Consider the following 144179-nt stretch of genomic DNA (forward strand, 5'->3'; position numbering starts at 1 on the left):
CAACTGGAAGCAGACTGAGCCCTGCTTGTGGCCTCTGCTGAAAGTCCTGCCCCTATCTCAGAGCAGTGCTTGAAATGGAAAAATTAAAGTGCAGGTACTCTGTGCTAGAGTACCTGCTTGTTTCCGAGAAGTGCCGGTACTCTCCAATTAAAAGTATTACGTTTTTCTTGAGATGTGCCGGCACTCTACCTCTCAAAATAAAAAAGTATTGGTACTCAGTACCGGACAGTACCTGCCCATTTCAAGCACTGTCTCAGAGGTTTGTTTTTTTGTCTATGTGGTTTTATACAGCTCAAACTATACCCAAAGGTTTTGGAGCGCTTTACATGAGCTTACGTTGCACAAGGACACATTCATGTTTGGTAGGCACGGGGAGATTACTTGATTTGCCCAAAAACACAGGATGTTGAGCTGACTCTGAGACTTGAACCTGGTTCCCCAGCTCCAAAGCCGGCAGCTCTGCAGAGGGAGAGGGAGAGGGAGAGAGAGAAAGACAGAGTGCGAGAGAGAGATTAAAAGGACTGTTAGGTGATAATATCAGTTAAAACATACAGTTTCAAACACAGAAAGCAACTGAAATTCACCGGTTATCGTTATCTGATGCAGCTATAACTCATGACTTAAAGTTACTACAGCTCGCACCCTCGCCGTGCACTACTAAGTTTCTCATGTATTACATCAGTCATGACATGTTGTGTCATATCATTCATAACATCACTGCCACATCTGCAATGACATCATTGATGACAACACTGGACACGGTGGGGGGCTCGAGTTATAGTTCCTTCATTCAACTATAACTGGTAAATTTCAGTGGTTTTAAAAGGGAATATTTTAAAGGAAATATATACTTAACTAAATAGTCCTTTTAACCATATACACGCATACATACGCATGCACAAAAACACCTTGCAGCAGCTCTCACTGTACAATTCTTTTGTTATATTTCAATGCAGACCACTGTCCTGGTCTCGCTGCTCCCTCCGAGCACATCCTTCACCAACCCTTTTACTATTTCATTCAAAACAAGTATTGACAAAACATACTCAAGAGCTATTGGCTTTGTCGAAGCTTGATATTGTACAGGAGCATGACTGCTGTGCAGCATCACTGCAAGTAAAAGAAAAAGTGCTACGATGTGGCTAGAGCTGACCGACGTAGCGCTTTTTTTTAGGTTGAGCGATCTGTGGGCTTTTAACCACGCCCACCGCACCCACATCACTATCACTCGTTCATGGACTTGCCTTTCAAAATTCCTTTGTTATCAATGCTTTACGTTTGTCCCTTCTCGGAGCCGTTTTGTTACCGCCTTGGCGATCTACCCTTTACATGGATAATTACACTTTTGCTCATACGTTTGACTGCAAGCGAACTTCTTTTTCCTTTTGTGTCTCTCCTTTACGCTCCTGACGGCAATGGCGCATTAAATCAGCTTGTTTATGTCAACTGTTTTACTTTTCATTTTTAATTTATGTGGCAAGAAAAGTCTAGTTAGGAATTTACAACACTATTCGCTCTAACTCTAGCAAACGCAAGACCCATTGCATTGCAAATGTTTTTTCCCCATTTGTTTCAGTCATGCTGCATGGAAGCCGCACTTCTGTACAACATGGCTAAACCACTTGACAAAGGCAATATCTCTTGCATAGGTACGACCTATTGGCTTTGGCAGTGCTTGTTTCCACTGGTCATTGTCCCAGTGAGTTGAAGGCTTTGTGGGCTGGATTAAGCGGGGGCTCTGCTTGCACCTCTGGCACTTTCTGAAGGGTCGGGGGGTGCTTCCAGGGGAGGGGAGATGAGAGAGGGGGGCTGCTTTTTACCCCCCAGTCCGACCCTGTCAGGGGTTTATCTCAGCGGTCGGTGGCGGTCTGACCCTGTCCTGGGGGGTCACTGTCTACAGACACCTGCAGGGAATGAGTCCAGGAGATCAGTAGCGATGGGGTCCACGTAACTGCATCTAACGTTGAAAATATGATATTGTCAGAAGTGGGATTCGAACCCAGGCCTCCAGGAGAGACTGCGACCTGAACGCAGCGCTTAGACCGCTCGGCCATCCTGACAGCTGGGGGTCCCTGCTGGTGACGCTAGTGATGGACAGGAAGAGGGGGGCTGTGTGCACAGCGCTGCTCGGCATCTCCAGGGCTCTCTTCCGGCTCTTTAACTAATTATATAATCACCTCGGATACGAACAGTCATTGATGTTCCAGTTCCATCACTTGAAGGATATTTCTGACTGATCTGTCCCCGGAGTGTTTCACCGCAGGAAGCAGTAACAGGCACTGAGGCTCTCAGACACTGACTTTCCTCTCAGTCGCTGCTCCTCAGCCGGGCACAGAGTTTGCTTCTCAGTGACTTGAGCTGAGCAGAGACCTGCGCTCCGCACTTCACACTCTTTCTATAGGGGAAGCAGGGACTGACATGTACCGTCCATCACTGACAGCAAAGACACGTGATACTTCATTTTACACGAGTAACGCTGCATTTAACACATTTACAATATCACTGAATGAATACGGTCTACAAAGCGCCTGTGATCCCAAGAAACATCTCATTTGTCACAAACGAAACTTCCTGTCAGTGCCTCGAGGCGACCTTGGCGAGCTTTGCTTATAGCACATAATTTATTATCGTTACAGCGATTATCTGCTTTCTTTTCTGTGAAACCTCATAAAGAGTGGACAGTAGGCCCCCGGGGACCAGTTACCGGGCACCACTTCCGGTGAGTGGGCCGAGGATGTATGTACACACCGGGGATGCTGAGCCCACACACACATGCAGCCCGTACAGAGGGGAAGAATAAGCAGACGGCGCGCACCTCCGTGTGTTTCCTTGGCGGGATGGGTGTGGGAAACACGGCAACTGGTGATGAGAATGCCCCTGCCGCTCACCCTGCTTCACTGTGTGCATCCCACGTGTGTCTCCCACCTCTGCTCAGCCCTTGCCACCTCGACACTGGCGCCCGCTTCGCAATGCCAAAGTCTGATGGGCACATACTCCGTTTTTGCTGCATCTGTGTTCTCAAAAACTGCCACAAACATTGCGGTAAGCAACGCTGAGCCCAAGGCCCTAAATTGAGGGCAAATTTGTTTTCGTCACCGGCGTCGATCTCAGGCCTAAGCAGGATCTTGGAGGAGTGTGGTGTAATCAGTGCCCAGCTTAAGGTCACGCACTGAGAACCAATATGCTGCAGGAAGGCCCCGGTGACCATTTTTATGGGCGAGCGCAAAGCGCTCAGTCCATTCAGTGATCTCTCTTTGGGCTTCAAACCACGCCCATGCCACGTCAGTCACTTAAATTGGTTCGTGGGCTTGCCTTTTAAAATCCGCTTGCTTTCATTTGTGAAAGGCATGCATACCTCATGCCTTTTCCAGTGTTTAGCTCACCTACACAGCACCAGTAAACTACTAGAAACATACGAGGCTCATGTTTTGAGCCTGGTTTCTGGACTACTTTATCTGTTAATTTTCCCTGCAGTGCGATCGAGCTCCGTTTTTTCATTTTCAATTTGAGCACGATCGCGCTGTATTTTACATAGCGCGATCGCACTGTGTTTTTTTTCTTCTTTTAATTTGTGTGGCAAGAAAAGTTAGGTTAGGAGTTTACAACGCAAATAGCTCCAGCTTAAGCAAATGCGAGCCCCAATTCATTGAAAATGCTGGTTATGTTAGGCATCATACAAAGAGGCCCAAAGAACATCTAGACCGGCACCGTTGGTCCTCCAAAACAGGGAGGAGACACTTGAACATTACATTCACATTGTGGGGCCAGTTTTCAACACGCTTTAGAGACTCCTGCCACCTGAACACTACATTGCAATGTTCAGCCAGATTTCAATACATCCTTGACGACCTGCCACCAAGGACATTGTGATCGAGCCACAGCTCCACATGCCTGCGACTGGCCACCGTTACCATCATGTCAGAGGAGAGCAACGAAAGCACGCTTCCAATCGCAATCTTAAGGCAACCTCTGCCATTTGACCTCTGATTCCCAAATGAAAGGAGCTCGCTGGGAAAAAGGGATCAGGCAGTTTGAACGATATTTGAGTGCCACTTGCAAGGGCCGCACAGACGAACAGGCAAGAGACCTATTGCTAAACCTCTTTGGGGGTGATGTTGAAGACTTGCTTGTAACATTCCCACCGGAGTCAATAACTGCAATGAATAAAGTGCCTAACAGACAACTTTGACCCGCAGTGGAACTTGTCTTTGAGTGCTACACATTCAACGCAGCCTTCCAACGACCAGACGAATCCCTCGTCGATTTTGCAACCCGATTGCGCAAACAAGTCACCTACTGTGATTTTGACAAGTTTGACAATGGGGCAGCGATTAGACTGTGCATCATCGAAAGATGTCACTCAACTGGGTTCCGTATGAAAATACTAAAAGAAACGTACACACTAGACAAAAGACTGACAATGGCGCGGTCAGAAGCCAGAGCCATATCACATAGCATCCAAATGGAAACCGGGAGAGTGCGGATGATGAAGCAAGCTCATCCCGTGGCTGGGAGCTACACCAGACAAGACACCAATGCCACCAAAGGAGAAACACGGAAGAACATGTTACCCCTGCTGCCTAGAATACCTGCATGTCTGTGCATATCCAAATGTCAGAAATGCAACTGTGACAACCACTTTGTCTGCATGGTTCGACACATCAAGGCAGAAAGCAGAAGCCCTGCAAGATCACGCATAGCTGCGAGCTGACACACCTTACACATGGAAGCATGCAATCGCAGCTCTTCCACTGACTCAGATGCCGCCAGTACACGCGACACAAACAAACGTCTATATCTCATGCCAGACATCCCAACACAACAACGCACATTTGAGCACATCCAGTTTGTCGACAAACGGTAAATAAAGATGGCGACGGTAGAGATTCCAGTCGGCAGGCACACCACACAATTTATACTTGAAAGCGGAGCCATATGCAACATCATGTGCATGTCGGAGTATGAAAAAATGAAGCACAAGCCTTCACTGTCGCCCTCCACTGTCGATGTGTTCACATGGGGAGCGAGGCAACATGAACATACATGGGGAATTTTGTGGAGACGCTCACATACAACAAAACATTAGTCCAAAAAGAGGTTCATGTACAGGGGAGATGTTCCAGTGCTGTGTCTGCTCAGCAATTTCACGGCACAAGTGATGGGGCTAGTAGGCATGACGTATCACACCGCTGAATGACAAAATATCGTAAAGGAATACCCTGCGCTCGTCAATGGCCTTTGAAAGCTGAAAGACGTGCAAATCACTCTGCACATCAATGAAGCAGTCAAACCGGTGGCTCAAAATCACTGCAGACTTCCTGTGAACCTCCAGCTACAGGTAGAAGAAGAAATAAAAAGTTTACTAGCACAGGACATCATCAAGTCAGCGGAAGGACCGACGCCATGGGTGTCCCCCATCGTGGCTGTGCCAAAGAAAAACACAGAGAAAATACAAATCTGTGTTGACATGCCTCTACCGAACACAGACATAGAAAGAAAACAACACCATTGCCCTCATCTAAATGAAATGATCAGCTGCTTCACCAGAGCCTGTGTTTTCTCCAAGCTCGACTTGTTCAAAGGCTACCACCAGCTGGAGCTAGACATGCAGTCCTGGTACATCACAACATTCTACACCCACCTAGGATTATTTCACTAGAAGCAATTAAGCTTCAGGGTGTCATCAGCAGCAGAAATATTTTAGAAGATGGTGAGACGAGTGATCAGGCCTGTAAAAAACTGTCTAAACTACAGCAATGAGATCTTGGTATTTGGTTACGCAAACGAAGACCATGACTTCGCAGTGTGAGAGGTGTGTAAACAAGTAGCAACGGCTGGCCTGACACTGAATAAGGAAAAATGCGAATTGGGGAAAAGAGAACTTGTGTTCTTCTGACATATCTTTTCCTGAAAGAATGCAACCAAAACCCAGCAAGGTAGAAACACTCCGCAATGCACAACCTTCGCAGAAGAAAAGAGGTCAATTCTGGGTCTAGCGAGCTACTGCACACAATACATCAAGGATTTTGCCACTGTGAGTACCCTGCTTCACGTACTGACCAGACAATTACAACCATTTCTGTAGACAGTGGAATGAGACAAGGCATTTAAAAATATCCGACATGCTGTCACAGCATATGTATACTTTGACACATCCCTAAACACGGAGCTCACTGTAGATGTCAGCCCAGTAGGGTTGGGAGCCATTCTCGCACAGCATAAGCCCGGAAGAGACTCACCACAACACATTGTTGCATATGCAAGCAGAAGTCTGTCGGACCTGGAGAGGACTTACTCTCAGCCCAAGAGAGAAAGTTTAGTGGTCGTGTGGGCATGCAAACATTACCAAATGTTCATCTATGGAAAACAGTTCACCATCATGCACAGTTTTCTCATCAATAATGTTACTGCAAATGTTGCAGTGATATTATTAATTATGCTATTAAAGATGTAATTAATGCTGCAATATTGTAGGAAGCTGGCCTGGCTTATAGTGGATACCAATTGGTACTCACACCTTGTGCCAGGTCCAGTTATCCCTTATTAGTAGATTAGTAGTGTTCTAGCAGCTTAGGCTGATAGAGGTAGCTATAGCAGAGCAGCTTAGGCTGAACTAGGAGACATGCAAAGCTCCTACTATACCACTTATATCACTTAGCACTATGTCATAAGAAACACATTACTCAGAGTTACTAAAAATAAAGGTACTTTATTTTAGTGACAATATGCCAAAAGTATCTCAGAGGATATACTCCCTTAGGAGGTAAGTAATATACACAAAATATACACACAAACCAAAATCAGGTAAGTAAACAGTTAGAAAAGTAGTGCAAACACTGTAGAACACAATGGAATACATTATGAGACAATAGGCCTAGGGGCAACACAAACCATATACTCCAAAAGTGTAATGCGAACTACAAATGGACCCCAGGCCTAGTGTAGTGTGTAGAGGGTCGCTGGGAATGTAATAAAACACTAAGGGTGTCCAACATACCCCACCCCAAGACCCTGAAAAGTAGGAGTAAAGTTACCCTACTACCCCAGAAAGACAGTAAAGTCGAGATAGGGGATTCTGCAAAGACAACAACTGACTGCAAAGCACTGAAGACGGATTCCTGGACCTGAGGACCTGCAAAGGAAGGGGACCAAGTCCAAGAGTCACACAAGTGTCCAGGTGGGGCAGGAGCCCACTAAACTCCAGATGAAGGTGCAAAAGGGCTTGCTAGCTGCAAGGATCGTGGTTGAAGATAAAGGGTGCTGCCCGGGCCCAGGATGGACCAGGAGGTCGCCCCTTGGACGAGGAGACAGAGGGGGCACTCAGCAACAGAGAGAGCCCATGCAGAAGCAGGCAGCACCCGCAGAAGCACCTGAACAGGCGCATAACAAAGCTGAACCCGACGGTCATTTCAGCACAACAAAAGAGGGTCCCACGAAGCTGGTGCTCAACTCAGCGAGTTGAGCAATGCAGGACGGAGTGCTTGGGATCTGTGCTGTGCTGTGCATCAAGGAATCCTTGCAAAAGTGCACAGAAGCCCTAGCAGCTGAAGATCACGTGGTGCACAGGATTACTGTCTAGCGTGGGGAGGCAAGGACTTACACCCACCAACTTTGGGCAGAAGGACCACTGGACTGTGGAGGTCACTTGGATCCAGCTCCTGTGTTCCAGAGACCACGCTCGTCGAGATGAGAGTGGACCCAGAGGACCGGTGATGCAGAAGTTTGGTGCCTGCGTTAGCAGGGGGAAGATTCTGTTGACCCACGGGAGATTTCTTCTTGGCTTCCAGTGCAGGGTGAAGGCATACAGCCCTCAGAGCATGCACCACCAGGAAACAGTCGAGAAAGCCGGCAGGATTAGGCACTACAATGTTGCTGGTAGTCCTCTTGCTACTTTTTTGCGGATTTGCAGGTGTCCTGGAGCAGTCAGCGGTCGATCCTTGGCAAAAGTCAAAGAGGGCAGTGCAGAGGAACTCTGGTGAGCCCTTGCATTCGTTTCCTGGTGAGATACCCACAGGTGATACCCTAAATAGCCCTCAAAGGAGGATTGGCTACAGAGAAAGGTAAGCACCTATCAGGAGGGGTCTCTGACGTCACCTGCTGGCACTGGCCACTCAGAGGTGTCCATTGTGCCCTCACACCTCTGCATCCAAGATGGCAGAGGTCTGGGACACACTGGAGGAGCTCTGGGCACCTCCCCTGGGAGGAGCGGGTCTGGGGAGTGGTCACTCCCCTTTCCTTTGTCCAGTTTCATGCCAGAGCAGGGCTGGGGGGATCCCTGAACCGGTGTAGACTGGCTTATGCAAGGAGGGCACCATCTGTGCCCTTCAAAGCATTTCCAGAGGCCAGGAGAGGCTACTCCTCCCAGGCCCTTCACACCTATTTCCAAAGTGAGAGGGTGTAGGGGGCACCTTGGCTAGTGCCAGGGTGCCCACACTCTAAGTAACTTGGCACCTAACCTTCACTAAGTGAGGGTTAGACATATAGGTGACTTATAAGTTATTTAAGTGCAGTGTAAAATGGCTGTGAAATAACGTGGACGTTATTTCACTCAGGCTGCAGTCCTGTGTAAGAATTGTCTGAGCTCCCTATGGGTGGCAAAATAAATGCTGCAGCCCATAGGGATCTCCTGGAACCCCAATACCCTGGGTACCTAGGTACCAAATACTAGGGAATTATAAGGGTGTTCCAGTGTGCCAATAAGGATTGGTAAAATTAGTCACTAGCCTGCAGTGACAATTTTAAAAACAGAGAGAGCATAAACACTGAGGTTCTGATTAGCAGAGCCTCAGTGATGCAGTTAGGCACCATACAGGGAACACATACAGGGCACACTTTATGAGCACTGGGGTCCTGGCTAGCAGGATCTTAGTGACACAGGCAAAAACAAACATACATACAGTAAAAATGGGGGTAACATGCCAGGCAAGTTCGTACTTTCCTACACCCCTCCCCCCAAACGAAGGACAGTAAGGCTAGCCTTGCCCAGATGAGTCTTCATTGTCTGAGTGGAAATATCTGGATAGTCCATCTGCATTGGAGTGGGTACTCCCAGGTCTATGTTCCACTGTATAGTCCATTCCCTGTAGGGAGATGGACCACCTCAAGAATTTAGGGTTTTCACCTTAAATTTGTTTTAGCCAAGGTAGAGGTTTGTGGTCTGTCTGAACAATAAAGTGAGTACCAAGCAGGTATGGTATCAACTTTTCAAGTGCCCAGACCACAGCAAAGGACTCCCTCTCTATGCAGACCAAAGCTTTTCTCTAGGGGTCAACCTTCTTCTGATAAAAGCAACAGGTTGATCCTGGCCCTCAGTATTAAACCGTGATAGCACTGCCCCAACCCCCAATTCAGAAGCATCAGTCTGGACTATGAACCTTTTGGAGTAGCAAGGGCTTTTTAGGACAGGTGCAGAGCACATGGCCTCTTTGAGCTCATCAAAAGCTTTTTGACAGCTAGCTGCCCACAATACCTTTTTAGGCATCTTTTTACTAGTGATGTCATTAAGAGTAGCTGCAATGGAGCCATCATTTTTAATAAACCTCCTATAGTACCCTGTGAGGCCTAAAAAGGCTCTCACCTAGGTCTGAGTTGTAGGGGGAGCCCATTTCATAATGGTCTGGATCTTCCCCTGCAGTGGTGCAATCTGTTCCCCACCTACCAGGTGGCCCAGATAAACCACTTTCCACTGCCCTATCTTGCACTTTGAGGCCTTGGTAGTGAGGCCTGCCTTTTGGAGGGCCTCCAAAACTTTCCGCAGGTGGACCAGGTGATCATCCCAGGTGGGGCTAAAGACAGCTTTATCATCTAGATATGCTGCACTAAAAGCTTCCAACCCTTGCAGGACTGTGTTCACAAACCTTTGAAAAGTGGCAGGTGCATTTTTCAGACCAAAGGGCATCACAGTGAATTCATAATGCCCTCCAATGGTTGAAAATGCAGTTTTTGGTTTAGCATCTTCTGATAATTTAATCTGCCAATACCCTGCAGTTAAATCAAAAGTGCTTAGATACTTGGCAGAAGCCAGTGTATCTATCAGCTCATCTGCCCTGGGTATGGGGTGAGCATCTGTCTTGGTTACTTGGTTGAGCCCTCTATAGTCAACACAAAACCTCATCTCTCTTTTACCATACTTACTGTGAGGTTTTGGAACAAGCACCACTGGGCTGGCCCATGGGCTTTCTGAAGGCCCAATCACTCCTAAGTCTAACATTTTCTGAACTTCTTGTTTAATGCAGTCCCTGACATGGTCAGGCGGCCTATAAATCTTACTTTTGATAGGTAAACTGTCTCGTATTGATTGTATGCTCACACCAAGTAGTGGTACCTGGTATCAGTGAGATGAGTTCAGAAAACTGACCGAAAAGATTTATACAGTTATCTTTCTGCTCAGCAGTAAGACAATCTGCAAGTTCTACTCCCTCCACTAAGTCATCAGCTTCAGTGGCGGAGAAGAGATAAGGGAGAGGGTCACTCTCTTCTTCCTGTCCCTCATCAGTTGCCAGGAGAAGGGTGAGATCAACCTGTCAAAAGTACCCTTTTTCTCAACAATTAGATGGGGTCCACTCCATTTGTCCTGGAGTGTTCTTGGAGCCACAGGCTCCAATCCCCACACCTTCTGTCCTGGGTGGTACTGGGTCAGGGCAGCCTTCCGGTCATGCCATTGCTTTTGCAGCTCTTGGCTGGCCTGAAGGTTTTTACTGGCCTTTTTCATGTACTCAGCCATTCTTGATCTTAGGCCAAGTACATAGTCCACAATGTACTATTTAGGAGCTTTTAAAGGTTGTTCCCAACCCTCCTTAACAAGTGCAAGGGGACCTCTCACAGGGTGCACAAAGAGGAGTTCAAAGGGGCTAAAGCCCACTCCTTTTTGGGGTACCTCCCTGTAAGCAAAAAGGAGGCAAGGTAACAGGACATCCCATCTCATTCTGAGTTTTTAAGGGAGTCCCATTATCATACCTTTGAGAGTTTTATTAAACCTCTCAACCAGACCATTTGTTTGTGAATGATAAGGAGTAGTGAACTTGTATTTACACCACATTCCTTCCACATTGCTTTGAGGTATGCAGACATGAAGTAACTACCTCTGTCTGACACCACTTCCTTAGGGAAGCCCACGCTGGAAAAGATTCCCAGGAGGGCCTTTGCCACTGCAGGAGCTGTAGTGGTCCTTAAGGGGATTGCTTCAGGGCACCTAGTGGCATGGTCCACTACCACCAGGATAAACCTATTGCCGGAAGCTGTTGGGGGGTCAAGGGGGCCAACTATGTCAACCCCTACCCTTTCAAAGGGCACCCCAACCACAGGAAGTGGAATTAAGGGGGCCTTTGGAGTGCCACCAGTCTTGCCACTGGCTTGTCAGGTCACACAAGAGCGACAAAACTCTTTAGTGTCCTCTGACATATGAGGACATTGAAACAGGGGAACAAGTCTGTCCCAAGTTTTACTTTGGCCCAAATGCCCAGCCAAGGGAATGTCCTGTGCCAAGGTAAGAAGGAACTCCCTGTACTACAAAGGGATGACCAATCTCCCGGCAGCTTCAGGTTTAGGGTCCCTTGATTCAGTGTGCAGGAGGTTGTCTTCCCAATACACCTCATGGCTATCACTGACATCCCCATTCTGCTGTTTGACAGCTTGCTGTCTCAAACCCCTAGTGTGGGACAGGTTTGCTGTGTCACACTCAGCTCTTCCCTAGCAGGCCCCCCTGTACCCAAAAGCTCAGCAGTGTCTGCTGCCAGTTCATCTGGTGTAGGTTCTGCACAGGGAGAGGATTCCTCTTCCTCAAAAGGGGAATCTTCTGGAGAGGGAGGGATAGTGGGCAGGGATTTACCCTTCCTACCCCTAGCTTTTGGGAGCACTTGGTCCATTGTTCCAGGATCCAAGTTTCCCTGTCCTTTTTGCTTTCTGGCCTGAGCCCTTGTCGAAGCAAAAATATGCCCAGGAATGCCCATCATTGCTGCATAAGCCTCCAACTCCACTTCAGCCCAAGCTGATGTCTCCAAATCATTGCATAGTAAGCAATCTACAGGTAATTCAGTGGCTACCACAACTTTCTTTGGACCAGTAACCCCCCCCCCCCACCCCCAGTTGAGATTCACAACAGCCATGGGGTGGCTAAGTGTGTTATTGTGAGCATCAGTCACTTGGTACTGCTGACCAAGTAGGTGTTGATCAGGGTGATCCAGTTTCTCTATAACCATAGTTACACTGGCTCCTGTGTCCCTGTAGGCCTCAACCTCAACACTGTTAATTAGGGGTAGTTGCTTGTACTTACCCATATTAAGGGGACAAGCAACCAAGGTGGCAAAGTCAATGCCACCATCAGGGACTAAAACAGCCTCTGTGGTCTCCCTAACAAGACCAACCCCAACTACACTGTCAATAGTGAGCCCAGCTACACCCTTGGATTGGCTATTTGTAGTAGACTTCCCACCACCACTGCTATCACTAGGGGCACTAGAGGTTGCAGTTGGGGTTGTGGTGGTGGGAGGTTTGGTGTTTTTCTTTGGACAAGTGGAATCACTTGCCCAATGGCCTTTCACTTTACATAAATACTACCAAGGCTTTTTCTGATTGTTAGAAGAGGATTTGTACCCACCACCCCCAGAGGATTTTTGTGGGCCTGATGAAGAAAATAGGCCTAGGGACAAAAAAAACCATATACTCCAAAAGTGGAATGCGAACCACGAATGGACCCCAGGCCTAGTGTAGTGTGTAGAGGGTCACTGGGAGTGTAAGAAAACACTAAGGTTGACCAAGATCCCCCACCCCAAGACCCTGAAAAGTAGGAGTAAAGTTACCCTACTACCCCAGAAAGACAGTAAAGTCGAGATAGGGGATTCTGCAAGAACAACAACTGACTGCAAAGCACTGAAGACGAATTCCTGGATCTGAGGACCTGTAAAGGAAGGGGACCAAGTCCAAGAGTCACGAAAGTGTCCAGGGGGGGGCAGGAGCACACTAAACTCTGGATGAAGGTGCAAAAGGGCTGCCTCTGGGTGGAAGAAGCCGAAGATTCTGCAACAACGGAAGGTGCCCGGAACTTCTCCTTTGGTCAGAAGATGTCTCACGGCGTGCTCGAGGATGCAGAGTTGTTTCCTCGCAGAAAGACCACAAACAAGCCTTGCTAGCTGCAAGAGTTGCAGTTGAAGGTTTTGGGTGCTGCCAGGGCCCAGGAAGAACCAGGAGGTCGCCCCTTGGAGAGCTCACGCAGAAGCAGGCAGCACCCGCAGAAGCACCTGAACAGGCATTCAGAATATCTGAGCACGACGGTCGAATCAGCACAACAAAAGGGGATCCCACAGAGTTGGAGTCCAACTCAGCGAGTTGGGCAGTGCAGGACGGAGTACTGGGGACCTGGGCTAGGCTGTACATGAAGGAAGTCTTGCAAAAGTGCACAGAAGCCCTAGCAGCTGCAGTTCACTCAGTACACAGGATTACTATCTGGTGTGGGGAGGCAAGGACTTACCTCCACCAAATTTGGACGGAAGGGCCACTGGACTGTCAAGGACACTTGGATCTAGCTCCTGTGTTCCAGGGACCATGCTCGTCAGGATGAGAGGGGACCCAGAGGACCAGTGATGCAGAAGTTTGGTGCCTGCGTTAGCAGTAGGAAGATTCAGTCAACCCACAGGAGATTTCATCTTGGCTTCCAGTGTAGGGTGAAGGCAGACAGCCCTCAGAGCATGCACCACCAGGAAACAGTGAAGAAAGCTGGCAGGATGAGGTGCTACAATGGTGCTGGTAGTCTTCTTGCTACTTTGTTGCGGTTTTACAGGCATCCTGGAGCAGTCAGAGGTCGATCCTTGGCAGAAGTTGAAGAGGGAAGTGCAGAGGAACTCTGGTGAGCTCTTGCATTCGGTATCTGGTGAGATACCCACAGGAGAGACCCTAAATAGCCCTGAGAGGAGGATTGGCTACAGAGAAAGGTAAGCACCTATCAGGAGGGGTCTCTGACGTCACCTGCTGGCACTGGCCACTCAGAGCTGTCCATTGTGCCCTCACACCTCTGCATCCAAGATGGCAGAGGTCTGGGACACACTGGAGGAGCTCTGGGCACCTCCCCTGGGAGGTGCTGGTCAGGGGAGTGGTCACTCCCCTTTCCTTTGTCCAGTTTTGCACCAGAGCATGGCTGGGGGGATCCCTGAACCGGTGTAGACTGGCTTATGCAAGGAGGGCACCATCTGTGCCCTTCAACGCATTTCCAGAGGCCAGGAGAGGCTACTCCTCCCAGGCCCTTCATACCTATTTCCAAAGAGAGAGGGTGTAACACCCTCTTTCAGAGGAAATCCTTTGTTCTGCCTTCCTGGGACCAGGCTGCCCAGGCCCCAGGGGGGGCAGAAACCTGTCTGAGGGATGGCAGCAGCGGTAGCTGCAGAGAAAACCCCAGGAAGTTAGTTTGGCAGTACCTGGGCTCTATGCTGGAGACCCGGGAATGCATGGAATTGTCCCCCCAATACCAGAATGGCATTGGGGGGACAATTCCATGATCCTAGACATGTTACATGGCCATGTTCGGAGTTACCATTGTGACGCTACATATAGGTTTTGACCTGTATGTAGTGCACGCGTGTAATTGTGTCCCCGCACTCACAAAGTCTGGGGGATTTGCCCTGAACAATGTGGGGGCACCTTGGCTAGTGCCAGGGTGCCCACACACTAAGTACCTTTGCACCTAACCTTCACCAAGTGAGGGTTAGACATATAGGTGACTTATAAGTTACTTAAGTGCAGTGTAAGATGGCTGTGAAATAACATGGATGTTATTTCACTCAAGCTGCAGTGGCAGTCTTGTGTAAGAATTGTCTGAGCTCCCTATGGGTGGCAAAAGAAATGCTGCAGTCCAAGGGATCTCCTGGAACCCCAATACCCTGGGTACCTAGGTACCATATACTAGGGAATTATAAGGGTGTTCCAGTGTGCCAATGAGAATTGGTAAAATTAGTCACTAGCTTGCGGTGACAAATTTAAAAGCATAGAGAGCATAAACACTGAGGTTCTGATTAGCAGAGCCTCAGTGATACAGTTAGGCACCACACAGGGAACACATACAGGGCATACTTTATGAGCACTGGGGTCCTGGCTAGCAGGATCCAAGTGACACAGGCAAAAATAAACATACGTACACTAAAAATGGGGGTAACATGCCAGACAAGATGGTACTTTCCTACAACACCCTGGACAACCCCTCCGGCTGCAGTACATCTTTGATCCATTGTTCAACACAGCTTTTCACCGGGGAGCCCTCCGCTCGCTCTGGGAAGCCAAGGAGGCGCACGTTGTTCCGCCGAGATCTGCCCTCCAAATCCTCCTCTAATGTTCTGACAGTGAATGTGATCCTTGCCACCTGCTTGCGCAATGTGCCCACTTCTGTTTGTAAGTCCACAATAGACCCCTCGGCCACCTTGGCCTTATCAGATACCTTGCAAAGGTCAGCTCACAGAAGGTTAACCTCCACAGTCTCTATCTTCCCCTCCAGAGCGACTCTCCATCCCTGTATGGCAGCAAACAGTTCCGCACGTGTGGGGTCCCCCTGTGTGGCCGGCTCCTCCAATGCCTCTCCTGGACCTCCCGAGTGAGTCTGCCTCTGCGGAAGTGGAGTAGAGGTAATATATTGCTCCAACGTGTTACCCTGCGATGGCACAGCCTGCCGATGTCGCCCCAACTACCTCCAGGTAGGATGACAGGTGTGGTACCACCAGCAGTATGCAGATCAACTGTTCAGCCCGAATGGGTACCGTACGGGCTCCCAGACACCCGCACAGCCCACTGCAGCCTAGCGTGGGTCAAAGGTGCACCCTGCTCATAGAATTCCAGGCCTGAGACCCTGCTCCTCCACTCACGCCCCAATAGCGGAAAAGACCCCACTGCTGCAGGAAGACCATCCATCTGGACCAAAATCAGCCCGCCCATTCGCCACTCGCCAGCCGGTGAAGGGTAGACCCTCAAGTGGCTCCCTTCATCTGGAAGCCCCTAGCAACATCCAGGGCTGTTCGGTCAGGGCACCACCTCACTTCTGACAATGGACTGGAGCAAAGCGACACCTGTTCTCCTAATCAATTTGAATGGTTCACAAACGTCATGTGGTGGTGCCTATAGGGCATATTGATTCACCCACCAACGGGGCTCCCTCTGTAGTGGAGTGGTCTTAAAGTAGGCAACTCTCAAGTAACAGAGACCCAGTGGTCAGGAATCTGGGCAGGCATATAGTTTGCATGCAGGCAATAAAAGTAGTACTGCTGAAATGTTGGACGTAGCGTTTACAGCAGCAGTGTGTTCCTTTCATTCACAGAATGCTTGGGCCTCACCTTAGTGTACTTGGATCTCAGATAATAAAGGTGGTGACCGTGAACCCCGTGATGGGATGGTGCTCTAGAAGGAGCAACACAGATAGGAGACACACCCTGCCGTGGGCAATGGACCCAAAAAGATCACCATTTACTGTCCGTGCAGTCTGTGGTGGATGTAGCCCCACTGAAAGGAGCAAGGACTCCCCAGCAGGGTGGAAGGAGAAGCAGGGAGCGAGTTACTAGTGCTGTGTCTCTTTCTTTGAAGGGGTTCTCAGCAATACTGGCTGTGCAAGGAGCATGGCAGTCTTTTTGCCCAGGCAATACCGGGGATGACACAGGCCAGCAGGGGGTCCCTCTTTATGACTCCGACTGTGGCGACATGCGATTATCGTACGCACTCCCATATTGCGCTCCGTTTATATGATTAGCAGTCCAGGAGCTCCATTTTCTCATTGAAGCCAGTAGTCAACGATAACGTCCAGGCCAGTAGGGAGCCGCAGATGTTCAGCAGTGTCGAGGGTGAGGGTGAACGCCAATTCAAGTGTTCAGTATGACGCAGCAATACGAAAAAAATATTTCTTCGCACCCATCCTCCCTGGCGTTGGCCAGAGCGCAACAGTGCCCCACGGTCCGTCACTGATCCAAGGCAGCACAATGCAACTCAGGTAGGATCTGTGAGTGCGGTGCATAAAGTCCTCCTTCCCAGGTATAGGCGGTCCAATACACCTCTCACATCCATCCACTCTCACCTCGCATCCGTCCCCCTCCTCAACACCATCTGTTGACACCTATGGAACCGTGTCCAAGTGGGACGCCCATGCAGCGTCGTCTGGAAGGACCTATCCACACTCCCACTGCTCGAAGGGGAGGATATGCCTGGCCCGAGCAGGCCAACGCCTCAGGCCTAGGCAGGGGCCCCTCGTGGCAGGTCGAACGGGTCTCCGCACTCCGATCTGTTGCGCCACTGTCTACATCTGTGTGATCCTCAAGGTCTCAGTCCGGTGGAGCGACCCAAGGACATCCGTGGGGCTGGATGTCAAGGATTATGCAGGATATTTGTTGGGGCTCAATGCGGAGAGCTCTCAAAACACGTCTGCTACAGCTGCCATCTTGGCCACGCCCCATACTTGCAGATTATAAGTTTAAATCATAGTGTAGAACAGTGACCTATGAACTGTCATCAAGAGCTGCATGCAAACTCCAAAGTATAGATTAGAGCAGTGGTTCCCAACCTGTGGTCCGGTGACCCCTGGGGGTCCGCAAGGCCTCCTCAGGGTGTCCGTGGCTGCTTAGAAAATTAAATAATATTAACAGATTATCAATCAATCAATCAGTTTTTCTAAAGCGCGGCTATTCACGTGTGAGGGTCTCAAGGTGCTAATTAGGTCCTCGGCTTTCAGTAATGATTCAATGGGGGGGGGGGTCCCCAAATTCCAATAATGATTCAGTGGGGGTCCCCGGGTTCCAGTAATGATAAAATGGGGGTCCACAAAAGTCAAAAGGTTGGGAACCACTGGATTAGAGGGTTTTGACTTTTACCCAGTCTTTCATTTTCGTAATGTTGCAAAAAGGAATCATTTAGTTAGAAATTCATTATTATTATTTAAAAGAGCTGAGAAAGCGTAACTTATATAATCTATATTAACATGAAATGTTTATGAATTAATGTGTAATGCTGCATAGAAACAATAATAATAATAATTTTTGCTTAAACGTGCACTTGAAATGTGACCACAGGGAGTGGCCGCCAATGTATACGTAGACTAATAATAATGACCAAAAATATTTTTTTAATCACGTTTTAAATAAGTTTGTACTAATGACTGCATTATTGAATCAGTGCTGAAATCCCCATAGGCCTTAAGTTAGCATGAGCCGAAGTTTAGCTGTTTGGCTTTCATATTAAATGTATTTTCCTATTTTGCAGTGTGCTGACTCATAAAAGGACACAACCCTGCCTGTTCTTTTTCTTCAAATTAGAACACGAATGTAACCGTGTTAGATCCGCTCTCATGCATACTTTTCCCTGCTCGTGGAATAAATGTTAAAACAAACTGAAACAGTGTAAATTAATGTAATGTACAAGGTCATTCAAACCGGTGAAGACAATGGAACTGCTGACCAGAAGATGTGCAAAGAATTACAGAAAGAAGAAATCATACCGGACGTGCCACCTCTGAAGATGTCAATTATGAAGACCAATCAAAGACTTGTAAAATAATATGGGGTGAAGAGTTAGGTTACCTAATGTATTTTCTGATAGGTTAAAGGTAGTGGGGTATAACAGATGACCAATAGAATTTTGGGGGAATGTACAATGGAAAAGGGATAAAAACCCATGTCACGGGGAGTCATTTAGGTGGCTTAGGGAATGATATTGATTTTATCCAGAAACTCTGTCACTCTATTTGATGACTTGTTGGTTTACTTAAAACCATCCTTGCCCTTAGATTGTCCATTATACACTTTACCTTCTTGTGAGGGAAGTGCCCTTTTGCCCCGGAGCTGAGTTTTGACTGATGGCAAATTGACTGATGTCCTGAAGACGAAGACTGAACCTGTGCGCTGACCTAAACCTTGGAGGGTAATTATGACAATGCATTTGTGATTTGTCTGTTTGCTTTTTCTTTCTAAGTACCAACTGCTTATTTTTTACAGAGACCTTAGTTAGATGTTTTCCAAATTAGTGTTCTAAATTGTTTTGCATGAAGCCCAACATGCGAATGCTAATCAGTGGTTAGGACAGGTGTTCACCAAAACTGACGCAAATAGACAAACGACCGAGACTATGCTTTGTTGAACTGATGCATTATTGACACTCTGCTGAATTTGACCTATGTTCACGCCGTGTTATGTTCTGATGTTTGTGATTCTTGCTTTAATGAAAGCTTATCAAAGTTGCCATATCGTGACTATGCTATTATGTTTCTTGATGTTGAGATTAATGCGTCTGCTTTTAGACAGTAATTATTAGGGTATAAAACTCATAAAATTCTACTAAATCGGTATGGTTATTCATGGCTGAAAGGTCATGGAAGCGTCTTGATTTGATTATTGACTTTGACTAAAGTAAAATGTATTATTGTGATAAATATTGATGACATTATTAACGTATTGATTGACATATTGATTAGCTATCTCGTCCTAAGGTGTCTCTCAACTGGGTCAAAAGATTCATTGGCCTAAAACGAGTCCTGTTGTGTAATAAGTTATCATAAAGGGACGCGTTATCAGTTCTGGTAGCAGAGCAACGGTTTGGCCCTTTGGGGCCGTAGGACGGAGAATTATTGTTTAGACTGTTTTTCTGAGATAATGCAAATTGGAGGTATGATGTGTTTCTAAATTCACCATGACTTTCCTGGAATCTCAGAGCCTGCCTAAGTGAGTTGGGAATGTTCTCGGCGTCATAGCATGTATGGTGTAGGGTTCGCGCTTGCTCAGCTTATGCATTTTGCAGGTGAATTGTGAAGTTTGTGTGTATTTAGGTCAGGTAAATGTTGTTTTAGTAGGAGTGGGCGTACTCCACAGTATGAGAGTAGGGAAGTCGTCGTACTTCATATGAGTGTGGCTCTTTTGCTCAAAATTATCCACGTGGTTGGTTGTTCATGTACGGACCCGTCGTGGTCTAAGACTCCGGAGTATATAGACAAGTGTAGGGGACACTTGGGTTTGTGTTGTAATTTGTGTGGTTTAAGTAGGTCAATCGGGCGTGGTTGACAAGTCGAGTTTGAGTCAAATTGTATGTATGAAACCTTTGATGGAGATTTGGCAAGTTCTAAAGTGCACTAGAACGAACCATTGACAAGTCGAGAGTAGGATTTGCGGGTCAAATTCTGCTTGCGGGTGCGGGAACTGAGAAGGAGAGAGTAGCGGCCGAGGCTTCAAGTGAAATCTCTGTAAAGTTCTGAAGCGAATGTGTACCCTTCCTGTAGTAAACCGGCAAATTTGTGTTGTTGTTGTTAAGGTGCTCGCAGTAATTTTTGCATTAGTTTGGTGTGAATCTAGTGAAGGGCGGACAAGCCGCAAGACTTTGTCAGCTGCAGTGTGTGAGTGTGATGTCAGTGGTGCCGCGCTGAGATAGGTCATCTGTCGAGAGGGGTCGCGCACGGATTGGCTGCCGTCCGTGAGAGGCAATAGGTTGAGAAAGGTGGGTGAGGCGGGCGTGGCCGGGCCACGAAACAAGATGGCCGCTTAGAGCGAGAGCTCCGTGCCGAGGCGGTCCCGGAGGGGTGACGGGGGCGAGAAGACGGCCGGACAACACACCGGGTCCGGTGCCCCTCCACCCCTACAACAGCGGCGACACAGAATCATGTCCGGGGACCCCGAAGGAGCGGGACGCAAGGCAGGAAACTCGCGACTCGCCCCAGGCCGATAAGGCCTGGCAAAAGGGGCGGAGTCGCGTCTTCGGAAGACCGGGGACGGCGTGCCCGCAGCGGCAAGGAGCAAGCTGAACAGGCCGCAGGGACTGCGGGAGCCGTGACGACCCGCATCCATCTCCATACAACGCCAACAAACACCCGCGGACATTTGACCCCCCCCCACAGGGAGACGGGGAGATGCAGCAAAGGGGTGCGGCCCCTTCGACAGCCGGGAGAGAAACCCGGCCAGAGAGGTAGGATCGAATCTCTTCAAAATAAGAACGGCATCGCCGGAGGCAGAGGCACGACTTCTCCCCTCTTTTCCATCACAGAGGGACAACAAAAATCCTCCCGCTGGGATAATAAACTCCCGCCCCCCCCCCCCCTCCAGACAGCTAATACTGAGGAGGGCAGAGGGGCACGACGGGAGGCACGTGGAGGCGAAGAGACGAGAGGGGTGAGCGACTGGAGGGGCATCGGAGATGAGGAGAGCCAGAGGGAGCCAAGAGAACAGAGATACAGGAGAAGGGAGAGGACTGGCACCAGTGAAAGAAATCAAAGCCTCCATCGCTTATACTTATACTTATACTTAGCGCGGGCTACTGACGGGGACAGCCGAAGAGCCACACATACCCCTGTTCAGAAAGACCTGGAGGAAAGTAAATCAACCCCTTCCCCCTCCCCCCCTCAGCTATTTAATGTCAACCACTGAAGAATCAACCTTGGCAGACACAAGTCACAGCTCTCCAACAATAAGGGCCAATGTAAGCCCAACAACGACCCCATGGCAATTCCTTGAATATAACCTTCTCTGCCCCATAGACATAGACATTGACATTGACAGGCCTCTGCCATTTACAAAAAACGCTAGGAGGATACACTAAAGAGAATGAGGGCAAAAAAGATATACAGAGAAAAATAAATAAGTGAACGCGGAGACAGGAGGAGGAAAGGAAAGAGGGGGAAGTCAAGTTTATCACCAGCAACCAAAGACCCAGAAAAACGAGAAGAGACAATATAAATTCGAGACCAGGCTGGCACAGAACATCTATATCCTTATCGGAATCAACGGAGGGAGACTCGGGCCCCACGTGGCCAGACTCTGCAGACAATTGAGGCGATGCCCGGCAACAAACCGAACCATAAACCTGTCAGCAAGCCTGCACGACAACTATTATTCTCAGAAGCGCTTCAACACAAACGCCTAACCCCCACAAAGATAAACCCTCAAACATCGCCACCTTTAAACGAGTCCACCACGATGTCTGATAAAGATCAATCCACAACTATGGACAGGATACTACAAGAGATCATCACCGTCAGCCGCCGCATAGAGGGAATGGACGCCTCTATAACTTCATTGACACTAGAAACCAAATCCATGCGATCTGACATTGCAGGCTTTCAATCTAGAGTGACAGGGCTAGAGCAACGCATGGGATCACTAGAGACGCAGATCAACACGTCTCAGGAGCGAGAACAAAACTTCATCTACCTCAGGAGCAAACTAACGGACATGGAGGACAGGAGCCGGAGAGACAATATCCGCGTACTTGGGATCCCGGAAAACGAAGAAGGCTCGGATATGCAGGCCTTTCTGACCTCCACTCTTCCAAAAATGATTTCATTGGACTTTGACCCGCCGCTAGAATTCCAACGGGCACACAGGATAGGCCCAAAACGCTCTGACAACTCTTCAAGGCCCCGCCCAATCATCGCATGCTTGCTGTGGCATAATCAAACCCGACAAATACTCCAAGTAGCACGCAACCACGGCCCTTTCCGAATAGACCAGCACGAGATCCGAATAACCGCCGATTACTCCAAGGAAACCAACAAACGTAGAAAGGCTTTCCTAGCCCTACGACCCCGGCTTCGCAAACTAGAGATGAAATACGGTCTCTTTGACCCTGCAAGAATGTGGGTTACCAAAAATGGAGTTTCCAAGGACTTTTATAACCCCGACGAATTGAGACTCTTCCTTGACTCTTTCCAATCCCAGCCTATGGACTCTCTCAACACAGACAGTGAGCATGACATTGTAGGAGGCAGTGATAGGGCCGAAACCCCCCACTCGGGAATGGAAAAGGCGAAGTCGGCTCTACACGACACCGGAGCCAGTCATAGAGGTAGAGACATGGAGAGACTAACCAGATCATATGATGACAGGGGTCAGATTTTACACGCAGTAGTAACCCACACCCAACTATCGGAGAGAGACAAATCCCGCTCCCCTTTAAAGCCTACAACTGGATCTTCTTGAGAAGGTAACGCGACAAGATGACTTGTGGGACTATCGCTAGAGAGTCGAAAATAACAACTATAGACTCCGCGGAAGGATGAGTACCTTTCCAGATCATATGTGTATTACTATTGTAATTGTCTAAAACTGCTAGTATCAATGTTAAAACCAGATACATGAAAAATCTATGTTTTTTATGACTAGAGCCGAGGCCCTATAATGGAAAACTACCAGTAAATCGTTATTTGCCCTCAGTACACGACAGATGATTATTACTAGAACAGGGATCAGACACCACCAACTCCCTGTATGTTGAATAAGGGTCCGGTCCCGACCCTATAACCCTATAACAAGGTAACAAGGTAACAGGGGCATTAAACAGATAACAAAAAATAAACACTAACTAACTATCATGGAACTTACCTTATATTCCACACACTACAAAATATCTCACGGTAGTAAACAACAAAGTATGTGAAATCTTCCTAATACACACCACACCCGACCAGCGCTGACATTAGAACCGTTTAGCCCCCATTACCACCCCAAGGGATGGGACTAGACCATGTAAAGATAAATTAATTCCAATACAGGGACACACAATACGATATAACCTGAGACATATCAAAGCTCCCATTACTTGACTTTACTTTATTCTACAATAAGAAAATGGGGAAAAAAATAAAAAATAGAACACAAGGACATAATACAACATAATACCGCATAACAAAGCGAAATAATATGACATCCTACACTGCCACTCCACACCACATTATAACATCACAATATAAATTATAAACTATTAGCTATTCCTTTCCCCGGATGTTCGTACCTACCCCCATCCTAATCATTATTACTATCTTAAACTATCATCTACAACAGAACGACTATGATGGTGGCACATACCAAGTAAGACCTTAGTAGGTCAGTATTATGATGTAATAATACACAGCAAGGAGTTAGTAATAGGATGAGATACGCATTATCCTCGCGCAACCCGGGGCTCAGCTACACTCATTACCTATCCTACGATTAATAGAGAGACGCTTGGCATAATGGCTCCTAACATTATAATGTGATAAGATACCAGGATATGTTATGTTGATCAACCTAATGTTATTGAAACGTTGTAAGGCGAGACGAGACGAGGCAGTGTTATAGTTGAAAAGAAATGCTCAGGAAGTATTATATTATATTGTATATTGGTATCTTTATGTACCCATGCATACGCGAGAACTGTAATACTCTGTTTGAGCTCTTTCCCTCCTCCTTCGCCCTGCCCCCCCCCTCGCCAGCTGGTCCCGGTCTTTCTGTCTGCTCAGTCCCTACTTTAATTTACGACCCTATCTTATGAACTCCTAAACACCCTACGATACCATACAACATCAAGTACTAGGCACAACATCCTAAATACCATACCCCATCAACACCCGACACCCCCCCCTCCTCTCCAGCGCCGCCCAGGTACTATAGTTATTAACCAACCATTACTTCCGCCAATATACACTTTAGTTATATAACTAATACACTAGCCACTAACCACCGATGAACAGACCCACTTCTCGATACATAAACATAAGCACTGCTGTGTACCCCCCCCCCCCACCCCTCCTTATTACCGGCATATCGATAACTGGCTGACTGTTGTTTCCCCCCTCACCCCCCCGATCGAGATCGCCCGACGGCACGAGAGCTCCGAGAGAAATCGGTCCCGCCGTTTACAGACCTAACGAACGAAGGAGGTTGGACTCCTAACCTCCATCATCCCTATCCCTCTCCACTTCTTCCCCCCAATTGCACGCTCTCTTGCTATACTCTCAATCTCAACTTCAGCACACGTATCCATCCCTTCCCCCTCCTTCTCCCTCTTTTCTTCTCCCTCTCATTTCTCCTTGTCTTCTTTTCCCCTCATATTTCCCCTCCATCTGGCTCTTGTCCTACTTATATTGCCTCTCTTCCTTCACCCTCTCCTCTCTCTTCTCTTTCTTCTCCAGAGGACTCCCTTGGCCTCCACCAGCTGCTAACCCCCGTATAAAATATAAAATAAAACACTGTATCATATCGAAACACAACTCATATACAAGACACCTGCATCCTAGACAGCGGGCTCTCAGATCACTCCCCAATACTAACCCGGATCCAGGTGGGACTCTCCTTCTCTGGTCGTAAACCATGGCGATTGGCTGTACACAGATACCGCTCTCCCCAAGGGAAGGAACAATTAAAAGCTCATGTAGCTACATACATGGCCGAGAATACAGGCACTGTATCCTCAAAAAGGATCCTATGGGCGGCAGCAAAAGCAACCCTAGGAGGGAATATGATGCGAGATGCAGCACTTGGCAACAAAGACAGAATAGCCCGCCAAACCACCTTAGAGACCACGATACAGGACCTCACTAAACAATATACCGCCCAACCATCCCCTAGGCTGCGACACGCCTTAGAACAGGCCCGCATGGCACACAATGAACTCTATACATCTCAGGCGGAATACGCACTGCAAAAATTGCGAGGCCGCCATTACGAACAAGGGGAAAAAGCAGGTCGCCTCCTAGCGGCGCAGCTCCGACAAAGAGAGGCAGCCTCTGCCATTGCGGCCATAACATCTTCTTCAGGAGCAGTGCTAACTCGCCCACAAGACATTGTAAACAAGTTCGCCAAGTACTACCGACATTTGTACACTCCTGAAACAACGACAGATCAAACACAAATGGAGACATTCCTTGCCGCGGCCAATCTACCCCGTCTGTCTGAGGCAGGCAGGACCCTCTTGGACGGTAACATAAGCAAAGAAGAGATAACCCAAGTTATAACAAGCCTCCCCTACCATAAATCTCCAGGAGAGGACGGATTCCCTGCGGAATTCTATAAATGGGCTGGGGAGGAGGCAATAACCGCAGTACATGAAGCATGTCAAGAAGGCTCCCTGGGCGCTCTATCCAATAAAGCCACGATTGTCATCTTGTCTAAGCCAGGGAGAGACCCCCTTCTTTGCGGCAGTTACCGTCCTATCTCCCTTTTGAATGGGGATGTCAAACTCCTAGCCAGTGTTCTAGCAGCGCGGCTCCGCAAGGTGATACCATCGTTGATTCACAATACCCAAGTAGGATTTGTACCAGGCCGTACCTCCAGAAATCATATGCGAACTCTTTGCCATACACTGTTAGAATCCATACAATTACCTGACGAAGCCCTAGCCCTGTCCCTAGACGCGGAGAAAGCATTCGACCGCATTGAGTGGTCCTACCTATTCACAACCATGAAGCATTTTGGCCTGGGGGAACAATTTATCTCTAAAGTACGTTTATTATATGACCACCCCACAGCACAGGTTAACTGTGGGGGCATCATGTCAGACCCATTCCCTATTGGAAGGGGCACACGCCAGGGATGCCCCTTGTCGCCACTTCTATTTCTATTGGCCATGGAACCCCTAGCTGCCACCATACGAAATTCTCACCAAATAAAAGGGATCCATATCACTGGGGGCATATCCAAAATCTACCTCTACGCAGACGACATTCTGTTAACAATGTCCGATCTAGAAACTTCGCTCCCAGCACTACTTTCCACTATAGAAGACTTCGCATCCCTATCCGGATATCGGGTAAACTGGGATAAAAGTGAGGCACTACCATTATCCCGCATAACGATGAGGGCAGCGATACATGGCCTCCAATTCAAATGGACCCCGACCCGCCTTAAATATTTAGGAACGTTCATTAACCGAGGTCTAGAACATATGGTCAGGGACAACATAGACCCCCTTATATCTAAAATGAAACAAGACTTTGCCAAATGGTCCCTACTAGGCCTGTCCATGTGGGGTAGGACACAGGCGGTCAGAATGGTCACCTTACCACGATTCACATACGTGCTAGGCATGCTCCCCCTACAGATACCTCTTTCCTCACTCCGATTAATAGACGCATCCATAAGGGCCTTCGTCTGGGGCTCCTCACGCCCAAAACTGAAACCTGCAACAATACTGGCACGACGGCCCTACGGAGGATTAGGACTACCCTCGGTAGAACAATACTCTCTGGCCCTACAACTCTCACAGCTAAGATATACACTTCCGGATATAGCCGATCCACCGCAATGGGTGATCACAGAGAAACTCCTATATGGACAGTATACGGAGATGGGAGGAACATACGCCGACCATGTTCCCTTAGCTAACCCCATCCTCAAGGCTACAAACACAGCGTGGTGCAGAGCCCATCGACTACTAGGAGTACACCCCTCCCTGCATACTCAGGCTCCCATAGCAGGGAATAAAAGCATTAAAATAGGAGGGAATATTCTCAGATGGCCCCAATGGTCCGAGGCAGGTATCCACAATATATCTCACATAATAGATGGAGATAGCTTCCACACATTCGCCTCCCTCCAGGAAGAATTCGGTATCCAAAGTAATCAGGAGTGGCGATATCTACAGTTCAAACACTGTATGCGGAGAACATTAGGAACCCCCCCGTGGATGCTCAAAACCTCACCCATCGTCACCTATCTTCAGAAATGGGGCCGACAAAAAGGCGTCTTGGCTGGCCTCTATGCCGAATTAACTAACCACCTTTACTCTCAGCCTTTACTTGAACGACTACGCTTAAAGTGGCAGGAGATACCAGAGATAACCTACACGGACGAAGAATGGCCAGACATACTAGAAGCCCTCGACAGGGGCGTACGTGAAGCACGCCTGAAATTTTGTCTATTTAAAATCCTTCAGGGGTGGTACTGGACCCCCGTTAAACTCTTCAGGGCAGGGTTGATACCGCACGCTAACTATTGGAGATGCACAGAGCCATATTGTGAGCAATTTCATATTCTATGCCACTGCCCAACGGTACAGTCACTATGGGAGGCAGTACGCCTCGCCTTATCGGACTTCATACAGATACCAAAACCGACCCCACCAGCATTTATCATTCTACATGACATTCGCCCATATCCCTGCCCATCGCGGGCACATAAACGATTAATCCACACGGCGCTTGCCACGGCCAAAATATGCATACTCCGGCACTGGAGATCTAGCATTGCCCCCACACCCATAGAATGGATGACGGCCATGTATCAAACAGCTACCCATGAACGAGTGATTTAAAACCTACAGGACCAAGCAGAACAATTTGCGGAGGTCTGGCGCCCATTCTTGAAGAGACCATGAAGCGGCTGGTGGATGACCAACGGATGACCAATGTTCAATGATTAGGGAATATCAATTACCAATCACCCTCTGAGAATCCTAGACCCCGGAAACACATTTAATCTCCTACTGGCCCCTCTCTCTCTCCCTAGCTACGCTATCCTCTCACCTTTCTCTCTTTTTTCTCTCTCTCTATCAATCCACAGGCCTCTAATTTTGACATATGCTCGAGACCCTGAACTACCCAACATAGTAATACAAGTTGCTTCCTAACACACACAAGAACTGAGAAATCAACTCATATAAGACGTAGACACTCTCTAACCGACCTCACCATATCTAACATACATACTATCTACCCCTAGATAATAACTTGCTACAGACGGAGAAGTACAGAACGATTTACTCTTAGGCCTGAACAAGCTAGTCTCAGGATACAAAGACCCCCTGCCTACCTCGAGTCTCTTCATCTTACACCCCCCGCGATTACCCTTCCTCTTTCTTCCCCTTCTCTCCCCCTCCCCATTTCATATGACTATTTCGTCTCTCCCCTATACCAAGATCAACCCCCCCCCACACAACCCTATCCTCGCTCCCCCTCCCCATACCAACCCCCCACCTGTTTTCCATTTTTCTTAAAAATAAGGGTACAAAACTCAACTATGCAACTGAGAATTTTTACTTACCTGACAGTACATGCATATATGCTCACAATGGAAATAATTGTGGTAAAAGAACAAAAACAATGTTTTGAAAGCTAAACAGTTTGTTTATATGCTGTATGTACCGCCTTATATATTCTTAATAAAACTTTTGAAACTTAAAAAAAAGAGAAAGGTGGGTGAAGAGTGTCCTGGGAATTAAAGTCACTTTCTGATTAAATACAACAAAAGAAAAGACGTAAAGATGAACTTTGTCAAAGCTTTTAAGAGTGCTCTGAAAGGAGACACATACATTATGGCGAGTGAAGGGGAGCCTACACCGCCTGAGGGTACTCCAGCTTACATAGTAAGGGAGGAAAAAGGTGTCGTGCCTTGTTTATGGATGAAACAGTGGCGCAAATTGACAGAAAAAGAGGGATGTTTGGCGTTCCCAGAACACGGGACGTTAAATACGAGAGTTCTAGAGAATTTAAGGTGGATGTTAAGTTTACACAGACCACCCCCGAGGCCAGCTCAGAATGAGGCTTTAGCAATTTGGGATCTAATGGCTATTAAACAGACACAAGAGAAATTCCAAAGAAGAATAACAAGGACAGAAAAAACTTTAGCGGAAGCCAGGTGGGACAATGAAAGCGAAATGTGGAGACGAGGAATAGTTGATGGATTAAAATTGTTCCCAGCTATAACACAGGGAGGTGAGACGCAGGTAAAGAAAGCCACCTGTAAAACAGACAAAGACTCTAGTAAGCCCAAAGAAACTAAGAGATCTTGGGAAGAAGAAGATGATTCAGACGATGAAGAATTCCTAAATCAGATATTACATGATCTCCCGCCACCTTATGCAGTAAGCGATAATGTCCCGAGCACTAGTACGGATCCTGGGAACCAGACGCAGGAGAAGGGAGTTACTGACACAGTACAGGCTAGTGATATGGGTTCAATACAGAATGGTGTCAGTGTACCCACTGCGCCAGACATGCAGATACAGTTGCAGCCTCCACCGCAGATAGAGAATCTATCCAGACGTCCCGGTACTAGAGACTACTACAAATCTGATAGTGCCGCCAGACCCGATATATACAAAATCGAGGTTAGTGCAGATTGAGCCAACTCCACAATTGCTGCCCCAGCCGCAGCCACAACAGATACTGGGATATAATCCAGCAGCAGGTCCTCCGTTAATACCTGCCCCGGCTTCATTGGATCAGACCTTTGGAGTACTGCACCACGGGGTTTGGGACCAGGTCAGACAGCAGCTGCCATATCATTGCCAATTACTGTTGGTCCACCTGTACCACTATATGCGTAGGGTAAACCTGAGACAAGTGATCAAGGAATGGGGACCCAGGAAATGATGAGAGGGGGACTCACAGGAACCCCTCAATTAATATCGCCAAGATCACAAACAGCTGAACACCTCTGGTCCCTGTTAAGCCTTAGTCCGATTGGGGCTCCTATTGAGGCGATAAGACAAGCAGGGTCAAGTGTGTTAGCCCCTCAGACAATGAGTGTGGAAACATCACAGACTCCAATAATGCAGGCAGGAAATATCTTGTTGCAAGGTTTTTCTGTGCAGCAACTAAACCAGTGGCTGGGAAATAATAAACCTTCACAACTTGCTGCAATAACGGCAGAGAGAGATGATTACCTGAACTTTGTGAGACTGGGTGTGGAAGCAGCTGAATTAGTGGAAGGAACAATGGGGGTAAACAGATTAGAGCCATACACTGAAGCAGAATTTAGATATCTGTGCCCTAAGATCACTAAATAAGTAGGAAAGGTACATCAGAAATTAGCGAACCTGGCAGACAAATACAATATTGATATTGAGAATACTAAACATTTGAAAAGAAGTTACAGGTTAGACTTTGACTCAAAAGACTTCGAGCATATGAGGTCTGCTGGAATGAAAGCGCATTTAAAGGAAATATTGCAAAGTGCGCAAATCTGGGGAGCGTTAGAAAAGTGGGAAGGCAGATGGGCTAAGAAAAGAGACAAGGAGAAAGGTGACAGCCCAGGATCGAGTAAAGCTAAAACTACACCAGATACGGAATCAGTAAAGATGCTACCAATGAGAGAAACCACTGGTGGTGTTCTAATCCATGTACCGTGGTCCAGGGGAGACATCCTATCCTTCACTAATCATTATCCCAGGTTGAGGGAGAAACCGATCGAGTGGTACCAACAAACAGATAGGTTTGTGAAGCTTGCGAAGTGTCTCTGGGAAGACCTGAATACCTTGTTTGAGATCATTGTTCCGCCCGACTTATGGCTTGAGTGCAAGCGAGGGGTAGACTGGCCGACGCAGGAGCCGGCAAGGGATAAGGTGACCGGAGCACCCTCTGAGGAGGTGATGAAGTACTATCATAAAGTGATTGAGTTTTTGAAGCAGAAGGTGTCGCCGAAAATGACTGATTGGCAGAAAATGGACCAGACCTCACAAGAAGTTAAAGAATCAATACATGCTTACTATTAGAGGTTGTTGAAGGCATTCAAACATTACAGTGGTACTGAGACCATTGTGCCAAAAGACATGAACCATCTTGTGTTCAGATTCGTTGAAGAATAATTTGATCTGTTGGCAAGCGAAGCCGACTGATGAGGTGTTGCAGTATGCGAAATACTGTAGTGATGATGAAATTGAGCTGAAGCCGAAAAAGTTGAAGGAGAAAGTGATGGTGATGCAGATAAGGGCTGCGCAGGCAGGAATACAGGGAAATGGAATTCAGCAGATGATACAGCAGCAGCCACAAGGGAATGGTGTGTTTCAGGCACAACCAAGAGGTCGAGGTCGAGGTTTTGTGAATCGCGGTCTAGACTTGAATACTGTTGTGGTTCAAAATTACGCACAAGGGACGAAAAAGATGTCACCATGTCACGTGTGCGGGGCGTGGGGCATTGGAAGCGGGAATGCCCAAATGTGGTGCAGGATGGTATCGTTCAAGAAAGCTCTAATGTCGATACATTGCAAAATATGAGAGGTCCAAAATTGAGAAATCAAAACCCGAACCTTCAAAATAACATGGTCCAGATGCAAGGGTTACAGCCCATGCAGCAAATGCAAATGCTGCGTATCCAACCAGCGTAAATACAGCAAGTACAACAGCAGGTTCCCATGGTACCTAGACAGCAAATGCAACTACCAATGGCTCCAATGGGACAGCAACAGTTGATGCTTCCTCAGCAGGTCACAGGTCAAGTGATGAGCCAAGATAATACAGTACAGCAATTTCCATTGCGTGGTGAAGATGGAATGAATGAGGAATGGTCAGACGACAGTTCAGACAGTGAAGAGTGCAGGCTTGCAGCACCCCTAGAGGTAGATCAGAGGGGACCCTATGTAGAGGGAAAGGTAATGGGTCATAAGGTTTCATTCTTGGTTGATACTGGAGCTACACACTCTACAGTCAGAAGTGCAGAGGTTCCGAAATTGCCACTTTCGGAACATACCATAAGAGTGGTCGGAGTAGCAAATCAGTACTTGACAAATCCAAATACAGATCCAGTGCAAGTTGAGATTGGCAACTTCCAGGGACTGCATAAGTTTGTAGTCTGTGTTTCAAGTCCGGTATCCCTACTGGGAAGAGACTTACTGTGCAAAACGAAATGCTCGATTACCTGTTCCAATGATGGAATTGAGGTGCAGACAAACAGTGATGATGAAGGGGATGATGGTCAGTTCTCAGAGTTAGAGACAGAAACCGCGAATGAAGATTACCCTTTGATAACATTATTCCCGATGCTCACAGTGACTGACTTACCAGCCGAGTTACAGGGAACGGTGACAGAGAAAGTGTGGGACTTGACAGGAAAGGAAGTGGGATTGATAAAAGGAGTGGAACCAGTTAAAGTTCAAGTGAAGCCAAATGCAGTGGTTCCCCAGGTGCCACAATACCACAAGGCACAAGATGTTCTTATCCAGGTGGCACAAATAATTGCGGACTTTGTGAAACAGGGAGTCCTGAAGGAGGTATTGAGCAGTCCATGTAATTCACCGATAATGGGTCTGAAAAAGCCCTCTGGGAAGGTTCGAATTGTGCAGGATTCGAGAAAAATAAATGAGATTGTGGTGAAGTGTTGCCCCATAGTGCCAAACCCAGCAGTGATCATGTTTCAGGTTCCGTGTGATGCTGAAGGGTTCACTGTTGTAGACTTGTCACAAGCTTTCTTTTCGGTGCCTCTTCATGAGGACAGCCAGTTTTTATTCAGTTTCCAATTCCTGGACAAGGTGTACAGTTGGTGCAGAATTCCTCAAGGGTTTTCTGAGTCACCGTCCATCTTCAATCAGATATTGAAAAAAGACTTAGAATCCCTAGTACTGCCTTTCAACTCGACTCTAGTGCAGTACATTGATGACTTGCTGATTGCGTCCAGAACAAAAGATGACTGTAAATATGACACAATTGCCTTACTGAATCATTTGGGAAAGAACGGACATAAAGTGTCACCAAAGAAGCTGCAGTACTGTCAGAAAGAAGTAAAGCACTTAGGACACTTGATTGAGAGAGGGTCCAGGAGAATATGGAAGGAAAGGGTGACAGCCATTTTGCAAATGAACCCCCGACAACAAAGAGAGATGTCAGGATGTTTTTGGGTATGGTGGGTTACTGTCGCCAGTGGATACCCAACTTCTCAATTATCTCAAAACCATTGATAAAGCTGACAGGCAAAGAGATTAAAGATGAACCGTACACCATAACCCTATCCAAAGAAGAGCTTGAGTCATTCATGGAATTGAGAGCGTGCATGTGCAGGGCACCAGCTTTGGGTATGCCTGATTACACAAAACCTTTTCTACTGTTTTGTCATGAACGTGATGCTTGTTCTTTGTCTGTCTTAACACAGGTCCATGGAGGTACAAACCGCCCTGTAGTATATTTTTCAGCTACCTTGGACCCCATCGCACCAGCCTTACCGGGTTGTTTGCGCGCAGTTGCAGCAGTTGGTCAAAGCCTCACGCAGTGTGAAGGCATAGTGATGGGACATCCCCTAACAGTAATGGTGCCGCATTCAGTTGAAATTTTGTTGACTCGAACCAAAACTCAGCACATGACAAATGCCCGACTTACCAGATATGAGACAATTATTTTGGGGCACCTAATGTTTCACTAAAGCGATGTACTGTATTGAACCCGGCAACTCTACTTCCTGTTGAAAGTACCGAGATTAATAATGAAGAAGAAGTTGAGCATGACTGTCTTGAGGTAACAGAACTATGTACAAAGCCCCGACCTGATATTCAAGATTCGCAGTTAAAGGAAAATGACTGTATTATGTTTGTTGATGGGTCTTGTTTGAGAGACTCAGTCGGAATGCTGAGAGCCGGTTACGCTGTATGTACCGTAGCTGGTATCATTGAAGCTTCCTGGCTCGAGAGAGTGTATTCCGCACAAGTGGCAGAACTAATTGCCCTTACTAAGGCATGCCACGCAGCTGAAAATCTGAGAGTCACTATCTATACTGACAGCAGATACGGATTTGGAATTGTGCATGATTTTGGCCAACTGTGGTCACAGAGAGGTTTCATGACCTCCTCTGGCTCTCCTGTGAAAAATGGAGAAGAAATTAAGGATTTTTTACATGCGATTCAGTTACCTCTTGAAATTGCCGTGGTGAAATGCAATGCTCACGTTAAGTCACTAGACTTTGTGTCCATGGGAAACGTCTATACAGATCAAGTCACAAGGTTTTGCGCATTGAACTGTATATCGTTCAAGGATCAGTGGGAATTGTTACCGCAAACCGAAAATGATACATGTTTGAACCTTGCATTAAGGGTGGTTGATACACTAGATGAGCTAAAAACACTACAGGGTCGTGCTAGCAGAGAGGAAAAGCGCTCCTGGCAGAGAATGCAATGTGTACAAAGAGCTGACGACTTATGGGTCTCAGAGGAGGGGAAATTAGTTTTGCCAAACAGTCTTCTGTCACAATTCGCTAGGCTTTACCATGGGCAGGCACATCTTGGGAGAGATGCAATGATCAGGTCATTCAAGATTGACTGGTTTAGCCCAAAATTCAGACAAGCTGCATAGGTTACCTGTCACAGGTGCATCATCTGTCAACAGATGAATGTGGGAAAAGGGACTGTGGTAACTTTGAGCCACATAGGGAGAGCTGGTGGTCCATTTAGCAAGATGCAAATGGATTTCATTGAGATGCCTGTTTGTGGAGGATTGAAGTACGTGTTGGTGATTGTGTGTGTTTTCAGCCACTGGATTGAAGCTTACCCCACACGTAGAAGTGACAGTCTCACAGTTGCAAAGCTGCTGCTTAGGGAACTAATACCCAGGTTCGGGTTTCCGGTCTCTATAGAATCAGATAGGGGCAGACACTTTGACAATGAGGTGATTAAGCTCTTGTGTGCCGCATTAGACATTGAACAGAAGCTGCATTGTAGCTACCGCCCTGAAGTATCAGGACTAGTAGAACAAATGAATGGTACTTTGAAATCAAGAATGGCAAAGATGTGCGCAGTTACCAATATGAAATGGCCAGATGCATTGCCCTTAGTGCTGATGTCGATGAGGAACACCCCTGATAAGAAGACAAGACTATCACCCCACGAGATCCTTATAGGTAGAGCTATGAGGCTGCCCGCAGTACCTGCAAATGCTCTTGTGAATATCACGGATGATATGGTGTTGGACTACTGCAAAGGTTTGGGTGATGTGGTTCGCTCTTTTTCTCACCAGGTGGAAGCTAACACTTTGCCACCGATCAGTGATCCAGGTCACACTCTGCAAGCCGGTGACTGGGTGGTTGTCAAGAAGCACGTAAGGAAGTCGTGTTTGGAGCCGCACTGGAAGGGGCCATATCAAGTAATATTGACAACAACCACAGCTGTGAAATGTGCAGGCATTCCAAACTGGATACATGCCAGTCACACCAAGAAGGTGACATGTCCAACTGATGAGGAACTTGAAGTTTCTGACTCAACTGTTCTAGAGAGGGAAGTCTCAGGGTATGAAAACAGCCAAGAGAGAACTGAGACTGCAGTAGAGCCCACTGAGAACAGCCTAGTCCCTCAAACAATAAACAAGTTCTAGAGAAGTGACAGTGTGCCTATCTCAGTAGAGGCAGCCGGAGAACTAAATCAAGGAGAGGTTCTGCCAGAAGCAGACAGATACGGGTTAGAGCTAGAACCTGTTACAGATCCAGAAGAAGAAGGGGAAATAGTAGAGAGGGAGCAAAATACACTGGCATCCCCTGAGCCAGTTGCAGGTCCATCAAGAGAAAACACCATAGCACAAGAGGAGGGTGCTGTTCAGTGCCCTGAAAGAACAAGCAGGGAAAAGACGCATAAGGGAAATAACTGGCCAGAGAAGCAAGCTGTGAAAGAAAAGGTCCTACCAGGTGAAACAATAATAGAAGAAACCGATACCACAAGAACAGAAGATCTGGGTGAAGGAGAATTTCAAGGCGAACGCCGATTGAAAAGAAAAAAAATCGCAAATAGAAGGTATGCAGGTCCTGAATGGGCATATGCAACAACATCTGAATGGCAACAAGAATTCTTAGAGTTCTGTTTTGATCGAGAAGTACCAGGCCAATACTACGGTACCTGAAATTAATCAGGAAAAGAGACTGTTTTAAAACTGAAATTGAACGTTGGAAAAGCTAAGAAAGAGACTTATAAATTACCGGATGTAACACTGATAACCTGAAATGACTTTGAAAACCCGATTATGACAAGCTGCTAACCTGATTTGACAAAAGGGTCTTGAAGTGAGTGAAACGCTGTAAATATACGCAGCGAGAAAGAGACTTTTTGCATTAAGAGAAAAAAAAAAAGAGTTTTATATTGTCCACAATTGATTATTGTTCTACTATCTGATTCTTTACAGACATGGCTTATAATAGAGGTAGTAACAAAAAGGGTAAGGTATGTGGTTGGCTGAGTCTTATATTAGGTATTATGTGTGCAATAATAATTGTAGGTGTGATTGTGGGAATGCCGTGGTTGGATAAGAAAGTGACTAACAATGCTTCAAAACCTGAGACTGCAACGCTAACACCGTGGGAGAAGTTTGAGCAGGATGCAAGACACTTACATGAGGGAACTAACTCAAAGGGGGAACTTTCCACTTATGTTTTCTATCGCTTGCTGAATGAGTACGTTGAGACCATGGATGCGAAAAACTGTTATGTGCGCACAAAGATTCCTTCATCAGTACAAGAAGGGGTCACATATCATAGCTTGCCACTAACATATGGAATAAGTTGTAGTTTGCTACTAACAAGATTCTATAATCAAGAACATGTGCAATATTTTTATTCAAATTTGGATGTGGTGTTTTCTTTTGTGCCTGTGATTGAATTTCTGAACAAATTAGCTAAAGAGCATAGTATAAAGTTAGTTAGAGGTTTCTTTGAGCCGACACTAACCTTTGGCACAGCCTATGCACACCGCAACAATCTGACCTGCTTATTAACACCTGTAGAGAAAAGCTTTTTAGATCACACTGATGATAGACGCAAAGCATTGAAAGAAAGATTAGAAAAGGGGCTAGAGAAACGCACATATGCAAATGATTATGCCTACACTGCAATAAAGTCGCAAGGCAAACTAGCTATAGATGCATTACATGTAGGAAGGCTTTGTGTATATATAGGCCGAAATCTGAACTTGACACTTTATTTGTGGGAACGAGTGAATGCAGACATATGTTTTTGTTTCAGAGTAAATGGACATTCATGTTAAATGGACAGGATACAGCGATCCCTGGGATCTATTATATCTGTGGACTTAATGCTTATTACCATCTCCCTAAGGGATGGTATGGGACATGCTATTTGGGGATAGTTTTCCCAAAGATTTACCAGATTGATGACTTAAAGCAAATACCTAAAACGTCTGAATTACAACATACTAGACAAAAACGAGAGACAGCGGCTGCTGTCGTTGGCAGAATTTTTGGAGCCATAATTCCTTCGGTAGGGGTCATTTTAAACTCCATGAAGATTCAAAAGTTGTCTACTATTGTGGATAACATGCTGACATATTTTACAGGGGCAATACTCCTGATGGATACTGAACTTGCTGCGGAAAGAGCTATGACTCTTCAAAATCGGCTTGCTTTAGACATTCTTTTAGCAAAGAGCGGTGGAGTCTGCAAGATGCTCAACGAGAGTCATTGTTGCTCATTCATTCTGGATAATAGTAAAAAGATTAGAGGTATGCTCACTAACCTAACTAGAGATAGTGCAGACTTGAAGGACTTGAAGGAACCTGGAGTGTGGGAGAAATTAGGAAAGGGAATTGCCAGACTAGGGAGCTGGTTTAGCAATATTTGGAATGGCGTACTTGCAAAAATATTAGGTGGTCTATTAATTGTTCTAGCCTGTCTATTGGGATTATGGGGAGCATGCAAAATCAATGACAAAATTAAAAGAAATTGGAACAAGAGCAGTAAAAAGCATGAAGAAAATGAAAGGGAGAAAATGTTTAAAGAAATTTGGGAGAGTTCACACAAGGGACAAGATGTTGAAATGCGCATTATGCGTAAAGTGAAGAATTAAGGTGAAAGGTCAAAGGAGAAAGGGGAAAGATTTGTGTGATGACGAACGTCATCAGAGGAGGGACTGAGAGAGCGTAACTTATATAATCTATATTAACATGAAATGTTTATGAATTAATGTGTGATAATGCTGCATAGACACAATAACAATAATAATTTTTGCTTAAACGTGCACTTGAAATGTGACCACAGGGAGTGGCCACCAATGTATACGTAGACTAATAATAATGACCAAAAATGTTTTTTTTATCACGTTTTAAATAAGTTTGTACTAATGACTGCATTATTGAATCTGTGCTGAAATCCCCATAGGCCTTAAGTTTGCATGAGCCGAAGTTTAGCTGTTTGGCTTTCATATTAAATGTATTTTCCTATTTTGCAATGTGCTGACTCATAAAAGGACACAACCCTGCCTGTTCTTTTTCATCAAATTAGAAGATGAATGTAAACGTGTTAGATCCGCTCTCATGCATACTTTTCCCTGCTTGTGGAATAAATGTTAAAACAAACTGAAACAGTGTAGATTAATGTAATGTACAAGGTCATTCAAACCGGTGAAGACAATGGAACTGCTGACCAGAAGATGTGCAAAGAATTACAGAAAGATATAATCATACCGGACGTGCCACCTCTGAAGATGTCAATTATGAAGACCAATCAAAGACTTGTAAAATAATATGGGGTGAAGAGTTAGGTTACCTAATGTATTTTCTGATAGGTTAAAGGTAGTGGGGTATAACAGATGACCAACAGAATTTTGGGGGAATGTACAATGGAAAAGGGATAAAAACCCATGTCACGGGGAGTCATTTAGGTGGGTTAGGGAATGCTATTGATTTTATCCAGAAACTCTGTCACTCTGTTTGATGACTTGTTGGTTTACTTAAAACCTTCCTCGCCCTTAGACTGTCCATTATACACTTTACCTTCTTGTGAGGGAAGTGCCCTTTGGCCCCGGAGGTGAGTTTTGACTGATGGCGAATTGACTGATGTCCTGAAGATGAAGACTGAACCTGTGCGCTGACCTAAACCTTGGAGGGTAATTATGACAATGCATTTGTGATTTGTCTGTTTGCTTTTCCTTTCTAGGTACCAACTGCTTATTTTTGACAGAGACCTTAGTTAGATGTTTTCCAAATTGGTGTTCTAAATTGTTTTGCATTAAGCCCAACATGCGAATGCTAATCAGTGGTTAGGACAGGTGTTCACTAAACTGACGCAAATAGACAAACGACCGAGACTATGCTTTGTTGAACTGACGCATTATTGACACTCTGCTAAACTTGACCTATGTTCACGCCGTGTTATGTTCTGATGTTTGTGATTCTTGCTTTAATGAAAGCTTATCAAAGTTGCCATATCGTGACTATGCTATTATGCTTCTTGATGTTGAGATTAACGCATCTGCTTTTAGACTGTAATTAATAGGGAATAAAACTCATAAAATTCGACTAAATCGGTGTGGTTATTCATGGCTGAAAGGTCATGGAAGCGTCTTGATTTGATTAATGACTTTGACTAAAGTAAAATGCATTGTTGTGATAAATATTGATGACATTATTAATGTATTGATTGACATATTGATTAGCTATCTCGTCCTAAGGTGTCTCTCAACTGGGTCAAAAGATTCATTGGCCTAAAACGAGTCCTGATGTGTAATAAATTATCATAAAGGGACGCGTTATCAGAGCCACCCACCATGGTGTTATGCTTTAAATTCTGAATTTGTGCCTCTTCAGACCAAGCACTTCTAAACTATACTGCCTACCAGTATGGATGACATGTGAGTCCTACAACTTGTAGTCCTCTTTCCTGTGTAACGTTTCCTATACACTGACTGGCACACACAAGTGATTGCCTCCGTGTAATGTGTGTGTGATGTAAAAGTGCCCTCACACCCTGCACTGGTATGAATGGTGCTAAAAAACTAATTGAATGCATCTGAGAGAGTGGCATGAAGTCTTGAGGGGCACTGTTCAAGGGTGGTAATGCCATGTCCATGGCAGAAGTGAGGGGCGCCAACAAACACTGTCCCACCAGGTGCCACCAGCTCTAAAGCCGGCCCTCAGCAGCTGATACCGTTGGATAACTCTAATTGTTGTGCAGTAGATGCACCATGGATAATCAGACTTTATATTCACTTTCTGTGCTTCATCATATGGTGTTAGAACCAACATCTTTATAAATATGAGTTCCTTTCAGGCTGTGGTACTTGCCAAGCACATCAAAAGCATGACTACACAATGGAGCTGGAAGCCAGGGTTACCATGTAGTACCGTTGAATACAGCTTCAACATTCTGGGGCATATTTACAAGAAAGTGGCGCATCAGCTATGATGCGCTGCTTTTCTTGCGCTTCCCCCCCCAGCATCGCCATGCTAGCGCCGTATTTACAATACAACGCACCATGGCACACTGTAGCACAATAGCGTCAACATTTTTGATACTATTGTGGCGCACTGGTCGACTAGCGCCAAAAATGATGGCACTATTCCAGCAATGCTAACGCTTGGGGAGGCCCATTGGAATGGGAGCATCACTTTGATGCCTGCCATGGTCAGGCGGTAAAAACAACTGGAAAAATGACGCCGGGAAATCTCGTCAATTTCACTGCGGCATTCTTGTGGGCCTCTGAATGGTGGAAAGCCCCAGTTGCATACATTATGCCTGGCGCACGCATAATGTGGCGCAACGGATTACAAAGTGGCGCAATGCATGCATTTGTAAACCACTTTGTAAATTTGGCACCGGGAAAAGGGCCTCCTTGACACGTAAAAAAAAATTACGCTAGGGCGTCGAAAGGAGGCGCTAGGGCTTGTGACTATGCCCCTCTGTGTGTTATAATGACAGCATTACAACAGTGATGGGAGCATCTGCTACTCATTGTGACCCAATGGGCCTGAAAATGGCTGAGCTCCCATTGGTGAAAGCGGAGATGGTTCCGCCCCTGGTGGTTGTGCGTGAAGTTTTCTTTAGGTGTTTCACGTTGGGGTGGGGTCGACGTTGTGACTCCCCAACATCAGTAGGGTAAGTGTGGGTCTCCTGGGGGGGTCCTTGGGCTAGTGGCCTCCACCAAAGGCGATGACGCGTTACTGTTGCAGTGTGGGGGTGATGATGCGTCCAGCACCTGTTCGCACGACGTAAGTAGTTGTAGTTATAGTTGTAAGTCTTCGGACAATGGTGTCCTGTTCATTTTGAGGTTGTGACGTTGTCTTGGTATTTCTGCTCCACTGCGCTTTGGTTAAAAATAAGTGTTCTCAAAAATACTTAATTCCAAGTAATAAGAAACGTCATTGCAAATACTGATATTCTGCGTTCAGCTGAGCTCTGCAATTGGATAAATCAGCGGTGAAAAACAGAGTTGAAGGCCCCAGCGAGATTTGAACTCGCGACCCCTGGTTTACAAGACCAGTGCTCTAACCCCTGAGCTATGGAGCCAGCTGACAGCATTCCTCGCACAGTATTACATCACAAGGGAGCTCACTCGTGAGTGGAATGAAAAATGTTCTAGCTTACGCGTTAAGAATTTTCAATTCTATTAAGGACACGGAGGCGAGGATTATGCTTTCTCTTTCTTTACTGAGAAATTCACAGCAGCCAATTAAAACACATTTAAACAAAAAACAACATTTCCCAAAGTGCTCTAGTGTATAAGTCACATGCACCAATCAACCATAGTGACCTGAGTCCATAAAGTCCTTAACCTCGAACGTCATATCCTCTTTCTTTGCTTCAACCGAAAACAGTAAATTCCTTTCTCACGACCTCAAAGTCTTTAGATGATACCAACTCTCATCTAGGAAGGAAGAAACCAATGAAGGAGACCAGACTGAACATCAAGTCGGTTTTCCAAGAACGTAGACATCTGGATGGAAAGAACTTCAGGAATTCTTCTGATCCGTTCCTAAGAAATTATAATAAAAAACCAGCCGGTAATATTTTCAAACTAATGGTAAAAACCATTTAAAAATCTTTCACATCTTAATACACTCTATAAACGTGGGAGGGTAACAATGAATTAAGATTTTCAAGAGTAATAAAATTATTAATATTCATAAAGGGTGGGATAATCCTCGCCTCCGTGTCCTTAATAGAATTGAAAATTCTTAACGCGTAAGCTAGAAAATTTTTCATTCTATATCAGGACCGGAGGCTCGGATTATGCTAGTTCAAAGCTGACCCATAACCACAGAGGCCACATCCAAAACAGGCTTAAAATAAAACTTACGAAAAGTACTTTCAGACGACCAGTCTGCAGATTTCATAATGTCCGTTAAACTGGAACCTAACATAAAAGACTTAGATGCCATTGCTCCTCTTACTGAATGAGCTCCAAAATGGCTAGTATCAATACCTGCTTCATTCATAAGCCATCTTAACCACCTCGCAAGAGTGGCCGAAGCAACTGGTTTAAAAGGTTTCTGAAGTGCAATTAATACTTGCCCATTCATGTCCTGTCTATGTTCTTCTGTAGATACTTCATAATCTTTAAGACATTGTACCACACATAATTTTGAATTATCTGGAAAACAAGGGTACGTTACTGACCTGCAATTGTTCTTGGTTCTTCTGGAGATAACAAAGGTTACTCCCTCCGGAGAATAAAGTCTCCCCGATAGATCTAGGGCTCTCACATCTGAGACTCTCTTGCATTAGACTAAACATAGCAACATAGTTAATTTAGCTGACAATTGTTTCCGAGACAAGTATTTGTTACTGGGCCAAGAATCCAGAAATCTCAACATAATATTCACATTCCAAAGTACAGAGTACTTAGGCTGAGGAGGATTCGAAAATCTGATACCCCTCAACAGTTTACATACTAGCGGATGTTCACCTACCTGTTTACCTTCTATAGGTGGATGACCTGAAGAAATTGCCGATCTAAAATTATTGATTGTCCTATAAGCCAAACCTGAAGAGGCTAACTCAGCCAGGAAATTAATAATCATATCAATACCTGACCCCATGGGATTAAGGTCTCTTCCATTGCACCAACTAACCCATTTACGCCATGCCGAAGCATATCTCTTGTGGGTACTCTTTGCCCATGCTCGCTTGATAAAACCTTCAGCCTGTTGTGAAATTCCCGGGGCTTTCCATCTTGCCCTGAAACCCTCCAAGCCATCAGAGTTAGAGTCCCCGAGACAATTAAGGGATGTTGATGGCCCTCCGGACTGAGTAAGAGGTCCCGACGAGGAGGAATGAGTAGTGGAGGAGCACCTGCTAATTGAAGGGCAATAGGGAACCACGGCTGAGACCTCCACAACGGGGTTACTAAAATCAATTCTACCTTCTGTCTCCTCACTTGAGCCAAGACTCTGGGTATCAATAGGAATGGAGGGAATGCATAGCACTGGAACGAATTCCAATTCTGTAGAAAAGCATCCGTTGCCGAGGCTTGAGGGCCCGGCCTCCAACTGAAAATTTTTGGAACCTGGTTGTTGAGGCGAGACGCAAACAGGTCTATCTCGCAGAAACCCCAAGTCTGGACAATCTGTTGAAATATCTTTGGATCCAGCTTCCAATCGCTGGGATCCGTCAGATATCTGGAGTTCCAGTCTGATACTAAGTTCTGATCTCCCGGGAGATACTCCGCCAACACCACTAGTCTGTGTCTCAGGCAATAATGCCAAAATTCTTTGGCTATCTCCGCCAGAATTCTGGATCGCGTTCCCCCCAGTTTGTTCACATACCGTACTGCTAAAATACTGTCCATTCTCAGAAGAATGCAACAATCTGTCCTGATCGGGGAATCGCTGGAGGGCACGATAGTGTAAGGGGGCAGGAAATATAGCTTGAATGGAGGAGGCTAATAGTCCCACCAATCGAGCAATGCTCCTTAGAGAAATATTCGGCCTGAGTAATGCCGCTCTCAATTCTCTTTTGATATTGCAAATTTTTGCAGCTGGAAGTATCAAGAGGGAGAGAACGGAATCTATCCTGAAACCCAAGAATTCTATCGTTTGGGATGGTTTCAACAATGACTTCTGCGCATTGATAAGGAAAACTAATTCCTGTAGTAAAGTGATTGTCCAATTCAGATGTGTCAGCAACGTCGTTGCATCCTGCGCCATCAGTAAGATGTCGTCCAGGTATATGATAAGACGAACCCCCTTGGTTCTCAGCCATTCCACTACTGGTCTCAAGAGCTTTGTGAAGCACCAAGGGGCCGAGGATAGGCCGAGTGGGAGAGCCGTGAATTCTAGGCAATACCCCTTCCACTGGAACTGAAGATACTTCCTGTGGGGGACAAAAATCGGGATTGAGAGGTACGCATCCTTCAGATCTAAGCGAACCATCCAATCCCCTTCTAGAAGGATGTCTCGCAACATGTGCATCCCTTCCATCTTGAAGTGTCTGTAAACAATCCAAGAATTGAAGTCCTTCAGATTTAATACTAGCCGATGACCACCTCCTTTTTTGTCTACCACAAAAATAGGATTGCAAAAACCGGTAGGGTGTGGGGTTGAAAAAGTTACCGCACCGTTGTCTAACAACGCTTGTACCTCTATATCTATAAAATTCTGATTTGATTGGGAAAAACACATGTTTATCGGAGGGGCATGCTGAAACGGAGTGTTGAGGAACTCCAGGTGAAATCCCGACACTGTCTGAATAACCCAAGGATCTCCTGAAATCTCCCTCCATTTGTACAAACAGACTGACTCTTCCCCCTAGAAGGACTTGTGAATGTAGAATAATTTTTACCGGTAAAGGAGGCGTCTTGTATAGCTCCTTGCTGGCTCCTACGGTACCCTCTGCGGAACCTGGGTCTTCCTCCACGGGTCCGTGAGGGATAGAACGTGGTGTCTGCTTGATCTCCAGACCAGTTACCTCTACCCCTCGGGTAGTAATTTTGGGGACTGACAAAGCCACCTCGGCCGGGCGTTCGCCCGCCATAACGCCCAGCCCTGATAAAAAGGCCCCTTCTAAAAACTTTTTTAAGGGACAGTTGGGCCTTGTACAATGTCGAAAAAGTAGAGCAAAATTTGGCCAATTCTTTAATGAAGGATGAGCCGAAGAGGAGACCTTCAGCTGCTGGTCCCGCTTCGGAGGCAGCCAAGTCTACTAGTTTAGGGTCCATCTGCATCACTATGGATTTCCTGCGCTCAGTGGAAATAGCACCATTTGTGATGCCTAAAAGGCATACTGCTCTCTGGGCCCATCCCAATAAAACATCAGTGTTCACTGGGGTGTTTGATTCCTTTGAAGTGGTAGCCAAATCTAGGATTTTTGTTAATGGGCCTGCCATGTCTAATAATTTGTCTTGGCAGAGGCGCCAGGAACTGTCGAGACCCTTCTTAGGATCTTTCGCGTACTTCTTCATGAAGGTAATCATAGTGGGGTCAATCTCGGGAGTTTCCGCTACATTATTATCTAGCTCAGGCCTGGGGCATTCTGCCTTGAGTCTGGAACGCACCTCTTTATCAAAACTCTTCCTTAAGTTCGCGTGAACATAGAGAGCTACCTCAGGAGTTGGAAGCCAACTCGACTATCTAGGGTGTATAATCTCTGAAGGATTAAAATCTAAAATTTGAGGCGTAATGGAAATAGTTTTCGATTTTTTACTAAGGTTAGGGGTAGTAATGTCGTCTGAATCATCGGAGTCTTCCGAAGAAGAGGAATTACGATGGGAGCTATAATTATGCTCTGCGCTTCCTGCGTAACTTGTCAAACATGTCAGCATGTAACTCTCCAACAGGGTCCTCCTGTGAAATGTTCTTAGATTTTGACTTGGATTTTGTAGGGACAGGTGTAGCAGTGTCCTCAGAGGAAGGGGTGGGGTCCCCGGTCATCCAGCCCTGCGTTTGGGCATACTCTAATAATTGACCTGAGAAGGGGCCCAAAGCTCTTGCTAGAGCATCATTCACCGACTGTTGCACCCTGGAATCTAGTGCCTCAACCAGATTTAACTCCAGTTGGTTGTCGGTATCATCAGGGTAGAACCCTGCATCCTGGTCGTTCCATTGAGCCATAATAATAATATATAGGACCAGATGACAAGAATAATAAAGGAGTGAGTGGATAATCCTCAGCAGGCGAATTAGCAGAACAAAATAAATATATATATACCTAAAAACCACAACCAGTGAAAATAAGTATATATATATCAATGAAAAAACAACTGTGCTTGAGGAGGAAGGTGCCTGCATCAATAAAAGGTATTTCCCCTAGGCCAAGCCTTCTTTTAAATTTTACAACCCAGTGGAATCTTTTCTTAACTGGGCCTCAGGGAGGAGGTGAGTTAATGATTCCAGGCAAGCCCCGATGCCTCTTGCGCTGTCCACAAAGGAACCGATCTCATAAAATGGCAAAGGGAAATGAGATCGGCTCATAATGGGCGTGCACGCTTGGCAACACCGGTTGCCTGTGAAAACAGACTGCCGCAGGGCGTGCAGTCCTCTCCCGAGGTCCCTCCACGAGGGAAAATCCATATAAATATTAACTCGGCAGGGAAACCGAGCTGTAGCGTCTAACGGGCTCCAAATGAAAAAATCAATAACAGGAGAGTTCCCTCAACACTGGAAAATCAATAAAAGGGATTAACTCGGCAGGAGGCTGAAATGTACAGAGTAAAGCCAGTGCTTTAGAAAAAAATCAATAAAAAGGCAATTAACTCGGCTGGAAGCCGAAGAATAAAGATTAAAAAGCTTGTAAAAGGCAGGCAGACTCGCAGCGCCTGTTACATTTAAGAAATTCAACTTCAATACACCAGTAAAATAGACATAAGATTTAGATAAAGTGAAAAGTTACTTATCTGCTGGAAGCAGCAAAGAAAGAGGATATGACGTTCGAGGTTAAGGACTTTATGGACTCAGGTCACTATGGTTGATTGGTGCATGTGACTTATACACTAGAGCACTTTGGGAAATGTTGTTTTTTGTTTAAATGTGTTTTAATTGGCTGCTGTGAATTTCTCAGTAAAGAAAGAGAAAGCATAATCCGAGCCTCCGGTCCTGATATAGAATCAGTGTTCTTGTTTCCTCTGGGCGGAGAGTCAGCAAGGACCAGGCAGAGAGGTTTGCGTCAGCGGGAGGAGGCAGAGAACAGGCCCTGCAGGATGTGAGCCCTGCTGTGTCCAGAGAGGCCCCTCCTGACTGTACAGAGTGTCAGTCACCACAAGAGAGACCCGCCCGGCTCTGAAGCTGCAGCTCTGCACATTTAGAAATGTCACAGATGGAAGCTGAAGAAAGTTCAAAGGTCGGCAAAATGTAAAGCAAACATATGGGTGCAGAATTGTTACTTGTACATCTGCATATAAGGAGTCATTCATTAATGTAGTACCGTTGGTGCTTCGCGTCCTTAACTATTTAGGTTATTACAGTTTATAAGATTTTTTTTTCTATCACGAAGGCTCAGAATTAACCAGAACATACACTAAGATTTAAATGAAAATATTGTTTTTTAAAATCTATTTGCATTTAAGCCACAAAGCAATGCAGCAATCTTCATAACTGTATGGGAGGGTGCGTGGGTGGTTCGGTGCTTAAATTGAGCCGGTGGTTTCCTGTGGGGGGGGACACCGGCACTAAATGTCTTTAGGAGTACCCTGGTATTCTGTGCGCGCACATTTAATTGCAGCACCCGCATGTTTCAGGGCACAGCTTTGGGCATGATGATGCGACAGCAACAGAAGAGTGAGTCCCGGCACTTCTGAAGCACCGCGGATAGAGCTCAGTGCGCTGACACTAACAGAGACGGGGATATAGCTCAGTGGTAGAGCATTTGACTGCAGATCAAGAGGTCCCTGGTTCAAATCCGGGTGTCCCCTTCACCCTTTTTTTTTTTTAAAAAAAGGAAATTTCAAATTATTATTTGCAAATAAAACTGGATATCAACAGTAGTTCAGTGTTTTCAATCGGTCCCTGAAAGAAACATCCACTTTTCAATCATGTTTTCCAAGAACTTGACGCCTTTTCTAACTGTTGTCATTTCCCTTTGCTAAAGTGAAATGTGTTTTTCAGCTCATGGCTTCCCTTCTTTACAGAGGTGACGAGACCAGCAGTAGACTGCGTGAGATGGGTGTCACAGGAGTGACTGTCACTGGTGAGAGGGTTTGGAGAGCATGCATTCACTCTCGTGCAAATACGAGTCTCTTTACACTTCGTATACACACCAGGGCCACTATCTGCACAAATCCAGCCTTCACTCAGTGCCACGGTGACACACGTCAGCATTTTACAACTGGCATGGGGGGAAGTTTGTAAATAAAAATGGGGAGGATGTATTTTACCCTTGACTTACGCTGTTGTAGAGGCAGTTTCAGGCGGGGGCAGCTAAAACAAAGACATTCATGGATTAAAAATCGGGAGCGTCCCGTCTGAATCGGGTCTGTTGTCATGTATGTGTTCATTCCACTAACATGCCAACACTGGTAACAGTAACCAGGTGAAGTTCGCCTAAGATAGGATTTCAACTTAGTTTTAACTTTTAATTTGTTGAAATAAAATCGTACTTCATGCTTAAAAGCAGGGAATCCATTATGTGTTTAACTAAAAAATAATGTCTATTGATCTGCAGTAAAATGCTCCACCCCTGAGCTATATCCCTGCGATCCGTCACTGCTCCGCCACTGAGCTATATCCCAGCGCTCCATCACTGCTCCACACCGAGCTATATCCCCGCGCTCTATCACTGCTCCGCACTGAGCTATATAACCCATCTGCTATCACTGCTCCACCCCTGAGCTATATCCCCGTCCTCTCTCACTGCTCCGCACTGAGCTATATCCCCGTCCTCTCTCACTGCTCCGCCACTGAGCTATATCCACGCACTCTATCAGTGCTCCACACTGAACTATATCCCCGTGCTCTATCACTGCTCCGCCAACGAGCTATATCCCCGTGGTCTATCAGTGCTCCACACTGAGCTATATCCCCGTCCTCTCTCACTGCTCCACACCGAGCTATATCCACGCGCTCTATCAGTGCTCCACTCTGAGCTATATCCCCGTCCTCTATCACTGCTCCGCACTGAGCTATATCCCCGTCCTCTCTCACTGCTCCGCCACTGAGCTATATCCCTCTATCACTGCTCCGCCACTGAGCTATATCCCAGCGCTTCATCACTGCTCCGCCACTGAGCTATATCCCAGCGCTTCATCACTGCTCCGCCACTGAGCTATATCCCCGTCCTCTCTCACTGCTCCGCCACTGAGCTATATCCCAGCCCTTCATCACTGCTCACACCGAGCTATATCCCAGCGCTTCATCACTGCTCCACACCGAGCTATATCCCCCGCGCTCTATCACTGCTCCGCACTGAGCTATATCCCCGTCCTCTCTCACTGCTCCGCCACTGAGCTATATCCCTGCGATCCGTCACTGCTCCGCCACTGAGCTATATCCCCGCGCTCTATCACTGCTCCACCACTGAACTATATCCCCGTGATTTTGCATTTGAAATTAGTTTCTGATGAAACATGAAGTGAAATCAATGCTAATTTCTGACGTCATTTAAACCGCAGTGTGTGTATTGGTTAATTCTGAGCCTCCACGATGAAAAAACCTTATAAGAAGTCCTAATTTGAAGAGTCAGGGAAGTGTTGTGCACGCATCACCAGTGGGACCAGAGTGATGGCCACCGGCGGGGGGGGGGCGCAGCTTCCACCTGCACAGAGCAGGGCGGGGGTGTTTTGCATTGAATTGTAATAGTATTTATATAGCGCTTACTACCCCTGACCAGTCTTGTGAGTGACTCACACTCTGTGCAGTCGGACGGGGCAGTCACTGAACACGGCACCTCATATCCGGTTCTGTCTGTGACTCTCCCTTCACTACGCCAACCTCTATCTGGGTAATCACCCCCCGCCCTGTAGGGAAGGATCATGCACAGTTCACCCCCAGGTGTGCGCACCTCTTGTGTCCGATGCTCTCCTGTGTTGCTTTAGTCACTTGGCTCCATAGCTCAGGGGTTAGAGCACTGGTCTCGTAAACCAAGGGTCGCATCTTGCTGGGGCCTCTAGTGCTTTCTCCTCAACACTCTCTTTTCAAGAGAAGTTATTCATTTGCAGAGTTTGGCTCGGGGCAAAGGATGACTATTTTAATGTCATTTTGTTACTACTTAGAAAGGAAATATTCCTGAAAATAGTATTCAAATTACTTTTTTAACCTGAACTAAGTACAAGGCAACACCAAATCTCCAGAACCGCTAGAAACCCTACACTGTGAAGCCTGACACGACAACTTGCGTCCTATGAACAGGTGCAGGAGGCACCATCCGCACACAGTAACACGTCCAAGATGGTGGTAGTGATAACGCGTCCAGTCCTTATAAATTACCTGTACCTGGACACGTTGCAGGTCGGTGAACCTTTTAGCCGAGTTGGACTCTCCTCATCCTAGAATAGTCGGATCACTTAAATCAATAATCAATAACTATTGTAATCGATACCCAATACTCAATTAATAAATTGAAATAACACACTAGGAATCAATAACAGTTGGTATTTCGACGCACCATGACCTTTCAGTCATGAATAACCACACCAGTTTATTAAAAGTTAATGAGTTTATTTCCCTATATTAACAAAGCTAGCACAATGTGTATAAGTCTCAAAACCAAATGATATATGTATACGAAAATTACTAGCTGTCCATAGCAGCAGAAGAAACGCAATCTATGCAAAATCTGTATTATAATGCACTCGGTTATAGCAATGCAAATTACTAATATAAGTAACTGAATTTGACTAATTTCATACATCGGTCAGCATAACAAGATTTTAATTTAGCATGGTGCATCAGATGATTGCCTCGACTAACCTCTAATTAGCACTGTCATGTGGGGTTTCATGCAAAACAAATTTAGTCAACACAAATTTGGAAAACTTCTAGCTTGGGACCTATCAAAATAGCAGGTGGTACCTAGAAGGAAAAACACAATGCATAATACAATTATCCTTTCATAATTACCAAATACAATCAGCGTTCAAGAAAGTCTTCGTCCCTCAGGTACCGGTTCGATCAGCATGGGGCAGATTTCAAGGGGCAAAGTTAAGGGGCAAAGTTACTGCATGAGCAAGACGGGGGCAAATTAAAGTTAAAGTCTCTAGGTTGAGAATTCTTAAAGTCTCTTTCTCTGGAATAGATAAAAGGGCATCAAGGTGTCGTCCAAGATGGCGTCTAACATTTGGCTTCAAAATGGCATCATGGAAAAATGGCTGATTTCTCTTTGTCCGGTGGGTTTAAGTAAGAAACATTCCAAATTCAGCAGGGTCTTCCATTGGAGGGTTCATAGGGTGGCTTCAATTTGACCAATGAATAGTGTCTTTCTCCTAGTACTCATTTATGCATACATTGTCCTTGGAGCCTTGGAACACAAAGGTTTGCCAATTATTTCGGTATCAGTACTCTTATTGTCCGCACCTGCAGAGACTGACCTTGTATCAAAGGGGATGAAACCGGCCTAGCACGAAACCTTGGAGATAAGTGTATTAGTCATCTCTACTGGGAATAATGTTCTTTTAAAAGTAAAAACCACGCAGTTGAATTTGAGGCCAAGCGACTAGGCCAAAGCCTCTACTAAATTTAAGCTAAGCATAAAACAGTTTCAACAAGAAATCATAACACACATTTGCGATTATGACGGATTACTACAATTTTCAATTCTTCATGATTAATTAAGCCCGTTTATAATATTGACGAACTACTCCGAGGGCACAATTTCCCTCGTACATTATTTTCTTTACTAAAATCACACTGCATTATACGATTTTGGTTACATGATATAAGAATATATGTTGGTCCTTCTTTTTCTGCGTCATCAATCCCTCCTCTGATGACTAATTATGTCATCACATCAAATCTACCCACAAATTTTATTCCATTAAAATTCTGTTTGAGTAATTTGGCACTTCAGTCAATTCCCTCTTACTTTTGATTCCTTTGGCTTTTTCTCTGTATATTTCTACCATTTTGGTTTGTTCTTTCTCTTCTCTTCTCCTTTTGTTTCTTGTTTTCAGTATTTTAATAGCTTTCCATATTCCCCAAATGCCTAATAAAGAAATTAATACTATTAATATTCCTTTTACTATTTTCAGTAATAATCCATTCCAAATGTTGCTGAGCCAATTTCACACAGAAGCAAATCCTTTTCCAACCTTCTCCCATACTCCTGGTTCTTTCAATTCTTTCAAATCTGTGCTTTCGTTATTTAAATTTGTAAGCATTTTTCTAATTTGCCCACTGTTGTCCGGAATATAAGTACAACAGTGACGTGTACCAAGCATTTTGCAAACGCCTCCATCCTTTGCTAAAAGAATGTCTAAGGCAAGCCAATTTTGAAGAGTCATAGCTCTTTCTGCAGCAAGTTCAGCATCCATCAGGATTATAGTTCCTGAGAATTTTGTCAACATGTTATCCACAATAGTAGACAACTTTCGTATTTTAATCGAATTCAATATGACACCCACTGAAGGAATCATTGCTCCAAATATATCTCCTACCACACCAGAAGCTGTCTCCCTCTTCTGAACATGATGTGATTCAGACAGCTTTGGGAATTTCTTTAAGTCGTCTAGTTGATAAACCTTTGGGAATACTATTCTCGAATAACGTCTCCCATACCATCCTTTAGGAAGACGATAATAGGCGTTAAGTCCACAAATATAATATACCCCTGGAATAACTGTGTCTTGTCCATTCAGCATGAACGTCCATTTGGGTTGAAACAAAAACGTATGTTTACATTCACTCGTTCCCACAAAAACTGTGTCATAATATGATTTATGTCTATGTACACAGAACCTCCCTACGTGTAATGTATCTAAAGCTATTTTCCCTTGTGTCTTTATTGCGGCAAAAGCATAGTTATCTACATATGTCCTCTTATGTAACTCCCTTTCTAATTTCTCCTTCACCGCTTTCCTCCTATCGTCAGTGTTATCTAAAAAACGTATCTCCATCGGTGAAAGTAAGCATGTAAGGTTCTCTCTATGTGTGTGAGCTGTGTGGAAAGGTGACAATGGTTCAAAGGAACCCCTCATCAATTTTATATAATAATCTCTTGCTACTTTACTCAGATACTCTATTATGGGGATATATTCAAATGTAACATCCTGATTGTAATAAAAGTAGTGAATATATTCCTGGCCATAAAATCTGGTCATTATCAAACTACATGTAATTCCGTACGTAAGAGGCATGCTATGAAATGTCACCCCTTCCACTACTGAGGTAGGTATTTGTGTGCACACGTAACAATCTTTCGCATCCATTGTCTCAACATACTCACTCAACAAGCGATAGAAAACATTGGACGAAAGTTCCTTTTTATCATGCAAATGTCTTTCGTCTTGTTCGAGTTTCTTTAAAGGCTTTAGTTCAGTAATAGGTTTAGAAGTAGAAGCATCATTCGTCTCTTTCTCTTCCTTTCCATGCATTCCAAGAACTATTGCTACAATGATTAGTACACATGCAGTTATTAGACCTATACACATGTATTTACAACACTTCATTTTATGCCCCTGTGTAGAGTAGCCTGTGATGATCTATATAGAATCAGAAAGTTAAAGACACTTTATCAAATCAGATTTGCAGATATATACAAAGCTGAACGAGTTCAATGTTCACATTGTTTTCTTTAGCAGCTTAGTCTCTTATTGGTTAGCAGCTTTGTCTTAAAATCGGTTTCAACGTCAATCAAGTTAGCAATGTCTTAGCCTGTTTGAAAGTCAATCAGGTTGTTAATGTCTTATTCAGTAATGTTCATGGGATTTCACTTTTCAAGTACCAAAGTGAAGTTCCGCTTCTTCGTTCTCAAGACTGAGAGATAGGAATTCGTCTGACCAATCGTTAGTGGCTATGTATGTCCACTCCGGACCAGAATATCTTCTGTTCGGTATTCTTTTCCTCTTTAATTTTGCATCTCCTCTTGATTCTCTCTCACTGGTACTTTCTTCCTTGGCCGGGTCTTTCTCTTCACTTGGTGTTACTATTGCGACAGACATTTCTTTTCTTTTCTCTTTCAACTTTGGCCCTTCATTTTCATTTGATATTTCTTTAGTCCTTAGTTTCACTGGGGATATACTTTGCCTCCGTTTCGCACTGTTTTTACCTGAGGGACCTGCAACCGGTTCCGGAAGAGGTTGAGCGATTTCACTCTGTCCCGCCTCCTTTTCTTCCCCTAGGAGGTCAATCAGGTTTTCCTTTTCTTTTCCTGTATCGTCTGCTTCTGGGAAAGCCCTCCTCTGATCAGGCTCTCCTGCTTCTTCACCTGTCGCAGGCTCTTTGTCACCCTCCGGATCTTCGTCACTTTCTGATGTTTCTCCCCCGTTCTCCTCAAATGGATCAGCTATTTCTTCTTCAGAGAATATCTCTCCCTCCTCTATTTCTGCTTGTTCGCCTCCAGGTTCTCGTTGTTCTGTCTCGGTGCCTGGTACTCTATTGTCAGTAACTGGTGATTTCAGTGCTTCAACTTACTCTTCTGTGGGGCACGTCACCCTTTTCGTGTGACTGGCGTAAATCCAGTTGGGAACTCCCGCACACTTCACAGCGGTAGTAGTAGTCAGAATCACTTGGAAAGGTCCTTTCCAACGGGGTTCCAGGCACGACTTCTTCACGTCCTTCGTTATCATGACCCAGTCACCTGCTTTCAGGGCGTGTCCTGGACTTTGGATCGGTGACAAGTTGGTTGCCTCCACCTGGTGAGAAAAAGAGCGTACCACATCAGCTAGACCTTTGCAGTAGTCCAATACCATATCATCCGTAATATTCAAAAGAGCATCTGCCGGAACTGCTGGAAGTCTCATGGCTCTGTCCATGAGGATCTTGTGCGGGGACAGTCCAGTTTTCCTATCAGGGGTGTTTCTCATTGACATTAACACCAAGGGCAATGCGTCAGGCCATTTCAAGTTTGTTGATGCACATATTTTCGCCATCCTTGATTTCAATGTGCCATTCATGTGCTCCACTAGACCTGATGCTTCAGGGCGGTAGCTACAATGCAATTTTTGCTCAATGTTCAGCGCTGCACACAATAATTTTATTACTTCGTTATTGAAGTGACTTCCCCTATCTGATTCTAAGGAGATCGGGAATCCGAAACGTGGTATTAGTTCTCTCAAGAGTAGTTTTGCAACTGTGAGACTGTCATTTCTGCGTGTAGGGTATGCTTCAATCCAGTGACTAAAAATACACACAATCACCAACACATACTTCAAGCCTCCATGCACAGGCATTTCAATAAAATCAATTTTCAGCCTGCTGAATGGACCTCCTGCCCTCCCAATGTGGCTCAAATTTACTACTGTTCCTTTCCCTGCGTTCATTTGTTGGCAAATGACGCAACAATGGCAAACTGCTTCAGCAACTTGATGGAATTTGGGGTTAGACCAATCAGTTTTGAATAGTCTAACCATGGCGTCCCTTCCAAGATGGGCTTGTCCATGGTAGAATCTGGCTATCTGAGTCAAAAGACTGTTTGGCAGAACCAATTTCCCTTCACTTGAAACCCACAAATCATCCAGTTTCTTTACGCATTGCAATTTGGTCCATGAGAGTTTCTCATCTTCACTAACATCGTTCTGTAAGGACTTCAATTCATCCATTGTATCTACAACCTTTATAGCAAAAGCTTCACTTGGTTCAAGTTCTGGCTCATTTATCAAGTTCCATTCATCTCTGAGCAATATACAGTTCAATGCGCAAAACCTTGCGACTTGATCTGCATATCCATTTCCCAAAGAAATGTAATCCTGCGATTTCGAGTGTGCACTGCATTTTACCACTGCTACTTCTCCTGGCAACTGGATTGCATGTAACAATTCTCTTATTCTTTCACCATTTTTCACTGGTGATCCTGAAGAGGTCATGAAGCCTCTTTGTGACCACAACTGTCCAAAGTCATGCACTATTCCGAATCCGTACTGACTGTCAGTGTAAATGGTGACTTTCATTAATGTGGAAAGTTGGCAAGCTCTAGTAAGTGCTACCAGTTCCGCTACTTGTGCAGAGTAAACTCCTTGAAGCCAAGATGCTTCCAGAACACCTGTTATTGTACATACAGCATATCCTGCTTTCAATATTCCTAGTGCATCTCTTAACCTCTTAGCTGCTGGGCCTTTCCCCCCCCCCCCAGTGCTGAGCCCTTTTTTGGCTATTTGGGGTAGTTCGAGCTTAGGCCTTCATAACATTTTGTCCACATAAGCTATCCACGCCAAATTTGCGTCCTTTTTTTCCAACATCCTAGGGATTTCAATGGTACCCAGAGTTTGTGGTTTCCCCTGGAGGAGACCAAGAAAATAGCCAAAATACAGTGAAACTTTCGTTTTTTCCCAAAAAATGGGAAAAAGGGCTGCCGAAGAAGGCTTGTGGTTTTTTCCCTGAAAATGCCATCAACAAATGGTTTCTGGTGCTGAAATCAGTATCTTCCCACCTTTCAGGAACAGACAGACCTGAATCAGAAAACCACATTTTTCAACACAAATTTGGCATTTTACTGGGACATACCCCATTTTTACTATTTTGGGTGCGTTCAGCCTCCTTCCAGTTAGTGACAGGAATGGGTGTGAAACCAATGCTGGATCCCGGAAAGCTAAACATTTCTGAAAACTAGACAAAATTCTGAATTCAGCAAGGGGTCATTTGTGTAGATCCTACTAGGTTTTCCTACAGAAAATAACAGCTGAAATAAAAGAATATTGATATTGAGCTGAAAACAACAGCCATTTTTCTTTATGCTTTACTCTGTAACTTTTTCCTGCGATGTCAGATTTCTGAAAGCAATATACCGTTTTGTCTGCTGGACTCTTCTGGTTGCGGGGATATAAAGGGCTTGTAGGTTCATCAAGAACCCTAGGTACCCAGAGCCAATAAATGAGCTGCACCCTGCAGTTGGTTTTCATTCTATACTGGGTATACAGCAATTCATTTGCTGAAATATGAAGAGTGAAAAATTGGTATCAAGAAAACCTTTGCATTTCCAAAATGGGCTCAAGATAAGGTTTTGAGGAGCAGTGGTTATTTGCACATCTCTGAATTCCGGGGTGCCCATACTAGCATGTGAATTGCAGGGCATTTCTCAAATAGACGTCTTTTTTACACACTCTCTTATATTTGGAAGGAAATAATGTAGAGAAAGATAAGGGGCAATAACACTTGTTTTGCTATTCTATGTTTCCCCAAGTCTCCCGATAAAAATGATACCTCACTTGTGTGGGTAGGCCTAGCGCCCGCGACAGGAAATGCCCCAAAACACAACGTGGACACATTACATTTTTTGACAGAATACAGAGCTGTTTTTTTCCAAAGTGCCTGCCTGTACATTTTGGCCTCTAGCTCATCTGGCACCTAGGGAAACCTACCAAACCTGTGCATTTTTGAAAACTAGAAACCTAGGGGAATCCAAGATGGGGTGACTTGTGGGGCTCTGACCAGGTTCTGTTACCCAGAATCCTTTGCAAACCTCAAAAAGTGGCTAAAAAAACAAGTTTTACTCACATTTCGGTGACAGAAAGTTCTGGAATCCGAGAGGACCCACAAATTTCCTTCCACATAGAGTTCCCCAAGTCTCCCGATAAAAATGATACCTCACTTGTGTGGGTAGGCCGAGTGCCCGCGACAGGAAATGCCCCAAAACACAACGTGGACACATCACATTTTTTGACAGAAAACACAGCTGTTTTTTCCAAAGTGCCTGCCTGTACATTTTGGCCTGTAGCTCAGCCGGCACCTAGGGAAACCTACCAAACCTGTGCATTTTTTAAAACTAGAGACCTAGGGGAATCCAATATGGGGTGACTTGTGGGGCTCTGACCAGGTTCTGTTACCCAGAATCCTTTGCAAAATCAAAATTTGGCTAAAGAAACACGTTTTCCTCACGTTATGGTGACAGAAAGTTCTGGAATCTGAGAGGACCCACAAATTTCCTTCCACATAGAGTTCCCCCAAGTCTCCCGATAAAAATGATACCTCACTTGTGTGGGTAGGCCTAGTGCCCGCGACAGGAAATGCCCCAAAACACAACGTGGACACATCACATTTTTTCATAGAAAACAGTGCCTACCTGTGGATTTTGGCCTCTAGCTCAGCCGGCACCCGAGGAAACCTAGCAAACCAGCGCATTTTTGAAAACTAGAAACCCAGGGGAATCCAAGATGAGGTAACTTGTGGGGCTCTGACCAGGTTCTGTTACCCAGAATCCTTTGCAAACCTCAAGATGTGACTAAAATAACACGTTTTCCTCACATTTCGGTGACAGAAAGTTCTGGAATCTGAGAGGAGCCACAAATTTCCTTCCACCCAGTGTTCCCCCAAGTCTCCCGATAAATATGATACCTCACTTGTGTGGGTAGGCCTGGTGCCCGCGACAGGAATAGATCACACAACGGTCAATGTTGGTCCTTACGTGAGGCAGCTGTTAACCCTGGGGTGATCCATTCCTGACGCAGGCACTAGGTGTAGGTCGCTGTAGGGTAGGTCGCTCCCCCTGCCGCTGCAGCCCCTCCAGGTTCCTGAGTTCCTGAGTTCCTGAGACCCACCTCACAGTAAGTACCCCCCACCTCCCAGCCCCTCGCTCTGCCCCGCGCTACTCACCCTCTCTCCTGCTTCTTTTCTTCTTCTCTGTTCTTCTGTTCTTCCTCCTCGCTCCTCGTCTGTAATCTTCTTCTGTACTCTTCTTTTCCCCGTCTTCGCTCTTCTTCTCTTCTTCCTCATCTTCTTCTGTGGTCTTCTGCCCTCTGTTCTTGGTTTTCTGTGTTCTTCTGTGTTCTTCTGTGTTCTTCTGTGCTTCCGGTCTTCCTTTCTTCTCTCCTTCTGGTCTTCCGGTCTTCTGTTCTTCTGTTCTTCTGTTCTTCTGTTCTTCTGTTCTTCTGTTCTTCTGTTCTTCTGTTCTTCTGTTCTTCTGTTCTTCTGTTCTTCTGTTCTTCTGTTCTTCCGGTCTTCCGGTCTTCTGGTCTTCCGGTCTTCTGTCTTCTGCCTTCGGCTCATCTGCCTCCTCCGTCCTCTTCTCCCCGCGCCTGCCCTCCTGCTCCTGCCTCATCCCCCTCCCTCACTCGCATCCCCCTCTCTATCTCCCCTATCTAACCCGTTCACTATCTACCTCCCTCACTCCTCCTATATACCTATCTCTCTATCTCTCTACCCCACTATCTAACTCCCTCACTCTCCACCTCTTCCTATCTTCCTATCTCTCTATCTATTTCCCTATCTATCGATTTCCCTATCTATCTATTTTCTCTATCTATTTCTCTATCTCTCCCCCCCTCCCACCACCCCCTCTATTACCTATCTTCCTATCCTCTCACTCTACCTCTCACCCTCACCCACCTCTACAACCCCCCCTCCCCTATCTTCACAACCCTACTCCTATCTTTCTCCCTAATCTTCTAAACCTCCTAACACTCACCCCCCTCCACCCTTAAACCCCCCTCCCCCAGCTCTTCTCACTCTACCTGTCCCCCCCCCTCGCGCTTTCCCGCCGCGACCTCCTGCACGCCCCCGCCCCCCCAGCTCCCATTCGCCCCCAGCTGACCCCTCCCCCCCCCTCCTACCTCATATGGCGGCCGCTGCGCAACAGTGGTAGCGACCCTTGACCCAAGGGTAGGTCGCTCCCCCTGCCGCTGCAGCCCCTCCAGGTTCCTGAGTTCCTGAGACCCACCTCACAGTAAGTAACCCCCACCTCCCAGCCCCTCGCTCTGCCCCGCGCTACTCACCCTCTCTCCTGCTCCTGCTTCTTTTCTTCTTTTATTCTTCTCTGTTCTTCTGTTCTTCCTCCTCGCTCCTCGTCTGTAATCTTCTTCTGTACTCTTCTTTTCCCCATCTTCACTCTTCTTCTCTTCTTCCTCATCTTCTTCTGTGATCTTCTGCCCTCTGTTCTTCGTTTTCTGTATCTTCTTCTGTGTTCTCCTGTGTTCTTCTGTGTTCTTCTGTGCTTCCGGTCTTCCTTTCTTCTCTCTTTCCGGTCTTCTGTTCTTCTGTTCTTCTGTTCTTCTGTTCTTCCGGTCTTCTGTCTTCTGCCTTCGGCTCTTCTGCCTCCTCCGTCCTCTTCTCCCCGCGCCTGCCCTCCTGCTCCTGCCTCATCCCCCTCCCTCACTCGTATCCCCCTCTCTATCTCCCCTATCTAACCCGTTCACTATCTACCTCCCTCACTCCTCCTATCTACCTATCTCTCTATCTCTCTACCCCACTATCTAACTCCCTCACTCTCCACCTCCTCTTATCTTCCTATCTATTTCCCTATCTATCGATTTCCCTATCTATCTATTTTCTCTATCTATTTCTCTATCTCTCCCCCCCTCCGCCCACCCCCTCTATTACCTATCTTCCTATCCTCTCACTCTACCTCTCACCCTCACCCACCTCTACAACCCCCCCTCCCCTATCTTCACAACCCTACTCCTATCTTTCTCCCTAATCTCCTAAACCTCCTAACACTCATCCCCCACCCCCCTCCGCCCTTAAACCCCCCTCCCCCAGCTCTTCTCACTCTACCTGTCCCCCCCTCCCTCACGCTTTCCCGCTGCGACCTCCTGCACGCCCCCCGCCCCCCAGCTCCCATTCGCCCCCAGCTGACCCCTCCCCCCCTCCTACCTCATATGGCGGCCGCTGCGCGACAGTGGTAGCGACCCTTGACCCAAGGGTAGGTCGCTCCCCAAGCCGCTGCAGCCCCTCTAGGTTCCTGAGTTCCTGAGTTCCTGAGACCCACCTCACAGTAGGTACCCCCCACCTCCCAGCCCCTCGCTCTGCCCCGCGCTACTCACCCTCTCTCCTGCTCCTGCTTCTTTTCTTCTTTTCTTCTTCTCTGTTCTTCTGTTCTTCCTCCTCGCTCCTCGTCTGTAATCTTCTTCTGTACTCATCTTTTCCCCGTCTTCACTCTTCTTCTCTTCTTCCTCATCTTCTTCTGTGGTCTTCTGCCCTCTGTTCTTCATTTTCTGTATCTTCTTCTGTGTTCTTCTGTGTTCTTCTGTGCTTCCGATCTTCCTTTCTTCTCTCCTTCCGGTCTTCTGTTCTTCTGTTCTTCTGTTCTTCTGTTCTTCCGGTCTTCTGGTCTTCTGTCTTCTATCTTCTGCCTTCGGCTCTTCTGCCTCCTCCGTCCTCTTCTCCCCGCGCCTGCCCTCCTGCTCCTGCCTCATCCCCCTCCCTCACTCGCATCCCCCTCTCTATCTCCCCTATCTAACCCGTTCACTATCTACCTCCCTCACTCCTCCAATCTACCTATCTCTCTATCTCTCTACCCCACTATCTAACTCCCTCACTCTCCACCTCCTCCTATCTTCCTATCTCTCTATCTATTTCCCTATCTATCGATTTCCCTATCTATCTATTTTCTCTATCTATTTCTCTATCTCTCCCCCCCTCCCACCACCCCCTCTATTACCTATCTTCCTATCCTCTCACTCTACCTCTCACCCTCACCCACCTCTACAACCCCCCCTCCTCTATCTTCACAACCCTACTCCTATCTTTCTCCCTAATCTCCTAAACCTCCTAACACTCACCCCCCTCCACCCTTAAACCCCCCTCCCCCAGCTCTTCTCACTCTACCTGTCCCCCCTCCCTCGCGCTTTCCCGCCGCGACCTCCTGCACGCCCCCAGCTCCCATTCGCCCCCAGCTGACCCCTCCTACCTCATATGGCGGCCGCTGCGCGACAGTGGTAGCGACCCTTGACCCAAGGGTAGGTCGCTCCCCCTGCCGCTGCAGCCCCTCCAGGTTCCTGAGTTCCTGAGACCCACCTCACAGTAAGTACCCCCTACCTCCCAGCCCCTCGCTCTGCCCCGCGCTACTCACCCTCTCTCCTGCTCCTGCTTCTTTTCTTCTTTTCTTCTTCTCTGTTCTTCTGTTCTTCCTCCTCGCTCCTCGTCTGTAATCTTCTTATGTACTCTTCTTTTCCCCATCTTCACTCTTCTTCTCTTCTTCCTCATCTTCTTCTGTGGTCTTCTGCCCTCTGTTCTTCGTTTTCTGTATCTTCTTCTGTGTTCTTCTGTGTTCTTCTGTGCTTCCGGTCTTCCTTCCTTCTCTCTTTCCGGTCTTCCGGTCTTCTGTTCTTCTGTTCTTCTGTTCTTCTGTTCTTCCGGTCTTCTGGTCTTCTATCTTCTGCCTTCGGCTCTTCTGCCTCCTCCGTCCTCTTCTCCCCGCGCCTGCCCTCCTGCTCCTGCCTCATCCCCCTCCCTCACTCACATCCCCCTCTCTATCTCCCCTATCTAACCCGTTCACTATCTACCTCCCTCACTCCTCCTATCTACCTATCTCTCTATCTCTCTACCCCACTATCTAACTCCCTCACTCTCCACCTCCTCCTATCTTCCTATCTCTCTATCTATTTCCCTATCTATCGATTTCCCTATCTATCTATTTTCTCTATCTATTTCTCTATCTCTCCCCCCTCCCACCACCCCCTCTATTACCTATCTTCCTATCCTCTCACTCTACCTCTCACCCTCACCCACCTCTACAACCCCCCCCTATCTTCACAACCCTACTCCTATCTTTCTCCCTAATCTCCTAAACCTCCTAACACTCACCCCCCTCCACCCTTAAAACCCCCTCCCCCAGCTCTTCTCACTCTACCTGTCCCCCCCTCCCTCGCGCTTTCCCCGCCGCGACCTCCTGCCCGCCCCCGCCCCCCAGCTCCCATTCGGCCCCAGCTGACCCCTCTCCCCCCCTCCTACCTCATATGGCGGCCGCTGCGCGACCGCGCAGTGGGTGCGCCAGAGGCAAGCCCGTCGGTGCCTGTCCCGCGCCTAGCGCCACGACCCCTGGTCCCCAGCTCTCCCAAACCCTGCTGATCCGCTATGACCCCACCACCCTCCACGCCCTCAACCCAGGGCGCTCCAACACCTGCTTCCAAGCTCACCCCAAACGCACCCATGGACCCTTTGCCTGCAACTCCTGCAAACGCATCTTCCACCACGCAACAACCACGACCACAAGCCCACGCGCCATCAACCACCTCAAGTGCATCCTAGTCAACGCTCGCTCCGTCCACAAACACGCGGTTGAACTCTGGGACCTCCTGGACTCCATAGCACCGGACGTCGCCTTCATCACAGAGACCTGGATGAACGCCTCCTCTGCTCCAGACATCGCCACCGCCATCCCCGAAGGCTACAAGATCTCCAGGAAAGACCGCACAAACCAAGCAGGAGGAGGTATCGCCATCGTCTTCAAAGACTCCATCAGCGTCACCACCTCCACCGAGGACACCCCTCTCGCTGCGGAACACCTGCATTTTCAGATTCGCACCGACCCGAGGACCACCCTCAGAGGATCCCTCGTCTACCGTCCTCCCGGGCCACGCGCCCCTTTCAGTGACGCCATCGCCGACTTCATCTCCCCGCACGCCCTCGCCTCTCCGGACTACATCCTCCTAGGCGACCTCAACTTCCATCTGGAACAAAACAACGACCCCAACACCACCACCCTGCTCGACAACCTCGCCAACCTCGGCCTCAAACAACTGGTGAACACCGCCACGCACATCGCCGGACACACGCTCGACCCCATCTTCTCCGCCAGCAAACACGTCTTCTTCAGCCACGCCTCCGCCCTACACTGGACTGACCACAGCTGCGTCCACTTCACATTCCGACGCGAGACCCGCCACCTCCGCACCCAACCCATCCCTCGTCGACAGTGGAACAAAATCCCCGAAGAGCAACTCTTCTCCGCACTCGCCGCCAACCAACCCACCTTCACCACCGACCCCAACGACGCAGCCCTCAACCTCACAAACTGGATCTCCAACTGCGCAGACATCCTTGCTCCCCTCAAACGCACGCATCGACAGACCAACACCAAAAAACCTCTCTGGTTCTCTGACACCCTCAAAGAATCAAAGAAAACTTGTCGCGCCCTTGAGAAAGCCTGGCGCAAGGACCACACCGCTGACAACATGACCGCCCTCAAGAACGCTACCCGCGAACACCACCACCTGATCCGCGCTGCCAAAAGTAACTTTTTCACCGACAGACTGGACAAAAACAGACACAACAGCAGAGAACTCTTCAGCATCGTCAAGGAGTTCTCCAACCCCAGCGCCAACGCCAACGCCGTCACGCCCTCACAGGATTTGTGCGAATCCCTCGCCACTTTCTTCCATCGCAAGATTAGCGACCTCCACGACAGCTTCGGACACCAGACCCAACCAAACACCACCGAACCGGCATCCACGGCCATCACCCTCAACAACTGGACCCACATCAACAAGGAAGAAACCAAATCCATCATGAACTCTATCCACTCCGGCGCTCCTTCGGACCCCTGCCCGCACTTCATCTTTAACAAAGCCGACGACATCATCGCCCCGCACCTCCAGACCGTCATCAACTCTTCTTTTTCTTCTGCTACCTTCCCCGAATGCTGGAAACACGCCGAAGTCAACGCCCTACTAAAGAAACCTACGGCTGACCCGAGCGACCTGAAAAACTTCCGCTCCATCTCTCTTCTGCCTTTCCCAGCCAAAGTAATAGAGAAGACCGTCAACAAACAGCTGACCACCTTCCTGGAAGACAACAACCTGCTCGACCCCTCACAAACCGGATTCCGAACCAACCACAGCACTGAAACCGCCCTCATCTCAGTCACTGACGACATCAGAACCCTGATGGACAACGGTGAAACAGTCGCCCTCATTCTGCTCGACCTTTCGGCTGCCTTTGACACCATCTGTCACCGCACCCTAATCACCCGCCTCTGCTCCACCGGGATCCAAGGCCAGGCCCTGGACTGGATCGCCTCCTTCCTCGCAAACCGTTCCCAAAGAGTTTACCTCCCTCCGTTTCGCTCAGAACCCACCGAGATCATCTGCGGCGTACCCCAAGGCTCATCACTCAGCCCGACACTCTTCAATGTCTACATGAGCCCCCTCGCCAACATCGTACGCACGCACGACATCATCATCACCTCCTACGCCGACAACACCCAACTTATACTCTCCCTCACCAAGGTCCCCGCCAGCACCAAAACCAACCTACAAGAGGGTATGAAGGACGTCGCAGATTGGATGAGGCTCAGCCGCCTAAAGCTGAACTCTGAAAAAACGGAAGTCCTCATCCTCGGCAACACCCCGTCCGCCTGGGACGACTCCTGGTGGCCCACGGCCCTCGGCACCGCACCGACCCCCACAGACCAAGCCCGCAACCTCGGCTTCATCTTGGACCCTCTTCTTACCATGACCAAGCAAGTCAACGCCGTGTCCTCCGCCTGCTTCCTCACCCTCCGCATGCTCCGCAAGATCTTCTGCTGGATCCCCGCCGACACCAGAAAAACCGTGACCCACGCCCTCGTCACGAGCCGCCTGGACTACGGCAACACCCTCTACGCCGGGACCACAGCCAAACTCCAAAATCGCCTGCAACGCATTCAAAACGCCTCGGCCCGCCTCATCCTCAACATACCCCGCAGCAGCCACATCTCCGCACACCTGAGACACCTGCATTGGCTCCCAGTCAGCAAAAGGATCACCTTCTGACTTCTCACCCACGCACACAAAGCCCTCCATGACAAGGGACCGGAATACCTCAACAGACGCCTCAGCTTCTACGTCCCCACCCGCCTCCTCCGCTCTTCTGGCCTCGCACTCGCTGCTGTCCCTCGCATCCGCCGCTCCACAGCGGGTGGGAGATCTTTCTCCTTCCTGGCGGCCAAGACCTGGAACTCCCTCCCCACCAGCCTCAGGACCACCCAGGACCACTCCGCTTTCCGGAGACTCCTAAAGACCTGGCTGTTCGAGCAGCGATAACCCCCCCTTTTTCCCCTAGCGCCTTGAGACCCGCACGGGTGAGTAGTGCGCTTTATAAATGTTAATGATTTGATTTGATTTGTAGGCACTCAAGTGGGGTATTGTTTTTATCAGGACAGGTGAGGAGTCACTGGGTGGTAGGAATTTTGTGGATCCCAGCATATTCCTGTAGTTTGTGTGACAGAAATGCGAGAAAAATAGAGTTTTTATTTAACATTTCAGCTTTGTAGGGTATTCTGGGTAAGAAAACTTTGGGGAATCCACACAAGTCACACCTCTGTGGACTCCCCCGAATGTCTAGTTTCCAGAAATGTTTGGGTTTAGTGTGTTTCTCTATATGGCCGCCGAATCCAGGACCAAAAACACAGGTGCCTGCCTTACAAAACCAGTTTGTTTTGCCATAGATAATTTTGATGTCTCCACAATACGATTTGGGTGGTGGAATTTGGGGCTGAACTAAATTGGGGAGCTCCCAAGAGAGCACTCTCTCTCTCTCTGCTTGCTGCCGCATTCACCTGCACTCTGGGTTGGGCTAACCCACTATTACCCAGTTGCACAAACAGCTTGCGAAGGGACAGCAGGACTGTCCTCATCACCTCCCTCATAATGTACTGGAAGAGGAGTTATCGAATTGGACTCCTCTGACTGAAAAATCTCTCCCAGAGTCTGCGCCATTGTCCTATCCCTCAGATGCTGTCTCAGTATCTGATGTCTCAGTCTCTGATCCTATGTCAGAGCTGTCCTCTATAACCCGAGTGCAGGCAGCAGTCATCCATCAAGATGCCATCTCTGCTATTGGCTAAACTGTTGCTCTAAAACACTAGCCTACGTAGACAGTCACAAAATCGATGGTGTGTGTGAGATACGTGCAACAGTAGAGGCCACCTTACCTGCGCTTCTTCCCTCAATCAGCACGTTCTTTCAAGACACTCAAAAAACACCTTGTCACATACCATTCATCACAGTCTTTAGCACCTCCTGCGCCCAGTCCAACAATCATTATTGGTGCTCCCACTCCCTCCTCCTCGGATTCCCTCATTACCACCCAGCAAAAGTGCCCTTCATCTCTCCATAGCCGCCCTCCACCCCGCACATACATTTCATTGGTATTATAGCGCAGGTAATGGCTGACTTTACTAATGTGCTCAGCTATTTACATAAAATACAGATTTGCTCTTTGCAGTGGGCATATAAAACTTCTGCGCTTCTTTATGGCACTAAAACTGCCACTAGACAAGTCTGACCCTTTTCCCCCCAGGGAAACCACACACATATTGACAAAAGTGATATATATATGACAGCCAACCACCTGAAACTCAACTCAAGCAAAACCGAAATAATCCTCTTTCGCCCACACAAAAACACCTGGGACCCCTCATGGTGGCCCACCACGCTAGGCCCTGCACCCACCCCCGCCAACCACGCACGCAACCTCAGCATCATCCTAGACTCCTCCCTCTCGATGACCCAACAAATCAACGCTCTCACCTCCTCATGCTTCAACACACTCCGTATACTGAAAAAAAAACATTCAAATGGATCCCCACAGAGACCAGAAAAACTGTCACTCACGCACTCATCAGCAGCAGACTTGATTACGGAAACGCCCTCTACGCCGGCACCACTCTAAAACTCAAGCGCAAACTACACGCATCCAGAACTCAGCAGCATGACTCATCCTCGACCTCCGCCGACACAAACACATCTCTCCACACCTCAAATCCCTCCACTGGCTCCCCATTGACAAAAGGATCACCTTCAAGATCCTCATCCTCGCACACAAATCACTCCACAACACAGGCCCTGCCTACCTCAACGAGAGTCACCTTCCACACCCCCACACGAAACCTCCGCTCAGCGGACCTCTCTCTCGCCTCTGTCCCCCGCATCAAACACACCACCACCGGGGGCAGATCCTTCTCCTACCTTGCACCCAAAACCTGGAACGCCCTCCCCACCCACCTTCGCAAGACCCAAAACCTACTTCTTTTCAGGAAGGGCCTCAAAACCTGGCTTTTCGAACAGTGAACCTCCCAGCCCCTTTCCCTCTCCCCGTCCCCCCCCCACCTCCTTGAGACCCTCACGGGTGAGTAGCGCGCTTTATAAATCTCTTTGATTGATTGATATATATATAGATCTATCTATATATATATATATATATATATATATATATATATCTACATAGTTATATCTATAGATATATCCATGTACATAGATATATCTACATAGATATATCTATATATATAGATCTATATATAGATCTATTTTTTTTAGTTGTTGTATGGTTTCCTTGGGGTCCAAAATGGCCCCCAGGGAAACCCTACAACATCTAAAAAAAATATTGCCCCCACAGGGGGTCGCCCTGCCCACGGGCAACCCCCTGTCGATTGCGCACCCCCCCCCCCCCCCAAGGGGGCACCTACCTTTCTTTTTTTTCAAATATGCCCCCGGGGGGGGGGGGCGGCCCGTTTTACGAGGGGGCCGACCCCCCCAAGTGAAATCCCTGGCGTCTAGTGGTGTTTCCTGGCCAGGAAACAGTTTCAGAAGGCTCGTAAGAAAGGGGAGAATCTCCCCTTTCTTACGAGGCCTTTTGAAAGTTTCCCTGGCCCCCCGATCGCAGCTGTGCTGCGATCGGGGGGGCCAGGAAACCTGAAAGTGTTTCCTGGCCCCCGATCGCAGCACTTTCACTTTCAGGAAGGCCTCGTAAGAAAGGGGAGACTCTCCCCTTTCTTACGAGGCCTTCACGACGACTTCCCTACTCTCACACTTTGGAGTAACACTCCTCTAAAATCTTTTAATTGGAGTTCGTAACTCCCTTAAAATCCTCACAAACTTCTCAATTAATCTGCGGCAATAAGCTGTGCAAGCGCAAAACCCTAACTTCACTCATACCGTCACTAGAAACGCCGAAACATTCTCACACCTCCATGTCCTTCATTTGCAAGCTCCGAGATCCCGGGAAAGTCATTGGGGACTTAGGGCATCATCATCTTTCCAACTTGTTTTATCACAGAAATTTTAACTTATCTCCGTCTATTCCTCGGATGGGGTCTCAAAGGGCGAAACCATCAATCTCTGCTACCATCTACTGATAACGCGTCCAGTCCTTATAAATTACCTGTACCTGGACACATTGGAGGTCGGTGAACCTTTTAGCCGAGTTGGACTCTCCTCATCCTAGAATAGTCGGATCACTTAAATCAATAATCAATAACTATTGTAATCGATACCCAATACTCAATTAATAGATTGAAATAACACACTAGGAATCAATAACAGTTGGTATTTCGACGCACCATGACCTTTCAGTCATGAATAACCACACCAGTTTATTAAAAGTTAATGAGTTTATTTCCCTATATTAACAAAGCTAGCACAATGTATATAAGTCTCAAAACCAAATGATATATGTATACGAACATTACTAGCTGTCCATAGTGGCGGAAGAAACGCAATCTACGCAAAATCTGTATTATAATGCACTCAGTTATAGCAATGGAAATTACTAATATAAGTAACTGAATTTGACTAATTTCATACATCGGTCAGCATAACAAGATTTTAATTTAGCATGGTGCATCAGATGATTGCCTCGACTAACCTCTAATTAGCACTGGCATGTGGGGTTTCATGCAAAACGAATTTAGTCAACACAAATTTGGAAAACTTCCGGCCTGGGCCCTATCAAAATAGCAGTTGGTACCTCGAAGGAAAAACACAATGCATAATACAATTATCCTTTCATAATTACCAAATACAATCAGCGTTCAAGAAAGTCTTCGTCCCTCAGGTACCGGTTCAATCAGCATGGGGCAGATTTCAAGGGGCAAAGTTAAGGGCAAGTTTCCTTGCAGCAGCAAGGAGAAAGGGGCAAAGTTACTGCATGAGCAAGACGGGGGCAAATTAAAGTTAAAGTCTCTAGGGTGAGAATTCTTAAAGTCTCTTTCTCTGCAATAGAGAAAAGGGCATCAAGGTGTCGTCCAAGATGGCGTCTAACATTTGGCTTCAAAGATGGCATCAAGGAAAAATGGCTGATTTCTCTTTGTCCGGTGGGTTTAAGTAAGAAACATTCCAAATTCAGCAGGGTCTTCCATTGGAGGGTTCATAGGGTGGCTTCAATTTGACCAATGAATAGTGTCTTTCTCCTAGTAAACATTTATGCATACATTGTCCTTGGAGCCTTGGAACACAAGTTGCAACAAGGTTTGCCAATTATTTCGGTATCAGTACTTTATTGTCCGCACCTGCAGAAACTGACCTTGTATCGAAGGGGATGAAACCGGACTAGCACGAAACCTTGGAGATAAGTGTATTAGTCATCTCTACTGGAAAAATACCGAATAATGTTCTTTTAAAAGTAAAAACCACGCAGTTGAATTTGAGGCCAAGCGACTAGGCCAAAGCCTCTACTAAATTTAAGCTAAGCATAAAACAGTTTCAACAAGAAATCATAACACACATTTGCGATTATGACGGATTACTACAATTTTCAATTCTTCATGATTAATTAAGCCCGTTTATAATATTGGCGAACTACTCCGAGGGCACAATTTCCCTCGTACATTATTTTCTTTACTAAAATCACACTGCATTATACGATTTTGGTTACATGATATACGAATATATGTTGGTCCTTCTTTTCTGCGTCATCAGTAGCACTGATCCAAGACCTCCCACAGAGCACCTTCCATGGCTAACACCTGGGGGAAGCTTCTCACTCACACAAGTTATGTTGGAGGGTCACGACCTCGTCTCCCCTCCCCGCCGCCCACAGTGAATCACCAGTTAAACACCAAAAGAAAACTTCACCCACAAACCAGACCCCTCTCTGGTGACCCCACGATCACAGCTCTCAGTCTGCCCACGAGAAGCCTAAATTCAAAGAGGACAAGACATGAGTGAACCTGAACGTACACACAACACACCACAATCACACACCAACCAACACAAGCTCATCATGAACACGCAATATGCCTTTGTCAGGAGACGGATGTCGGTGGACTCCCGGTTTGCCTCTAGGAGCAACCAGAGAACCATTTAAAAAGTGTACAAGTTATAACTTTTTTTTTTTTTTAGCAACCTGACTTTTTCTAGTTTCGTCTGCAACCTGCCTTTTCAACTACACGCATTTCAACATCTTACAAAAGGAAAGCGGGAGATTTAAAACACATACTAGGGAGAATGTACTTTCCCTTTTTGATTTTTATTGAAGCAGAGGCCATTTCTGGCGGGAGTCAGTCAAAAATACAGCAGTTCCTGGCTACAAAGCCCGGGAGCCTCCCGGCTGAATCGGGCCTGTTGTCATGTAGGCCACTACACTGCTCCTTCCTCGCTCTTCTGAGGTGTATATTTACCCTGAATACAATAGTTAAACTTGAAGTTATTGGTTTGACTGTTCATACTCACGTTTTTAATTAATGAAATTATCTCATCAGATGCGTCTTAATGCGCTCTCAGAAGCATGCATTTATTTCTTAAAAGGTTTTTTTTATTACTAATTAGTGTCAGCTTGCTGCGCAACTAATTAGATTAAATGAACAAACACTGGCAAAGCCAATAGGTCTCGCTTTTGGAACCATTTGGCTTTGACAGTGTTTTTTAACCATACTGTACATCATCCCCGATGTTGTTCATCATCAAAGAAAACAAAAAAATAGGCCTGATGATGCGGAAGTCGAGCTGCTTTGTACTCACAGGCAGCACCAGACAAGCGCCTAGAAAATGACTAAAGCATGTTTTTCTTCAAATTGACCAAGGTGGATCAGAAAATAATACAAACAATTCTGTGGACACCGTTTTTAAAACCCAGGTGAAGGGCGGGGGGAGGGGGGGCAGGTGTGGTGAAGCATCCCGGGTAATGCGGGTGGGAGCAACAACCCGGAGGGTGCAGTAGAGGGAGAGCAACGTGGAAGGCATTGGTGGGGGAGAAAGACGAAGGACAAAGTTAAGGGGAGAAGCTACAGGTGAGTGAGCAGCGTGGAGCAGACGGGGAGAAGCGCAGGGACGAGGAAGCAGCCGGGGGCAGGGGAATGTTACCCAAGTGCACCATGGAGGCGGGTGCCCGAGAGCAAGACGGAGTGCGGCCAGGGAGAGAAGTGCACGAGGGGTGTAGCGCACTGAGGCGGAGTAGGAGAGCACGGAAAGGGTGCTCAGTGGCAGCACAGTGTTAGAGGCTATAGCTGAAGGGTATAGATCAGTGGCCGGCAGCTTTAGGAGGGAGGTGTGGCGGGCGCACACACACACACACTCATTCTTTCTCACACAGACAGGCATGCACACATGCACGCACATCCATTAACAACACTCATACCATTCAAACATGCTCACACGCACCAAACATTCATTTTAAAACATCACACACTCATTCTTTCACAGACGCACGCACGCACGCACATCCATTAACACTCATTACCTCCCGTCCCTCCCTCGCCTTCCTTTAGACCAATGAGGCTCCCTGCCTCCCCATAGACCCTCCCTTCCCCTTAAAACCCCACCCCCACTACCTCCTGTTCTTTTTTGTCTAGTCCCGCTAGACTTACCTTCTTCCTTCTTCCACGGCGGGGCCTGGGGGTCTTTGGCTATGCTCTCCTCGAGGCGCGGAGCTCCTCGGGGAGGGTTCCTGGCGGTCGCGTCTTCAAGAGGTGGGCGTGGCTGCCTTGGAGACGCGTCCTGGGAGTCGGCTGATGAGGTTGGTCGGCTCTTTGCGGCTGGGGCTACAATTTCCGGATCTTCGGCTCGCGGAGCCGCGCTGAGGTGCCGGTTTGGATTTTCGGCATTTTGGAGCGGTAGGACGGGCGTTCTGCCCGCGTTTTTAACAGGTTTTTGTCAATTGTTTAGGTTTTTTCATTTGCTGTTTCTTTTTCAGAGGAGGGCCTTTCTCTGTTATTTAAAGGGTTGGGGTCCTGTGGCTGACATTTCTGGTTTGTATCATGCCGAAGGTACCTGCCGAAAGATGTAGGATTGTTTCCTCTTCCTCTTCATCGGGGGAGGATGGTGAAGTTCCCCTCTCCACGCCTGGGGGTCGCCAGGTTCCGGTAGGGGCTTCTGCGTCACTCATGTCCAGAGAAGAGGTTCAGGACATGATTGAGGTGGCTGTCTCTCGGGCTCTCCAAGCAGCGGTGGCCAGGCCTGGTCGTTCTCCGGCAGCCCGTCCTCCTGGGACTGCGGAGAGGTCCTCTTCTGGGGATGATGAGGATGACGCTCCATCTACTTCTTCTGGTGGGAAATATGTCTCCAGGGAAGAGATGTGGGAGGTGATGTCGCATGTTCTGGTCAATTTAGGTTTTCCTGTGTTTCAGCCTACGGGATCGGATTCACATTTGTTCCCTCAGTATCAAACACCTTCTAAGTTTACCATGCCTTTTCAGGGCCCTGTGAAGGAAATGGTATTCCGGGAATGGAAAGATGTGGATAAGTCTCAGGTGCCACGGTTCCTTCAGAAACTGTACTTACTGGAGGGGGAGGATGTGTTACCTCCCTCAATTAAACTGGATTCCATTTTGGCGACCCTGATTGGCAAGACGGCTGTCAATCCGGAGGATTGTGTGCATACGGATGCCACTGACCGTAAGGTGGATTCTGGTCTTAAGAGGGCTTTTGCGGCAGAGAATTTGGCCCTCAGAGCGGGTATATTTTCTGCTTATTCTGCACAATCTTTGGTGCAGGATTTTGACAAGCTGGCGGTGGCTGTTCAGGAAGGTTCGGAGTGCTCGGAACTTCTGGCTGTCATGGAGCAGCAGGCCAGGTTGCTGGCAGACATGTCTTCTGATGTGGTCCGTACTTCGGCTCTGGCATCGGGAGCTTTGATTGGGGCTCATAGGTCCCTCTGGTTGAGGTTGTGGAAGGCGGATCCTGGGGAGAAATCTGCTCTCCTGAGACTGCCTTTTGAGGGGCGCAGTTTGTTTGGTGATCAGTTGCCTTCCATTTAAGGAGAGGAAACACGCCTTGCCTTACAAAGGTGGTTCTTCTTCTGGCAAGGGGTGGAGGAAGCATTCGCGCTCATCTCCCAAAATGGATCCCAAATCATTTTCTTTCAGGAAACGTTTTCAGCCCAGTTTTTCTCCTAAGAAGTCTGCCCCTTCGAACCGGGGTGGGTTCAAGAAGGGGTCCTGACAATCATTGTGGGCTTGGCATAGGGCAGGTTGGGGGATGGCTTAGGCACTTTCTTTCAGTGTGGCAGGAGAGTGTCAGCGATCGTTGGGTGCTGGACATTGTGGACAATGGCTACGCCATAGATTTCGATGTGGTGCCTCCAGATTCCGGGGTGCGTCCCACTCCTCTGCCTACAGTCGGGGCCCAGAGACAGGCGTTGTTGGATGGGGTCCGGGACTTGCTTCTCAAGGGGGCCATCTCCCAGGTTCCTGTGGGGTAGAGAGGTCTGGGCACTTATTCAGTCTTGTTTCTGGTTCAGAAGGTGTCAGGGGGTTTTCGGCCTGTCCTCAATCTGAAAGGGGTGAATTCCTGGATCAGGACTGTACATTTCTGTATGCTGTCCATTCAGACTATATTTCCTCTGGTCAGTCCGGGGGATTTCCTGGCATCTCTGGATCTGCAGGATGCTTACCTGCATGTTCCAGTGGCTCGGTCTTCTCAGCGATTCCTACGTTTTGCGGTAGGCCTGGACCATTATCAGTTTTGTGTTCTACCTTTCGGCCTCAAGTCCTCTCCCCGCATTTTCACCAAGGTGCTGGCCCCTTTGGTGGCTCTTCTACATTCAGAAGGGGTGTTTATTCATCCTTATCTGGACGATATTCTAATCCAAGCGTCCTTTCAGGAGCTGTTGCGGAGGCATGTGGCCCGGGTTCTGGTGGTCCTGCAAAACCACAGGTTTTTGGTCAACTGGGGGAAGTCAGATTTGGTTCCTTCCCAAGATCTGGTCTAGGGGCTCGGTTTCTGACTCTTCGAGGTTTGGTGATTGTGTCGGAGAAGCGGTTGTTGGTCCTCCAGTCTCTGGTGAGGTTGATCTTGTCGCAGCCTGCTCCCAGGGCCCTCCAGTGGTTACGTCTGCAGGGTCATTTGGCATCAGTGATTTTTCTAGTGCCCTGGGCACGGTTCCATCTTCTTTGCCTGAGGAACTGGTTCCTGGTTCATTGGTCTCCAGGGTCAAGTTCTCTGCTGGCACGGATTCCGGTGTCGGGGTTGGTTCGCAGGGAGTTGGGTTGGTGGCTGGTGACCGCTCATCTTCGGGTAGGGGTGTCTTTATCTCCTCCTCTCCCAGTGGTGGTGACGACCGATGCCAGCCTCTCCGGTTGGGGGGCTTGGATGGGGTTGGCTCAGATCCAGGGGTTTTGGTCACCTCTGGAAGCCAGACGCTCTTCGAATTGGCGGGAGTTGAAGGCGGTGCTTCTGGCTCTGATTCATTTTCAGGTCTCCCTGAAAGGGGTTGCGGTTCTTATTCGGACAGACAACTTAGTGACCAAAGCCTATGTGAACCGGCAGGGGGAGACCCGGTCAGGGGCTCTGTTCCGCCTTGCCAAGAAGATTTTTGTTTGGGCTCAAGAATGGGTTATTTCTCTGCGTGCCACCTACATTCGGGGGGTGGACAATGTTCGGGCGGATCTTCTGAGCAGGGTGATTCCTTCCTCTCAACTTTTCTCCCTCCGGTGGTCTCTGTTTCATCATCTGGTTCACCTATGGGGTCTTCCGGTGGTAGATGTATTTGCGTCTCCAGAGAATGCGAAACTCAGTCGCTTTTGCTCCTGGTTTCATTGTCCTCAGGCCAGGGAGGTGGACGGGATGTCGTGTCCTTGGCCTCGGGGTCTTTTGTACGCTTTCCCGCCCTTTCAGTTGCTTCGGACGTTTCTGTTGAGGGTACGTCTTTTGAGAGCCAGGGTTATCTTGATTGCGCCCCATTGGCCGAGGGCAAATTGGTTTCCGTTGCTTCAGTTGATGGCGTCGGGTCAGGTGTGGACTCTTCCTCTCTGTCCGTCGCCTCTGGAGTTTCCTTGCCTCTCGATGGGGTCATTGAGGCGGTTGCACTTGACGGCCTGGAAGTTGAACGGCGGGGTTTGATGGGTTTGGGAGTTCCGGTAGCTTTGAGTTCTACTTTGCTGGCTTCCCGACGGCGTTCCACTTTGCTGTCTTATGGTAGGCAGTGGAGAGTTTTTTCTTCTTGGTGTTTCCGGCATAAGTTGGATCCTACGTCCACTTCTCTTTTTGATGTGATGCAATTTTTACAGGATGGTGCCCAGTTGGGTTTGTCGGTGGCTTCTCTACGGGTGCAGTGGGCGGCGATTCAGGCTTTTAGGGGTCCATGGCGTAATCTGTCTGATGAGGGTCATTTGATGCCTCGGTTTTTCCAAGGTCTTCTTAACTTGTTTCCTCTCCCGGTGCGTTCCTTTCCTTCCTGGGATCTTTCATTGGTATTGGATGCTTTGACTGTCACTCCCTTTGAACCTCTGGGGGACTGTGACTTGCGTCAACTTTTTTTGAAAACTTTTTTTCTGGTGGCCATTACTTCGGCCCGCCATTTAGGGGAATTGGGGGCCTTGGCCTGCTCGTTTCCTTTTTGTAAGGTTTTTCCGGAACGTGTGGTGCTTGTTCCTGTTCCTTCTTTTGTTCCTAAGATGAATTCGTCTTTCCATGCTTGCCAGGAGGTCATCCTTCCTTCGTTTGGTCCAAATCCTTCCTCGGATGAGGAGGTTCGGTTGCATTCTTTAGATGTGCGTAGGGACTTGTTGGAATATCTACGGGTAGTTGCTCCTTTCCGTAAGGGTGATTCTCTTTTTGTGAATTTCGGTCCGGCCCGGAAGGGTGAGAAGCCTTCCACGGCTTCTTTGAGTCGGTGGGTTCGCTCGTTGATACTGATGGCTTATTCTTTGAAGGGGGAAGTTCCTCCCCAAGGGATTCAGGGCCGTTCTACCAGAGGTATGGCTGCTACGGTTGCAGAGCTTCAGGGAGCTTCGGTGGTGGAAATTTGCAGGGCCGCAACTTGGGCCTCACCTTCGACCTTTGTTCGTCATTACAGGCTGGCGGACTTGGGCAATTTGGAGTCGGTATTGGGTCACCGTGTCTTGTCCTCAATGATGTAATAGGGGGGTGGGGACTCGGTGGTCTTTATTGGTTGTGATTAAACTTATTGCAACTCAGTGTCCGTCTCCTGTTTTCTCTTGCTATGTCTCATTGGTCTAAAGGAAGGCGAGGGAGGGACGGGAGGTAATGCGTCCATTACTTACGTTAATGGCATTATTCCTGGTCCTACTCCCTCGCCTTCCTTTCCGTTCCCTCCCGCCCTCCCGGTACGGACCGCCTGAGTTGCTGCTTGGGCTTGTTTTTGTACAGGAGGTGGTTGGGGGGTGGGGCTAAGGGGAAGGGAGGGTCTATGGGGAGGCAGGGAGCCTCATTGGTCTAAAGGAAGGCGAGGGAGTAGGACTAGGAGTAATGCCATTAACGTAAGTAATGGACGCATAACTTTCAAACATGCACGTACGCACCAAACATTCATTTTAAAAGATCACACACACTCATTCTTTCACACACACATGCATGCCCGCACATCCATTAACAACACTCGTAACATTCAAACAATGCATGCACGCACCAAACATTCATTTTAAAACATCACAACACACACATTTACCTTCAGCCTCGAGGTCCCAGGAGGGTTAGGACTGCTGCCTTCCCTCATTGGCTGACCTCAGCCAATGAGGGAAGGCAGCAGTCCCAGCCTCATCACAGAGTGGGATGGGGTCAGTGAGACTGCTGACCCCACCCCACTCTGACGAAGTGTCACTGATTGACACTCACCCTGGGCGCTTCAGGGCTTAAACCTGAAGCACCCAGGGCGAGTGTCAATGGGTGACGCTTTCCTCATCACCCAGGGGAGGGCCTCGAGGCACCTTAGCTGAGCCGAGGAGGTCACGCCCATAGGAGCTGTGACCTCCTCAGCCCAGCAAAGTTCAGCTCAGGCAGCCAGGAATCTGCGCAAACCGCGCACTTCTCACTCCTGGCTGCCTGACTCGAACATGAAGAGTGTCTGTCAGGCTGACCTTTGTTCAGCCTGACAGACACTCTTCATGAGGGGCAAAAGATGGGGGGTCGTGGCCCCTCCGCCCTAAAGGACGGGCCTCGCCTGCTGGATTCAGTGCCCAGACAGGTAATCAGCGCCCTATGAAAACAGACGTCAGAAACGAGCATTGATTCCACTTTATGTTTCATCAGATACAGATTTCAAATGCAAAATCACGGGGATATTGCTCAATGGTGGAGCAGTGATAGACCACAGGGATATAGCTCAGGGGTGGAGCAGTGAGGGAGGACGAGGATATAGCTCAGTGGTGGAGCAGTGACAGAGTGTGTGGATATAGCTCAGTGGTGGAGCAGTGATAGAGCGTGGGGCTATAGCTCAGTAGTGGGGCAGTGACAGGGCACGAGGATGCAGCTCAGTGACAGAGCAATGAGAGGACAGGGGATTAGCTCAGTGGTGGAGGAGTGAGAGAGGACAGGGATATAGCTCAGTGTGGAGCAGTGATAGAGCATGGAATGAAGCTCAGTGGTGGAGCAGTGAGAGAGGACGGGGATATAGCTTATGGTGGAGCAGTGATAAAGAACGGGGATGCAGCTCAGTAGTGGGGCAGAGATAGAGCACTGGGATATAGCTCAGTGGTGGAGCACTGATAGAGCACAGGATATAGCTCAGTGGTGGAGCACTGATAGAGCATGGGGATATAGCTCAGTGATGGAGGAGCGATAGAGTGCTGGGATATAGCTCAGTGGTGGAGCAGCGATAGAACATGGAATGAAGCTCACTGGTGGGGCAGTGAGAGAGCGCGGGGATACAACTCAGTGTGGAGCAGTGATAGAGCGCAGGGATGTAGCTCAGTGTGAGTAGTGATATAGCGCTGGGGTGTAGCTCAGTGTGGAGCAGCGACAGGGAGGGGGATATAGCTCAGTGTGGAGCAGTGATAGAGCGCGGGGATATAGCTCAGTGTGGCGCAGCGACAGAGGTCGGGGATGTAGCTCAGTGTGGAGCAGTGATAGAGGACGGGGATGTAGCTCAGTGTGGAGCAGTGAGAGAGACTGGGATGTAGCTCAGTGGTGGTGCAGTGAGAGAGGACGGGGATGTAGCTCAGTGTGGAGCAGCGACAGTGACGGGGATGTAGCTCAGTGTGGAGCAGTGACAGAGGATGGGGATATAGCTCAGCGTTGAGCAGTGATAGAGGACGGGGATGTAGCTCAGCGTTGAGCAGTGATAGAGGACGGGGATGTAGCTCAGTGTGGAGCAATGACAGAGACGGGGATGTAGCTCAGTGTGGAGCAGCGACAGGGACGGGGATGTAGCTCAGTGGTGGAGCAGTGAGAAAGGACGGGGATGTAGCTCAGCGTTGAGCAGTGATAGACGACGGGGATATAGCTCAGTGTGGAGCAGCGACAGAGGTCGGGGATGTAGCTCAGTGTGGAGCAGCGACAGGGAGGGGGATATAGCTCAGTGTGGAGCAGTGATAGAGCGCGGGGATATAGCTCAGTGTGGAGCAGCGACACAGGTCGGGGATGTAGCTCAGTGTGGAGCAGTGATAGAGGACGGGGATGTAGCTCAGTGTGGAGCAGTGACAGAGACGGGGATGTAGCTCAGTGCTGGTGCAGTGAGAGAGGACGGGGATGTAGCTCAGTGTGGAGCAGCGACAGGGACGGGGATGTAGCTCAGTGTGGAGCAGTGACAGAGGACGGGGATGTAGCTCAGCGTTGAGCAGTGATAGAGGACGGGGATGTAGCTCAGTGTGGAGCAGTGACAGAGACGGGATGTAGCTCAGTGTGGAGCAGCGACAGGGACGGGGATGTAGCTCAGTGGTGGAGCAGTGAGAAAGGACGGGATATAGCTCAGTGTGAGTAGTGATAGAGGACGGGGATATACCTCAGTGGTGGAGCAGTGACAGCGGACGGGATGTAGCTCAGTGTGGAGCAGTGATAGAGGACGGGGATGTAGCTCAGTGTGGAGCAGCGACAGGGACGGGGATGTAGCTCAGTGTGGAGCAGCGACAGGGACGGGGATGTAGCTCAGTGTGGAGCAGCGATAGAAGTGCTGCTCAGTAGTTAAACAATATCAGAAAAGAAGGTTCTGGCCCGAAGGTGCAGCACTGAACTAAGACTGAGTCACAGTGGGTGCTGAGGAGGGGATGTAGCTCAGTGGGGGAGCGTTTTACTGCAGATGAGGAGGTCCCCCGTTTTAATCCGGGTGTCCCCTTTATTTATTTTTCATTGTCCTATTTCACATAATTTTTTAGTTAAACACATAATGGATTCCCTGCTTTGGTGCGATTTTGTTTCAACAAATTAAAAGTTAAAACTACGTTGAAATCTTATCTTAAGCGAACTTTGCCTGGTTACTGTTACCAGTGTTGGCATATTAGTGGAATGAACACATACATGACAACAGACCCGATTCAGACGGGACACTCCCGATTTTTAATCCAAAAATTTCTTTATTTTGGCTGCCCCCGCCTGAAACTGCCTGTACAACAGCGTAAGTCAAGGGGAAAATACATCCTCCCCATTTTTTATTAATTTACAAACTTCCCCCTATGCCAGTTGTAAAATGCTGACGTGTGTCACCGTGGCACTGAGTGAAGGCTGGATCTGTGCAGATAGTGCCCCTGGTGTGTATACGAAGTGTAAAGAGACTCGTATTTGCACGAGAGTGAATGCATGCTCTCCAAACCCTCTCACCAGTGACAGTCACTCCTGTGACACCCATCTCACGCAGTCTACTGCTTGTCTCGTCACCTCTGTAAAAAAGCATTTGCAATGCAACGGGTCTCGCGTTTGCTCATGTTAGAGCTGATAGCGTTGTAAACTCCTAACCCGGCTTTTCACCTATTGGCAAAAGTGCATTTATGTACGTAACCGGAAAAAGTGCAATCAACTATGTAAAGCGCTCAACTTCTGCCAAGCGAAATCGCGCTAGTAAAATAGAGAAAAAGTAGTCCACGAGCCGGACAGAGAACAGCGAGCCTCGCATGTTTTCTGTACTTGGTCGATGCGCTCGAGGAGGGCCAGCCACCGGAAAAGGCATGACGTATGCATGCCTTCGACTAATGAAAGCAAGCAGATTTTAATAGGCAAGCCCACGAACCAATGAAAAACACTGACGTGATGTCGACAGGGCTCCGAGCCCTTTTCTAAACACTAAAGCGTCTCCATGCGAAACGCATGCGCGAGCGCATGCAACGCAGGCTCGACCCTAAAAAGGGAAGCCATGAGCTGAAAACCCACATTTCAGGTTAGGCAAAGGGAAATGACAACAGTTAGAAAAGGTGTCAAGTTTTTGGAAAACATGATTGAAAAGTGGATGTTTCTTTCAGGGACCGATTGAAAACACTGAACTACTGTTTATATCCAGGTTTTAGCAAATAATAATGTGAAATGTCCTTTTTTTTAAAGGGGTGAGGGGACACCCGGATTTGAACCAGGGACCTCTTGATCTGCAGTCAAATGCTCTACCACTGAGCTATATCCCCGTCCACAGCCGTCATGGCGCACTGAGCTCTATCGGCGGCGGTTCACAGGTGCCGGTACTCAGTCTTCTGTTCCTGTTGCATCACCATGTTATATCCTCCCCCGTAACATCGCACTAGCACTGAGTACCATCCTTGTCCTCTCTCACTCCTCCTACATTCAGCTATATCCCTCATCCATACTCACTCCTCCACCACTGAACTACATCCCCGTCTCTTCTCCTTTGCTTCACTCACTCCTCTCTCGCTGCTGCACCTTCAGCTATAGCCTCTAACACTGTGCTACCACTGAGCACCCTCCCCGTGCTCTCCTACTCCGCCTCAGTGCGCTACACCCCTCGTGCACTTCTCTCCCTGGCCACACTCCGTCTTGCTCTCGGGCCTCCATGGTGCACTTGGGTAACATTCCCCTGCCCCCGGCTGCTTCCTCGTCCCTGCGCTTCTCCCCGTCTGCTCCACGCTGCTCTCTCACCTGTAGCTTCTCCCCCTTAACTTTGTCCTTCGTCTTTCTCCCCCACCAATGCCTTCCACGTTGCTCTCCCTCTACTGCACCCTCCGGGTTGTTGCTCCCACCCGCATTACCCGGGATGCTTCCCCACACCTGCCCCCCCGCCCTTCACCTGGGTTTAAAAAAACGGTGTCCACAGAAATGTTTGTATTATTTTCTGATCCAACTTGGTCAATTTGAAGAAAAACATGCTTTAGTCATTTTCTAGGAGCTTGCCTGGTGCTGCCTGTGAGTACAAAGAAACTCGGCTGCCGCATCATCAGGCCTGTGTTTTTTGTTTTCTTTGATGATGATACACAGCATCGGGGATGATGTACAATATGGTTAAAAAACACTGGCAGAGCCAATAGGTTCCAAAAGCGAGACCTATTGGCTTTGCCAATCTTTGTTGATTTAATCTAATTAGTCACGCAACACGCGGACACTAATTCATAATTAAAAAAAACCTTCAATAAATAAACGCATCCTTTAGGGAGCATTAAGACACATCAGGTGAGATAATTACATTAATTAAAAACGTGAGTGTGATCAGTCAAACCAATAACTTCGAGTTTAACTTTTGTATTCAGGGTAAATATACACCTCAGAAGAGAGAGGAAGGAGCAGTGTAGTGGCCTACATGACAACAGGCCCGATCCAGCCGGGAGACTCCCGGGTCATGTAGCCAGTAATTGCTGTATTTTTGACTGACTCCCGCCAGAAATGGCCTCTGCTTCAATAAAAATCAATGAGGGAAAGTACATTCTCCCCAGTGTGGGGGAGCCCGCGGAGAGAGAGACTCGTTCTAGTCTCTCCGCGGGCCTGTTCGGGAGGACAGGAAGTGGCGTGGGCGCACCGGATTGGTTGTGAGGTAAGTGTGGGTGAGATTAGGGAAGGGGTTTATAAGGGGGTGGAAGGGTGGGGTTGGCCTCTTTTCCGGGTGGACCTAGTTAGGAGAAGTTTTTGAGGAGGGTCCCCTGTATTAGAGGCAAGTGCGGGTTTAGGCAGTTTTCAGCGCTAGGGCCAGGGGAGGGCTTGTGGCGCGTAGCTGCAGTGCCAGGGCTGAGGGCGGGAGGATTGCGCGTAGGATGGTGGGTGTGTGCGGCCGGGCACCCGAAACACGGAGGCACCGCTGCGCCCCTAGGGAGCGGCCCCAGCGGCACTAACAGGCGCACGGAGGCTTTACAGCCCCCGGCACTTACGGACACAGCTGTGAGGAAGCCTGTAGGCGCGCGGAGGCCTTGCAGCCCCCGGCGCCTAATTTTAGTGCACACGGAGGCGCGAGGCCAGGCGGCCTACGCGCATTTGAGACGGCGTGGGGGGGGGCGCTCCTAAGTTTTTAATAAAAAAGAAAGCTGTTTTTAACGCGCTGGAGCGCGAACACCAAAAAAACTCATACAAAGGCACATTTTTCTTTCACGCGCCGGTGGCGCGAACGCAGTTGGGCACCAGGAGGCCAGGCCTCAGGGGTCCCACAGTGCACGGCGCCTGGGCGGGCCCCGTGAATAATAAGGAATTGGCCAATTCATCTCTGCTACTAGTAGCCATAAGCAGATAGCGACGTGGTCACCCAGGTGACAGTATAGATTCTGGGGCACAGCAGGAGGGGCATACAAACTAATAGGGCACTTTGACTTGGGGCAGATTTCAGAGAGAGGCATAACTAAAGTGGTAGGCCAGAGGGTGGGCAGTCACAGGCAGAGCAGGCCTGGGGTGGGGGCCACGGATTTTGATTTGGGCGAGGATAATGCAGCGCCATGGCAACCGGCCATGACGCGGAGGCTGTCAGGGCTGCGCTCCGCGTTTTAGGCGAAGCCGGCCGGGCGGATTTGCTCAGGCCCGGGGTCCTGGAACAGGCCTGGGTTGGAATGACACGGCCAACGCTGGCTGCGTCAAGCGGTGTGGCGGCGGCAATCGCCGCATACGAATCGCAGGATTCAGAGGGGGACAGGGATGAAGTCCCGGGGAGGCAGGAACAGGTTCCAGAGGTGCGGTTGGGGACACCTAACACGTTCAGTCCCTTCATTTTCAGCGGGAAAACCCAGGGCACACAGGACCCAGGCCCCGGGACCACAGGAGCAGGCTGCGCAGGCTCATCAGCTGGCAGGCCCCCGGCGGGGAAGGAGACAGTACGGCACGGCAGGCCCCCGGGTTGCAAGGGGATGGGAGTGAGCAGCCCGTGCCGGGGCCCAGTGGTATTCAGACCTGTTAGACCTGTCCTGCCCCAGGAGTCGGGCCAACCAATCAATGGGACACGGGGCCCCAGCCAAGAAGCGAGGGAAATACGCAGGGAAATCCAGGGGGGGGCCAGGCAGAACCAAGCCCACCACGCGACAGGCGAGACCAGCGAACAACAAGACAAGTGAGGAGGCTGGGGCGATGGGGACCCCGGGATCCGCCGCGCAGGGAACATGGGACCAGGCAGATGCATGGGATTTGGAAGCCGGATTCCACGAGCAGCGTAGGGCTGTGGCAGAAACCGAGGCTAGGTGGGCCCAGTTATGTAAAGACAGGGAGGAAGCGGCTATACGCCGCAAAGACAACCAGAGGGGTAGGGAAGTCACAGACATGAGGGGGACCCAGCCGGATGGGTCAGGCGCAGGAAGCTGAGTTTGGATACCGCAGATGGAAGCGGGTAGGGGTCAGGAGGCTCGTGTGGCCGAAGGGCGGGTCGGCGTAGGAAGCCCCAGTGGCGCATACGTCCACATGGGAAGAGGCAATACGATGTCAGCAATGGAGGTTGGCAAGAAAAAGGGGGTGCCAACTGGGCGCAATACGGCCCAACCGCGTTGGTCCGAAACAATAGAGGGGTCTGCGGCGGCCTTCTCTACATCGTGGGAGCGTGGGTATCATAACGATGGTGTGCGCCATGTGGGGCAAGTGCCAACAGAAACACCGGCAACTAAGCCACAGGGATATGTTGAAAACAAGGGTGATTGGGTAGGCGAGGAAGAGTTGGAATTGGACTATGAGGAAGATGGGGAGGATTGGGAAGATGGAGAGATACGAGATGAGGAGGTGAGCGGTGTCAAGAACGGAGGGGGGTGGGCGCGGGCGCAAGTGCGCCACAACCCCTACCTCTGCCTTTGTTTTTCAGGACACCGTCGTGGCCGAAGGGCCAGCAGGATTACGGCAAACAAGGCCACGTGGCAGAGCGACGAGGAGAACACCGCGTAATTTGGGGGAGACGATCAGAGGTAAGGGGAGATGGTGGTCAGTCTGGGGAGACGGGGGGAGGCTACAAGGGCTACATGCACTAGCAAATCCATAGGCGTAGGAGATGGGTCAGTGTGGGAGACTCCAGATGTGGTTTCAGTACAGAAGGGTGACGTGACCAAGGACAAGGAGGCGGCATCCACAACTGTCACAACGATGGGTAGTCAGACGGCAGGGGAAGACACAAATACTGAGGACAAAGAAGGGGGAGTTCACAAGAAGCGTCTTCCGTACATGGGTTTGGCCATGCCCCTGGGGTCCCATGTCGCAGAAAAGACTAAGGCAAGGATCTGGAAACATGAATACGTAGATGTGTTTAAGCTACTACACAGGAACATACAGGCCAAGGAAGGATCTAAAGAGGAGGAATGGGAGTTAGAGCGCAGGCCCAGGCTTCCTATTACAATAGACAATTGGACGTCCGCATTCCTGATCTTTGCCAGTATATATTGTGAAAAGTATCCAGCCAGGGCCATTGCGCTTTTCAAATACATGGACATTATTAGGAAGGCCCAGATGCACTTTGGGGGGTTTGCATGGCTAAGTTATGACGAGGAGTTTAGGGCCCGGGTGAGCGTAAACCCTGAAAAGCCGTGGGGAGACGTAGATTCGGAGTTATGGATGCAATGGATGGCATCGGCATAGGCATCGGCGTCCACTCATACGGCGAGTGGACTGCCAGTAATATATAAGCCTTTTCAGGCACGCCCCGCCTTGGGAGGGACGGGCAATGCTACAAAAACACCGGTGGCCAGCACGGGGCTTGTTGGAACTTCAACAAGGGTTTCTGCTCACGGTCACAGTGTAGGTTTAAACATGATTGCTCCGAGTGCGGGGGCCGTCATCCAGTCATTCAGTGTTTCTCCCTTACCAGCCCTGCAGAACAATGGAGGGCGGCGAGAGGAAGAGGCTCACAAGGAGCTCCTGCTCCGAAAGGGTCCTACACCAGTTAGATTGGAAGTTTTGCTGCCTTGGTTGCACAGGTATCCAGACGCGGATAAGGCTCGACAATTGGAATGGGGTTTTCAAGAAGGATTTAGGGTATTCTATCAAGGTCCCCGGCAGAGGCGGTGGGCAGACAATTTGTGGTCTGCTAAGGAACAGCCCCAGGTATTAAGGGATAAACTGGAGAAGGAGGTAGCACTCGGGAGAATAGCGGGTCCATTTTTTGACTGGCCAACTGATCACTTGATGATATCCCCTTTAGGGGTGGTACCCAAAAAAGCACCGGGCGAGTTCCGCCTGATACATCATCTGTCATGGCCTGAAGGTGCGTCGGTAAATGATTTTATCGCGCAAGAGGACACCAAGGTAATTTACGCCTCGGTAGATGATGCAGTGAAATTAATTTGAGGTGCGGGATAAAATCGGAAATGGCTAAATGTGACATACAGTCAGCCTTTCGGTTGTTACCCATTCATCCAGCAGATTTTGACCTCTTAGGCATGCAGCTGGACGGAGCTATATATGTGGACAGGGTCTTACCTATGGGTTGTGCGATATCATGTGCATTATTCGAAACGTTCAGCACCTTTTTGCAGTGGGTTTTTGTTAAGACAAGTGGCCACAAGGCAGTGACGCACTATCTAGATGATTTTTTATTTGTAGGGGCAGCCGCATCCGGAGCATGTGGACAGGCTTTGGCAGCCTTTCAGAGGCTAGCGCTGCAGACAGGAGTGCCATTGGCCCCGGAAAAGACAGAGGGACCGCCATCAATTCTGACCTTTTTGGGCATCGAACTAGATGCAGAAATAATGGTGGCCAGATTGCCATCGTCAAAAGTGACGGAAATACTGGAATGTCTAGCATTTGTGCGGACACTGCACAAAATGGACTTACGAACGGCACAAAAATTGCTAGGATACCTCAATTTTGTGTGTAGGGTAGTGAGGGGAGGACGTACTTTTTGTAGACGACTGGGACTGTCCATGTCGGGTGCAGTGTTACCTCATCATAGGATAAGAGTTTCTTTGGCCCTGAGAGAAGATATCAAGGTATGGGAGATTTTCCTGAAAAAATGTAATGGGGTACCAATGTCTTTTGGTGACTTGGATACGGTCTGGCAGGTTCAAATATTTTCGGATGCGGCAGGGGCGTCTGGCTTCGGCATCTACTGGGACGGGAGGTGGTGCGCGGAAGCATGGCCCCGTCAATGGTTACAACAGGGGAGGAGCATTGCCTTCCTCGAGTTTTTTCCACTATTAGTGGCACTGGCAGTCTGGGGACGGGAATTAACCAACAGGACGTTGGTTTTCCCGGTGGACAATATGACTGTAGTGGAATTGGTTAACAGACAGAGGGCTAGGGACCTCAGAGTTTTGCGTTTATTACGACAATTTATGCTGCAATGTTTATCTCTCAATGTTATCTTTAAAGCTGCTCACATACCGGGGGTTTACAACGAGATTGCAGACTCCCTATCTCGTTCACAGTGGTGGCGTTTTCACGAGTTGGCGCCAGGAGCGGAACGGAACAAGACTGCGGTCCCGGCAGGCATTTGGGAGTGGGGGGCATGATGATCTCGGGCTGGTGGAGATGTCTTTAGCGGTATCTACGCGGCGAAGTTCCAGGCTCGCATGTTTGGAGTTTCAATCTTTTGAGGCGTTTGAGGGCAATTTTTGGGCACAAGGGTCAGAGTCTTTGGAGGCAAGGGCTTTACGCTTTGTGCTGTTTCTGATTAAGGAGGGTCTATCCCCGGCCACAATAGGAGGAAAGTTGGTAGGTGTCTCATTCTATGGGAAACTTTTCTTTGGTGCGGATCCGGCGCGTAATGATTTATTAGGTAAAATGTTGAAAGGTTGGGGCAGGGCCGGGGCGGCAAGTATGGCAAGAGAACCCATTACTTTTGAGATACTGCGAGAGCTGTTGCACATCTTGCCAGTATGTTGTGTGGATGAGTATGAAGTAGGACTTTTTAGGTTGTGCATGGTTTCAATGTTTTTCGGCGCTTTTAGAGTATCCGAATTGTTGGGCGTAGGGAAAGAGTGTGGTGTGAAAGAGGTTTGTATGCACAAGGAAAGGTTGGGGATATGGCTCAGGCAGTCCAAGACGGACCAGTTAGGTAAGGGAAAATGGGTATGGCTGGAAAAAGACGGGGATGATCTAGCGTGCCCGGTGACAGAGTGGATGGTTTTCAAACAGAAGTTGAGAGTGGCCGCGGAAACAGGGATGTTTGTGCATGCTTCCGGCAAGAAACTTACTAGCTATCAGTTGTTGCAAGTTTTGAGGATGGCGCTGGGACGGACGGGACAGCGAGCAGGGGATTTTGGAACACATTCCTTCAGGATTGGGGCAGCTACAGCGGCAGCTCATTTAGCTTGGGACTGGGCCAAGATCAAAGCTATAGGTAGATGGAAATCTAGATGCTGTGAGCGTTATGTTAGGCCTTGATGAAATACAGGTTGGGGGGGGGGTTTAGATGTTCACCACTGTTGTTATAATGTTTTTTCTTTTCAGGATGCGTGGCCGGACCGCAGAAGGATAAGATGGTGACATGGCTGGTCGGTCACTCATTCGTTCACTGGGCAGCGAAATTCGCAGAAAAACAAATTTACGGCAGATCAATGGGACTGCCCAGCAGACACCACGAAGTTCGTTGGTGGGGAAAGAGCGGCATGAGGTGGGGGAGTTTACTTCCATTTATCACGGGGAACCTGCCGCAGTGGGGATGTCCGGACTTGTTACTGATCCATTTGGGGGAAAATGATTTGGTGAAGCAATCAGGGCTCACATTGATTCAGTTCATGCAGAAGGACTTGGAGCTATTGAAGCAAAAGTTATGCGGGACATGTCTGGTGTGGACGGAATTTGTACCCAGACGGGTATGGAGAGGGGCAATCAATCATGGAGCCATTGAGCGGGCTCGAAAAAAGCTGAACAGAGCAATGAGGGTATTTTGCTGGGCCCAAGGGATTAAGGTACTGAGGCACGAGGACATTAAGGAACAAGATGGGATATTGTTCAGAGAGGATGGCGTGCACTTATCGCAATTAGGAAATGCGTACTATTTGACAGAGTTGAGGTTGATGTTGGAGAACTTATTGGGAGAGAATCTGTGGATCAGGGAATAAAAAGGAAGAGACAGTTTCGTAAACGGGGTGTTTACGGGGTGGGGCAGCAAAACACCACGTGGGTTTTGCTGGTTGGCAGGAAATGGGGGAAGGGGGAGAGCCAGATGCGGGCTTGTCCCCCTTCCAAGGGGAAAAACGAGGTGAAGGATCAGAATGGGGGGTTGTGATGTTACAAACAAGGAGGGCATGAAAGGAATAGGGGAGTGCCTAGGGGAGGAGATTTGAAGAGAGCCATTGGAAGAGAGAGTGAAGGGCATAGGGAAGCTTTTTAAGTTAAGGTTGGGCAAAAGGGAGTCATACAGTTCAAAGTTATTGATGTTTATGTTAAATCCTGTCCTAAATAAATGACCTTTTACACCAGCTATGAGTGTCACTGTATGTGTGTCCCGATGTGTTTTATATCTCCCGCTTTCCTTTTGTGAAACGTTGAAATGCGTGTAGTTGAAAAGGCAGGTTGCACATGAAACTAAACAAAGTTAGTATTTCCATGTTTTTTTTAAGTTATAACTTTCTTCTACACTTTTTAAAGGGTTCTCTGGTTGCTCCTAGAGGCCAGTCGGGAGTCCACCGGCATCCGTCTCCTGACAAAGTCATATTGTGTGTTCATGATGTGCTTGTTATGTTGTGTTGCATGGTGTGTGATTGTGGCGTGTGTTGTGTGTACGTTCAGGTTCACTCATGTCTTGTCCTCTTGCAGTTTAGGCTTCTCGTGTGCAAACTGAGAGCTGTGATCGTGGGGTCACCAGAGATGGGGTCTGGTTTCTGTGTGAAGTTTTCTTTTGGTGTTTAACTGGTGTTTCACGGTGAGGGGGGGGGAGGTCGTGACCCTCCAACATAACTTGTGTGAGTGAGAATCTTCCCCCAGGTGTTAGCCATAGAAGGTGCTCTGTGGGAGGTCTTTGGATCAGTGCTACCACCATCTTGGACGTGTTACCCTGTGCGGATGGTGCGTCCTGCACCTGTTCATAGGACGCAAGTTGTTGTGTCAGTCTTCGCAGAGTAGGCTTTCTAGCGCTTCTGTCGCATTTGGAGTTTTGATGTTGCCTTGTACTTGGCTCAGGTTAAAAAACAAAGTTAAAAACTGTTTTCAGGAATATTTCCTTCTAAGTGGAAACAAAAGGACATTAAAAAAGTCATCCTTTGCCCCGAGCCAAACTCTGCAAATGCATAAGGTCTCCGGAAAACAGTGTGCGGTGGAAAAAACACAAGAGGCCCCAGCGAGACTTGAACTCGCGACCCCTGGTTTACAAGACCAGTGCTCTAACCCCTGAGTTATGGAGCCAGGTGACAAGGATGACTCTGAAGAGCCTGGGATGGAAGAGGTGCGCACACCTGTGGGTGAACTGTGCGTCATCCTTCACTACAGGGCGGAGTTACCAGAAGAGAGGCTCGCCCGGTGAAGGGAGAGTCAGAGACAGAGCCGGATGTGAAGGTGCCGTGTTCAGAGACTGCCCCTCCGACTGCACAGAGTGTGAGTCACTCACAAGACTCGTCACGGGTAGTAAGCGCTATATAAATACTATTACAATACAATACAAGAGACCCCCGTCCCGCTCTGTGCAGGGGAAGCTGCGCCCCCCACCGCCGCTGGTCATCACTCTGGTCCCACTGGTGATGCGCGCACAACACTACCCTGACTCTTCAAACTATGACTTTTTATAAGGTTTTTTTCATTGTGGAGGCTCAGAATTAACCAAGACACACACTGCGGTTTAAATGACGTCAGAAATGAGCATTGATTTCACTTCATGTTTCATCAGAAACTAATTTCAAATGCAAAATCATGTAGAAATATAGATCAGTGGTGGAGCAGAGATAGAGCGCGGGGATATAGCTCAGTGTGAGTAGTGATAGAGCGCGGGGATATAGCTCAGGGGTGGAGCAGTGATAGACCATAGGATGTAGCTCAGTGTGGAGCAGTAACAGAGACGGGGATGTAGCTCAGTGTGAGTAGTGATAGAGCACGGGGATATAGCTCAGGGGTGGAGCAGTGATAGCGGATGGGGGATATAGCTCAGTGGTGGAGCAGTGATGGAGCGCGGGGATTTAGCTCAGTGTGGAGCAGTGACAGAAATGCAGCTTAATAGCAAAACAGGATACTGGCACGCAGGTGGAGCATTGAGCTAAGACTGAGTGAAGGTATTTATTTGAGGAGGGGTTATATCTCCTTGGTAGAGCATTTGACTGCACATCAAGAGATCCCTCTTTCAAATCTAGGTATCCTTTTCCCCTGTTTTTCTTTGTCCTATTTCACTTTTTTTTTTAAATTAAAAAGACAAGATTCCCTGCTTTTAATTGTGAAATACGATTATTTTTTTCAACAAATTAAAAGTGAAATCTAAGTTGAAATAGTATGCAAACTTCACCTGGTTACTGTTACCACTGTACATGCCAACAAACCCGATTCAGACGGGAGACGCCCGATTTTAATCTAAAAATGTCTTTATTTTAGGTGCCCCCGCCTGAAACTGCCTCTACAACAGCGTAAGTCAAGGGGAAAATACATCCTCCCCATTTTTATAAAAAAAAAAAATCCCCACTTGCCAGTTGTAAAATGCTGACGTGTGTCAGCGTGACAATAAGAGAAAACTGGATTTGTGCAGAATAGTGGACCTGGTGTGTACTCTGTGTGTAAATAGGCTCCAGTTTACACGAGATTTAAAGCCTGTCCTTTCAAACCTCCGAGTAATGACACGTCACTCCTGTTTCACCCCTTCCTGCATTCTACTGCTTTGTCTTGTGAAATCTGTAAAGAGGTGAAGGAAGGAGCTTAAAAAACTAATTTCAGTTTAGTCAGAGAGAAATGACAACATTTACAATGGCCTTCAAGTTGTTGGAAGATATGATTGGAAAGCGGATGTTTCTTTGAGGGACTGATTGAAACCAGTCAACTACTGTTTAAATCCAGGTTTTCACAAGTAATCATGTGAAATTCCTTAAAAAAAAAAAAAGTAGGGGACACCCGGATTTGAACCAGGGACCTCTTGATCTGCAGTCAAATGCTCTACCACTGAGCTATATCCCCGTCCTGTTTCATGATGATCACCGTAGTCCTCTGTCATTATCGCACCATCCAGTATTATGCATTGTATGTAATAGCGCAATACTACTGACCGACATTCTTGTCCTCTGACACTATAACTGCACACTGAGATATACCCCTTGCTCCATCACTCATCCACGGTGAGCTATACCCCCTGCTCCATCACTCATCCACACTGAGCTATATCCCCGTGCTCCATCACTCATCCACTCTGAGCTATACCCCTTGCTCCATCACTCATCCACACTGAGCTATACCCCGTGCTCCATCACTCATCCACGGTGAGCTATACCCCTTGCTCCATCACTCATCCATGCTGAGCTATACCCCTTGCTCCATCACTCATCCACTCTGAGCTATACACCCGTGCTCCATCACTCATCCACACTGAGCTATACCCCGTGCTCCATCACTCATCCACGGTGAGCTATACCCCTTGCTCCATCACTCAGCCACACTGAGCTATACCCCTTGCTCCATCACTCATCCACACTGAGCTATATCCCCGTGCTCCATCACTCATCCACGCTGAGCTATACCCCTTGCTCCATCACTCATCCACACTGAGCTATATCCCCGTGCTCCATCACTCATCCACTCTGAGCTATACCCCTTGCTCCATCACTCATCCACACTAAGCTATACCCGTGCTCCATCACTCATCCACACTGAGCTATACCCCCTGCTCCATCACTCATCCACACTGAGCTATATCCCCGTGCTCCATCACTCATCCACTCTGAGCTATACCCCTTGCTCCATCACTCATCCACGCTGAGCTATACCCCTTGCTCCATCACTCATCCACGCTGAGCTATACCCCTTGCTCCATCACTCATCCACACTGAGCTATATCCCCGTGCTCCATCACTCATCCACGCTGAGCTATATCCCCGTGCTCCATCACTCATCCACGCTGAGCTATACCCGTGCTCCATCACTCATCCACACTGAGCTATACCCCGTGCTCCATCACTCATCCACGGTGAGCTATACCCCTTGCTCCATCACTCATCCACACTGAGCTATATCCCCGTGCTCCATCACTCATCCACTCTGAGCTATACCCCTTGCTCCATCACTCATCCACACTAAGCTATACCCGTGCTCCATCACTCATCCACACTGAGCTATGCCCCGTGCTCCATCACTCATCCACGGTGAGCTATACCCCTTGCTCCATCACTCATCCATGCTGAGCTATACCCCTTGCTCCATCACTCATCCACTCTGAGCTATACACCCGTGCTCCATCACTCATCCACTCTGAGCTATACACCCGTGCTCCATCACTCATCCACACTGAGCTATATCCCCGTGCTCCATCACTCATCCACTCTGAGCTATACACCCGTGCTCCATCACTCATCCACGCTGAGCTATATATCCCTGCTCCATCATTCAGCCACCCTGTGGTATACCCCCCAGCTCCATCACTCATCCACACTGACTATACCCCCCTGCTCTATCACTCATCCACACTGATGTATACCCCTCCCCCTTCACTGCTTTGCCACTTAGCTGTACCCACGTCCTCTATCACCGCTCTACCACTAACCTATGCCCCCTTCTCCCATATAGTGCTTGCATGTGTTTAATATTGGAGCTCCTCTTTTGGGTGCGGGGAGGGGGCTCGCGCTATGTATTTTTCATTATTGAATGGATGGTGCAGCCTGGTGAGATGATGAAAGTGCAGCACAGGAGAATTGCCAAAGTACGTGGAGCAGAGAGAGTGATGATAGAGAGCGAGGTGGATGGCTAGAGCGCCCACTCCCGTAGATGCTCACACACACCGCTGAGTGATTCAGTGTAATGAAGTGTGCACTGCCTGAGAGGCACAAACAGCTGGGGAAGTGAGGGTTACGAATGAATGGAAATGCAAATTATATGGGCCGAGGTAAGAGTGCAGAGTAAGAAAGGGACAGGATAAAAAGAAATAAGGATACGTGTGATATTACAGCATTCATAGTAAGTTTGTAAAAGTACCTCACTCAAACAATCAGTGTTTGCGAAGCGCACAGTGAGGGTCTCGAGGCGCTGGTGCTGGGTTTGGGCCTCATTCGAAGGGCCATGTCTTGAGGTTCTTCCTGAAGATAGTGAGGGATGGGCTTTGTCTGGGGTGCGTGGGCAGATTGTTCCGGCTCTTGGCTGCGAGAGATGCGAAAGACCTTCCTCCGGCGGTGGTTTGCGGATGTCTGGGATGGTAGCTAGCGCCTGCTGGGCGGAGCAGAGGGGTCTGGCGGGGATATGGAATGAGATGCGATGGTTCAGGTAGGCCTTCCAATGTTGTGCAGGGCCTTGTAGGTGTGGGTGAGTAGTTTGACGTTCATTCGCTTCTCTACTGGGGGCCAATGGAGGCTCCTCAGGTTTTGGGGGATGTGCTCTTGGCTGGGGAGGTTCAGGATGAGTCTGGCAGCGTAACCATAAAGGTACGTCTCTATGGTTCACATCATTACCCATTGTTCATGAATTTTATTCTCTTTTGTTTAGGTCTTGGCTACCGAGTGCTGTCCGTTGTAGACCTACTGTTTCCTATACATTACATATACCTAGAGCCGGCTTTGGGGCAGCCCTTTGGTCATGTCTGGATAGCTTTGCTATTTGTAAAACTATAAACTGTGAACTTCACACTTGTATAGCACACTACTCACCCATTAGGGTCTCAAGAACCCCTCCTGGCTTTTCCCTGTGAGGCACCAACTCCTTGGCACCCCCAGGGTGAAGCTAGGCATCCTGGAGATTAAGCAAGCTATTGCCCAGAGTTATAGAGTGGGACCCGTTAATTAGATTAGGCACCTGAGGCCAAAATTATATGGTCCAAGGGAATGGAGCCCAAGACCTGCCAAGATGGGAACTGAACCCTGGTCCCAGGCCAGATCTCTGCTGTGCCACACTTCTCCATTTGTTGCCTCTCTGACTTACCAGACTCAGTGCTTTCCTTCCCATTCTTGAGTTTGTCCCACCAGAGGCGTTTTGGAAGCAACGTTTTGTAAGGATTAAGAGCCAGATGTAGCAAGCACTTTTACCCATTCTGTCTCTATGGGAAAATGTGTTCGTACATATGGCCCTAAGTACCTTTCCACTGCTGACATCAGACCTTACTTCGCAGTCACGGGAGGGACAATTTTCCCTTCCTCTGTCCACCAGCTACCCATAGTCCTCAAACCCCCTATTTTCCACCATTAGTTTCTCACAAACCACTCAGCATGCTCTTACCCTCCTAGCATTCTTGCAAATTTTTTGCTGCTGTGAGAAATGGGATCCGCCCAGTTAACACCCCTGGATTTTTATTTTTTTATATGAAGTCCACTGCTGCACAGCTTGGGTAAGAGACCCTGGGCTGGTTGCCGATGAACACAAGCGCACATGCATGTGTAGGCCTCCGTGGGCTGAGCGTGTAAGAGTGCCATCTAGCTCAGTCTGTTATCTGCACATAGGCAGGCAGTCACAGATGGTGCCCTTCAGAGGTTGGTGCAGCCTGGAGTAGGCCTTATAGTGTGAGTGGGAATTAATAGTGTTGGTCTGTGGTGCTTAACTAAGAGTGTCTGCCTATTTTGTTATACATTATGGGTGAAATTTGCACCAAAGTACAGTTTCGCTAGAGTTAGACCTAGAAACTAGCCGTAGCCAATGATCATATGATAAAAATGGACTCAAGTGCAGATTCAATGTCACTATCACCGTAGCTGCACTCCTCACTCCTGGGGAATTGTCATATTTCTCTGACACAGCTTCTAATTATATTTCGGGCTTTTGTTCTCCTTGCTGGGCCAAGTTAATTATTTTGCTGGCTATCTGGAGGATCAAATGCCTCCCCACTCAGCAGGACCATTAGCTTGTAATGAGGACTGTTCCTAGGGGAGGAGTGGGTGGGTATTCAATCTGCATGTATTAATTACTTTTCACTCTGCACCAAAGGAGGGTAGCCACAGGGGGCGGCTCCTCCATTCGGGCAGAGGAGAGTTGCTCCCTGCCAGCAGTGGCAGCTGCAAAACCTTTTCAAGAAAACTGGGTTTATTATTGTTTTCTTGTAAAGGGACGGGGCCACGGGGTGATGAGCAATGAGGGGGCGTGCAGGGCACTCCCCTTTGAAGCGTATGTGTGTTTGGCCGGCTGTCTCGGATTAGCCAAACATACAGTTGCTGGGCTGGAGAGAGCACGCACAGACTCCCAGTCTGCCTGGGAGTGCCCTGGCTGGGCGCTCCCTGCCAATCCTGATGCTGCTGTGAGCAACCTTAGGATTGGCCGCAGGGCAGGCTGGGAGCCTGTGCCTGCAGCGACGAAGCAGAGGAGACAGAGAGATGCGGCGTTCAGGTAAGTGTTTTATTAAAAAAATGATTTAATGTTTATTCCGTCCCTCAAGCCACCCCCTCCGCGCGGTGCCCCGCCCCTTCAGAGCCCCACGAGCCACGACTGGTAGCCAGACACCTGAAGCCAGTCACAGGAGTGGCTGTCCTGTGAAGTTTGAGAGGGAAGACACCAGGCAGCTGTGGCAGTTAGGAGCAGGGCCTAGACTCTCAAAGAAGGTCTTTCCACAGACTTTTCACGTCACCATTTTGAAATGCCTCAAAATGCTGTGCAGGAGGGTTGGAGCAGAGGTAGAATGATGATGTTTCATCCCAAGATTGGGCAGGGGCTGCCTGCATTGTAGGATTTCCCAGCCCCACTTAAAAAAAACTTGCACAATGGGGAAAGTTCTGAGCACAGTCTGAACACAAGGGACGCAAAGCCGGAGGAATGCCTAAGAGACATCTAACCCCTACTGCAAAAGCAGACTAAATTACTTCTGATTTCAGTTACAGGGATTAGGATTTTGTTCTCAGGGGCCAGTGGTAGTGGCCCTTTACACCCTCTGGGGGACAGTAGAAGGATGGACCTGCTGGGGGGATCCTGAAGAGCTCCTCGGAATCCTCAATGGATTGGTCCTGCAGGAATGTGGCTGCAGGCCTGTGATTTCTGCTGCCACAAGTGCTCCTCAAGAGGCCAACAAGGAGGCCATAGGAACCTGGATAATGTAGCCAGGATCATGACTCTGCCTTGCAGGTCTGGGGTGCTGCTAAGAAAGACCCTGAGGCTAGGAGAAGTGCCAGGTGCCCAACAGGGGGCAGCTCATCTGCAAGGAGAGCGAACAGTAGCAAAAAAACCTCAAGCTCTCAATTGTTAGAGCTGGTCACCAGGAGTAAATTGCATATTACCCTTTACAAATTGGCACAATGGTGCCCCAGAAAACAACAGAAGAATTGCAGTCAAACTGTCGGTGTGACTTTGGCCAGGATGTGCAAAGCATCCTCCTCCACAACTCCGAACACCCCTGGGGAGGATCAAGTCCCCAGAGGTCAGCACAATCAGGAACAGTGCTTCTGTCCCTGGAGGTCCCCAGCGACCAGAAAAAAATATGAAAACAAACCAATTGATGGACGGAATGCAGAACAAAAAAACACTCACCCCAGTCACAAATCTGCTTTAATCCATCAATTCTTTTGCTCACCTCGCTACCACAGTTTGGACCTAGTCATATGCAAATCAGTCTGTTCCCCATGAAAACAGTCCAGCCCAAACAGCCAGACTGGGTCCTCTCTGGACCAGAAACAAGCATCCTGGTACCGGCATAGGGGTATCACCCCTCATCAGACAGGCAAGCTTGAATCCAGTGGCATATTGAGCCCAGGACTCACATCTGGCCATACCCAGCGCACTTAGGGCGAGAAAAGCAAAAAAACTAAATGGACGGAATGTGGAATAAATCAAACATTCACCCACTGTCACAAATATGGGTTTAATCAATCAATTCTTTTGCTTACCACACCACCCCAGTTTGGACCCAGTCATATGCAAATCAGTGTTGACCCTGTTCCCCTGCCAGGCCAGGTCCTCTCTGGACCAGAAACAGGCATCCTGGGACCGGTTTCGGGGTATCATCACTCAACAGCCAGGTTAGCTGGAATCCAGTGGCATAGTGAGCCTTGGACCCATGTCTGAAAGTGATGTATGGAATTAATGAAAAGTAATTTAGTTATATCTTAATAAAAAATAATGCTATGGTAAATTTTCATTAAAAAAGGCTATTGAACTGTTTTAAAATAAAATAATAAATGTTTTGTTTTGAAGATACATTTTTAACTAGTTGAAATAATTCAATTTTACATCATTTTCTATCGCATTTATACCAATGGTTGGCCATGTGTAATGCTGGAATTACTCCAGCTCTTAGTTTTGGGAACTTGTTTGCCTTAGTAACTTTAGAAGTGCGGTTTGTGAATAGCAGTGGACTTGTGGGTGGGTGCATCGTTCTTCCTAAACCCCTTCCATCTTAAACCCCTCCGTACTCCTACCTGAAACTCTCCCATTTAATGGTAAGTGTGCCTGTTTTTTCAGCCACTCCCCCTGGTTTCTCCCACATTTACGTTTACAACTAAGTAGTAGACTTACACATGTGAAGTAAAGATAGGAGAGGTGGAGGTGGAGATTTACACTCGTAGGTTTGTGAATTGTATGTTGTAGTAAGTAGTATTACTGTAGTACTACTTTATGTACTACAAAATGCATCTTGTGGATCAGGCCCTATATGATGAATTGTTCTTCTAATTACAATATTAGAATTAACCATAATGCACGCCAAAAGAAAATTAATGACAAAAGGAGGGATGAAATCATGTAAAATCTATAAAAAAAATTCTGTTTAATTTGATATTAACTATACAGAATTGGCCACTTGGGGTGTATTGTGGAGCATTTATGGTACTCATAGAAGAAAGACAGAGGCATGGTCTCAAAAAGATACAGGGCCTCATTACGAGTTTGGTGCTCCGTGGACCGCCATGGCGGCGTTGGCGGTCTGACCACCATCGGGTTGGCAGTCTGTCCACCGTATTACGAGTAATGCGGGCCTAAGGAGGAAAGACCCATGTGGTCCCGCCGGAACCACCAGGCAGCACAGACCCCCGGCGGAGCCCGTGTTGCCACCGGACACATTATGAGGTTGCACACAGCAAATGTGACCATGGCGGTCTAACCACCACGTCTCAGCAGGTGGAAGCTGGGACTATAAAGGGAGACACTCACCTGAAGGCAGCCTCACACGTCCGGTACCACCATGGAGCCCATCACACACTTCCTGCCTCTGCTGATGATCACCCACAGGGCACAAAATCCACACGGCTGCGGGAGCAACCAACAGTAAGTACACACACCTACTTCTGTCATTAAGCTCAACAATCGTTCACCGCGCCGTCAGCCTCAACATATGGGGGTCACACTATGGGCACCAAGTACACTTGGCACTGTGTCCCGCATCAGAATCATACACAAAGAGGGATACATGCACAGTCACAAAACTCCCCCTTTGGGCAGGTCACTCAGACTGCACTGCAACACTACACAAAAATACACTTCTGACCATCTCAGGCACAGGGATAGTGAAGTGTACACAATATTGTCTCACACAACACCAATAACACACCAACATCACATCTGCAAATAGAACTCATTCACTCACATTGCACACATGCCATGGACTGTTGTTACATTAAAAAACATATGTATGGATGTGGCATGGAACACAAACACCACTCCCAGTAAACAGCCCTGCAATGGACACACATATATCACCCATATTGCAACACAATGGTAGGACAATGGTATGCACAATAGAAAGAGAGACAAATATACAAAGCTCACTATGCAAACAATACCTGCACACTACGGATGGAGTCATTAGGAGAACTCGGGGAAGGGCGCTTCACTGGGAGGCATATCACTATGCACATGCCCCTTACACAACATTTGCCCAGGAATTGGCCCTATATGTATCTCAGGGCAAACAATACTAAACCCAAATGACATGCCTATCTGAACACAAACGGAAGTGCAAGTCAACAAAGCACATACAACTCCAGCTGCATGGGACATACCTCCACATGAACTAGCTGCAAGGTACACAGCTAAATGGACACATGCACAGTCAAATGCAAAACAAAGGGAGCACAAATGAACACACTTCGTGTCTGCACAAACAAAACCCAAGCTGCCACACATTAGATTAATCCATAAGCCATATCAGGGGGACAATTCTAACACCATACATGCTCACATTGGACAATACAAGATGAAATAAATGAAATGCTTACTATAACAAACAGTACACAATGGAATGACACCTTCATTGCATTTACACCCACATATTCATAGTCAACATATACCCTTCTCCTGGGGGACACTATCAGCGCCCACAAAGTCAGATACTAGAAACAGCAGCAAATGGAGCTGCAAGCAGGCTGAAACACACACAACTGTAGGCAGATAACACAAGTCACTCAGCAACAACACAAAAGGTAGAAAAGGAATTGCAGGGCAAATGTTATACCCCCCAAAAAAACAACTGTTTGGGTTTATTACACTTGAATTTGGTAAAGTCCAAGGGCATTGGCCAGTCCATATGTTGCTGCACAGACACACCATGATGCTATCACTTGTTCCTAACTGCCAGGAACCTCGGCATCAAGTGGGCAGGCAGACACTTCAGGGATCATTGTTGGGAGGTGGGGAGGTTGGATTTGGGAGGGGTGGGTTTGGGTTTAAGAGCAGAGGTCTTTTTCTTTAGAGGGGTGGGCTTCTTCTTGGGTGAGAGGGTTGTGGGTGCTTGTGGGGGGAAGGTGTGATAGGGGAGGACTTAGAGGTGGTAGAGGGGGTTGGGAGGTGGATCGGGGCCGTTGGGTTTGGGACGGGGTGGAGGGAACAGGGGAAAGGTCAGGGTCAAACAAAAAAACATTCTTAGGTACACAGGGACAGTCAGCAGAAGAGGGTGGGGATTTGGAGGTCGAGGGAGTGGTTGTCTGTTGTGTCGATGTGGATGTCGTGGGTGTGTGGGAGGTATGCTTGTGTTTGGGTGGTGTCTGTTGCATGGGTGAGGGTGTTTGTTTGTGTGTCTTGCGGGGATGGGAGGTGGAGGTGTTGGGAGATTGAGTGGTGGATGTGTGTTTGTCTGTTGGGGTGGTGTCTTCGGGTATGGTGGTTGTGCTGGATTTTAGTGTGTCTATTGGGGTGGAGTCTGCGGGTATGCTGGGTGTGGCGAGTGTGTCACTGACTGTTTTGGTGGTGTCTGTGAGTATGCTTGATGTTGTGCATGTTAGTGTGTGTTACGGTGGGGGTGGTGTGGGTGTCAGGAGAAGTGGTGACTGATGTTGTGCCTGGGGGTGTCTGTTGTTTGCTTGTGTGCCGGTGTGTTTTGTGGTGCTTGTGTCTGTGTGTGCTGCTCTTGTGTGTTGAGGTGGGTGCGTGCAGATCAGTCTGTGTGCTTTGAGTAGGTAAGGGAATGGGGATTTGAATTGGGAAGATGGAGGTGGATAGGGGATGGGGGATGGAAGGTGGGAGGTGACTGGCTTCTGTCAGTGTGGAGGCCAGAACCTGAAAAGATCTCTGTAGGTCAGACATTGCACCATGAATGTCTTCCAGGAATGCATTTATCTGCTGCAGTTGGCTTACCAATCCCTAGTTGCCATCTACAATGGCTGTCTGACCCACAGAGATACTTCTCAGGAGGTCAATAGCCTCCTCACTGAGGGCAGCAGGGGTAACAGGGCCTGGGGCGCAGGTGCCTGCGGCAAAGGAGATGCCCAACCTCTTGGGTGAGCGGGTACAGTCAACTAGGTGGGGAGCAACAGGGAGGACAGTAATAGAATGGGGGTGGCAGACAAAGATGGTACAGGGGTAATCCCCGATGGGTCCGCCACCACCAGAGAGTGGTCACTTGAGGAAGACTGTGATGATGATGTTCCAGTCTCCCCTGTGGCACTCCCTGTGCCCTCTGGACCACTTGGTCCCTCTGTGTGGTGTCTTGACCTGAGGTCCCGTGGCCAGATGCTTCCTCACAATCCTTCGCTTGCTGGTGCTGATGCTGCAAATACCATAAGAAATAAGGTCATCACATGTCCATGATCACACTTGTACAACAACTCTGATTAGCAAACATTGCCATGGTGTCAAGTAGGCCTCACCAACAAACTCCACCTAAGTGGCCCATACCTGAGCCATACCATATGCATGCATACCATCTGAACTGTCAACAGTTACCCACAGGACAATCAGGATCTCAGGCAACTACAATTGCATAGCTGAAGTTGTGCAATCACAGCAACCATTGAACTAGTAGGTGACCTCATCACCCTCAACCCTTTTCCCCATGGTGCATACCTCAGTTAGCTGTTGTCAAAAAATAGTAGGTCAATGCCAAATGCATTCCCACAGATCCCACACAAGGTCATGAACACATTTATTTGTCACATACATAAAGGCCCAACAATGAGAAATGATGCTCCAAAACCCTACCATGTTGCTGACAAAAGTACAATAGCCTAGAGAAGGTGACATGGAAATACTCATGTCACACTGGAAGCAGTTCCACAATGCACACTTCACCAAGTGATATTCGTCCCAATAGATTCATGGAGCTAGTGTGATGCCGCGCTTAACCGTGGCGTCTCTCTTGCTGACCACGATCGGACCGCGTCTCCGATTGTCGGAGCGCCGTCCTCCGCGTTTTTGCCCCGTTTTTACTACACGCTCCAAGGAAGCATGTTTTATGCTCCCGGTCGCGTCGTCCTTACCTATTTTTGGGATATTTCTTTAGCCTGTCGGTGGTGGACTCCTTTTCTTTTCTTTTTTCTTCTTTCCTCTGCTTTCTGTCCACTTGTCTTTTTCCATTCTTCCTGGTATTGATGCTGTCTTCTTGCAGGGGTCCATGTTGTCTTCTATTCCTTTTTTCCAGCATACCTTTTTCTCTTATACTGCAACTTTTTTCCCATTATTTTCTATGGGCTTTTCCCAATCCAAGATGGTGTTTTTTCCCTTTCCTGAGTTGTCACTTCCTGTCCTCCAGTATATAAGTCACTCGGTCCTGATCTGTTTTGCGTTGCAAACACTTCCTCTTGGTGGTGATCCTCGCTCCTGTTCGTCATGTTTCTCAAGTTCCTGTTGCGCTGATTGTGATTTTTTCTCTTTTTTCCTTTTTCTTCATTTTCAGGAGTTCCTATTTTGAGTTTTTTTCCCATATTTTGGGTTTTTTCCCTCTGGGACTCGTTCTGGAGGGTATGGTCTTCCTAGGCGTTTCCTGTCAAGCAGCACCGTGGCTACTAGAAAGGGTCGCCCCTATCTATGTCTATCCAGAACCAGCAGAAGACCGGGTGCTCTTTCAAATCCTTCAGTCAAAGGTGAGAAGCATTGTGCAGATTGCGACAGATTGCAACGCCAAAATAATCCGTGTTGCGAGACAACCATGGATAGACCACAGGGAGACGTAGTAGAAAATGCACAAGCCATGCTTCAGACAGTCCAACAACAAGCTCAAGAGTTACAGCAATTACGGGCTGAAAATACTGCACTAAGACAAGTCCTGTCCTCCCAGTCAATGGACGTACTACTCGTACCTGCTGCTACTCCTCGATATTCGGGGGATCCCCAAAAGACAAAGGAGTTTCTGGATGCCCTAACGGTTTTCTTTGCCTTCCGTCCGCTACAATTTTCTTCCGATAAGGCTAAGGTGGGTTATCTGATCAGTGCCTTGTCTGGCCCCGCACTAGCCCTGGCAACTCCCTTGGTCTCCGCGGAAGATCCAGTCCTGAATAATTATCCTGCCTTCTTGAAACTTTTCAAACAGATGTTTGATAGGCCTGGGTTGGAAGCAGCGCCTGAGGAGGCCTTATGTGACATACAATAGGGCAATCAGGAGGTTATACAGTATATAACCTGTTTCAAACAGTTGGTAGCCGAAACCTCTTGGGTGGAACGCACCTTTGTAACCTTGTTCCACTGAGGACTGCGTGAAGAAATCAAGGATGAGTTAGGTCATTCTACTGCAGCCCGTTCTTTAAAGGAATTATTGGATCAAGCCATGAACATTGAATATAGACTAGGAGAGCGCAATATGGAAAGAAGAAGAACTCGAGTTCCATATCAGCCTGGTGTTAATCGTACCATCAGTTGGCGAACTGACGACATCCATTCTGAAGTTTCTCCATCTTCTACAGAAGAACCCATGCAGATTGATCTTGTCTGTGGTCCATTATCTGAGTCTGAAAACGAGGATAGAAGCCGAAAGGGTCTTTGCTTTGCTAGCGCGCCTTGTCCTTTGTAAGTAAACTTACAAGGGGACGCGTATAGGTTGATGAATCTTTTGGATCGCATAGGGTATCCTAGTCAAATATAATGAGTAAAGTCAGTTTCAACAAATCAATCAGATCAATTCAAAATACTAAATTAATCAACAACCACCGTCACTCATATAGGAGTTAGTTCATTCCCTGTTAGTTACAATTCTAATCATAACCCTTTATTCACCAACTTCCATAATTTCCAATCTTTATTAGCAACATAAGTAATGGATTTTCAGTACATTGTTAATATGCAACCAACGTCAAACGAAGCATAGCAATTCATTGAGCACATCAAATAATTCAGCAATATAGGTCATTAAGTCTAAGTCACCCTAAGTCACCCTTGTCAGCCCACCTATCCACAAATTAGCATCAGCATGTGGGGCTTCATGCGAGAACGATTTAGTCAAAACCATTAATTTGGAAAAATCTATCTAAAAGAGAAAAACATTCTAAAACAGCGCAGTTGGTACCTAGAAAGAAAAGGCATTCATTAGTCAGGTTATAGCTAACTATCCAAGATAGATCAGCAACGAGTCAGTCTTCGTCTCCAGGTCATCAGTCATCAGCAGGGCTCAGGCTCACAGAAAGCAAGCCCAAGTTTCAGCACTTTGGACAGCGTCTCCTGACATCATCAACTTTCGCCTTTCAGTGCTGATTTTTCCCTCCATGTCATGACTTTTTATTAGGGTCTCTCAGTCCATCCCAAAATTTGCCCATTGGTCCACCTTATCAGGGGTCATGACTCTAACCTATAATTTTTGTTTACCACTTGTCTACGTTATTTTGAGAGTCAAGTTCCATTAACATGATTGGTCCTCTTGTCGATGAGCACATCATTCGGTTCTTTAGGTAACCGAATTGTTTCTCCTAGCTCTTAGTCTGTGGCTCCATTGTTCGAGTCCTGGGAAAGTACATTTAGCCTACTCTACAAATAATTGTATCAATTTGTTCTGATTGTCTCTTGTCCGCTGGTGAGTTTGCAGTTTTTACTAGCAATGCTTCATGGTGAACTCTGTACAGTTCAAGGTCTTCTTCTCCAGTTTCAGTCTTCGGCAGCTCATCGCGTCTCCATGTTTAAGCAAGCAAGGCCCAGTGCCTACTAGGCCTCTGGCTAAGCTAAAAGGGGTATGGCATTACAAAACATAGATTATAACGTTAATTATGATATATAATTACACATTTTTTAAACATTTCACAATATTTAGTACTGTTAACACAGATGGTGACCACTCCCCGTGGGCACATGTCGCACAATACACGTTATTTTCAATTACTGTTAATCAAATATCCAATTTTCTCATTAGTCAATATACGTAACTCATTAGCATATTCTCTTATTAACATATCTGCTGTAACAGTCCCTCCTCGGATGACTAAATACGTCATCACACCTTTCCTTGTCAATCATTACAAATTACTTTCAGTTATATTCTGATTTCTTCTGTTTCCATTTTCCCTATAGATTCTTCTTCTCTTCCCTCCTCTGTATATTCTTAGCTCTTTTTAATTGAATTTTGTGCCATAATTTGCATGCCCCCCATAATCCTAACATAATAAAGATCACAATTAATATTCCTTGAACGATTTTCCACAATATTCCACCCCAAATTTGACTAAACCAATTACCTAGTGTTGCAAATCCCTTTCCCACTTTTTTCCAAACTCCTGGTTTTTTCAACTCTTTTAAATCCTTACTTGCATTAGTTAAGTTAGTAACAATTCTTTTACTTCTTTCTCATTTGCAGGGATATAAGAACAGCAGTGCTTTTCGTTAATCATTTTGCAGATTCCTCCATCTTTCGCTAAAATTATGTCTAAAGCAAGCCTGTTTTGAAGCGTCATAGCTCTATCCGCAGCTAACTCAGTGTTTAGTAATAATATAGCTCCTGTAAAATTAGTTAACATATTATCTACTATAGTTGACAACTTTTGTATCTTGTTTGCGTTCAATATAACTCCTACTGAAGAAATTACTGCTCCAAAAATATCCCCTACTATTGCAGAGGCTGTTACTCTTCTTTGTCTTATTCGGTGTAATTCAGTCATTTTTTGGTATCTTTTTCAAATCATTTATCTAATACATTTTAGGGAATACTGTTCCCAAATAACATGTCCCATACCATCCCTTAGGGAGTCGGTAATAAGCATTAAGTCCACAAATATAATATATCCCATGAATCACAGGGTCAGCGCCATTTAGCATGAACTTCCATTTATTCTGAAACAAAAACACATGCCTGCATTCACTCGTTCCCACAAATAAAGTGTCAGTGCGTGATTTTGGCCTGTATATACAAAGCTTCCCTACATGTAATGCATTTAAAGCTAGATTCCCTTTTGTTTTAATAGCAGTGTAAGCATAATCATTTTTGTAAGTCCTTTTCTCTAACCCCTTTTCTAATTTTTATTTTAATGTTTTTCTTCTGTCATCAGTATGCCCTATGAAGCTCTTTTACATGGGGGTTAATAAGCAAGTTAGATTATTACGATGTGCATAAGCCGTGCCAAAAGTTAATGTAGGCTCAAAGAATCCTCTAACTAGTACTATATCATGCTCTTTAGCTAGCTTACTTAAATATCTAATTATAGGAACGAAAGTAAATACTAAATCGTAATTGGAGTAAAAGTATTGTATATATTCTTGATTATAAAAGTGTGTTAGTAACAGCCTGCAAGTTATACCGTATGTTAGTGGTAGACTATGATAAGTAACCCCTTCTTCCACAGAGGAAGGTATTTGTGGACACACAAGACAATCCTTTGCATCCATCGTTTCCACATACTCACTCAATAGACGATAAAAGACTTTAGAAGACAATTCTCCCTTTGCATTAGTATAATCATGCAAATATTGCTCATCTAATTTGAACCTCTCTATAGCTGTTAGTGTATTAGTCTCATACACAGAAATATTCTTCATTTCTTTCATCTCATGAATTGACATTCCCACAATCATTATCACAAACAATATTCCACATACAATCGCTATTCCTACACTCAAATATCTACAATACCTAATATGCCTTGCGTTATTATCTAAATTAGCCATGATCTGTAAAGAATCAGGAAGCAGAATTTTCAACTCTTAATTAATATACAACACAAAAATAAAAAAAATAAAAAATATACTTCTTTCTTCACAATTTTAACTTCACACGACGAGACCCCTTCTTCCTTGTCAAAATCGGTTAGCAGCTTGTCATCTCCAGGTTTTATGTGTCATCTCAGGTTATCAATGTCTTTTCCGGTAAGTAATTTCAAACTTTTCTTTATCCAACAACACAGTCTATCTTTTCTTTCTTTCAGGTTGCATCGAAATACTGATTCTGGACTTCTCTGTCAAAACAAAAGGACATAAACTCGTTCTGCCAATCACTTGTTGTGGCATATGCCCACTCTGGTCCTGCGTACTTTCGACTCGCTACTCTCTTTCTTTTCAACCTTCTTTCCCCTGTCAGTTCTCCATCACTAAGTTCATCTTTCTTTGTTGTATCTTGTTCTTCCTCTATTGTTTCATTTATTACCAAGTCCTTTTTCTTGCCAATTAGAGATTCAGGCCACTTATCCCCTTTTCTTATACCTTCGGTCAGCAATCTCTTTAAAATTTGATTTTTCTCTTTAACTTTGTCTGAAGTGCCCTCTTTTGATGGGCCTGCCACGGGTTTAGGAGGAGTCAGATCACCTTTGCCTTGACCTGGCTCTGGCACTGAGTTTCCTTGTTTTTCAGTCTCTTTTGCTTGCGATAGCACTTCTCCTGTGCATGGATCTCGTAACGTCTTTTCTGCACTGTCTGCGTGTTCTGCCTCTTGATTTTCCACACCCTCGTCTCTTACTGGGGTGATCGATCCCTCCTCACCCAGCTCTGGATCCACTTCCGGCTCAACTTGCTCTGGCTCTGGTTCAGGCAGAATTATTTGCTTCACTGCTGCTGGTGTTCTCAGCAACACTTCTTCATTATCTGGAGGACTCACCACTTTATTTTTATGGCTTGCATGTATCCAATTGGGCAATCCTGCACACTTTACAGCTGTGGTAGACGTCAACACCACCTGGTATGGACCTCTCCAACGTGGTTCTAGGCAGGTCTTTCACACATGCTTTTTGATCACGACCCAGTCTCCGGCTCTTAAGTTGTGGCCTGGATCAATATAACAGCTTGTACCTGTTAAGAAAAAGATCGAGCCACATCAGCTAGACCTTTGCAGTGGTCTAACACCATATCATCTGTGATATTGACAAGAGCATTGGCTGGTATTGCTGGTAGTCTCCTTGCTCTTCCCATGAGAATCTCGTGTGGGGATAACCCTGTCTTCCTGTCAGGCACATTTCTCATTGACATCAACACTAAAGGTAATGCATCTGGCCATTTCAAATTTGTGGCTGCGAACATTTTGGCAATTCTTGATTTCAGGGTATCATTCATTTGTTCTACCAATCCTGATGCTTCTGGACGATAGCTGCAATGTAGCTTCTGTTCAATATTCAGTGCTGCACATAAGAGTTTAATCACCTCGTTATTGAAGTGCGTTCCCCTATCTGATTCTAAAGAGATCGGAAATTTGAACCTTGGTATCAGTTCTCTAAGCAGTAGCTTTGCAACTGTGAGACTATCATTTCTACATGTGGGATATGCTTCAATCCAATGACTAAACACACACACAATCACCAACACGTGCTTCAATCCACCACATTGTGGCATCTCAATGAAATCCAATTGCATTCTGCTAAATGGTCCTCCTGCTCTTCCAATGTGGCTCAGATGTACCACTGTCCCTTTTCCCACATTCAACTGCTGGCAAATCACACATCTATGGCACACTGCCTCAGCTGCTTGTCTAAATTTCAGATTGAACCAATCAACCTTGAACAACCTAATCATGGCATCCCTTCCAATATGCACCTGGCCATGGTAATACTGAGCCATCTGAGACAACAGACAATTTGGTAGCACCACCTGGCCCTCCTCAGATACCCAGATCTCATCTGGTCTTTGTATACACTTCAGCTTTGCCCACCTTTTCTCTTCCTTGTCTGCATTTTCTGGCAACGTTTTAAATTCCTCTAAGGTGTCAATTAGTTATAAAGCAAAATTTGCACAACTGGTCTCTTCTTCTTGCATTAGTTCCCACTTATCCTTGAACGATATACAGTTCAGGGCACAAACCTTGCAACCTGATCTGCATACCCATTTCCTAAGGAAATGTAGTCTGGTGTTTTCTGATGTGCACTGCATTTTACTACAGCAATCTCTTCAGGTAACTGTATTGCGTACAACAATACTTTTATTCTGTCACCATTTCCTACTGGGGTTCCACTGGAGGTCATGAACCCTCTTTGCGACAACAATTGACCAAAATCATGAACAATTCCAAATCCGTACTGGCTATCAGTGTATATTGTTACTTGCAGCCTGGTAGAAACATAACATGCACTAGTGAGAGCCACCAATTCTGCCACTTGTGCTGAATATACACCAGGGAGCCAAGATGCTTCCAGGGTCCCCGTAATTGTACACACAGCATATCCTGCTCTCAATGTGCCTGTTCCATCTCTAAGACATAAACCATCAACAAAAACAATTTGATCATTTTCTTCTAGTCGAGTGTCTCTAATATCAGGTCTAGGTTTTGTACAGAGGTCCGTCACCTCAAGACAATCATGTCTTTCTCTTTTTCAGCTTCAACAGTATCGCTTGGCAGTAATGTTGCTGGATTCAACACTGTACATATTTTCAAAGTAACATTTGGAGCTCCCAAGATGCTCGTCTCATACCTTGTTAGTCGAGCCCCCGTCAAAAGTTGTGTTTTTGTTCTCGTCAACAAAAGTTCAACTGAATGTGGCACCATTACGTCACTGGGTATCCCATCACTACCCCTTCACATTGGGAAAGACTTTGACAAACTGCGGCTACTGCTTGCAGATAACGTGGTAAGGCTGCTGCAACCGGGTCCAAGGTAGCTGAAAAATAGGCTGCTGGGTGATAAGCACCTCCATGGACCTGTGTCAAGACAGACAAAGAACGTGCATCACGTTCATGACAAAACAGTGTGAAAGGCTTCGTGTAATCAGGGATCCCTAACGCTGGAGCTCTGCACAAACTCTCTCTCAATTCAGTGAAAGCCCTCATTTGATCTTCATTGAGTGTTGCGGCGTGGCGGCCGCGGCCGCAGGCTCAGGCGGCCGCACCGCGGCATTCTACCGCGGTCTGTGTGCGGGCCGCGGGGAAAGCCGTGGCCGGCATGCGGACCGCGGGGGAAGCTGCGGCCTGCATTCGAGCCGCGAGGGAAGCCACGGCTTGCGTGCAGGTCGCGGGGAAAGCTGCGAGTTCGTCCAGGGGTCGCGGCACTCGCCGCTCCCCCTTCTTTTGTCTTTACTGGAAAGACAAACGCGGCGGGAGAAAGACCTCGAGTTGGGTCTAGATTCTGCCGCGCACAGCGCATTAGTGCGCTTTACATTTTTGACAGCATGTACTTTGGGCACTTACCAGCATGCACAGGCAAAAGCCGGATACTTGCACATGATGGTGCTTTTATGCAGACCTTTTCCCTTTCCCAGCATGCTACCCACTTCCTCTCTTCCCAGCATGCATTATTATTCTTTGTTTGGACGCATGTACCTGATTCACTATTATACTCTTTTCCCCAATTCAAGATGGTGGTGTTTCTACTTCCTGTTTCCTACTTCCTGTCTAGAGGTATATAAGGGGAATTCAGCTGCTTGTTCATTGCGTTGCAACACTCCTTGGTGGTAGTCATGCTCTGACTGGTTTCTTCCTGTGAATCCAGTGTTTCCTGACCTGTCTTCGTTTTCCAGTCTTCCTGTACTCCGGATCTTCAGCTCTAACGCCTTGGTGTCCTCCTTCTGTTTCAGGGAGTTCCTGTTGGAGGTTTTTTACCCTACTGGGGTTTTTCCTCTGGGACTCCTTCTGGAGGGCACGGACTGTAGTGGCTTGCTATTGTCAAACAGCACCGTGGCTACCGGAAGGGGTCGCCCCTACCTCGGCCAGAGCAGAACCTGCCGGAACCGGGGCCGTTCCCCAACTCTTCTCAACTTCGACGGTAAGCCCATTGAAAACCGTGACATCGAGAGTGATTGGGTATGTGACTCCCTTGTGTGTCAATTGTTGCAAAGGTTTAGCAATCTCAGCAAAATTTGGGATCCATGGTCTACAATATCCTACCATTCCCAAAAACATGCGTACATTCTTCTGGGAAGTTGGCGGATTTCTTTGCAAAATCACTGTAATCCTTTCTCTAGAGATTCTTCTCAATCTGATGACCCAAGTATTTTTGCCAGACGTTTTACAGTACTGCAATTTTGCAGGTGAGACCTTGTGACCAAAGTCTCCCAAATGATTAAGTAAGACAATTGAATCATGTTTACACTCATCCCTTGTCCTGGACGCAATCAATAAGTCATCAATGTACTGTACAAGAGTCGATTGGCAAGCTAATTCCAATGACTCCAGATTATTTTTCAAAATCTGATTAAACAAGGACAGTGACTCCGTGTACCCTTGGGGAAGCCTACACCAGCTGTAGACTTTATCTAGGAATTTGAAACTGAAAAGAAACTGACTGAAAGAATGCTTGTGACAGATCGACTACTGTGAACCACTCTGCCTCGCATGGAATCTGAAACAGTATCACTGCTGGATTGGGTACAATCGGGCAACATTTAACCACCATGTCATTCACTTTTCGCAAATCCTGCACAATTTGCACTTTCCCAGAGGGCTTTTTCCAGTCCCATTATTGGTGAGTTACATGGACTGCTCAACACTTCCTTCAAAACACCCTCCTTCAAGAAATCCCAAATTATTTGTGCCACCTTCATCAACAAATCCTGTGGCATATTGTACTGCGGAAGTTTTGGAAACTCAACATTCGGCTTCAAAGTGATTTTAATTGGCTCCACATCTTTGATCAAGCCCACTTCTTTTCCTGTCAAATCCCAAACCTTTTTCCTCACTGTTCCCTGTAAATCTGCATGCAACTCCTTTAAGGTGAACATTGGGAAAAACTCAATCAAGGGACATTCTCCAACTACTTCATTAAGAACCGTGGCTGATGCTTGCTCGTCCTCATCATCACTGTTTATCTGGACCTCTATTCCTGCATCAGTAGAGTTTATGGAACATTTAGTTTTACATAGTAAATCTCTGCCTAGCAAAGATACGGGACTTGAATTGCACACTACAAATCTATGCAGTCCTGTATAGTTCCCAATTTCAATTTGTACTGGTTCCGTGATAGGATTCGTTAATTGCCTATTCTCCACTCCCACAACCTACACTGTTCTTCCGGAAAGAGGCAAATCTGGTACTTCGATACTCCTTACTGTGGAGCGTGTAGCTCCAGTGTCGACCAAGAATGACACTTTATGTCCCATTACCTTTCCCTTCACGAATGGCCCTCTCTGATCTACTTCTAGAGATGCAGCAAGTATGCAGGCTCCTTCATCCGAACTGTCACTCTTCCATTCATTTGTTTATTTCATCCTCACTGTGAAATGGAAATTGGTGTACTGCATTCTTACTGTTGTCTGATCTCTGACCATTGACCTGTTGAGTAAGCATAACTCATTGCTGCTTCATCAGAGCTTGAGGTATGTGCATGCGTTGACCAGGCACCATAGGAATCTGCTGCTGTACCGGTGTTAAAGAAGTAAATTGTGCTCAGGGCACCTGCATCTGTTGAACTGGCAAAAAGTTTTGTCCTCAAGTTTGAACATTCGGGACTTGGCCCCTCACTCTGTGGACTCTCCCGGTTTGTACTGTACCGACATCACCTTGCTGAATTATTCATTCCTGCACCATTAACGGGCACTCCCGCTTCCAGTGTCCCACGTTTCCGCAACATTCTCTTCATGCCCTGCATGTCATTTTGAACAACCACTGTATTCAGATCTGGTCCACGCATCACATCCATTCCATGTCCTCTACCCCTTACTTGTGGCTGAAACGCGATAGCTCTCTGTTGCGGCGGCATCGGCAGCACTAAAGCTCCTTGTGCTCCTGATTGTGCTGCCTTAATCTGCATCACCATTGATTTTTCCTTCAACTTCCTTTGCTTGAGTTAAATCTCATCACTACAGTACTTCGCATACTGCAACACCTCATAAATCGTCTTTGCCTGCCAACAAATCAAATGATTCTTAATCATCTGCCCTACTACAGGTCTCAACCCTTCAACGAACCTAAATGAAAAATGCAACATGTCCTTTGGTTCGACTGCTTCCTTACCACTGTACTCCTTGAAAGCCTTCAGCAATCTTTCATAGTAAGTATGTATTGACTCCTTGGTTTCCTGAACTGTCCTGTCAGTTCTCTGCCAATCAATGTTTTTTGGAGAAATCCTAGTTTTCAAGTACTCAATCACCTTGTAATAATTTTTCATTACCTCAGGTGACGGGGCGCCCGTAACTTTGTGCCTCTCAGGTTCACTCGTTGGCCAACCTACTGCTCTTTTGCACTTGACCCATAAGTCAGCTGGCACAATTATTTCAAACAAAGTGTTCAAATCTTCCCACAAACATTTGGGAGAGTTTCACGAACCTCTCAGTCTGTTGACACCATTCAACTGGCTTCTCTCTCAATTTGGGATAATCATTGGTAAAAGACAGTATGTCACTTCGATGCCAAGGGACATGAACAAACTGTCCTCCTGGAATTTCCCTCATCGGTAACATCTTGACTGCTTCTTCCTTTTCTATTCCCTCCGTTTTCCCTTCTGAGTCTCGTTTCTGCTTATCTTTTCTATCCGCCCATCTGCCTTCCCACTTCTCCAATGCTCCCCAAATCTGTGCATTCTGCAGCAAGTCTCTCAGATGTGCCTTCATTCCTGCCTATCTCTTAATCTTTTGCCTCAAAATTTAATCTGTAGCTTTGTTTTAAATGTTTCGTTGTCTTGAGATCAATGTCATGTTTCTCTGCTACTTCTGCTAATTTCTGGTGTATTTTTCCCACTTCCTTTGTAATCCTTGGACATAAATACCTCAGCTCTTCTTCAGTATAGGATTCTAACTTGTTCAATCCCTTTGTTCCCTCAACCAATTCATTCGCCTCAATATTTAGTCCTACTCGATTCAGTTGCTCTGCCTTTGAGACACCTTGTGAAGAACTCAAACTGTCCAGCCAACTAATTAACTGCTGTGCTGTCAATCCCTGTAATGAGATATTACTCGTACTAGCCACTGGTGACTGTTGTACCTCTGTTCCCACAGCTTGTGGTGTCAAAAGTCTCATACTCTGATTCGCATCTGGCAATGCCACTAGAGGACTAAATCCCACAGGAGATTTAATCTCACCCGGACAAGTACTTGATGATGATGTCGACTGTACTAAGTCTCCCGTTCCTCGTCTCACCAGACTCTGTGATATCTCGATTTGTCCTCCTGCCTCTGGCTTCTTCTGAGCATATAAGGGTACCGCTGGACCAACAGTAATCGGTAACAATATTGCATCTGGGGCTGTACTAGAGCCTGTATTTTGTGTAAGTGGTACTCCCATTGCCTGATTCATAACGTGTGTGAGATCTACTCATGTCCCCATTAACTGATTATACCCTGACATATTCTGTATCTGTGCTGGCGGCAGTAACATTGGTGTCGGGTCTGTCTGAACTAGTACTGGCTGAGGATGCACTTGCTCCCTCGGCACCAACATATTCTAAACAGTCTCATTTGTTGGTGCATTCGGGTAAATCACTGGTGCTGAAGGTGTAGGTACCTGCACTTGAGCTTCCGCTCTCGTTCCTGTAACTGGCGTACTCTGCATTACCCCTGGCATCTGTCCTCCTTCTGTTTGTACAGCACCCACGGCTCCCTGGGATGTCCCAGGAGTAGCAGGAGGGGCTGTAGCAATATTCCCTGGACCCCCTGCATAAGTGTCATAGGTGGAGGTCTATGGCTCAGAAACTGCGAAATGTAATCCTCAACATCAGAATCGTCATCGTCTACATAAGACTTTTTTCCTTTCTTTTCTCCTCATTCTCCTTTTCCTTGTTATCGTCTCCCTTATCTGAATCATCACCTTCCGCGATTGCAGGGAACATCTTAATCTCCTTCATGGTTGCCATTCGCCATCTTTTCTGTTCCCAATCCCACCTAGCTTCGGCTAGTGACTTTTCTATCTTCTTTATCCTTCTATTGGTCTTCAGCTCATGCTGCTGTCTGGCCACTAGCTTCCAAACTGCTAAAGCCTCAAACTGTGCTGGTCTCGGCAGCGGTCGCATGTCATACAATGATTATCGGAACTTGTCCAGAACCCTTAGATTAAACGTTGCATGCTCTGGAAATGCCAAGGTTCCTTGATTTTTAGTCAATGCACTCCATTGCTTTAACCAAAGACAAGAAGCTATACTCTTTTCTGTCATTACGAGATGTGCTGGACTATCCTCTGGGGGGTTGGTTCCCCCACTGAAGCCTTAATGTAAGATTCACCCTTCATCGCACTTCTAAAAGCTTTGAAAAACTTCATTTTGCCTGTTTTATGTATAGCAATTCAATAAGTGAAATGACTTTTACTCCCAAGATTCCTTTCACCCATTCGCTCAACCAATTGCCTCTTGCGGACGGCTGCCAATCCGGTCGCGGCTCTCCTCAGTAACCGACCTATCCCAGCGTGGCACACACTGACGTCACACTAACATACAGCAGCTGGCAAAGTCTTGCGGCTTCGCCTTCCTCAACTCAATTTCATTCGACTAATGCAATTTTATTGCGAGCGTCTTCCCCAAATAATAACTTATACAAATCTACTACAGGAAGGGACACAATTGCTTCAGGGACCTTACAGATTTTCACTCTGCGGCCTTAGCTAGTCCTCTTTCTCAATCCCCCACATTCGCAAGTAAAATTTGACCCGAAAACTTTACTCTCAACTGAGCCTTGGGTTTGTCCTGGTGCACATAGGACTCGCTAAATTTCAGTCAAAGCTTGTTTTATTCGATGTACATTCGATGACTTCCCTACTCGCACACCATTTAGGAGTACGCACACTCCTACTAACTCTGAACTGTAGTACGCAAACTCCCTACTCTTCTTTCTCATATATCACAATTCACCTGTGGATTGCTTAAGCTTATGCAAGCGCAATTCTACCTCTCTCATACTATCTCAAATACGCCAGGAACATACCCAACCTTACTCACGGGATCCAGGATCTGGGCAAGTCATTTCTGGGCTTAAGGGAACATCATCTTTGCTACCATTGACATTTTAGAAAAACAGAACTCAAACCTCATAAAATCAAAAACAAGTATTTTACATTTTAAACTACCACCATAACCTCTACTCGTTACTTAACTAGTTCCCTAAGGAAACTAACCATCAAGCTGCTACCCAAAACTGCTAGCGCACCTTGTCCTTAGTAAGTAAACTCACAAGGGGACGCATATAGGTTGATGAATCTTTTGGATTCCATAGCGTATCCTAGTCAAGTATAACAAGTAAAGTCAAATTCAACAAATCAATCTGATCAATTCAAAATACTAAATTAATCAAAAACCACCATCACTCATATAGGAGTTAGTTCATTTTATTCCCTATTAGTTACAATTCTAATCATAACCCTTTATTCATCAACTTCCATAATTTCCAATCTTTATTAGCAACATAAGTAATGTATTTTCAGTACATTGTTAATAAGCAACCAACGTCAAAGGAAGCATAGCAATTCATTGAGCACATCAAATAATTCAGCAATATAAGTCATTAAGTCTAAGTCACCCTAAGTCACCCTTGTCAGCCCACCTATCCACAAATTAGCATCAGCATGTGGGGCTTCATGCGAAAACGATTTAGTCAAAACCATTAATTTGGAAAAATCTATCTAAAAGAGAAAAACATTCTAAAACAGCGTAGTTGGTACCTAGAAAGAAAAGGCATTCATTAGTCAGTCAAGTTATAGCTACCTATCCAAGATAGATCAGCAACGAGTCAGTCTTCGTAGGCAAGACAGCAAGCAAGGCTCAGGCTCGCAGAAAGCAAGCCCAAGTTTCAGCACTTCGGACAGCGTCTTCTGACGTCATCAACTTTCGCCTCTCAGTTCAGATTTTTCCCTCCATGTCATGACTTTTTATTAGGGTCTCTCAGTGCATACCACAATTTGCCCATTGGTCAACCTTATCAGGGGTTGTCACTCTAACCTATAATTTTTGTTTACCACTTGTCTACGTTATTTTGAGAGTCAGGTTCCACTAACATGATTGGTCCTCTTGTCGATGAGCACATCATCCGGTTCTTCAGGTAACAAACTTGTTTCTCCTAGCTCTTAGTCTGTAGCTCCATTGTTCGAGTCCTAGGAAAGTACATTTAGCCTAATCTACACATAATTGTATCAATTTGTTCTGATCGTCTCTTGTCCGCTGGTGAGTTTGCAGTTTTTACTAGCAATGCTTCATGGTGAACTCTGTACAGTTCAAGGTCTCCTTCTCCAGTTTCAGTCTGCGGCGGCTCATCGCGTCTCCACGTTTAAGCAAGCAAGGCCCAGTGCCGACTAGGCCTCTGGCTAAGCTAAAAAGCGTATGGCATTACAAAACATAGATTATAACGTTAATTATGATATATTAATACAACATTTTTAAACATTTCACAATATTTAGTACTGTTAACACAGATGGTGACCACTCCCCGTGGGCACATGTCGCACAATACACGGTATTTTCAATTACTGTTAATCAAATATCCAATTTTCTCATTATATATATATGCAACTCATTAGCATATTCTCTTATTAACATATCTGCTGCAACACCTTTATTGTGGCAAGGCTGGTCATCTGATTCGTAGTTGTCCTGTTCATCCTTCCAGACCTTCGGAAACACCAACTCCCATCCTCTATAAGGAGGAAGGCGACGGGAGGAGCTGAGGTATCATCAATATGTTCCTCCGAGAAGATATGTCCACCTTGTTTATCCTTTCATCACTTTACAATGTTCACAAGGTCAGGAAGAATAACTTTTTGCTCTTGTAGACAGTGGAGCCAATGGAATCTATTTAGATGAGACTTGGGCTAAGAATAAGGGGGTTCCATGTATTCCTAAGGAAAACCCTGAGCAAGTACACACAGTAGATGGCTCCCCTTTGGCCCCAGGGCCTGTGGTTGCTTCTACTCCTACACTCTGTTTGAATTTTGGAAGGCACCAAGAACATGTTGCTTTTGATCTTATATCCTCACTGAATCACACAATGATTTTAGGAATACCTTGGTTAACCCAACACAACCCCTGTATCAATTGGGAAATGAGGAAAATATCATTAACATCTCAGTTTTGTCAGCAAAATTGCCATTCAACTAACTCATATTGGTCTCCCAAAATGTTTTGTCTGTCATCTAAGAATACCAATAACACTATAAATATGATTCAAGGGGTACCAGCTTGTTACCAGGAATACTTTGACATCTTTCAGAAACCTAGTAATCCCATCTTACCCCCTCATCGAATCTATGACTGTGCTATTCCTTTGGTTCCGAATGAAGTAGTTCCATTTGGTCGAATGTATTCTTTGACAGATCAAGAAAAGAAGGTACTCAAAGAATACCTAGATGACAACTTAAAGAATGGGTTAATTGCTCCTTCTTTGTCTCCTGCTCGGGCTCCTCTTTTCTTCGTTCCCAAGAAGATGAAAGATCTGCGTCCATGTGTCGACTTTCGCGGACTCAATAAAATAACAATCAAATATCGTTATCCCTTACCTTTAATTTGGGATATACTGGACGCCACCCAAGCAGCTAAGATGTGTACTAAATTGGATCTAAGAGGTGCCTATCATCTTTTGCGTATCAAGGAAGGAGATGAATGGAAAACAGCCTTCCATACTCCATTTGAACAATATGAATATTGTTTCATGCCTTTTGGATTGACCAATGCACCTTCTGTTTTCCCACGATTCATGGATTCTGTGTTTTCTGACTTGTTAAATCACAATGTAGTAATCTATCTTGATGATATCTTTATATACTCCCGTAATCCTGAGCAACATACTGAACATGTACTACAGGTTTTGGAAAGACTCAAAAGTAACCAATTATATTACAAACCAGAGAAGTGTGAATTCCACAAGACCGAAGTGATGTATTTGGGGTTCAGTATCAATCAAACAGGGATATCCATGGACCCAGACACAGTAAGAGCCATCCTAAAATGGCCTTCTCCTTCTTCTGTAAAGGAAACTCAGTGTATTCTTGGGCTTTCAAACTTCGACCGACAATTAATTCAGGGTTTTGCCCACCAACAAAGTTTTATCACCCAGACTATTAAAAAAGAAAATTTGAAGAAGGGATTTGTCTGGACCGAAAGTGCTGAACTGGCCTTTCAGGTGCCAAAGAAGTCCTTCACTCAAGCACCCATTTTGTGACATCCTGACACTACTAAGAAATTCATAGGACTGATGCATCTGAAAGAGCGATAGGAGCAGTTCTACCTTAAGAACAAGACGATGGTGGATTGGAACATCCTATCTTCTATCTATCTCACATTCTAACAGAAGCAGAACGCAATTACTCAGTACTGGAACAAGAATTACTTGCTCTCAAAGTAGCATATAAAGAATGGAGACATTTCTTGATGGACACTAGAGAGCCTTTTGAAGCCAGGGCTGACCACCGCAATTTACAATGTCTTTGAAGCTTCCGGTGCCGTAATAGTCGTCAAGGAAGATGGGCCTTCTTTTTTAGCCAGTATGATTTCATGATAACTTATATACCTGGGTCCAAACAATCTAGTGGCAGATGCACTATCCCGTTAATATCCTGACATTGCCAATACCTCCTCTCCACATATCATTGAGTCCAGTAGAATCATAGGGGTTACTCAATCTTTTCTAGATCGCATTAAATCTGAATACCAGTTCCTTCCACTTGAAGAATGGAATAAAGTGGCATCTCTCTTACGAAACCAACAAGACTCCCTCTATCATGAAAAGGCCCTTTTCTTACCTACTAAAAGAGTACAGACAGAGGCATTACAAATGTGTCATAATTCTCCGGTAGCTGGGCATCGAGGAATCAAGAAGACGCAGGAGCTGTTTCAATGATCTTTTTGGTGGCCTTCCCTTAAGAATGATACAGAAACCTATGTCTCAGCATGTCCAGTATGCGCCCAGACCAAAATACCCAGAACTAAACCACCAGTTTATTAATGCCTTTACCTGTTCCCTCAGCTCCTTGGTGTACCCTTTCCACAGATTTAATTTGTTCCTTACCGTCTTCTTCTGGTAACCATGTCATTATGGTAACTGTTGATTTCTTCACCAAGATGGTGCATTTTACAGCCCTAAAGAAATTACCAACAGCCCCTGAAATGAGTTGCATATTCATGCGAGACATTTTTCATCTCCATGGTCTTCCGCAAGAGGTCATTTTGGACAGAAGACCACAATATGGGTCACGATTTTCAAGAGCTTTTTGTGCCTTATTAAATATTGATGTGTCCTTGTCCTCTGGTTTTCATCCACAAACCAATGGTTAGACTGAACGTTTGTATCAGGAACTTCAACAATACCTGAGATGTTACTGTAATGCCACTCAAAGTAATTGGTCGGATTTTCTTGCCCTTGCTGAATTCTCCTAAAACAATACAGTACATAGTGCAACCAGTGCAACACCTTTTTATTGCACCTATGGTTTCCATCCTAGGGCCATGTCCACTATTACTTGTAAGACTTCGCTTGTTCCTGCAGTCACTTATTTTGCACGACGAATCCGCCAAATCCAAAGCCTAATCCATACCACTCTTTTAGCTTCTAAACAAGCAATGAAACGGAAGGCGGATTGTCAACGGCAGGCGGCACCCTCATATCAAGTTGGGCGCAAGGTGTGGCTTTCCTCCAGATTTCTACCCTCTCGGTTTTCTCTCAATACATTCAAACCTTGTTTTTATGGACCCTTTCAGATCCTGCAAGTGTTGAATCCTGTTGCTGTTCGAATAAGGTTGCCTCATACCTGGAGGGTTCATCCTGTTTTTCACGAGTCCCAGTTAAAACCTTTCATTCCCGATCTGTACAACCGAAATTTTGAACGACCTCCTCCTCTTTCTGTGGACGGCCATCCTGAATATGGGGGAGCGGTCAGAACCTAACACATTCACTTGGCAATGTGACATGCTCTGGCCCTGTACTCACCCCCTTGTGGCTGCTGTGCTGTCCTCAAATGCCCATCAAGGTCTGGGTAGGCCACCACTAGAATGCGGGCCATTAGAGAGGTTATGGCCGGACGGGCACCCTGCCCACGTTGGGAGGACAGCCCCAGCAGGACCTCTGCGATTTTCCAGGCCAAGCATCTTGGGTCCTCTCACCTTTTCCTGCAGTAGGTGCTCCGCCAGCTGTGGACGCACAGGGTCTGCACCTTCATGGCGATGGCTCTTCATAGTTTCTTCTTTTGATAGGCGATGACCTGCATGGATGCAAAAGACAAATCAAGAGATTATAATCACAAGTTTCACCACATATGATTGAGTAACATACATGCAAGTAACATCAAGCTAGGACTTTTCTATTTGTCAATACTCCCAAGTGTGAAGCACACAGCCAATAAGTACAGGGATATGACTACAGACATATATATTCCCATCTGCAAGCTAAACCACTATCCTGCTCATGGCCTACAATGACTAAGCAAGCTTACTGTCATCAGGTAGCCTATGCTCTAGCAACCTGTGATGTGAACCACTATAAAACACTACACACCTATGTGGCTACAGAAGGGTAAATTCCTTAGACATGAATAGACCAATACATTCACACTGTATAAGAATGACTCACTGCATGCACTCCCTACAGCCAACTGCCAAAGAACAAACTCCATCATTACACATGAGTAACAATCAAGGGGCTAGCATGGTGGGTACAGAAAGTGTGTTTTCTAGTCCATGTGTGGACATAAGCCTAACAAATGCAGACTCATGCCACTTCAGGGGGTGGGGTTCTGTGCTATTTACCTGTATTCCTACAGAGATGGCATCCAACGAACAAAGGCATGCATTGTACAGTTTCTGCCATGTGACCAAGCTACTGAGTCACATATCGTGGCCTCCCAGGAATCAACACACTGTCTGCAATGTGGGACTGTCAGTTATGCAAGACACCTGTACAGGACAAATATGACCTTTGTGAAGGTGACAACAGAGCTGTGGGAGTAAGGAATGTTTCATGAGTCTAAGACACACACTGACAATGATGCTAAATGCACATATGGACTAGATTAATGACTTACCTATGTACCCATACCTAAACCAGTCAAAGGAAAGAGGCATTCAGGGCAGGTTTTGCCACCATAGCCTCATATTGGCCACATCACAGGATCTGCTGGTGTACAGGGAGTGGACACAGTGACACAGTTGCATAGCTACAGTGACTCTCCCACAGCCTAGACTAGGTCTCATACTGGGAGATACATGTGATGGGCCCTGGTCTCTTCAGGCTTTGCTGAAAGAACCTACATGACACTTCATTCCCATGACTTCCATGCAAGACAGTTCATCATGTAGCCGACAGCGATTTGTCATATGGCATGTGGGGCAACCTGAGGGGCAGAGTGACTTATGATATGCTGTCCATACATTTTAACAAGGATAGATGTGGGTTGAAAGATCTGTGGCACCATACACATTGCTCACATGACTCTCAACTGACTCTTACAACATGCAGCTCATGCTGTCATGCACACTCATGTTTTCTGACATTTGCAACAATCATGAGGAAAGTTATGTCAGCAGATGGCAGTAATGTCTCCTTACCTAGTTATGTGCATCCAACACAAGGATGATCTAGGACCCCAAAAACCTCATACAATGCAATGTAACTGAACTTAACATATGGCAATGGCAACCAATACCTGCACATTGTCCATCCCATTGATGCCACATAGATTGCAACAGGCACACAAGTAGTCTAACTCTCACACATGGGCACATTGTAGCCTGTGAGGAAGGATAGGATGGTGAGTACTTATATAATTGTGCACATGAGGTACTTACCTGCTCCTCTGGTGAGTCACAGAGTTGTTCACACAGGGGTAGGATCTCATTAACTAGCCTCTCCAGCTCTTCTGGAGAGAAGGCAGGGGCCCTATCACCTGCTGGCTGTGGCATGATTGCTCCCAGAGGTGACACACAGCAGCTCAGGTCATGGAGATGTTGCTGGCAGCAGTGTCAGGAGTGGAGTGAATCTGCAGAACATGGTGATAACGTTCGCCACATACGCAGTCATTACCACTGGCGGACACTGCCATTTAAACCACAACCGCCACAGGAAACAACGTTAGCCTGTAGCTGTGTCCGCCGCAGTTGTAACTGCCTACTGCCATGATAACTTCTTCCAGCTGTTCGAGGAGGTTCCTAATGTCCAGTTGAGTAGGTCAGGCAACCACCATTTTGGCAGCAGGAAATGCTGCATTGGGCTATATAAACTGCATCATACCAGCAAAACTGCATTTTTGACCTCACAAACATACTTATCCTGCCATGTGATGTAGGTCCTACTTACTACTCAAACACCATTATAGTATGTTGCAGGGCACAGTGGGGCTCAGTCCACCATGGCCGATGGTCATTTTGGCAGTTGGGCTATCCAGTCACATTGTGAGGGGCGACTGTGTTGCGCATCTTTGAGTTTGGTCCATAAACATGTTAGGACCAGATGTGTGGCAAACCATGGTGAGCACATATGACCTTTGTGTTATTTGCAGCTTTGATGAGTACTATGTCCATCCATTCAGAAATGCCCCGTCACATGATATAATTGACATGCATCTTGTCTGTTCCTGTAGACACACTGAGTAATGTTAAAGATCATGTCTTGTCATACATAGGCACCCAGGGAGAGAGAGAATGTGACAACCTTCGGTCTACCGTCCACTGCCAGACATTCAGACCATGGAAGAATGACACATCTACCGTCTGAATAGGCAAACAATTAGTGGACTTATGTTCTTAGTTGGAGCCAGATCTGATGTCATCTATTAGTTATCCAACCAGCATACCACTCATTGTTCAAGTCATGTCAGTATTGCACTTTCTAGCTACAGGGCCCTTCCAACAGACAGTGGCCCTTTCTGCTGGCATGTCCCAACCTATGTTCAGCCTTATGTTGAAGGATGTGCTCTCTGCAATGTTGAAACACCTGGACAGCTATATTCATTTTCCCTGATGTGAGTATTTAGGCCATAAGAAGTCTGACTTTTATGGTTTTGCACGCATCCCACATGTGGTGGGGCCATTGATGGCACACATGTTGGCTTGGTTCCAATGCAGGCCAATGAACAAGTATATCGCAACAGAAAGAACTTCCATTCCATCAATGTGCAAGTTGCCAGTTTGGCGGATCTATACATTTCACATGCTTGTGCTCTTTATCCGGGTTCAGTCCATGATTCCTTCATAATCCAGAACCGCACCGTGCCCCAGCTGATGTCACAACTGTACCCAGAGAGGGACTGGCTGGTTGTAAGTCACATCTGTCCTGATTGTGTGTGTACAATGCCTGGTGCTACAATCATAAAGCAAGTGACTCATTGATGCACATATGTCCCATTCCCTGACAGGAGACTCTGCATATCTAAACTGTCCTTGGTTGTTGACGCCATTAAGGAATCCAACTACACCAGGAGAAGTCTGCTTCAGTGAGGTCCATGGAAGAACAAGGCTGGTAGTGGAGCGGACTTTTGGGCTCCTGAAGGCCAGATTTAGGTGTCTGGACTGCACTGGTGGAGTCCTCTTCTACTCACCTGGGAAAGTGTGTCAGATCACTGTGACATGCTGCATGCTCCACAACATTGCCCTGCCTAGGAACATTCCGTACATCCCAGAGGACGAGGAGCCTGCAGGGCCACCGGGTGAGACTCCTTAAATGCCAAGTGAGGATGACAGTGGTGAATAGGAGGGAGATGACTTGCAGGAAGATCCAATTAACAGCTACTTTATATGAGTGTAAGTATGTCATGTGATGTCATGACTGTGACTGTACAATGAACTGTAGTAGTGAGAATGTGTGGAGCAACAACTAGGGAGTTGTTACTCTGCAATATTCAGCCAAAGGTTGCTTAATAAGATGATAAGATAGCTTTTGACAAATCCCCACCTTAATGATTTTGCTTTGTTTGTGTCATTTTACTTGCAATGCAATTACATTTCCATTTGTGTGCTATGTGATTTGTGTAATAGACATGTTTACAAGCCTATACTCCTTGCTTTCTCTTTGTACAAGTACCTTCACCATGAGATCCTCATGTGGGCATTTCAGAGTTGTGACATTGGCAGGTATCTGATGCTGTTCTGACATGCAAAGTGGACATGGATTGTTCCAGGTAAGGCGCTCACAGATTTGGGGTGTTTGAGACCTTTGCTAAGGCAGCTAGCACAGTGTTTGGGTGGAAGATAGGAAGTGCAGGTTGGACTAGTTTTGTGCGCTGTGTTGGGCCATTTGCTTCATGTGTATCATCATGTGCCATGGAATATGTAGTCATTGATTGCGAGCAAGTCATTCACCCTTCACATTGGCTAAACACTCTTCTTGTATGACCTGTATATAGCTGTGGATGTGTTTCGTCATTGGAGGCCACAATGCCTGTGCCACAACACTAACATATGTGTGTGTCATTCCACCAGATGTATGGGAATTGGATTATGATGGATCTGTGATCTAGTGTACTGCCATCTGTCTGTATCTTGGATTATGTGATGTTGGATTACTTTGGTGTGGTATGTGGCAAGGTTGAAGCTGATGACATCAACCACTTCAACGTTTGCCTATTCTACAGGACAATGTTGGACAAATCCCTTCCTTCCATGGTTTATACCATGGAACATCAGGCCGGGAAAATTTATTCGACTTGCTTTGGTTTACTTAGGCTCTTAAGGAAGGTTTTTAAAATTCTTCTGCTTTTGGAAAAAATACTAATTATCCAGGCTCTTATTATCTCTTGCTTGGATTATGGCAATGGATTGTAGGCAGGAATCTGTCAAATCAACTTTTTCCTCTCTTCATTGGCTTCCAGTGGAAGAGCGCATAGAGTTTAAAACGTTGTGTTGTATCCATAGGTCCTTATATAATAGAGGTCCCCCTCTTCTAAGGATCCTTGCCTCCTTTTATAAACCAAGCAGACATCTCAGGTCTTCAGTAGCGGCATTGGCGATTATCCCCAGAGTAAAAAAAATCAAGATGGGGAGGTAGTACTATGGCATACCTCAGAGCCAAATTGTGGAATTTTCTTCCCCTTACCCTCTGTTTAACCAGCCATGAACATAACTTCCAGACAGCACTCAAAACCTGGCTGTTTTAGAGCTTTTTCCTCAGACTTTGTTGTACAGGTTCGGGACTAGCGCTGGGAGGCCTTCAGGTAGCCATGCGCTATACAAGCAACCTTAACATAACATACCTTGAAATATGTACTTGTCAGACATTCTTGTTCCTAACAATCCAGACATAAAGACAGCCTATATGCTGTACATTGGAATGCATTTTTCGGTTTGACCAGACATTTGTACTGATGTGTTGGTGTGTAATGAATGTCATTTTGAGCTGGACACTGTGTAGCTGAAACCTATCCCCATTTGCACAAGTAGCTTGAGTCTTCATCGTATGTTTTGCATGGTCTTAAATTTCTACATAGCAAAATGTGAACATTAAGCAAGCAGACAATGAGTTTGTGATGGGAGGATTTATTACACTGCTAATTCTGAAAATAATATTTGGACATAAAGTAACAAAAATGTAAAGTGAAGGAGTCATTTTGGTGAATGAGATCATTGGAGCAGATGCCACACCATTGGTAGTCCAAAGTCCAGAGTATTATTCCCACAGGAACTGCTAGGTGGTGCAGGATCGGTCAACAGAGTGAATATGTGGCACACAAAAGAGGAATGTCTGGGTCTGGTTCTTCCTCTGGCAGGGCCTCCCTGCCAGTGGCTGGCACCGATGTTGATGTGCCTGGTGTTGATGAGCCAAAAGAAGGAGTAGACTGTTGTTAGAAAGCCCTGCTCAAGGTGGTGTCAATGTCCCACAGCAAGTGAGGCCATGTTGGTATTATGGGCCTCCATCTTTTCCAACATGTCTTTGTGCATGTCCCTATGTAGCTGCTTGATTTACCAGAGTTCAGTCAAGACCTGGCCCATCATGCCTTGGGACTCCTGATAGACCCCCAAGATGTGGCTGATGGTGTCCTGACCAAGATCAGCCCCAGTGGCCTCACCCGGCTGGCCCACTGTATCCCTCCCATGCACCCTACCCCCACGAGCCTGTGCCCTTGCCACAGGGTGCCCTCTCCAACTTGGTCCTAGACCCTCATTGTCGGAAGTGTTGCGCTGCAAGTTAGGATCCAGCACTAGGGGGTATGAGATTGTAGACACTGTGCTCAGTACACAGGTTGTGGGGGCGAATGGCTGCCTGTGATTTTGAGGCAACCAGGCTGGGAGGTGATGTAGTGGCCACAGTGAGATTCACTGTTGCCGTCTGACCAGGTTGCCCAGATGGGCCAGAACCCTCTTCCACATCCAGATGTCAAGGAGTGTCTTCTTCACTGAGGGCGTCATTCAGGGGGTAGTGGCAGTCTCCTCTGTGGCCTCTCTGGCCACAACGGAAGCTCGACCTGTTGATGTAAAAAGTGCAATATTACTGGTTGTACTGTGACATCTACCGCCAACAGTTTAGAGTGACAATAAGCAGAGACCTTGTACGAAGTTAAGTTGCATTTAATCCCATTGTGGCAAGAAACCATGGTATTGGGTGTATTGGCATGCCATGTATGAAGCATGCCAATTGCGTTTGACCCAGGCTTCTGCTGAAATGTACAGATCATTAGTACTAGGGATGATGGCCTGCAATGCCTGAAATGTCATCTTGCCACCAGTACAGACAAGACAGTGGCTAGGAAAGATATGGCTTTGCACATTTGGAGGCCTAGTTGAGTGTGATGCAGGCAGACCCAGGATTTTGATGTGTATGTGACTGGTGTCATCATGTGCCCAGTGCAGTGTGAATGTGTCTACTGCCAATACCAATCTGGTGATGTATCTTGAGGCCTTATGAATACCTGTTATAAACAGTGACTAAGGTGTCATTCCTGTCCTCCAATAATTCATCTTGCGTTAGCAAGTCAAGATAGAGCTATTTTGACAGCTACTTCTGTGATTTGGGCATGATCTGTGCTTTATCAGTCCCAGGTTAGTATACCTCATTTTACAGTTAACAAACAAGGGTACTTTGACAAGAGGCCACTGTGCTGGTGTTTGGAGTCAGAGTTACAGGGCCTATTGGACTGTGCAGTCACCTCACTCCCTCTACTTCCCATTGCTTAGCAAATGGTATCCTTCCAGATGAGTACACTTCAATTGAGAGTTGCCAATCAGGGGTCTTTAGACAAGTGAACACTGGTCTGGTGTTTGTAGTCAGGGAAACAGTGCCTCCTGGGAGTTCTTGTCTACTTCTGTAGTGAAAATAATTATGTTTGACCACTGACTTTGTGTTTCACCACTGTGCATATTAGTTGTTCAATGTTCACCAGTAGCACATTACATTTTGTATTCACTTTAGCTGCCTATTGGCTTTATTGTGGCGTTAGACATTGCAGTTGAGACATTGCAAATGAGCTGTGTTTTTCCACATGGTAAACTAAGCTTGTGTTTTTCGTACCGAACACGATAGCATGATATGGAAGCGCATATTTTGTGTTTTTCGGCCTTGGGAGAGACAGCCTTGAAAACTTGGCCAACTTTCGACGCTTGTTTCTTCCAACTCTGACCTACAGTAGCAAGCATGTTTTGAATATTATAAAAGGTGTCCCTGGGCAGCAGTGAGGGGGAATTTTTCCGAGACTTCAGTCAGGAGCGGACGTCAACTGCCTGACCTGTCCTGTGAGGGTGGAAAATCTCTGTCCCGCAGTTGAACTTGGGTCATCAACTTGCTGGCTTGAGAAAGATGACAAGCAGTGATAGGCCCTACGGTGATGAATTTTGACTTTTATTCTTTGTTTGGCAGTTATGTTATAATATAATCACATATATGTGCTGTGTACATTGTAAATGAGAATCACTTTGATATATTTTCTTTTCATTGCTGTGACTATTTTTAAACGTGTGCCTCCAACCTACTAATCTCCTCTCTCAAGAACCTCCTGGTGAAGTAATAATAAATGTCTTCTTTAAATTAAGAAGTGCATTCCAGAGATTTTTGTCAGCTCGGTCATTAGTGAAAGCAAAACAACTTCACATACTAAAATAGTATCCTCTTAGGTGAGTACACTTTGTTTGTGGTTTACCAAACCATGGTATTTGGATAGGAGAACACTGGGTTGTTGATTGAAGTAACAGAAACAGAGCCTCTTGGCCTCAGCAGTCATGTTGTACCCTGTACTACGCACACTATACAAATGTGATCTCCCCAGGTGAGTACACTTTATTTGTGGTTTACCAAACAATTGTATTTGGACAAGTGAAAATTGAGTTGGTTGTTGGATTTACTGCAGTCATGTCACTCCCGATACTTCCCACACTAAGCAAATATTATCCTCCCAGGTAAGTACACTATAATTGAGAGTTAGCACACAGGGGTAGATGGGCAAGTGAACACTGGACTTGTGGTTGGAGTTACAGACACAGGGCCTTCCTGGCCTTAGCAGTCATGTCACCCTCTATACTTCCTACACTTGGCAAATATTATCCTCCCAGGTGAGTACACTACAATTGAGAGTTTCCAAATGGGGGTATTTGGGCATGTGAACACTGGGCTGGTTGTTGAATTTACAGACATAGGGCCTTCCTGGCCTTAGCAATCATGTCACTCCCTCTACTTCCTATATTATACATCATCCCAGGTGAGTACACTTCAATTGAGAGTTACCAAACAGGGGTCTATTGACAAGTGCACACTGGTCCGAAGTTTGCAGTTAGTGAAACAGTGTCTCCTGGGAGTTGCAGTCAGGTAACACTCTCCAGCACATACACTTGACAAATATTGTTCCCTCAGGTTAGTAAACTTAATTTGAGAGATCACTAATAGATGTACTGGGCCAAGTGATCACTGGTCAGGTGTTTGGAGTAATAGAGACAGGGCCTGCTCAGAGTTGCAGTCATGTCGCTCTCTCTACTATACAGAGTATACACGTGGTACATACCAGGAGTACACTTCAATTGAGAGTTAAGACACAGGGGTATTGGGACAAGAGAACACTTGTCCAGTGTTTGGAGTTACTGAAACAGTGCCTCCTGGGAGTTGCAGTCAAGTAACTTTCTACACTACAGACACTGGCCCTCATTATGACCCTGGCAGTCCGAAGACCGCCAGGTCCTTGGTGGCGGTCTCACCGCTGATGGGTCGGCACTGAAGACCGCCAAATTACGAGTTCGGCGGTTTGGCCGAAGCCAAACTGCCTATATTCCGCCTGTCCCACCGCTTATCTGTGGTCCACCAGGCTGGAGGTGAGCACCTCTAGCACAGCGGATGCTGTAATGCCGCTAGTGGTATTACGATGCGGGAGACCACCAGCGTTTTTCTGGTGGTTGCACTGCTAGAAAAATTTGTCGGTCTTGCATTCTGGTGACAGGAATAAGCATTCCTGTCACCAGGATACACTTGCACATACTTCCACATACCTGCATGCATGCACTCACACATTTCTACACAAACCCCCCCACTCACCCACGCAAACGCGACATACACATCCATTCACACTGACATACATGCACAAACACTGCTGACATGCACACATTCACTTCCCCCCTCCATCGCATATCCACATTCACCCTTCACCCTCATGCATCCATTTACGCCCCCTCTGCACTGCATAGACCCATCCACGCCCTCGAACCGCACACACGCACTCTCCCCATCCATCCGCATTCATGAACATACACGCACCCACCTCCCCCCGCATTCACGACACTCACACACATAATCACCCACTCACACATGCACACCCTCCCGGCCCCCTCCCCCTGTCGGACCATCACTTACCTCCCCCGTCGAGGAGGTCATCCAGGAGGGACCGGGTCCCAGCGCTTCCACCGCCGGCAGTGCCCCGCCATCAAGACACTGCCATGCTGTTTTACAGGCCGTAATGCGGCGTGCTGCCTTCTTTTGGCGTGGCGGTGCCGGTGGTGGAACTGCCTCTTCCCCGCCGACCGCCAGCACGACTACTGTCAGATTTCCGCCCGAATTCGGGTAGAAATTGGATGGCAGTCATAATGAGGTCTTGTAACAAGACCGCCAAAGTAGTAATGAGGGCCATTATACAAATGTTGTGTATTACATATCTGTATGCAGACTGCATTTGGGTTTGGTCATACATTCACCCATTGAGCCATACCATGAGTCCTGTTATCATTTTTTGGTATTCAAAGACTTACAGGCCCCATTTTAACTTATGGCATGTGATGGGCCTTGGTAGCTGTGCTTTTGGGTCCAATAATGCAGATAGACAGTGTTTAGACTCAGAAACTCTAGGTATTGAATGATGGTGGGGTACATGTACAAAGCAGTGGCAAAAGGTGAGCTATGAGCATGTATGACATGGCATTTTGGTGACATTTGTTGTGTTGTGACTTACCAGACTCCAGTCCACCAGGTATTCCTGTCAAGCACCAAGGATGCAGGATGGCTAAGACCTTCTCCTCCCAGGAAGACAGATGTAATAGGGCAGTGGGAGCGTCACCACCAGTCTTCTTGGCCTGCAGCTGGTGCCTGGAGACCAAGGAACGGACCTTGCCCCTGAGGTCGTTCCACCTCAGCATTGACTCTGTTGAGGATCCTGTCCCACATTTCCATTTTCCTACTGAGAGATGTATGGACTTGTGCTTCAAACAATAGTGGCTCTACTCATGATTTCATCTACCATGACTCTTCACTACTCTGAAAAATGTGGATTTTTCGACCGTGAAATGGAGGAGCAAAAAAAAATTAAAAAAACTGGTGCCAGTGACTTACTAAACAGTGGAAGTGCAATAGGGTGTGAATGGACAAAAGTGTGTGCAGGGTGTTCTATGGGATGGTGAAAAAAGTGTGCCTAATCTATGCAGTGTATAGGAAATAATGTCCTCTGGCTTCAGTGTTTGGCATTGATGATGCAACGGATTGCAGTCTGTGAAGGGGTGTGTTTTATAGTGCCCTTTGCAGGTGTGTTGCTTTTAGATTCATCCAATGTGCAGTTGTGTATTACTTTATTGACCGCAAACCACCTTGGTTTGGATCGCCATTGGCAGACCACCATGAAGGGTCCATCACGGCGACTATGTGCTTGTAATATGCTCGGTGGCTGGTCACAGTGCTATCAGCGTTGGAGGTCAGACCGCCTATTTCCAGGTCGCTGTGCCGCTGGCGATCTGCCTTTTTTGCTTGGTGGTCTGCAGTCCTGCCTGTATAACTTGTAATAGGGCGGTCTGAAAAACCACCAACATGGCAGGCTTTTCAGGACCGCCAACATGGCGGTTTTGCAGTCCAGCTGCCAAACTGGTAATGTGGTCCTTACAGTCTTGCAAAAAGACTTCTCAGTATTTTCTAGAAATAATTATTTCAATAAAGGTAAATATAACATCAGATTAACAATCACATTGCCATTTGCATTATTGAACTGAAATCCTAACATTTCAAGGTGGTATTCTGATTTCTTGTTTTTTACATGGTTTCACATTTTCTAAAGACCCATTGGTTGTGAAGCTTTCTTTACATTTCATATATTTTTTTAGATTTGCACACCACAGGATATTTGCCAAGAGAAGGAGTATATATTTTTTATAAACAATTTTATTTGCATACACAAGAAGGGCCAGATGTACGGGCCCGAGTTTTGCGAGTCGCAATTTGCGACTCGTTTACGAGTCGCAAAACTTTATGTACAACAGTGTACTTTACACTGTTTGGATTCGCAAGGGGGTCGCAAATGACCCACCTCATGAATATTCGTGAGGTCGTAATTTGTGCCCCGCCTTGGGAATGGCCATCCTGACAGGGATGGTGGCCTGCTGGAGACAGCAAACCACCATGTCTGTGACTGCTTTTAAATAAAGCAGTTTTTTTAAATGCAGCGCGTTTTCCTTAAAGGAAAAAGAGATGCATTTTAAAAAAAAGAAAAGCTTTCTGGGAGCACTGCCTGCTCTGAAAAAATATTTTTGCTGCCATTTTGAATGGGTTTGCACCAGTTTGAAACTGGTGCTAACTGTGATTGTTTTGTGAGCGCATTCACGGTCACAAAACAATGCTACATCGCGCTGCGACTCGCAATTAGGAAGTGAATGCCACTTCCTAATTGCGACTCGCAAACCTATTTTGCATTCGGTAACTAGATTATCAAATCGCAAAAGAGGGCCTGTACATACCAAGATGTTTTTCTCCTGTCGCAAACGGTCCGATTCTGCGAATTGAGCTGTTTGCGACAGGAAAAATGGTATGAACATGTGCCCCGAAGTGTCTGTAATAATTTTAGTATCATCTAGATTTATAATATATAATCCTTGCAATGTTTTAGCACACAATAAAGCAATATATACCATACCCTCTTTAAATAAAAGTAAAGCCAATGTTAATTACATCGTCATCCAAATCTAAACCTTAAGATTTATCTATTGTTACAGCATAAGCTAAATATAAAGGAAATTGTTCTCTTTGATTATATACGTCTTTCATTAGTTAACATCTTACCTTTACTCATGAAAATTGTTTTGATTCCTAGATATTGGCAACTTTCTACAATAACAAATTCAGTTTCATCATTACTTTTATATTTTTCAAAATGTATTATATGTTCCATTGCTCCATTTAAAAGTCCATGATCTACATCTAAATTGCATTGTAAAATGATAAGGCAGTTTTTACAAAGAAATAAGGGGCATATTTAGAAAGAGGTTGCGCCACTGTTGCGTCATTTTTTTAATGCTTTGTCAGTGCATTCTTTGCTCCATCTTGCTCCATATTCACAAAACTATGCATTAGGCCCAATGTGTTAATTTTTGTAGGCCTGCGTCAAAAAATATTTTAAAATATGCAAGGTAGGCGTTCATTCGTAAATACTCACTCACCACTGATGCAGTGATATTTATGAGTTTGGCAAAGTGCGAAGCATCTTTACGATGCATCTCTTTCAGCCTGTTATGCTTCAAAATTCCTAGGCCTCTGCATCCCAGGCGTAGGAAATGACGCAGTGGCTGTGTGATAGGAATCTGACTAGCTGAAGTCACTTAGCACAGTGTAATAAGTTATAAAGTCACATCCCTTCAACTATTTGTAGGCCTGTACATGTAACAATCGTGTTGTAGGACCCCTTTACCAACCTGGGACCATGGCACCTGACATATTATCATCCACTGTAGCAATGCAATGTGACGCTGTGTAGTCCTGTAAGGGACAGGCCAGGATTGTCACATATCCATACAGGAAAAGATCCCCAAGTCCAAACAATCGTACTTGCATTAGCGCAGCAATGCGTCATTCCTTGTAAATATGGCCCTATGTTTTTTTTCTAATCCCACAGTTCGTGATACAGATTTCTCCATATTTAATAATTTTGTAGATAAGGATCTTAGTTATAGGACTATTTGCTATGTGAGTTTCAAAACACTTTTTACAAGGTACATGTATAATTGTTTCATTTTCCATTGATAACATTTCCATATTTAAATTGCAGCATTCTTTTAGGGTTGGTATCAAACAAACTATGGGCACTGTTTTCAAAAGAAGATAATGCATAACGCCTGTTGGAGGATTAAAATGTGATAATAAAGTAAATGAACAAAAGCCATAATCACGTTGGAAATCATACTAACTTCGTCTAGAATCAAAATCTTTAATTTTTTCAGAACTTTATGACGTTACTGAGAGGTATCACGAAGTATTCTAATTTATTACTATGTTCTACTGGTAGTAGTAGTCATAGTCAGTGTAATGTAATCCCTTTAATAGTATGTGCCACTAATCCATCTGGAGAAGAAACAACACACTAGAAGTTTGAATTTGAAACTTTTTCCTGGAACTAGCCAGCCTTGATATATATTTTAATATAGGCTGATAAGCTGAACATAAACATAAACCATGTACATGTTGAAGTCCATGAGCAACAGTTTTTTGAATTTCTTCAAATATTTCATGCTGTTCAGTACTTTTCTGGGATAGAAGGTGATCAAAGTTTTCACTGTCCTTATGCATTTCGCCCATAGCAAGTTCTACGTCACCCACATGAACAGTTCCTTCATTACCAATATTTGGTTGTCCAAGTGGGTCTGTAGGTTAAGGCCCTCATTATGACATTGGCAGTAAATCCCGCATACCGCCACGGTGATGGCTGCAAACATACTGTTGCGGAGGCGAACATCCGTTCGCCATATTATGACACACAAGCACTAAACTGACAGAATACTGCCACAAACACATATCCGCTGGACCAAAGGTGAGTGGTAAAGTGTCGGTACGAACACCCATACCGTTACGCCAACAAAACTACACCCACCACATTATGACCCACGAATCACCACAGCGGATATTCAACTGCGATAAACCATTGGTGGTACACACAGGCGCGGTCAGAATGGCCACCCAATTACAAAACAACACTGGACAAAATGAAAATCACACACCTGACACTCATACACACACCATACCCACCCACCCACATTACACACAACCCTTTGCTAACATGAAAAGACTGCAATAGCTAGCCACGCAAATCACAGAGACAACTACACAAACACACCACAAACACCCATTAATTCGTCACGCACCCCACATCCCACACCCCACTACATCACTCAACACCCTCTGCACAACACACACCACACAACGCCCATGCCCCCACTAAGGTACCCCCATTTCACAGATGATGAGTTGCGGGTCATGGTGGAGGAAATTGTCAGGGTAGAGCCACAGCTGTTTGGAGCACAGGTACAGCAAGTATCATTTCCCAGGAAATTGGAGCTATGGCAGAGATTCATGAATAGGGTGAACGCCGTGGGACAGCATCCAAGAACAAGGGACGACATTAGGAAGAGGAGGAACAACCTACGGGGCAAGGTATGTTCCATGGCAGCAAGGCACCAGCTCGCCATCCAGAGAACTGGCGGTGGTCCCCCACGTCCTCCCCCACAGCTGACAACATGGGAGGAGAAAGTCTTGGCAATCCTGCACCCTGAGGGACTCACAGGAGTAGCCGGAGGACTGGACGGGTGAGTTAATATTCGCTACTTATCATCCCCCATACCTGCATGCCATCTCACCCACTCACCCTGATTCCCATCACTCCACTCCATCCCACACAGTGCACCTACATGTGACTAACCCCAATGCCAAGCCCTGCATGCCATACCAATGCATGTACAGCCCTCCCAGCCCTGCATGTACACCCAAATCCAAAGCATGCACAGCATGGAGAACTAATAATCCCACAATACATCACCATAAACAAATAAAGGTGTCAGGGCAACAGCAACTATATAGGGAAAGCTAGGGATGTACAATATGTCACAGACGTGAAACATAATACATCACTTACATCCCCACAGGTGCCCCAGCCAATTCCAGCAGCGAGGAGGTGCAGCGACTATCCAGTACCCCAACAGAAGCTTCCCCCAGTGATGACAGTAACTCTGGACTTCTGGATGTGAATGAACTATCTGGCCCATCAGGGACCACTGGTCAGTCGGCCACCCTAGTCCACTTACAGTCAACCACAGAGCCCCCAGCCTCAGTATCTAACACCACAGCACCACCCTCCATCCCCACACCTCTGTCCCCAGGACATGTCAATCAGAAATGTGCCCACCTGGACAGGGACCCCAGTCCATACCTCACAGCCAAGACAATCAGGGTCCTGGGGTCAGTGGCAATTGGCACACCGTTCAGGGGACAAGGACACACGGAGGACAGCTGTGCGCCAGAGGGAGGACAGGCCCAGGGAACCAACTCTCCAGGAGGCACTCACTAATGTCCTGCGGACTTAACAACCCCTGGAAAGATGGTCCAGATCCTTAACAACATACAGGAGTCTGGACGGGTGAGTTAATATTCGCTACTTATCATCCCCCTGCAAGAGGTACACCATCAGGCGATCAGGGAAGATTTGCAGGCCCTCAACACCACTGTGGTCTCCATAGCAGGGGTGCTGTCTGATATGGCCAACATCATGAGGGAATGGACAGCACACCAGAGGGCCCCTTTCACTAGACAGTCAACTGAACAGCCCACCACATCTGCTGCAGCCAGTGGACAGGAGGCCCTGCCATAGGACCCACAGGCCACCAGCACCCCTACCACTGCAGAAGGTGAATCACCCGACAAACGTTCCCTGCAACCCAGACAGAAGCCAAGGACACTAGCCAAGACCACTGCCAGGGAGTGAGACTCTCCTGAATGTCCCCCTTGTGCCCCACCATCTCACCTTGTCCACTTTGAAACCACCTTTGCTCCCCTTCCTATGGCCCCTTGGACACTGTACCTGTGCAACAAATAGACTGGACCAATACCCTGGACTTACCTCTACAATCACCCCATTCCATTGCACTTTTCCGTCTATAAATTTCACTACAATAAACACCCTTGAACACAACTTGAGTGACAGTGTTTTATGTGATGCAAATGTGCAAATATGGAAACAGTAATTTCTTGTGCAAATGACCTGAACACTGTGATAGCATACAAATAATGTTTAGTAGCTGTCTGTAGTCATCACATCAGTACACAGTTGTTACAACACCAACATCTGCAAAATGAGAAGGCATAGATAACAGTCAGTTGAGATGCAAAGGAAGTGAATGCCATCCTGCTACAGCCACACTGAAAACAAATAATCAGTGGAATGGCAGTTCCACTGTCTCACCTGTGTGCCATTGGAAGTACTGACTTATAACTGATGTTCTGTTGTCCTCATTCTCATCCTCTGCCTCCTCATCCTCACTGTCCTCAGGGTCCACTGCTGCCACCGGGGCATTTCCAATCTGCTCCTCCTGCAAATAAGGCACATGTCGTCTGAGGGCCAGGCATGCTACCACTATCTGGCATACCTTCTCAAAGGAGTAGCACAGGGATCTACCTGCCAGAGGGAGGCATCTGAACCTGGCCTTTAGGAGGCCAAAGGTATATTTTATGATCCGCCTGCTTCCCCATGTGCATCATTATACTGATTCTCAGCCCCTGCCCTGGCATTCCTCACAGGGATCAGGAGCTACAATAGGTTTAGGTAGCCAGAGTCACTTGCAAGTATTGAGGTACAAACATTAGCCATAACAATGATATGGGGATAACTCCTGAAGGCATACACTGACATACATTGGGTGGGGACTCTGGCTCAACTATTAGCCACACTCTGTGCCTCTGTAGTTGTGCCATCACATTTGGGATGCTGCTATTCCTCAGGACGAAGGCGTCATGCACCTACCCAGGATACTTGGCAGTGACGTGGGAGATGTACTGGTCCGCCAGGCACACCATTCGCAGATTGAGTGAGTGGAAACTCTTCTGATTCCTGAACACCTGTTCATTGGCCCAGGGTGGGGGGGAACAAACGCAATATGTGCTCCGTCAATCGCCCCTATAATATTTGGTATATGTCCCATTGCATAGAATCCTGCCTTCACAGTGGCTAAATCTTCCACCTGGGAAAAAGCGATGTAGCTGCACATGTGTTTGACCAAGGCTGACAAAACCCTTGCCAGCACAATTGAGAACATTGGCTGTGACATTCCTGCTGCCAAGCCCACTGTCACTTGGAAAGAACCAGTTGCCAGGAAATGGAGCACTGATAGAACGTGCACAAGAGGGGGGATCCCAGTGGGATGACAGATAGCTCATATCAGATCCGGCTCCAATTGTGCACACAGCTCTGTGATTGTGGCCCTGTCCAGTCTATAGGTCAGTATTATGTGCCTGTCCTCCATTGTAGCCAAGTTCACATAGGGTCTGTACATGGGGTCTTGTCTCCTCCTCCTATCCCTCCGCAGTAGTAGGTATCTAAGGGACACAAGATTGAGTAAGGTGTCACAAATTTAACAATTAAACCATCACCTCAGTTTACATTGAGCATTTTTGTGCCAGGACAATGTGAATGGCAATGTATGTGCAGTTTACAGCAATGACGCAGTTCTCAATTTTCTGAATGTTGTCTATCACCATTAAATGGTGACCGCCTGTCCTGTATGTAGGGACAGGTGGAATTGTGGTAACTCCGCCGGCGTTGGGTGTATTGACGGAAGGCGGTCTTCCACCACCGTGCTATTCCTCATTGGCTAAAATGGGGCTCTATGGAGTACAGTGGCCAGTGGGGATCACCGGCAGTGGTGACGGTGTACACCGCCACGGGCATGTCTGCCATTTTCTGTTTAAAACCTCTCTTGATTCCTGACTTTCCACAGGACAACACCTACACTGCGTGTGCTGCTGTAACCTGTGTCTGGATCCTGCCATGGCCCTTGTGAACGGGAAAGGACCCCTGCCTTCACTTTGGAGGAGTTGGAGCACCTGGTGGATGTGGTCCTACCCCTTTATGGACAGCTGAATGGGCCTTCAGACCAACAGGTGAGCACACCATGGGCCATGGGCATGATGCATGTGACAAGGTTGCATGGAGATGTGTGTGCTAGCAGCGTGTCATTTGGGGCGGGGGATGTCTGGTGGTAGTGTACATGGTGGGCGCGGGTGATGTGTGTGCCAATGAGGATGTTATGAAAATGTATCGAGCGCATGGCTACCCAAAGACCTCCCAGCGCTATACAGAAATCTTCTAAAACACTGCTTTAGGAACAGCCATGTTTTAAGTAGCCGATGGAAGGATAATTTGTGGCTAGTTTGACGTAAGGCTGGAGCATTCCATAGTTTGGTGCCAGGATAAGACTCAGATCTTCCGCCCCATTTGGCCTTTTTTATTGACAGGATTACCGCTAAAGCTACCTATGATGACCTAAGATGTCTAACAGGCTTGTGAAAAGTGGCCAGGGTTCGCAAGAACGGAAGGCCTTTGTCATATAGAGCTCTATGAATGCAGCATAATGATTTGAACTTTATCCGTTGCTCCAATGGGAGCCAATGCAGGGCTGAAAGAGCTGACTTGGCCGATTTATACCTGGGTATATTGAAGAGAAGGTGGGCAGCAGTATTCTGCACCACATGCAATTTCTTTTTAACATATTTTGGAGCACCATGAAACAGGGCATTCCCATAGTCCAGGCGTGAGATGATTAGTGCCTGTCTGTATGATAAGTCTTTTCGCAATAAGCGAAAGTATTTTGAACACATTTCTAAGAAGTCTGAATAAACCAAAAGAAGTGCAGGATATTTTCTTCGCCTGATGGCCCTTGGTCAGGCATGAGTCGAACCATACTCCAGGGGCCAAATGTATCAAGAATGCCTTTTGCGAATTGGAAATAGCGATTTTTAAGAAATCGCTATTTCTGATTCGCAAAATGCAATGTATCACATTTGCAAATCGGTAATAGTGATTTCTTAAAAATCGCAAATGCTATTACCGAATCGCAAATTGCGATACCGGCCCCCTTCGCACCTATGGGACTGTAGGCCCATATTTGCAAATGTTTTGCATTTCCAAAAATGCAAATTCCTAACTGGAATTCGCAATTTTTGGAAATGCAAAGTCCAGGGTGCTGGGGGCCTTAGGCCCCCTCTGCTGCACCCCAAAATATTTTTTTACAACAATAAAGGTGCATACATGCCAAAAGGGCATGTGTGCTTTACATGTAAATTTTTAAAATGTATTTTAAAAGCATTTTAAAAATTTGCACATGGTTACCACCAAGTTCAACTTGGTGGTAAATAGCGATTCCTTAATGCCCAATTCGCATTAAAGAATTGCTTGTTACATGTGCTCTAGAAATCATCTAGGATTCCTTATTTGCGATTTCTTATTTAGAGAGTCGCAATTTGCGACTCTCTAAACAAGGTCCCAATTTTAAGGAATCGCTATTTTAGCGATTCCTTAAAATTGCTTTCAGAATGCCTTTGATACATTCTGAAATGGCTTTTTGCATTCGCAAACGGGCATTCGCACCGTTTGCGAATGCAAAAAGCTTTGATACATCTGGCCCCAAGATTTGTCCCTTGGGCGAGGGAAGGTCTCCTAGCGAATGCAAAACAGGTGAGATTAGATTTGGTTGAGCATGATGACCCAAGATCATAACCTCTGTTTTGTCTCCGTTCATCTTGAGTTTACAATCCGACATCCATTGGGATACTGCCCATAGACAAGGGGCAAGTAATGAGTCAAATGAATTCTGTGTGGTGGAGAAAGATACCACCAGCTAGGTGTCATCTGCATATGATACTAGGGAGAGGCCATATGGTTCCACTACCTTTGCCAGTGGCGACATATAGATATTGAACAACATAGGGCTGAGAGAGGAGCCCTGTGGCATTCCCCAACATATTGAAGCAACTAGAATAGAGGGAACGATCAAGTATCTGAAATTATCTTGCATCTAAAAACGGAGTAAACCAACTTAAAGCATTCCCATTGACTCCTATTTCCCTCTTTCTCAGAAGTAAGATATTGTGTTCTACAGTGTCGAAGGCGGCACTGAGGTCAAGAAGCACAATTGCCGAAACCCGTCCCTGGACCAGGCGCTTCCTGACTTCCTCTGTAACTCCAATCAATGCTGACTCGGTGCTGTGTAAGGGTCTAAAGTCCATCTGAGGGGGATGAAGAATGTTATTGCCTTCCAGGAAGGTGAGGACTAGGGTGGTGAAAACCAAGGGACATTAGACAGGGACAGTGGAGTCATCTCCTAGTCATGGAGGCAAGAAAGTGAAGGTTCACACTCCACCACCCAAGAAAGGGAAGGATCCCACTCCACCACCCAAGAAAGGGAAGGATACCACTCCACCACCAAGGAGAGGCAAGAAGCCCCCTCCACCAGCAGTGGGCACGGAGCCCCCACCTCCAGCAGAGGCAGCCAGGGTCACACCTCCACCAGCAGTGGGGAAGGAACTCTCACCTCCAGCAGAGGCAGCCTGGGTAACACCTCCATCAGCAGTGGGCAAGGAGCCCTCACCTCCAGCAGATGCAGCCAGGGTAACACCTCCACCAGCAGTGGGCACGGAGCCCCCACCTCCAGCAGAGGCAGCCAAGGTAACACCTCCACCAGCAGTGGGCAAGGACCCCTCACCTCTAGCAGAGGCATAGCAGGCCTCACCTCCAGCAGAGGCATAGCAGGCCTCACCTCCAGCAGAGGCACAGCAGCCCTCACCTCCAGCAGAGGGCATGTAGGTCACCCACCAGAGACAATTGGGCAAGGAGCTCCCTCAAGAACCAGTGGACATGTTCCCCATTTCAGAGACTGTGGCATCACACTCCCCACCAGAGACAACTAGGTAAGGAGCCCCCTCTAGAACTAGTGGGCATGTTCCCCACTTCAGAGACTGTGGCCTTACACTCCCCACCAGAGACAATTGGGCAAGGAGCCCCCTCCAGAACCAGTGGGCATGTTACCCACTTCAGCTGAGGTGCCCCCCCACAGCCACCCTCCTTTCCCCCAAGGTGCCTGCTCATTTCCAACATGATGCCCCTGCACAGTGGAGTCTGTATAATTTGAGGAATTAAGTTGGGTCTTGGACTGTGCCCTGTGGCCATGTGGACCTTTTGTACTTTGGACTGGCCATTGGCCCTTTCTAGACATTGACATCTGTTTTTGTTATCACATGGACAATATGGTGGCTGTTGGCATCATATTACAGTATCAGTTAAACCTCAATGTGGTCCTTGATTTAATTAGACGTGGGTCCTGTGACATTGGTTTTACTCTGCAACTGGTTGTGTGTATGGTGTGTGTGTGTGTGAATGGTGTCTGTTGTGCGTGTGTGTGTCACTCTCCTTTTCCTCCCTCCCTCCCTTATGTGCTAGGGGGCTGTACTTACCATCGTCGTCTTCATCGGCGCTGGTGTTCCAGGGGGAGCATGGCATAGAAAAGCATGGGGAAGGATGCAGTTCCGGTTCCATGCGGCGTAGTTCTTCTCTGTGTCTCTGATGGTGAGTCCTTGGTCTTCTGTGCAGTGTTTCCGCCAGGCTTTTGATGGCGTTGGTACTGCCCTGGAAATCTTGGCGGTTTACTATGTCATAATATGGTGGGCGGTACCTTGTCTTGCGCCTGGCTGTTGATGGCTACCGCCTTGGTCAGGGGTGTTAACACCCTGGCTTTTGGTGTGGTAAATTGGCTGTCTATGGGAGGTATCACCGCCATGGTCATAATTTGGCAGTAATTACCATCGGCCTGTTGGGGGTATTACCGCCACTCTAACAGTCACCACCAATGTAATAATGACCACCTAAATATTTGAAAGGTTATTTGTATGTGCAGAGGTGCATAATAATTCCAATTGGATTGGATTTGTTTTTCCTCCAAAGTGCCCTGGTCCAAAATGTCAGCATAAATCTGGAACTCTGGCTTTGTAATACAGGGTTTATACTCATAAAAAGCTTCCTCACATGATATTGATGTTGCAATCAATTCTTTATATTTTCTCCATCATTTAAAAAGCTGCAACAGTGCCAGAAAATACAATTCTTTATTAGCAAGATTATCATATGTAGGTTTCCAGTGATTAATTAGTGTAGGTTTAGAATTGCGTATTAAGCAGCCTTTTATTCCATTCACATGAAATTTCGCACTATTAACATCCTTCACAACATTATTTCTATACATATAAAGTTGTGCTATTTCATACAGTGATAACTATTCCAATAAAGGGTTTTTGTCAGGTTAGTGAGTGTCTAACAAACTCGTTTTCACTTTGTCTTTGTTTTCAGGTTTAAACTGAGCAAGATATTCAATTTTTTGAAAGCTTTTTAAAACCCTTCTTCGAGAGGACACTAATCCTAAACTAAGCCATCTAATGGCCCAAGATTTAGCATATAAACTTGAAGAGCTTAAACAGTCACACACCTCAC

At 46.8% G+C, this 144179-nt stretch overlaps 1 protein-coding gene and 5 non-coding genes across 7 annotated transcripts; 2 read left to right on the plus strand and 4 right to left on the minus strand.

The window, feature by feature from the left end:
* Nucleotides 1-41589: 41589 nt before the first annotated feature.
* Nucleotides 41590-41662, minus strand: TRNAT-UGU (transfer RNA threonine (anticodon UGU)). The gene has a single exon. It is a non-coding gene; the product is annotated as a tRNA-Thr (tRNA).
* A 5616-nt stretch (nt 41663-47278) lies between these two features.
* Nucleotides 47279-89478, plus strand: LOC138276467 (uncharacterized). 2 transcript variants are annotated; one of them, XR_011200635.1, is made up of 3 exons: nt 47279-47428; nt 84940-85039; nt 88515-89478. XR_011200635.1 is itself a non-coding variant. In XM_069219195.1 (3 exons), exons 1-3 carry the CDS (start codon nt 84468-84470, stop codon nt 89126-89128), a joined length of 1107 nt encoding a protein of 368 aa, XP_069075296.1. In that variant the 5' UTR covers nt 82572-84467; the 3' UTR covers nt 89129-89478. The 2 variants fall into 2 exon arrangements, 1 of the variants encoding a protein (XP_069075296.1); XM_069219195.1 differs by lacking the exon at nt 47279-47428 and adding an exon at nt 82572-84860.
* TRNAC-GCA (transfer RNA cysteine (anticodon GCA)) lies at nt 47928-47999 on the plus strand. The gene has a single exon. It is a non-coding gene; the product is annotated as a tRNA-Cys (tRNA).
* Nucleotides 81287-81358, minus strand: TRNAC-GCA (transfer RNA cysteine (anticodon GCA)). The gene has a single exon. It is a non-coding gene; the product is annotated as a tRNA-Cys (tRNA).
* Nucleotides 89479-90337: 859 nt separating the features above from the next.
* Nucleotides 90338-90410, minus strand: TRNAT-UGU (transfer RNA threonine (anticodon UGU)). Its single transcript has one exon. It is a non-coding gene; the product is annotated as a tRNA-Thr (tRNA).
* Nucleotides 90411-92081: 1671 nt separating this feature from the next.
* On the minus strand, nt 92082-92153 carry TRNAC-GCA (transfer RNA cysteine (anticodon GCA)). Its single transcript has one exon. It is a non-coding gene; the product is annotated as a tRNA-Cys (tRNA).
* Nucleotides 92154-144179: the final 52026 nt, after the last annotated feature.

Source organism: Pleurodeles waltl, unplaced genomic scaffold, assembly GCF_031143425.1.
Source record: "Pleurodeles waltl isolate 20211129_DDA unplaced genomic scaffold, aPleWal1.hap1.20221129 scaffold_39, whole genome shotgun sequence".
NCBI lineage: Eukaryota > Metazoa > Chordata > Amphibia > Caudata > Salamandridae > Pleurodeles > Pleurodeles waltl.

Excerpts from the sequence above, each read along its gene's own strand:
- LOC138276467 (XM_069219195.1), top strand. The coding sequence starts at position 84,468 with ATGGAAGCGGGTAGGGGTCAGGAGGCTCGTGTGGCCGAAGGGCGGGTC. Across the intron at positions 84,861-84,939 it reads GAGAGATACGAGATGAGGAG|GACACCGTCGTGGCCGAAGG; the intron begins GTGAGCGGTGTC and ends TTTGTTTTTCAG. Across the intron at positions 85,040-88,514 it reads TTTGGGGGAGACGATCAGAG|GATGCGTGGCCGGACCGCAG; the intron begins GTAAGGGGAGAT and ends TTTTCTTTTCAG.